Source organism: Triturus cristatus, chromosome 8, assembly GCF_964204655.1.
Source record: "Triturus cristatus chromosome 8, aTriCri1.1, whole genome shotgun sequence".
Lineage (NCBI taxonomy): Eukaryota > Metazoa > Chordata > Amphibia > Caudata > Salamandridae > Triturus > Triturus cristatus.
In genome coordinates this window covers 453,104,076-453,248,254 of record NC_140591.1, presented here as the reverse complement: position 1 = coordinate 453,248,254, position 144,179 = coordinate 453,104,076, and the positions used below count along the sequence as shown (strand labels likewise).

At 46.0% G+C, this 144,179-nt stretch overlaps 1 protein-coding gene across 1 annotated transcript; it reads right to left on the bottom strand.

The window, feature by feature from the left end:
• Positions 1-34,150: 34,150 nt before the first annotated feature.
• Positions 34,151-129,739, bottom strand: LOC146802308 (E3 ubiquitin-protein ligase TRIM39-like). The gene is made up of 6 exons (XM_085621880.1): positions 129,226-129,739; positions 119,568-119,663; positions 57,498-57,728; positions 52,645-52,667; positions 39,722-39,771; positions 34,151-36,645 (listed from the first exon to the last, which is right to left on the bottom strand). Exons 1-6 carry the CDS (start codon positions 129,640-129,642, stop codon positions 36,134-36,136), a joined length of 1,329 nt encoding a protein of 442 aa, XP_085478006.1. The 5' UTR covers positions 129,643-129,739; the 3' UTR covers positions 34,151-36,133.
• Between the last annotated feature and the right edge of the window lie 14,440 nt (positions 129,740-144,179).

Sequence of the window (144,179 nt, the reverse complement as noted above, 5' to 3'; positions counted from 1 at the left end):
CATTGAATAGTGGTTGTTCCCCCCATGGTTGTAGGTCAGAGGCCTGGTGTGAAGCATGTCAGCTGAGTCAGAAGCAAGCTGTTGTCCAGCAGCTTATGTGTGCGCCTGGCTAGGGTTGCTTGGACTGGCGTCTTGTGCAGATGTTGCCGAGGGTCTGAGGTTCGTCACTGTCCTCTCAAAGAGACATGAACCGTCACTCGGGGCTTTGATGCCTAAAGAGACATGAGATGTCACTCAGGGCTTTCATGCCTAAAGAGGCGTGAGAGGTCACTCAGGGCTTTGATGCCTAAAGATACTTGAGAGGTCACTCAGGGCTTTGATGCCTAAAGATACATGAGAGTTCACTCAGGGTTTGATGCCTAAAGATACATGATATGTCACTCGGGGCAATGATGCCTAAAGAAACATGAGATGTCACTCGGGGCTATGATGCCTAAAGTGACATGAGATGTCACTCGGGGCTTTGATGCTTAAAGAAACATGAGATGTCACTCGGGGCTTTGATGCCTAAAGATACATGAGAGGTCACTCGGGGCTTTGATGCTTAAAGATACATGAGAGGTCACTCAGGGCTTTGATGCCTAAAGATACATGAGATGTCACTCAGGACTTGATGCCTAAAGATACATGAGAGGTCACTCGGGGCTTTGATGCCTAAAGATACATGAGATGTCACTCGGGGCTATGATGCCTAAAGATACATGAGAGGTCACTCAGGGCTTTGATGCCTAAAGATACATGAGATGTCACTCAGGGCTTTGATGCCTAAAGATACATGAGAGGTCACTCAGGGCTTTGATGCCTAAAGATACATGAGAGGTCACTCTGGGCTTTGAAGCCTAAAGATACATGAGAGGTCACTCAGGGCTTTGATACCTAAAGATACATGAGAGGTCACTCAGGGCTTTGATGCCTAAAGATACAAAGCTCTGATGCCTAAAGATACATAGCCCTGATGCCTAAAGATACATGAGAGGTCACTCTGGGCTTTGATGCCTAAAGATACATGAGAGGTCACTCAGGGCTTTGATGCCTAAAGATACATGAGAGGTCACTCAGGGCTTTGATGCCTAAAGATACATGAGAGGTCACTCAGGGCTTTGATGCCTAAAGATACATGAGAGGTCACTTAGGGCTTTGATGCCTAAAGATACATGAGATGTCACTCAGGGCTTTGATGCCTAAAGATACATGAGAGGTCACTCAGGGCTTTGATGCCTAAAGATACAAAGCCCTGATGCCTAAAGATACATGAGAGGTCACTCAGGGCTTGCTTTGATGCCTAAAGATACATGAGAGGTCACTCGGGGCTTTGATGCCTAAAGATACATGAGAGGTCACTCGGGGCTTTGATGCCTAAAGATTCATGAGAGGTCACTCAGGGCTTTGATGTCTATAGACACATGAGATGTCACTCGGGGCTTTGATGCCTAAAGATACATGAGAGGTCACTCAGGGCTTTGATGCCTAAAGATACATGAGAGGTCACTCAGGGCTTTGATGCCTAAAGATACATGAGAGGTCACTTACATAAGAGGTCACTCAGGGCTTTGATGCCTAAAGAGACATGAGAGGTCACTCAGGGCTTTGATGTCTATAGACACATGAGATGTCACTCGGGGCTTTGATGCCTAAAGATACATGAGAGGTCACTCAGGGCTTTGATGCCTAAAGATACATGAGAGGTCACTCAGGGCTTTGATGCCTAAAGATACATGAGAGGTCACTCAGGGCTTTGATGTCTATAGACACATGAGATGTCACTCAGGACTTTGATGTCTAAAGATACATGAGAGGTCACTCAGGGCTTTGATGCCTAAAGATTCATGAGAGGTCACTCAGGGCTTTGATGCCTAAAGATACATGAGAGGTCACTCAGGGCTTTGATGCCTAAAGATACATGAGAGGTCACTTACATGAGAGGTCACTCAGGGCTTTGATGCCTAAAGAGACATGAGAGGTCACTCGGGGCTTTGATGTCTATAGACACATGAGATGTCACTCGGGGCTTTGATGCCTAAAGATACATGAGAGGTCACTCAGGGCTTTGATGCCTAAAGATACATGAGAGGTCACTCAGGGCTTTGATGCCTAAAGATACATGAGAGGTCACTCAGGGCTTTGATTTCTATAGACACATGAGATGTCACTCAGGACTTTGATGTCTAAAGATACATGAGAGGTCACTCAGGGCTTTGATGCCTAAAGATACATGAGATATCCCTCGGGGCTTTGATGTCTATAGACACATGAGATGTCACTCGGGGCTTTGATGCCTCAAGGGCCATGAGATATCACACAGGCTTTGATGCCTAAAGAGAAATATTTAAAGGCCCTCCAGAAAACAAGCGGCTTCTTTCATTGCCTCTAATGGGGGGGACGGAGATTCCACAGTTGTCTGACTTAAACCAAGAAAGAAGCCCTCCAGGTTGGATTGGTTGAAGCTTGTAGTTTCATTCTGAAGTCTGTGTTGATGATTGGTGACGTGCCTTACATTTGTGAGGGGAGTCTCACTGCGGTTCCTTGGAGTGGTCACTGTGGCCTGCACCTGCCTTAGAAGCGGTCAAACCCAAGAGCCAGTGCAGAGCCCAGGTGGCTGATGGAGGTGAGGGGTGGCCTTGAGGTGAGGGGTGTCCTGGAGGTGAGGGGTGGCATGGAGGTGAGGAGAGTCCTGCACCTGCCTTAGAACCGCTCCTGCACGAACCCAAGAGCCAGCGTAGAGCTCGGGCTGGTGGAGGTGTGGGGTGGCCTGGAGGTGAGGGGTGTCCTGCACCTGCCTTAGAACCGCTCCTGCACGAACCCAAGAGCCAGTGCAGAGCCGGGGGGGGGGGGCTGGTGGAGGTGAGGGGTGTCCTGGAGGTGAGGAGTGGCCTTGAGGTGAGGGGTGGCCTTGAGGTGAGGAGTTTCCTGCACCCGCCTTAGAACCGTTCCTGCACGAACCCAAGAGTCAACGCAGAGCCTGTGGGGCTGGTGGGGGTGAGGCCGGGTGGGCTGGAGGCGAGGGGAGTCCTGCCCCTGCCTTAGGAGCTCCTGCACAAACCCAAGAGCCAGCGCAGAGCCTGTGGGGCTGGTGGAGGTGAAGGGTGGCCTGGATCCCATGCAGCCTGTAACACCCCTCCATTTCACCCCCTGTCTTCTGCATGCACCAAGATAAAGAGGCCGTGACAGCAGCATCACGTGTCACTACAATGGTCACTTCTAGTACTGAATAGTTAATAAACCATAGAATTACAATGAAGTCTATGTGTATGATCTCCAATGGGAGAGAATTATTTATTCAGTCAGACACAAATGCAAAACCAACAATAATGAGCAAATATTGAGTGGGCAAAAAACCGGAGATTCCCAGGTCTCAGGCATTGCACAGTTAAGTGACTAAAGTGTACATTCTTCAAGTCACAGTACATAGAAGTATCTTTACTTTTTAGACAGTGTAAACATAACAATCAAAGTCAAGACACTGAGGTCGACGTTTCGATCCCAACTAGAGTCGAGGGATCGTCATCAGGACACAGGATTGATGCCTGAGAGCTATGTTCGTTTTGCATTATTGTCTGACTGAATAATTGGAGATCATACACACAGACTTCATTGTCATTCTATTCAGTACTAGAAGGGGCTGTTGTCCCTGTTATACATATGTACACCCTAGGACCCTTTGACTTCCAGGGTTCCTAGTTCCTTTAAAAACGTGGGGTCATATTTACAAGGCAGCGATAGAAAATTATCTCCGCTTTTGCGGCCGTTTTCGGCCGAAAAGCGGCGATAATTTTATCGCCTAATTAGCATGGTCACGCTAACGCGTGAAACCTTGCATTAGCGAATTAATTCTTAACGCCCAGCTTTGCATCTCTAATGAGATGCAAAGTGGGCGTTCCTGACCTGACATGACAGGAGAAATTTTATCATCAAGCCCCACGCTATGAAGCATAGCGGCAGGAAAAGTAGCGATAACCCCTGTTATCGCTACTTTCCTTACGCATGCTTCAGGGCTGACTTAGCCATGATATCCTATGGAAGGTGGATATCATGGCTGTTTGAGGGGCCCTATCAACAAGCTAACGCCACATTTCGTGAGATTATCGCTGGGTTTCCAGCGATAATCTCACGTTTGGCAGTTAGCGCTAAGATTTTTATCGCTTTTGAGATGAGCGTTGCTAATAGCACGCTATCTCAGCGATAAAAATCCATGCTAGCCGTCGATAATTATCCTAGCGCTAAGTGCGCTTAACGATAATTATCGCCAGTTGTTGCTGATATGCGGGCTGACCGACTGTCCCCGCAGGGGACCGTCATAAGAGGGCAGCCCCTTTAGTGCCACAAGATGGCACACTGGGCAGCCTAGTGTTTGTCCTTAGACCCCGGTTGGGGTCCTCTGCGCGTCATTTCTGGCCGGTGGGGGGTCAGGGAGAGGTATATAGTCCTCCCTCGCCCCCCTGGCGGCCTCTTTGTTCCCTCGCCCTGACGCCAACTGCTGCTGCTGCTGCATCGAGGTCGCTTGACCACGAGGTTAGTCAATGCGGGCCCCGTTTATTCCCCCCTCCTCCCCGACCTAATTTGGGGGTCTCTTCACACGGGCATTGCCCGTGGGGGGGGGGCACCGTCCCAGCTCCTGCCACGACATCTGCAACTTTATGGAGCTTGGTTGGCCGTAGATTTTCGGAGGTAGGAGAGCGGGACGGGGGTCGGGGCTGGAAGGGTGTGGTCTCGCAGGCAGCAGCTACCTCTCGTCTAGTGAATGCTCGTGGCCTGGCTTTCAGGGGAGGGCACATTTTCAAAGGGCCACAGGTGTATAGAAGGCCCCGGGATTCAAAAGTATATCGGTCCACGATTGGCAATTGTTATCTCTGTCCCATACTCTTCTAAGGAGTGTTCGGACAATTAGGGTAGCACCCATTTTCTAAGGGTAGCACATTTCAAGGCCAACTTTACGGACTCTCCACCACCGCATGCGCCTACGCGCCGGGTGCTCGCTGGGGGGTTAGGCTGTTTGTACAGCGTTGTGAAGTCCTTTTCATAGCGCTTTCCTTTCGCTTTGGGCGGCCCTTTGTATACATGCTTACTTACTGTCTCGCTACCCAGGAGGCTATGTAGCGGTCGGCGCTGGGGGTTTTGATCTAGTGCCACGGCGTTTTGAGGCCCGTAAGGTAGCTTTTTAGTTGAGGTAACGATTTTAATTTAGCCTTTGCTGGCGGCTACGTTGCGGGCCTCTCTGGGGGGTTACAGCGTTTTAGGCCCGTGGGCAGCGATTTACAACAGCGATAAGGGAGCACATGCCGAGAATGTTTATGGTCGGCCTCCGCACTGCGGCACACCCTTGGGGGCGAGGCATCCTCCCCGCCACAAGGTGGTCTCGGCTTCCTGCAGGCCCCTGTCCCCATGGGGGGGGTGACGGACCGGGGGGGCCAGGTTAATGAGTTGCAGCCCGGGACTAGGCCCTAACTGCAGCCCGGTCTTTAAGTTGATATGTTCAAAGGGTTGTGACATGTTTAATCGGGTGGTGTTTTAGTCGTACGGTAGGAAGTCTGCTCCTTTGACTCAGCGGCGCCCGGTTGCCGCGAGAGTGCGTGCGTTTGTATGTCAGCATTACCGACGCTCATCTTGCATGATGTTGAACGGTGCATGTGCGTGCTGCTGTTGAAGTAATGTACGAATTTAGTTATGGGCACGGCTGTTATTCCATTCACCGCTCATTATATATCTATCGGAGTGGCACGGTTTTACGTTCCAGCTCGGGGAATCTGCGAGGCTCGCCAGACTTTTCGAGACAGACTCGCACACGCGGACGGCACCTTAGGTTTAACGTTCATGGCCCATCTTGGAAGTTAAGCAGGGTCGGGCCTGGTTAGTACTTGGATTGGAGGCCTGAATGGGAACACCAGGATTCTGCAGCCTCTGCAACGAGTTAGGGCCAAATAGGAGCTCAAGGCAGGCTGCGCTGTGGTACGGGGTGGTTGCCACTATATTTGCATTTTATGGAATTCTGATAACCCATATATTGTGTATGTATTATAAGGATGCAATTTCATGTGCATGGTAAAGGCCAATTTGGAAGGGGGCTAACGCCGGTGGGCAGGGCTATTTACGCTCGCCTGGCTTCCACCCTCCCCCACAGCATGGACATTGTGGTGGGACGCAATAGCATATATGTACTATTTTATGGGCGTGTTTAACGTGTCTCCTTTGCAGGTGCTGTGTCAGTCGTTCGGGGACAGCTGCACGGTGGTAAGATGGGTCCACGGCCGCAGCGGGGTCCTGGGACACAGGGGCCTCCAGCGAAGATGCGACAGGGTGCGAGGGGTCATGGACGCTGGCCTCGTCCAGGGCGCAATAATGATTCTGTTCTTTATTCCAGGTCAGACAGTCATTAAGGAGGCGACGTCGCTAGGGGTCAGACGCAAAAGGTTGGACAGCTTGAGAAACAGGTATTGGTCAGGGATCACACCTTCAGGTGGAAACAGGAGAGACGGCTCCGGGTCACACGGGGGTCCACCGGGACCTATGGGGGCGGGCGTTTAGGGTCTCGTTCGGGCACCAGGGTCCCCGCTAACGTTTCCTTTTCTCCCCCCAGCACTCCTACTTCATCAGCACACGCAAGGCATACTTTGAGCAGCTTTCGGGCACGTCACGCCCCGGGTCCACTCCCGCTATCGCACAATAAGTAAGTATAGAGGATTTGGGGGGCAAGGAGCGTCTGGGGAAGCAGGGGGCTTGAGTTGTCCGCAATAAACAACCAAGCATTATCATGTTTCGATCCCATAAATTTATCTCCTCAGATCAGGAGCCCGTGTGGAGTTGAAGGTCGCCATGGATAGCCAGGGCTCACCCCCCCTTTTTCCGGAGAGATCTCAGGTGGACGACTCGATGCAGGGCACTTCTCAGGATGCACAGTGGGCCAACTTCTTTGAGATGGCCAAGAGCAAAGGCCTGGCATGGGCCAATGGCATATTGAACGCCCCCGATCAGGAGGACTCTGGAATCGTCGGCGATTCTCCTCCTACGGAACAACAGCCCGGTGCAGAGGCAGGCCCATCTAGGCCCAAGCGGGTCCGCAAATCCACATCCAGGGATTTCCCGGCAGATCCGCTGCCACCACCCAGGAGCAGAGCAGTTCAGGCCCCCAAGGAGGTTGTTATAGCGATGGGTGCACCCACGCCCCTGGGGCCGCTTACCCCGTTGGACAGTACCACGGCCCAAGGTAACTACGCCACTAGGGATGAGCTTGCAAAACTCTTGGACACTACGAACAGTTTCATGTCTCAGCTTCAAGCAGGTTCTGTGTCCACCAGCCCCGCACTTTTGTGCCCCAGTGGGGGCACTAATGAAGGAGCCACATTAACAGCAGCAAGTGTATGGGCAGGAGGTGTGGGGGAGCCAGTGGGGCAGGTTAGACCTACTCCAGCAGTGGGCATTCCTCCTACACCTACGTCTGGGGTGCTTACCACAGCGCCAACTCCCGTCTTGCTCCCCCCCATAGCGTCCAGCCCGAGTACTATGACAGTCAATACAAGTTCGGGGGCCACAGCTGTTTTGTCTTCCATCACGCCCGCTCCCTTGCCCACCTTGGTACTACAACCTACAGCTGCTCTCACAGCCGCTCCCTTGCCCAACTTGGTCCAGAAAGTCACGACGGCACCCCTGCTGTCTGGGCGTTGTTCTCTAGCCTAGCAAGTGCCCCAGGCAGCCAAAGAAGGAATTTGGAGGAGGGATTTTGTGGACATTTTTACCCTGCTGATGCTGGGACAAGAGGGGCTTGACGCCAGGAAAATGGGGGCGAAGGAGGATGATAAAAAAGTAAAGTACCAGCCTTGGCCAGAGAAGAACATAGCTAACTGGCTAGAGGCTTTCTCCATCCTAGCATCTGTCACTATGGAGAAGTTTCCGGAACAGGGACCAGGGTTGGTGCAATACTCCAGGACCATTCATAACGAGGCTATGAGGTGGGGTGGAAATGGATGGTTGAACTATGACAGGGAGTTCAGGAGGAAGATGTCTCAGTGCCCGGAGATCGGTTGGGACCAAAAAGAGGTCCAGCTTTGGATGGACCATATGGGTTCCCATTCACAGCAAAGTGTAGGCCCCCAGGGAAATACACAGGGGGGACATTCGTCTTCCAAGGGGTCATTTCCAACAAGCGCAAGCGGCAAACAGTCCTTTCGCGGGCCTCGTAGGGGAGGTGGACAGAGGGGAGGTTTCAGGAGGTCCCCCCCCGGGTACATGCCGCCTTTTTAACAATGGATCTTGCTCCTGGGGTAAGACGTGCAAGTTCCTGCATGTGTGTAACACATGTGGCGGGCCCCACACAGCGGTTTCCTGCCATACCAAGCGGGATAGGCAGCCAGCCGACAAAGGCGGGCAACAAAGTTGAGGCAAGAACACTACCGATACCAATATCTCTCCCCCCTCCCCACCTGTCTTCTCCCCACAGCCAGTTCAACTTCCCACGGGCTCTTCTCTCCAAAGGCCCTTCACCTGTCAGCCTGGCTAACATCACGCCTCTTCTTAGACGGTACCCCAAAGCAACAGATAGCCGCACACTGCTTTTGGGGTTCAATGAAGGCTTTAAGATCCCCTACGTGGGCCCCCTGGGCAGGAGAGAGGCCAACAACCTCAGGTCTGCGAGAGAGCATCCAGAGGTAGTGAGGGCAAAGGTGGAGCAGGAGAGGGTTTTGGGCAGGGTGGCGGGTCCATTTCTGCAACCCCCGCTCGACAACTTCGTAGTCTCTCCCCTCGGGGTGGTGCCCAAGAAGGACCCAGGGGCTTTTAGACTGATTCACCACCTCTCTTACCCAGAAGGGGCATCAGTTACCATGGGCTACAGGAGGGCACCTGCTCTGTGTCGTATTGTACTCTGGACGTAGCATCGGACCTGGTCAGGAGGGCAGGCAGAGGGGCCTGGTTAGCAAAGGCGGGTTAATGGGGACACTCAGGTAGATATCTCACCGCCCCTCAGCCTCGTGTCCCCTCCAACACCTCGTGAGTAGCTGAGCCACGAGCCCGGTGCCCCTCGCTCACAAACACCCCCTCCCCTCCTGCCCCCCCACCAGCCAGACCCTGAGGACCTACACCTCCCATGCCTCTGAAAGCGCTGGCAGGACGATAACACGAGGGCGACTCACTGAAGCACGAGAAGGGCGACTGGCCTCAGAACGAGCAGCGGCCCTCAAGCTGCCGTGTCAGCGATGAGCAACCCGCCCACTCCTGGCTTTTCATTACAAGAAGGCACTGGTGTTTTTACAGCTCCCAGTCTAAATAATGACTTCCAATTACCAGATGCAACCTGAAAAGGGCTGGGTGACTTCTCACACATCTGGCGTGGCACTACTGGAGGCGAGAAGAGAGGTCAGTCACATCCTCTGAAAGAGGAGCAGGGGGATTCCAGAGCCAGTGAGGACTTCCCTTCCTGGGGAAGAGAAGAGATGCAGCAGACAGGACCTTCTACAAAGGCAACATACCTGCCCCCCTGGAGCTCGATTGCAGAGACTGCACCTGTGCAATATTACACCAACATGTCAGTATTACGTACTCTGCTGCTTCTGTATTACATGTACTGTACTGCTGCTGTATTACATGTACTGTGCTGCTCACCGGAACTTCTACAAAGCCAAGATACCTGCCCCCTTGGAGCTCGATTACAAACTGTACCTGTGCAATATTACACAAACATGTCTGTATTACATGTACTGTGCTGCTTCTGTATTGCATGTACTGTGCTGCTGACAGGACCATTTAGAAGGAGGGCAAGATACCTGCAACCCTGGAGCTCGGTTACAGAAACTGCACCTGTGCAATATTACACCAACATCTATTTATTACATGTACTCTGCTGCTTCTGTATTACACATGCTGTACTGCTTCTGTATTACATGTATTGTGGTGTGTCTGTATTACACATACTGTACTGCTTCTGTATTACATGTATTGTGGTGTGTCTGTATTACATGTACTGTGCTGCTTCTGTATTACCTGTACTGTGGTGCGTCCTTATTACATGTACTGTGCTGCTGACAGGACCATTTATAAAGGCAAGATACCTGCAACCCTGGAGCTCGATTACAGACTGCAGCTATGCAATATTACGCCAACTTCTCTGTAATATATGTACTGTGCTGCTTCTGTTGTACATGTACTGTGCTCTGTCTGCATTAAATGTACTGTTCTGCTGACAGGACCATTTTCAGCGGCAAGATACCTGCAACCCTGGAGTTCGATTACAGAGACTGCACGTGTGCAATATTACACCATCTCTGTATTACATTTACTGTGCTGCTTCTGTATTACATGTACTATGCGTATTACATGTACTGTGCTGCTTCTGTATTACATGTACTGTGCTGCTTCTGTATTACACGTACTGTGCTGCTTCTGTATTACACGTACTGAGCTGGTTCTGCATTATATGTACTGTGCTGCTTCTGTATTACATGTACTGTGCTGCTTCTGTATTACACGTACTGTTCTGCTTCTGTATTACACGTACTGTGCTGGTTCTGTATTACATGTACTGTGCTGCTTCTGTATTACATGTACTGTGCTGCTTTTGTATTACATGTACTATGCATATTACATGTACTGTGCTGCTTCTGTATTACATGTACTATGCGTATTACATGTACTGTGCTGCTTCTGTATTACATGTACTGTGCTGCTTCTGTATTACATGTACTATGCGTATTACATGTACTGTGCTGCTTCTGTATTACATGTACTGTGCTGCTTCTGTTTTACATGTACTGTGCTGCTTCTGTATTACATGTACTGTGCTGCTTCTGTTTTACATGTACTGTGCTCTTCTGCATTACATGTACTGTGCTGCTTCTGCATTACATGTACTGTGCTGCTTCTGCATTACATGTACTGTGCTGCTTCTGCATTACATGTACTGTGCTGCTTCTGCATTACATGTACTGTGCTGCTTCTGTTTTACATGTACTGTGCTCTTCTGCATTACATGTACTGTGCTGCTTCTGTTTTACATGTACTGTGCTCTTCTGCATTACATGTACTGTGCTCTTCTGCATTACATGTACTGTGCTGCTTCTGCATTACATGTACTATGCGTATTACATGTACTGTGCTGCTTCTGTATTACATGTACTGTGCTGCTTCTGTATTACATGTACTATGCGTATTACATGTACTGTGCTCTTCTGCATTACATGTACTGTGCTGCTTCTGCATTACATGTACTATGCGTATTACATGTACTGTGCTGCTTCTGTATTACATGTACTGTGCTGCTTCTGTATTACATGTACTATGCGTATTACATGTACTGTGCTCTTCTGCATTACATGTACTGTGCTGCTTCTGCATTACATGTACTGTGCTGCTTCTGTATTACATGTACTGTGCTGCTTCTGTATTAAATGTACTATGCGTATTACATGTACTGTGCTCTTCTGCATTACATGTACTGTGCTGCTTCTGTATTACATGTACTATGCGTATTACATGTACTGTGCTGCTTCTGTATTACATGTACTGTGCTGCTTCTGTATTACATGTACTATGCGTATTACATGTACTGTGCTGCTTCTGTATTACATGTACTGTGCTGCTTCTGTATTACATGTACTGTGCTGCTTCTGTTTTACATGTACTGTGCTCTTCTGCATTACATGTACTGTGCTCTTCTGCATTACATGCACTGTGCTGCTTCTGTTTTACATGTACTGTGCTGCTTCTGTTTTACATGTACTGTGCTCTTCTGCATTACATGTACTGTGCTCTTCTGCATTACATGTACTGTGCTGCTTCTGCATTACATGTACTGTGCTGCTTCTGCTTTACATGTACTGTGCTGCTTCTGTATTACACGTACTGTGCTGCTTCTGTATTACACGTACTGTGCTGCTTCTGTATTACACGTACTGTGCTGCTTCTGCATTACATGTACTGTGCTGCTTCTGCATTTCATGTACTGTGCTGCTTCTGTATTACACGTACTGTGCTGCTTCTGTATTACACGTACTGTGCTGCTTCTGTATTACATGTACTGTGCTGCTTCTGTTTTACATGTACTGTGCTCTTCTGCATTACATGTACTGTGCTCTTCTGCATTACATGTACTGTGCTGGTTCTGCATTACATGTACTCTGCTGCTTCTGCATTACATGTACTGTGCTGCTTCTGTTTTACATGTACTGTGCTGCTTCTGTTTTACATGTACTGTGCTGCTTCTGTTTTACATGTACTGTGCTCTTCTGCATTACATGTACTGTGCTCTTCTGCATTACATGTACTGTGCTGCTTCTGTTTTACATGTACTGTGCTGCTTCTGTATTACACGTACTGTGCTGCTTCTGTTTTACATGTACTGTGCTGCTTCTGCATTACATGTACTGTGCTGCTTCTGCATTACATGTACTGTGCTGCTTCTGTATTACACGTACTGTGCTGCTTCTGTATTACATGTACTGTGCTGCTTCTGTTTTACACGTACTGTGCTGCTTCTGTATTACACGTACTGTGCTGCTTCTGTATTACATGTACTGTGCTTCTTCTGTATTACATGCACTATGCTGCTAACAGGATCTTTTACAAAGGCAAGACACCTGCAACACCGCAAGGCAGATTGATTACAGCGACTTCACATGTGCAATATTACACCAACATCTCTGTATTACATATACTGTGCTGCTGACAGGACCATTTATAAAGGCAAGATATCTCCAACCCTGGAGCTCGTTTACAAACTGTACCTGTGCAATATTACATCAACATGTCTGTATTAAATGTACTGTGCTGCTTCCGTATTACCTGTACTGTGCTGTGTCTGCATTACATGTACTGTGCTGCAGACAGGGCCATTTACATAGGCAAGATACCTGCAAACCTGGAGCTCGATTACAGAGACTGCACTTGTGCAACATTAGACCATCTCCATATTACATGTACTGTGCTGCTTATGTATTACATGTACTGTGCTGCTAACAGGACCATTTACAAAGCAAGAAACCTGCAACTCAGGAGCTCGATTACAGGGACTTCACCTGTGCAATATTACGCCAACATCTCTGTATTGCATGTACTGTGCTGCTTCTGTATTACATATACTGGATTTGTTTGTATTACATGTACTGTGCTGCTTCTGTATTACATGTACTGTGCTGCTGACAGGACCATTTACAAAGGCAAGATACCTGCAACCCTGGAGCTCGGTTACAGAGACTGCACCTGTCCAATATTACACCAGCATCTCTGTATTACATGTACTGTGCTGTGTCTGCATTACAGGTACTGTGCTGCTTCTGTATTAGGTTACTTTATGAGAAATAAAAAGATCAAATATTTCATCCAAAAATTTAATGTAAGGGTAAACCTTGCATTCTAAAAATCACGCAAGATATTAATATGAGGACCAATGCGAGGAACAAAATGTCTCCCTCGAGACATGTTCTGCGCTTTTGAGGCGTTTCCTGTCCAAACTCCAGCTCAAGAAAAGTTGGCAAAACTTGGCAGCCACAAAAGTTGTAGTATTCTGGAATTTCACGTACCAGCACTTCCACATTTCATAATTTTGCACAAGCGTTGTTGTTGTGACAGACAATTAGTCTGCTTTGTTCATCAGAGCACAGGGGTCTACTCTGTCTTTCTTCCTCACACACACAATCTACTCTACCTTTTTCAATGGAGCTGTGCCCTGGTCATTGTGACATACACTGGGCTACGCCCTGGTCATTAGAACACACGTGGGACCCTGCCCAGCTCATAGTGGCATACACTGGGCTACGCCCTGGTCATTAGGACACACGTGGGACCCTGCCCAGCTCATAGTGGCATACACAGGGCTACACCCTGGCCATCAGGGCACATGTGTGGCGGTGCCCTGCTCATTGTGGCATGCACAAAGCTACGCCCTGGCAGTGGCGGCTGGCGACATTTGAAAGTGGTAAGCCGTAAAAGTTTAGTATGACTTTTAAGTAGTGAGTAACGAGGGCAAGCTTAATGAACAAACGTAGGGTCCAGGCTGGATCCTCCTCCAGAGAAAATGTTTAAAAAAAAGATTGGAAAATTGTGCATTTTAAAACAAATTAATTTAGTGATGAAGCAAGGCTTATAGTGCAGTGGGAACAGATAGTATTGGAATATTAAACACATAAAAACCTGCCCTATATCTTACTGCATTAATATGTTCAACAGTTACTGCAATGTGCAAATTGTACTACGCGACAACTTCAGCCTTTTTAAGTGTGTGCTTGCCCAGTGTCTTGCACTGCATTCGGCATCAACTTTGTAAGGAAAGGCTCTAACCAGGCTTCGGGAGGGACTCACAGCTGCTGACTGCAATCAGTCATATAGAAATATGTGAAGACACATCTCAAAGTGGGTTAAGAAAAAATGTTGATTCTCTAAAAGGGAACACGTAAAAAACATTTCGGTGATTCCCATAGTGTGCTACCCAACCGGTATTTTGGTTTCTCTCTGAGATGTAATTGCATCCAGATATATAATGCAACAACCGGCCTACACCTAAAACCTGTCAGCACGATTGGCTTTGTGAATGGTTGTTAGTTGTTTAACATAAATGAGTAACAACAGGGATTTGTTATAAGTAATTAACCTTCAAAATGTTTCACTTCTGAAATTTCAATAGTATTGAGGCCTGTGAAAGGAGTTTTGGCTTTCAGCTATGTATGCTTTATGTTAGTTAGATATATATATATATATATCTATATATATATATATATATATATATATATATATATATATATATATATATATATATATATATATATATATATATATATATATATATATATATATATATATATATATATATATATATATATATATATTTTGCACAGAGGTCCTTTCCAAACATTCACCAGGAAAGAAAACGAGCCACACCAGTCTTGCAGAGAATAGTGTAAAGTTTATTTACACCAACGAAAAAGACGCATTTCGGCTGACAAGCAGCCTTGGTCACATGACCTCCTCTTATATATATATAGTCTTTTTCTCTGCACATCTCGTCCATCTGCACATCTTCAACCACCTCTCTTTCTTCTTCAGCACCCTCTTTTCACTCTTCCCTGAATGCACTTCCTTCCGTCTCCCTCACTTCACCACTTCCAAACATCCACTGCACTCACATTTAAGCAATTTATTTGCTTTTGCCCTAAATATTTTGCCGTCTGTGTACCCCCTTCATAAACATGTTCATAAAATTGCAATTGGAATACACGACCATTGTTGTGTCTGCTCTGCAGAGAGGTCAACCCATTGACAGGCTCTTTGCTTTGGCTTCAGCATCAGAAATCAAAGCACCTCAAAAGAATTGCTGTATAAAAGAAGGAGCCCTGCTCCTAAGAAATCAGATCCTGTTTGCGCCAAGAAGAACCTCTGCCCGAAGAGAAGGACCTGGGAAAGCTGCATGGAGGAGTACTGTCTCTAAGCCTGAGAGACTGGCCTGTGGTGGGTGCCTTGCTGCTGAAGGAGAGGAGGAAAAGACTGAGAAAGACTTTGAAATTCAACTTGTGCTTTTAAACAATCTCTAAGGGCTTGCGTGTGAACTTGCCCCCTGAACTGCACCCCAGGAACATTGGGCGCTACCTTTCCCCTGGAAGAAGAGGAAGCTGCTGTGGGTGACCCTGCAACGCTGACCCCAGAGAACCTGTGTGCCTCCATCTCACTGAGCACCGCGACTTCTGGCTGCCCGGGCTGCTGTGAGCACCGTGAAAACCAGCCTGCCTGGTCTGATCAAAGCAAGCAACTGCCCCGTCGAGCCGTAGCTCGCAACGTGAGGAGAGACGACCGGTGCCAAGCGCGAGCCTCTGCGACCCTGCGCCGCCGAGACCACTGTAAGGACCCAAAAGCACCCTGTTCGCCATCTGGCCGAAGCCGACAGCGCTGCGCCGCTGAGGATTGCCCCCGAGCTGCCCCTCCTGCTTCCGACCTCAGTTGTGTGCCTGGAAGCCGTGAAGCGCCCCACGAAGCATCGCAGTCCACTGACCAAGAGGGACTGCAACGTGACGTGGGACACCCCTCAACGGACTCCCGAGGCCGCCACGGACATTGCCCCCAAAGAACCAGGTACTGTGTGGTGAAGCGCCCCTGTACGAAGCTTCCTTCGCTTTGTACGGGCTTGTACAGTGCCAGCGTCGCGCTACGCTACTAACGCGTGAAGCGTGAGCGTTGGTACGGTTCGCACCAGCTGTACGAAGCGTCCCTACGAAGGTACGGTCCGTACTGGTGAAAAGAGATAGGCGCTGCTCACGCGGGAAGCGTGAGGTTCGGCAAGAGGCATACCGGACTTGTACGACGCGTACCTACGAGGGTACGGTCCGTACGGCTTCAGTCCAGCGTACGTGTGCTCACGCGTGAAGCGTGAGAAACGGCACGACGCGCCTAAAACATCGTACAAAACGTACCGAAGGCGCTACGAAGCGCACAGACCCCAAAAGAAGCCTATTTGAACATGAAAAGTGCCTTTTAAGAACTGTGGACTCTTTGAAAAGTATTGCAAGTAACTGGAACCCCATTTGGAGTAAAGAACTGTATTTTTGAAAGCCTGCTTAAAGAAACCTTTTATATAAAGAGTATATTTTTACAAAAAAACAGCCTTGTGTCTCTGTGTGGTGGGTTGGTGGTCATTGTGTGGGACATCTTGAATGCTTAACCTAATGCCCTTTGGAATCTAGCCTGACTGCTCGCGCCACGTTACCTAGAGGGTGTGCAGGGGTTATTTTCGCAGAGTAATCCTTCGCCCTGACTTAGAGGAAAGGGTCCCTGCTTGTCGCAAGTGCATATCTGCGCCAACCAGAGACCCCAGATTCTAACATTGGTGGCAGCGGTGAGGATTTACGGATTTGCATTCTTGGTGTCTGCGCAGTGATTACTAGCCATTGCACAGTGAGGACAGTCCAGTAGCTTGAGCCACAGAACTTTTTAGTATTTTTTTTCGCTTGCCAAGAAAGAAGATCCCTTGTGTTTGGAGTCATCCCGGGCCCAAACAGCATAGAGAAACCTGCGTCTGAAGCCTCTGAGGCTGGAGAGGTTGAATGGGATGAGTCAAAATTGGATAGCTACAAGAGAACTGAACTCAAGTACTTCTGCAGAAAGCTCAAGGTTCCACATGCAGGATGCAAGAACAAATCAGATCTCTACAAGGCGCTAAAAGCCTGGATTGAAACAAGGGGTGCAACTAAGGAAGTTACACCATTGAAACCAGCGGAGAGCGTTCACAGTTTTGGCAGAGGCCTGTCACCAGAGGAGCTGGCAGACAGACAGGCCACCAGGGATCATGAGACATTGGCAACGCCGGAATCAAAAAGCCAATTGGAGCTAGAAAGCAAGAAGCTGGCTCTGGAAGAAAAGAAAATGGCGCTTGAAGAAAGAAAGATTCAGATGGAGCATGACTTCATAATGAAGAAATATGATATGGAGCTCGAGAGGCTTGAGGCCAGGAGTGTCTCAGCCCAGCAACCAGAAAGGTGCGTAGCTCAGAGATTGAGCTTTTCTGAGTGGGAGGAATCCAGCTCAGATGGTGGCAGCAATATTGAATGTTCTAGTGCTGAGAGAGTAGTACGCACACCCAGAGATGTGGCGCCTGACATGAAGGAGGGGGTTAACATACACTAGGAGGTTCAAGGGCATGAGGTAGCTCCAGTAGTGCGCAGTATCCCTGAAGGGAATAGGGTAACTGGCGCAGGGGTTCATGGTCCTAGTGGCGGGAGGGACACTCTACTGACTCTAGATGAGAGGTGCAGGGAGAGGGGTTCCCCCAAAATTGAAGTCCTGGTATGTGAGTGTGAAGACCGCCCAGAAGAGTGTGGGTTGTGTGACAGAGATAGAGAGATACTGTCTTGCCAGTCTCAGGAGAGTGGTGTGGAGTATGTGTGTGAGGCACTGGATGGTAAGGTGAAGGATAGTTTGGTTAACCCTGCTAGGGGGCTGTGTGATCCAATTGTGGGAGAGCATATTGTAAGTCCCTGTTTTCCAGAGCTATGCCAACACCTGTGTGAGGGTGAGTTCTCTGATCGCAGAGAGCTCACATTGGAGGCAGACCTTTTAGTGGAGTCCAGAGGGTCTGGAAAGGCATTGGGGAGTGATCCCGAGAGGAATGGTTCAGGAATCTTCAAACCCAGTGTGGTGGAAGTGGCTCAGAGTAGCCCAGCTAGGTCCTGTAGTAGTGAGAGGGGTGTAGGGCCTCACGTCCTGTTTTTAAGGGGAAGGAGTGAGAATGGGTTATGTCCCGGTAGTGCCCAACCTCAGTCTCAGAACTTGGATGGTTCTTTAAGGGAACACCAGGTGGGGAGCATAGTCTGTCCTGAGGGGCTGACCGTTGTGCGGGATCCCCTAGTGTCTGGTGAACGGGGAGTGTCTGTAAGCGGGCCTCCCTCAGTTCTGGTGTCTGGCAGTACCGCTCCAGTTGGGAGGGTGCAGAAGTCCAGATTGGGGGGTGAGAGGGGGAAAGAGTCCCCGGTGGAAAAACCAGTGGGTCAGGGGTCGGCCAGAAGGGCTGCGTCACCAGTGAATGACCATGGTGACACCACGGTCATCAAAAAGAATGGATCACTTGTACCTGTTATCCAGGGTTTAGTGGTTTTTCAAATGTTCCTTAAAAAACCCTCATTCACGTTTTTAGATGGTTCGTGTGGCGGTATATCTTGGTTCTCCGCCTAAATAACGTGACAGCATCATCATTGGGTTTAGTATTGTGCTTCCTCCACCCAGAGGGAACCACTGGATATTCGCAGTAGTGATCAGAGATAAAAAATTGGATAAAGTGCTCGTGTGCAGTGAATCTGTGTGATTAAAAAGGATATTCCCTCATGCTACCTGGACTATAGTTTTTATTGTTGTCTGGTGCATGGGAAAAGAATAAAAAGAGGTAAGTTGTACAGAACGGGCATTAAGTGTGTCCACTGTATAATCAGTCCAAGAGGTGGGTCGACATGTTTCAGCTCCTCATATGCCCCGTAGGGTCAGGTGAGCTTTCTTCAGGACCTAAGGGTATTCGTGTTTGAGAGGGGTATTACCCACTGTCTAGGTGAGGAGTTCAGACATGGATTCGCTGAGCTCCTAAAAGAGGTTATTACCTGCGGTGGAGAAAAAAGGGGGGCAAACAACACAAAAACCTTATTCTGTGATTTTAGAATTAAAACCCATGATGAAAAAATTCGAAGCAACATGGCAATTCTTTAGATACAGTAAAATGCAAGTGGTGTTCGAACACACAGCTATCCACACATAAAAACAAAAGCAAGTATAAATGGCAGATCTTTTCAAAGATATCTGTATGTATATTTGTATTCTAATGTGACTGGTTTTGTTAAGGACATCTTTAAAGAAGTGTAGGTATTCCCGTACGGTATCATTACACAGTTGTTATGCACAAAAGAGATTGTGGTAAGGTAAAACGATTGAAAATGAATTAGTATGATGGAGGTAACCGATTATTACCAAAGGAAAAAGGTACAAGGGAAGCCACTATGTTGGGCTGACCATGTTATTGCTCGTTCTGTTAACATTCCAAAAAGCAACAAGCAACGCCATACGTAATATTCAATCTAGTTGTAGGCAAAGTTTTTAAACAAAGTTTTAAACGATTGTAAACCATATGGCATGGAAAAACGCTACACGAAAAGTTAAGTTACAAATGTAATGGTGCGTCGTTATATTGCAAAATAGACTGGCGGTATTATCGGTAGCATTCGTTTTTTTACACAAATATACTAGCCGATCGTCATCACTGTTCAATTGGTGTCGAGCGTTTAGACAAAGCGATGTAGTTCAGAGGGAGTGATATTGAAATCATGGTGTCGTTTTCTGCCATTGGGGAGCTAGTTGTTAGTACCATTTATATATATTTTCATGGCTTACAATAGTTAGTTAGTGATAAAGACCAATAACCAAAACGGCATGATGCGTAATATTGTACGAGTACCTTTAAGCGCTCCACTTTGGGGCTTCAAAGGAAAAGTTTCAGCGCAGTTGAGCTGTGTACGGGAAAAAAGGGGGGGGGGAGGGGGGATTGTGGAGTTAGGCGGAGAGGGGGGGAGAGAAGGGAGGGAGGGGGGAAAAAGGGGAACATTAAGGACAACGTTCAGACATTAAGGCATTCAATACTGGAGTAACGTTACGTGTCTTCTTGTCACGGCGTCTTCCTACCGAGATTTCCGCTATGCACGACTTGTGCTGACGCTGTCTTCCTGTTTGCTGAAGACAGCCCGGTTCAGATAGTCTTTTAAGGTTATCGTATGGAGTGAAGAAAGACTACTGGCTATATTGATGTTGGTAGAGCCTCCACAATCGTTTTACACGCAAACTATAGTCTAGAAAATTATGTTCTTAATTCATAAAACTTCACTGGGTGCGAATTTCAAACATTGTTCAGACATTTTTACGCTAAAGATTGGTATATATCGTGTTTTTATTATAAGATCATATTCAAACGTTAAGCTGGATTGGGTCCGGATTTTGATTTCAATGGTGCCTAAAGTATTGCATACGTGTGTAGGTTGGTAATGTCTCCAAATAAACTATATTAGTTACGGGTCTATTATGACAATGATGATGCTGTCACGTTATTTAGGCGGAGAACCAAGATATACCGCCACACGAACCATCTAAAACGTGAATGAGGGTTTTTAACATTTGAAAAACCACTAAACCCTAAATAACAGGTACAAGTGATCCATTCTTTTTGATGACTAACTAGTAACTGGAAGGTGAATGGATCATGTTTCCTTCTATCTCCCTTACAATTGATTGGTTATACATGGTGACACCACTTCTGTCCTGGGGGATCTTCATGCACTGTCAGATGGACAGGGGTCGGAAGATCTGCGCCAGGCAGACTGTCACACGACACATGAGTTATGTGTCACCCTCAGGGGGGGCATGCGTGCTCCCCGGGAAGTCCTGGTGCGCCAGGCGAGCGTTCAACCGCATGGGTTGGTCCCAGGGTTGGGAAGCCAGGTACAGGTGTTGTCTGACCTGGAGGGTGGGACAACTGTAATCAGTGTCCTGACCCATGTTGCTTCTAGGGGTACCACGCCAGTTGGGAGTGAGCAGTAATTTGGAAGGGGGTGCAGAGGGAGGGAGTCCTCGCCTCTGACCCCGGCTCAACTGAAGGGTTTAGACCCTAGGTTGGAGGGCCAGGTTCCGGGTGTCCCCCCTGACCTGGACGCCCAGTTGCAGGATAGAACCCCTGAACTGGTGGGCGAATTGCGCAGGACACCTGCCCCAGGTGCCCTGGCAATTATGGAAGGGGGTACGACTCCAGGTGGGAGGGTACAGAGCCCCAAGGAGGAGGACCGGGTGTGGGAGAGGCCACCCCAGTCTTTATTCCAGCCGCCGGGTACAGTCCTGGGGCTGGTGGGTCAGTGCCAGGATGTCATACCTGACCTGACAAGGGGGAGAATGGACAAAGGGTGCCAAGCACCTGGGGCTACTGCCCCCCGCTTCCTGGCGCCACAGAGGATTGAGAGCCCTGAGAGGCATGTGGCCTGGTCTCATCCCTGACTACTGTCAGTGGCCACTGTAGCATTTTGCTGTCTGTCTGTTGGGACACCCCTGTGGGACAGTTAAGGTTAGGTGCTGCACAGGTGGTGTCCACAGGTGAGGAGAAGGGTTCCCCATGGATTGGCTTGGTGGGCCCTGAGAGTATGGACAGAGGGAGTCCAATAGGTTCAGATTGACGTAGAACTGGAGTCTGCCCCTGCAGTTGCGGGCCAGGTCCTTGTTCTATCGCCCCAAGCAGGGAAGACCATCACGGTGGTGATTGGTCTACCCTGCGTTTTGGCTGGAAGGGGGTTGTGTTGGACCTGGCCCTTTTTGCAGGGTCATCTCTAAACTTTTTGCCTTTCTCCTATATTTTTTCTGACCTGTTGTTGGCTGTTTTATGACTCTGGGCACCTTACCACTGCTGATCAGTGCTAAGGTGCATATGCTCTCCCTATGGTAAAATGTATACATTGATTGGTGTCCATGTTTGGTTTATTTGGTTTACTATCAGCCCCTAGTAAAGTGCACCAGGAGTGCCAGGGCTTGTAAATACAAATGCTGCTGGTGGGCTTGCAGCACTGGTTGTGCCACCCACAGAAGCGGCCTAGCAAAATGTGTCTAAGGTCTGCCACTGCAGAACCTGCGTGCAGTTGGGTACTGTCGCGCTGACTGCGCAAGTGCACCCACTTGCCAGTCCCTAAACCTTCCCTTAACTACATATTAGTCACCCCTCTGGTAGGCCCAAGGGCAGGGTGCATTGTAGGCATAAGGTAGGACATGCCCTGATGTGTGTGGCATGTCTTAATAGTGAATTACAGCCATTTTCGTTTTTCACTATTGAAGGCTACCTCCTCTCCATAGGCCAGAATGGGCTGCTGGAATTACTACACGCTGTAATCCCAGTGGACTCATAGAGCATGGTAGAAAGTCAAGTTTAGTATGCCTGAACTCAGAATAATAAAATACTTCTTTTAGTAAGTTTATTTTAATATCCTATGTTTGTAAATACTACTTTTAGAAAGTTAGTATTTACAGACCTGGCCATTTCAGTCCGCCTCTGCTGTGTGTGTGTGCTGCCTAGTTTCAGTGGGGAGCAGGGCTGGGGAATTCCAGGAGACAGGCTGGCTGCCAGGTGGTGGGTAGAGAGATTACACCAGGATGGGTGGGAGGAGTACACCTTGACTCTGAATAGATCTGTGCTCTGCCACCACAATGCTGGCTCCGCCCCCTGTGGAGCGGCTGATGTCTCTGCCCTGCTGCTGAAAGGAAAGAGCAGAGTCACCACAACAAAGTGCTCCAAAACCAGACTGAGCCAGGCCCAGGCCCCCTGGCGACAAAGAACAAAAGAATTGCTGTATAAAAGAAGGAGCCCTGCTCCTAAGAAATCAGATCCTGTTTGCGCCAAGAAGAACCTCTGCCTGAAGAGAAGGACCTGGGAAAGCTGCATGGAGGAGTACTGTCTCTAAGCCTGAGAGACTGGCCTGTGGTGGGTGCCTTGCTGCTGAAGGAGAGGAGGAAAAGACTGAGAAAGACTTTGAAATTCAACTTGTGCTTTTAAACAATCTCCAAGGGCTTGCTTGTGAACTTGCCCCCTGAACTGAGCCCCAGGAACATTGGGCGCTACCTTTCCCCTGGAAGAAGAGGAAGCTGCTTTGGGTGACCCTGCAACGCTGACCCCAGAGAACCTGTGTGCCTCCATCTCACTGAGCACCGCGACTTCTGGCTGCCCGGGCTGCTGTGAGCACCGTGAAAACCAGCCTGCCTGGTCTGATCAAAGCAAGCAACTGCCCACTCGAGCCATAGCTCGCAACGTGAGGAGAGACGACCGGTGTCCAAGCGCCGAGCCTCTGCGACCCTGCGCCGCCGAGACCACTGTAAGGACCCAAAAGTACCCTGTTCGCCATCTGGCCGAAGCCGACAGCGCTGCGCCGCTGAGGATTGCCCCCGAGCTGCCCCTCCTGCTTCCGACCTCCGTTGTGTGCCTGGAAGCCCTGAAGCGCCCCACGAAGCATCGCAGTCCACTGACCAAGAGGGACTGCAACGCGACGTGGGACACCCCTCAACGGACTCCCGAGGCCACCAAGGACATTGCCCCCAAATAACCAGGTACTGTGTGATGAAGCGCCCCTGTACGAAGCTTTCTTCGCTTTGTACGGGCTTGTACGGTGCCAGCGTCGCGCTACGCTACTAACGCGTGAAGCGTGAGCATTGGTACGGTTCGTACCAGCTGTACGAAGCGTCCCTACGAAGGTACGGTCCGTACCGGTGAAAAGAGATAGGCGTTGCTCACGCGGGAAGTGTGAGGTTCGACAAGAGGCGTACCGGACTTGTACGACGCGTACCTACGAGGGTACGGTCCGTACGGCTTCAGTCCAGCATACGCGTGCTCACGCGTGAAGCATGAGAAACGGCACGACGCACCTAAAACTTCGTACAAAACGTACCGAAGGCGCTACGAAGCGCACAGACCCCAAAGAAGACTATTTGAACATGAAAAGTGCCTTTTAAGAACCGTGGACTCTTTGAAAAGTATTGCAAGTAACTGGAACCCCATTTGGAGTAAAGAACTGTATTTTTGAAAGCCTGCTTAAAGAAACCTTTTATATAAAGAGTATATTTTTACAAAAATACAGCCTTGTGTCTCTGTGTGGTGGGTTGGTGGTTATTGTGTGGGACATCTTGAATGCTTAACCTAATGCCCTTTGGAATCTAGCCTGACTGCTCGCGCCACGTTACCTAGAGGGTGAGCAGGGGTTATTTTCGCAGAGTAATCCTTCGCCCTGACTTAGAGGAAAGGGTCCCTGCTTGTCGCAAGTGCATACCTGCGCCAACCAGAGACCCCGGATTCTAACAGTTATGAATACACTGTAAATACTCTGGCTTACACTATCTAGTAATTAGCCTACTGTATACAGGCATGTATAAATACTAAGTCCTGATGATGGTCCCGTTACATTTCTGAAACGCCATCGACTTTTTTACATCATATTCATACTAATATGCTGTGAAACTTAAAATGTGCAATGCTGTTTACGTTACCTGACTCTGCTACAATTTATATTAAGCAGATACGTTCCTTTTTGCCTGAACTCTCCTTCTATTTTTGTTCTTTTGGTTTTGTTTTTGTATGTTAGTTGGACGCCGGATGTGTCCCACTTGTATTTTTTATATTCTATGTTATAGAAATATCTTGAGATTAAAAATCCTGTCCGGCTGGACAAAGAATATAGCTGCTATTTAGCCTGTATTTATTATTTCCTCATACAATTCTAGACTGTCTAGGGACCCTTGTCTCCTTTAAAAGGGTCAGATTGGGAACAAAATTAGGCCCAGACACCTAAAGAAAAAGTGGCCTAAATTTGTGGATAATTACCTTTCATGAAATGTTGGTTAGTATGGGGAGTAACTTTGGGAGAAATCCCTGATAAATTAGGCTTTCTACAATCATGGGGTCAGTAGCATTGACCAATACTAAACAAACCACTAGACACACCATTAACCCACTGCAACTCACCCACAGGTCTCCTCACCTATTCTTCAGACCTAGACATTTCTCTACTTTGGGTGCATGAATGTGTTCGTCACCTATTGGTCCCTTGGTCTGTACTCGCCCCCACCCAAAAGATCCCTGAATATCCTGTATTAAATCAGGCCATGAGACAGAGATCCATGGCATCCTTTGTGTCTGGCGGCTTCTGTTCATTCTCAAGGAACAAGGGGTCTTTCTCTTTTGGTTGTCACTCAGGAACCTCTCTGCAAGCGATGTCTTTGGGGATTGCATACAACTACGTACTTGATGCCTTTTGTATTGTGGTTAGAGACTTGATTTGAATCTGGAAAATCTGCAGGAATTCACTCCAAATGCCTTTGTTTCTCTCTGTCTCTATACCCCTTTCTTACTTGCTGTGTACACCTCGCTCGTTCCTGCTGTCACTATTTTGCCCCTCTCTCAAGGGCTTTCCTTTTCTCTAATACTGTACGGGCCATATTCTCAAGGAGCTATCGCTGAGTTAACGGCAATTTATTGCAGCCAAATTCACGATAAATCTATCACCCCATTCACAAGCTGGTGCTAACAGCCCATAGCACCAATTTGCCTGCGATAGCAGCCGCAAGAAACATCGCCACAGATGACCCCGGCAACTATCGCTAATGAGATGCAGATAAGGCGTTCCCGAGCAAAAAGCAGCAACAACACGACTTCGCAACATTCTCAACGAGCAGCCACATCGGCGATACAACCACATAACATGCGATAAGATGCATTAGCAGCAGGAAATTAACACCTGCTCTGACCTGGTGTAATGTCGGACGGCAGCCAGCACCAGAAAAGAGAGCCCAGCCCACAGCCACACCTGAAGAACAACAGATGCCATGGAGCTACTCATCATGCAGCTCGGAGCCCCAACACCCACCGCCACCACCCCCAGACCCGTCACCATCCCACAGACCACCCCCGAACCACCCCCCAGACCACCGCAGAGGCAGCGCAGACACAGACCGCAGACCTTCAGAAAACACACCAGCCTCACAGACATGACACCAGAGTATGTCATTGCCCACTACAAGCTCAAAAGGACAACAATCCACCACATCCTGAACATCATTGCCCACAGGCTGATGGTGCAAACACAGCGGATAACCAACATCACACCTCAGACAAAGCTGCTGGCTGTGCTGCACCTTTTGGCCTCTGGTACCTTTCAATCAACAACTGCCATAGTCGGAGGGGTCTCACAGCCAGCCCTATCAAAGTTCCTCAAATCTGTCTTGGATGCCATCATCAGCTTGGTACCCCAGTACCTATACTTCCCCCACACAGCGCAGAAACAGCTGGAGACCAAGCAAGGCTTCTACGACATAGCTGCATTCCCGCACGTATTGGGGGCAATTGACTGCACACATGTCCTACTTGTGCCCCCTGCTGACACTGCACACAACTACCGCAACAGAAAGCACACGCTTTCCATCAATGTGCAGGCAACAGTGGACCACCGAGGACTCTTCACCAATGTCGTCGCCAACTACCCAGGCAGTGTGCATGATTCATACATCTTCTGACAGTCCATCATCAACCGGCGCTTCCAGGATGGCACCTAGGGAAATGCTCTGCTCATTGGTAAGTACCAAATGAACACACCACACACCTCAACTCCACAATCGTGCAACTCAAAACTCTGGGAATGCACATGTTACAAACTCACATACAACATGCCAAACAACATGCCCACCTACCAGACACAACAGCACAACTTACTGTGGTAACCTGGGCTAGCCATGTACACAAGCCATCAATGGCATGGCACCTCAGCCACACAATAGCAGATTGTGGGGAGAGGTGGGAACCAGGCATGTGCAAAGGAGGCATGTGACCCATTAATAAGCATGTACACAATAACAAGTGTGGCGTGGATGTGCTGGCCAGACTGCAGTATGCAGACCACACACATATCCATGTCAACACACACCGCTGGTGTATGGAGTGTAGTGGACGCAACCATGTCACCCCAGCCAGTGTGGAAGATTGTGGAAATGTAGCTTGTTACATCCCCCCCTGTAAGCGTGAGAGGAGTGGGCTGGCCCGGCGTACGCCAGGCCAGCGTAGGGGTGTGAATAAAAAGCACATAGCTCTGGGCGTGGTCCTCTTCCGGAATGCCCAACGTCTCTGCCAGGGTGGCGCCTCTCGCTCAGCCACGAGGCCGACGCTGTCGTCATGAGCGGTGTTGCATGCAATCCTGTGGGCCTGATGCACCCCAGGCAACTGGTTCCCGAACCAGTCTTGCCTGCCCCTGCGCACCCAGCCCTTAATGCCCAGCTGTCGACACCGGCGTGTGTCAACGAGGGCCCACCACGTGCCGGTGCAAGCTCCAAACCCGAGGCCCTCGACCTTGGCAGTCTCCTCAGACCATCACGGCCTCCGTGACACAGGCCTGCAGTACTCCTTTCTCGTTGACGTACCGGCATACACAGCGGACTAGAAGGTCACACATTTGGAACTGAGTCATGCCCTCTACATGGCAAAGACCATGTCATTGAACAGGCCTCATTGCATACTGCATCCCCTTCCAGCTCTGTTGCCCCTGAGTGTGTGTCCTGAAATTCATGGTCGATATCTGTCTATCCGTCTGTGGCGTCTGGGCCCCGCAACCCTCTGTAAATTATTACATCAAGCTGCAGTCCAACTAGTCGTTGCTATGTGTCCCTCAAGTCAACTGCGCTTTTGCATTTGACTCATGAGGGACACCTAGTAATGACTAGTGGAGCTGCAGCTTCATGAAAGGGTTTCAATACTTTTGCATTTGACTCGTGAGGGACACCTAATAACGACTAGTTGAACTGCAGCTCTTTGTAGAATTATTTTGATATTGGGTACTATAACATTCACTGCCCACTGCTAATCTCGTCCCATAATGCTTTGCAGGGCCTTCGGTTGGGATTGTATTTTTGCCCATAAATGTGCTTGGGCGGTCCTAAGAGGATGGGACCACCACCGAATCGTTCAGCAAGATGTGCTCTTTGTTTTCAAGGCATCTGCTTGACTCTCCCCCTAGGTTAGGGAGGGTGCCAAAATCATCACCTCTCTCACTGCTTGCTAAATTTTCAATTTTACTTTTGTGAAATGACTACACGCATTGAAACAATGTGTAGTCAGAGATCTTTGATATTTTACCAAAAGTATATGAGGTTTTTGTTTTATTAATTGAGAGTCTGAGGGAACGGGAATATGTTGCAGCCAACACGTGTTTCGCGCTTCACTGTGCTTCTTTAGGGCTATTACAATCATAAAATTAATATCAATTATACACACCTAAAGCTATAAACAATCATAATTCTATTTAACAACACTCTACAAAGCAAAATGTATGAGACACGATCTTGTAATTAACAGTCCTGGTACTCAGCAACAAGAAACATGGCTGAGTGGAAGTAAAGGGTTTAGGCGATGCCATAAATGCAAACTTGCAATTATGGAGTAAATATCACAGAAGTGCCTATACCCTTTTCAGAAAGGAAGCGGAGGATTATGAAACCTTTGAATTGCAGAAGTGACTTTGCTGTTTATGCTCTCAGATGCAGTTGTATGAAGCTTTATATAGGCAGCACCATTCTACTTGTGCATCAACACATCCTACAACACATCAGAGCCATTAAAAACAAAGCTCAAACCTACCCAGTAGCAAGGCATTTTGAAATTGTTCATGGAAGCATTATAAATGATTTGGAGTATTTTGAATTAGATCAGGTGCCTAGTAGAATAAGGGGTGGAAATAGAGAAAAATATTTGAAACAGCTTTATGTCCACTTATTAGTCAATAAATATGACAAATATATGGGAGTTTGTCAAACAACATGTTTTTAACTTCAAGGACATTTTTTAAGTCCAATCCATATTATAGAGTTTTATTAATGTTTTTCAAGAACTTTCACACTAATTAAATGCACAGCACTTTAAAATGTAATTACCTTAGTGTGAAAATTACCAATTAGGTTTGGTTAAACAACAACATGATTTTTGGTATATTCTAAGCAAAGACTATTTAAAATGTGTTCTTGGTATGAATTAGGTAATTCACACTGGGCACTTGCCGTGTATGATGTTCTGAATATATGGGAAGGAATGCTGAGGCACGTTTGTGCTACATAGCAGCAACTAGATTGGAATTGAACCGTGATGCCTTTCTCCAATTGTGAGTATGTCCATAATAATTATTTTTTACAATTCTATACTATTGTGGGTTACACTGTTATATTTGCTAAAATATAGGCAATAACACTGCACTAGTCAATTCCTTTGAAAAAATTTAGAAAAAATGCTCCTGACACGTTAACAAAAAATATTGCACTGTAATTTTAATTGTTTTTAAACGTGTGTGGTAGTATAAATGGAAATAAAATAGCAGCACAAATGAGTTTGACAAAAACCGCGGAAGTTGTTGAAACGCGTTACCTGTATCTGTAGCCACAATAAAGTCATTTTGAGTGAGCCTGAGTGTGCTGGAGCCTGTTTTACATTTGACAGCAGGCAAGGTGAGGATATATATTTCAAAGGATAAAAAAGGTTATAGGGACTTTATAGTTAGGCTAAGATTTCCCTCATACAAAACAAGTGAAATTTAGCAGTTGTAGTTACCTGAGCTGACTATAACTTGCGCCCCTGGGGGGGGGGGGGGGGGGGGGTCTGCGTGGCTCCCCACATTCTTTAAACAAAAAGCCCTGGGGTGATGGCAGTCCCTGGGGGGTGGGGTGGTCTGCGCGGCCCTCTATTAATAAAAGTTAAAGCCCCAGGGAGGTGGCGGCCCCAATGACTGCGGGGAGGTTGTGGTACTGTAAATTGTGGAACCATGTTGGTAGCATGGCCCTACCCTGCCGATTTTGGAATCAGCGAACCGCAAATGACTAATGCGCTATGTATGAGTGTTTTCGTCATGTTTCACCGATGAATTTACCGTGTATACGATACTACATATCGTGCCCTCGGGTTCCATTTTTAGAACGGTAACTGTGATCAGTGGTTGCCCTCACATAGGCAGTTGTTGAAGGCCATACTTAGGCCTAAAGGACACACACACCTTCTGTGCCTTCTTGTTGACCCGTGCAAACCGACTCCACGGCCCGAGGTCAGTCTTGTTCGGCCGGTTCCTTTTACTGCGGCCTAATGAGATTAGCACCAGGGCTTGACACCCCATAAAGTCGTTCTTCCCACACGAACCCTGACTAATCTCTTTCACACCTGACTCTGTTTTCTACTTTATGGCTTGTTTTAGGAGTAGGAGGTGTCCGCTTTATTGGGGTCTGCTGATATCTGATGAGGGTTCTGAGCCTCGCTGGGTAAATAATTATGTGCTGATCGAGCTGAAATGTGGGATTATCATCATAACTGTGCACTTTCTTTGAAGCGGAAATATGTGAACGACCACTTGTAAAATAGGGGCGGTGTTGCCCAGAGCGTAATATTCTGTATATAAGAAAAGACTGGTGTTTCGTTTGGAGCAGTCTCCTGAGAACATACACTGTGCTGTACTTCTCGGATACCTGTGATTGGTCTGCAGCCAATAAATACGATCTTTGACTTCATCTAGAAGACTCTGTGTTTCTGTGGTCTAAAACAGGAAGAACTCGAAGTCTTCGGGTGTGTCCCCTGGCACCGCTGGGTTGGTTCTGAAAAACCCAGTATTTCAGTTGGCGCCCAACTCGGGACGATTTCAGCGGTACCGGTCCAAGCCAGAGGTTCGTGTGGGGCTTCGTGTGAAAATTCTGGAGGAAGGCCGCCACTTCATCGACCCCTGCATGTCGACGTGGTCCGAAAGTCTTTACTGCGAGGTTCTCCGCGTCCCGACGGCTACGAAGGACTGTTGCCCTGACAATCGCCCTGTTTTGGACCCTTGATGATTTGGTAGAGCGAAACGATTTAACGAGTCTTCTGGTGACATCATCGATACCTCAGTTAAGTATAAGTGGAGAGTCTCCCAGTCCTTAGTTTGGTTCTTAGTTTGGTATCCCTTTGGGATCGCTTTGATTTGGAACTTGCAAGTGCCAAAGCCAAAGGACTCGTGTATTCACGAGACTATCGTATTCGATAATCCTTTGAAGTTTGAAACTAGACTAGTGAGCGATGATGCCTGGTTCTAGTATATTTGGAAATTTGTTTTGTTTGGGTTGTAATAGGGACTCCCGATTAGAGGATTCGTGTCCGGTTCCTCCAATTGGAACTCCAACATATGAGCTTTATGTGAAACATGGCGTGGGCCCCATTGCGTATAATGAAGTATGGATCCGATACACCAGGAAGGATGGTGTTTTAAAATGGCCCCAAAATGGTAGTTTCGACACAGAAATCCTAGATAACTTAGAAGTTAAATTATTTAAAAAGAAAGCCCGGCCGGCGATGTTTGATTCTTTCCGCCTATGGCGAAAGGAAGCCAAACAGAAAGAAATTAAATTAGCGAAGAAAAATAAAAGAGAGAAAGGTATGTCGATAATGCAAGCAGCCTTACAGTTTAAAGATCATGAAGAAGAACAGATGAATGAGCAGCTGCACAGGCAACGTAAACTAGTGATTGATAAATGCTACCCAGCTTTGCCGCCCCTTCAGCAAGATGCGTCAAAAGAAAAGGAGAAAGATCCCCTAATGTCACATTTGCTGAGTTCGCCACCCCCGTATGCGCGGAGTGCTACAGCGCCTCCGCAGCCTTTAAATGTACGGCCGCCAGTTAATTTGCCGCAAGCTTTCCCGCAGCCGCCAGCTCCTCCTCACCCGGCTCCTATGCCCACGGCGCAGCCCTCTCAAGGGCCGCCGGTTTCGCTGCCTGTCTCTTCTGCGCTTCCTGTGACTTTTCCTAGTGCACCAGCTGCCTCCCTCAGCGCTCTCCTGATACGACCCCTGTACCTGTATCCGTTTTTCTTCCCTCTGTCTTTCCCCCTGTTCTTGCCTCAACTTCTCCTTCTACACGACAACGAATAGCTAGTGCGGTCACTAATTTAATATCGCCTCTCTTTGGGTCATCTAGTACGACCCCTGGTTCACAGCGTAAGCAGTTGCGTAGTCAGCTGCCTGGTTCTGGAGAGAAAGAAGTATTAGACCGCATGGCACGTCAATGGATTGTTTATCCTTCAAGATATGATGTAGAGTCTGTTGTAAATGTTTTTCATCAATGGGAAGCACCAAAACAGAGATACGTTTTTGAGAAAATGTGTGAATTCCTCTGTGAGGAATTGGAAGATCATGGTTCAGACTTAAGCCCGCAGGAATTGTGTCATGTACGGATTGAATTTGGGAAAGGTACGATTGTGGGTCCCGAGGTTGAGAAAGCAGTTGTGACATTGTCTTTTAGGACTGAGGGTCCTTCTCAGTCGCTGTTTGAACATGACTCCTCTGATAGGAAGGTTAAACAATACCCTATGAAAGAAGTCCCTCCAGTATGGAAGGACGCTGTTGCAGCTGATGCCGCTCTAGGTATCGCTGCTATGCCAGCTCATTTTCAGCGTGTTTGGGTACATGTTCCTTGGAAACGATCAGAAGTTTTAGCCCTTAAGCAGACATTGCCTGACCCCCGTAAAAACCCCGCAGGATATTATAAGGAGTTATCACAAACTGCAGAATCGTGTGTCATGAATCTAGCTGACGTAGATATGTTGTTCGGGAATGTTGTTCCGCAGCCTTTATGGGGGTTGATTCGTAATACAGATCATGCTGCAGAACTAGGTGGCACATGAGCTAATATCACTGCTACAGACACTAGACAAGTTGGTGGTGCGAAACCTGAGCCCTTAGTAGCAGAACTCCCTGGTAGAATTATTACCTACATGAAGACTTTAATGCCAGCGATGCGTGTGAATTGGGATAAATTATCCGCATGCAAACAAAAGAAAGACGAAACAGTGTCTGATTTCTTCACCAGGTTTGAAGAAACATTTATCGACCACAGTGGTCAAGACATGAGTACGGAAGGTGGTCAACGGTTATTTGTTGATAAATTTTTGCACAATTTGCTTCCCGAGTTGTGTAAGAAATTGAAAGATTCAGAGAGTTCTTGGGCTGTTTCCTCATCAGCGCAAATACTGGCTACTGCACAGTATTACGAAAATAGGGATAAAGATGAGAAGGATAGAGCAGACAAGAAAACAAAAGAATTAAAGACGAAGGTTCTTTTACAGCAGGCTTACCCGCCACGTGGAGATCAGAATAACTATAAGCAAGGTCAGAGTAACTATCAACAGCCCCAACAGTTTCAGAGTAACTCGCAAAGGTTCGGGTATTCCCAACAGCGTGTTCCTGTGGGTCCCAATCAGTGTTCGTATTGCAAACAAGAAGGTCATTTTAAGTATAATTGCCCTATATTGTTGCAGCGCACGAATAATACTTATGGCATGAGAGGTAGAGGTGGTCAGCAAGCTCCTAGAGGTAGAGGGCGTGGGGACGTTCCCCAGAACGCCCCTCCTCTTCCGCCTCAAAATACGATGAATAGTTTTGATCAGCAAGCCAATGTAACTGGTGGGACAGCTCAGTACTATAATAGCGACTATTATGCAGAAGATGAAAGTGCGGAAGGTAATGATTACTAGGACAGCCATAGACAGAGAGAGGGAGTTGTTTCAGTGCCAGTGGACCAGAGTGGACCGTATGTCAAGGTGACTACAGCGGGTGTATCAGAACCTTTTCTATTGGATACTGGTGCTGCAAAGAGTTCTATTATGCACTCAAAACTCCCTGGCGCGCCTTTGTCTGGCGAAATGAATGTTTCAGTAGGTTTTTCTGGCGCCCCGGTTAGGAACCCGATCTCTAGTCCTATGCCCCTTTCTGTTGGACCTCGTGAGCTGAAAGCACCCCTTATCCTAACGACAGGATGTGGTGAAAACCTGTTAGGATTGGATTTGTTAAAGAGATTACATGCGACATTATATTGTTCCCCCTCGGGAGTACAACTTACACTGGGTAGGGAAGTGATTTCTCCAATGTATTTGTCGAAGAATAAACTGCCAGCCGAATTGTCATCTCTTCCGGATGTTCTTTGGGCTACTGGTCCTAACGATGTGGGTCTCTTGGAAATACCGCCATATGCGGTCACTTTGAAAGCCAATGTTAAATTGCCACGCATTCCCCAGTACAAGATCTCTAATGAAGGTGAGAAAGCGTTGTTAGCGATCATTTATGACTTGATTGAAAAGGATGTAATTGAAGAGACAAGAGGCAATGTTTGCAATAGTCCGGTTCTGCCTGTTTTAAAACGTACTGACCTTTCTCAGCCACCTGTTTACAGATTTGTGATCGATCTTAGAGAGGTCAATAAGATAGTTGTGCCACAGTTTCCAGTTGTCCCTGATATAACTGCCTTTTAACTATGATCCCAGTTTCCGCTGCTTGGTTCTCAGTGATTGATTTAAAGAATGCCTTCTTTAGCATTCCGATTGCAGAAGAAAGCAGGGATATTTTTGTTTTTAGTTTAGGAGGTCGCAGCTTCCGCTTTAAACGCGCTCCGCAGGGCTACTGTGAAAGTCCATCAATATACAGTCAGGCTCTAAAAACGCAGCTTGATACAATTGTTCTACCTAGTGGTGCTACCCTTATTCAGTATGTTGACGATTTACTAATCGCCGCGGATACTGTGCCTGGTGCTTTTCTGTGAGTAAACATCACAGGTGTCTGGCCGTGTCTAGTGAGTAAACATCATGAGTGCCTGGTGCTGTTCAGTGAGTAAATATCACAGCTACATGGTGCTGTTTATTGAGTGAACTTCATGGGCGCCTGGTGCTGTACAGTGAGTGAACTTCAGGGTTGCTTGGTGCTGTTCTGTGAGCAAAGTTCACAGGGGGGCTGGTGCTGTTGCAAGTGTAAACGTCATAGGCACCTGGTGCAGTTTTATGTGTACACTTCACTGGTGCACCTGATGCTGTTAAGTGAGTAAACTGCATTGGCACACATGCCACTCTTCTGTGTGTAAACTGGTGCCTGGTACTGTGTAGGTACACTGATGCTTGGTGCTGTGCAGTAAGTCAGCATCGCAAGTGCCTGGTGCTCTTCAACGTGTAAACTTCACAGGTGCTTGGTGCTGTGCAGTGAGTCAACATCCCAGGTGCCTGGTGCTCTTCTACGTGTAAACGTCACTGGTGGCAGGTGCTGAGCAGTGTGTAAACTTCACAGGTGCCTACTGCTCTTCTACATATAAACGTCACAGGTGGCAGGTGCTGTGCAGTGTGTAAACTTCACCGGTGCCCGGTGCTCTTCTGCATGTAAACTTCACTGGTGGTAGGTGCTGAGCAGTGTGTAAACTTCACCGGTGCCCGGTGCTCTTCTGCATGTAAACTTCACTGGTGGCAGGTGCTGAGCAGTGTGTAAACTTCACAGGTGCCTGCTGCTCTTCTACATGTAAACGTCACTGGTGGCAGGTGCTGAGCAGTGTGTAAACTTCACAGGTGCCTGCTGCTCTTCTACGTGTAAATGTCACTGGTGGCAGGTGCTGAGCAGTGTGTAAACTTCACAGGTGCCCGGTGCTCTTCTACGTGGCAGGTGCTGTGCAGTGTGTACACTTCACAGGTGTCTGGTGCTCTTCTGCATGTAAACTTCACTGATGGCAGGTGCTGAGCCGTGTGTAAACTTCAAAAGTGCCGGTGCTGTTGTGTGTGTAAACTTCACTGGTGCATGGTGCTGTGCAGGGTGTAAACTGCACAGGTGCCTGGTGCTGTTCCGTGTTGTACATTTTACTGGTGCCTGGTGCTGAAGAGTAAGAGTCTGTTCAAATGTTCATTATGTCATGGTGGCCCTGGAGCCTAGAACATATCTAGCGTTTTGGGGGTGTCAAAGAGAGGTCAAAGTAGTTTTGGACCATATTGCGACTTATAAAACAGGAGGTGCAGACAAGGTTCCCTCACTGTGCCCAATGCCATGGTGACACCACCTGTTCTCTTTCAGCGTCTTCTCACCATTTCATCCCTCCCCTGGACTCCTCACTATCTCTGTCTCCATGAGAACAATCCTGATGGGGGAGCTGCACAGACTGCAGGGGCAGAGGAGTCCTTTAAAGCAGAAATAAACATCCTGATAACGGGGTGCCTCCCAAGAGACTTTTCCCAAAACTGATAATTGTATTATTTAAGAGCATCTCTGCTTGTACTGATTGTCACATTGTTATCACTGCAGAATGATGTGAGGAGGGGATGAAGGGCTGAAGCTCTGTAGCTCTCACACCAGCCTCAGCTCCGCCCCTTTCCGGAGACGGAAGAACGGGTAAAGCCTCTCTGTGAAGGGCGCCTGCGGGAAGGTGTAGAGAAGCTCCATGGAGTCAGCATTGTACAGGGACAGCTGCCCCCCCTCATAGTCCAGATACACTCCCAGCTTCAGGGGTTTCTCACGCGGGGACAGAGGGGTCTGAGGGGAAGTGAGAGCCTTGTAGTCACCCTCCCACCTCCGCACAGCCCAGACTCCCCCTTCAGGTGACCATGTGAAGTCTCCCTTCCTGTTCACAGACTCTGCTGCGACCCCCACAAGCCACACTCTCCCCTCCTGCAGCAGCTGCACCTCCCAGTAATGTCTGCCGGCGGTGAACCCCTCGCTCCCCAGCACACAGCGGTAGTTGGTGAATCTCTTGCGGGTGTCTGGCAGGCGTTGTACTGTCTCTGTGCGTTTCACATGTTTCCGCCCCTCAGACAGGAGGAGCCGAGGATGAGCTGTTTCAGGATCCAGAGTCACCATCACTGCAGAGAAGAGATTCACAATTAGAGATTTAATGACACAAAGAAAGGCTGTAATTACTGATTTCTTTTTTAGATATGATTAATTTAAACCACGTATGGAAGGAGCAAGCTGTGCTAGAGCACACAACACTAGACTGCTCATTACACTAAAGTGTGCCTTCATCTAGAGCACACACTACACCAAACCACACACTGCACTACATAGAGAGGAAATTCTACTACACAATACCATGTACCTTCTGGCATACTACACTACACCACACTAGGCATGTAACACTACACCACACTACCACACATGAAGCATATTACACTACACCACACATGAACTAAACTACATTACACCACACTAATATGAACAATGAATACTACACTACACCACACTTGCACACATAATGAATGCTACTCTACACCAAACTTCCACAAATGACACACACTACCACACATAAGGCATGCTACACTTCACCACTCTACTACACATAAAGCATACTACACTACACCACACTAGCACTTGATACATACTATACAATATTACCACACATGAAGCCTAGTACACTACACAACTCATGAAGCATACACAACAACAAACTACAATACATGAAGCATGCTATATTACACCCCTCTACCACATAGGAGGCATGCCACAGTACACTACCACACATGAAGCATACTACACTACATGACACTACCACACATGAAGCATACTACACAACACCACACGAGACATACTACATTACACTACCACACATGAAAAATACAACACTACACCATGCAAGACTCATACTAAAGTACACCACACTGCCGTACATGACACATACTATACTAAAGCAGGAGGAACATAGATCTCTTGGAGAACTGAAAACCCAGGTGATAAAGACCCAATGATGATGCTATTCACCGAACCGGCAGAGCGGAGAATCAACATATAAAGCACCCTGAGTTAACGTGAATGAGGGTCTCCAGAACAAAAATCTTAAGACCCTGGAAAAATAAAACGTGATTCATTCTCCTCTGATTATGATTGTAACCCTACGGAAGCCCAATTATTCTCTGCTTCTCTCTCCCTCTTTGTTTTTTACGCGTATTACGCAACAGCACACAAGACATACTACATTACATTACACTACCACACATGAAACATACAACACTACACCACACATGACGCATACTACAGTACATCACACTGCCATGCATGACACATACTATACTAAAGCTAAAGGAACAAATGATGGACAGAATGCTGAACTATGAAAACATTCACCCCTAGTCACAAGGATCTGGGTTTAATCCATCGTTCTTTGGCTCACCACGCCACCCAGTTTGGACCCAGCCATATGCAAATCAAACCACGAAACCGGTCCCAGGATGCTTGTTTCTGGTCCAGGTAGAACCTGGCTCGGCAGTTCGGGCTGGACTGTTCCCATGAGGAACGGGGTCAAGACTGATTTGTATATGGCTGGGTCTGAACTGGGGTGGCAAAGTGAGCTATTGAACAATGATGGATTCAACCCAGATCTGTGACTGGGGGTGAGTGTCTAAAACGTTTCAGTGCTCCGTCCATTATCTCCTTGCGTTTATATACTATACTAAATCACACTACCACACATGAAGCATACTACGTCACATGATATACTGTATTACCCAACACACTGTACTAACTTGAACACTGCACTAAAGAGTACACTTTACTACAACACACACTACACTAGACCGCATACTACACTAGACACAACTCAGTCACAGACTGCACAATGTATTATGTGGTACACTGCACACAACCATACACTGTGTGTATTAGCCAAACACAGAGCTAGAACACACATTGTAATAGATAGTGAAGAATACACTGCACTAGAGAGAACACTCTTAAATACCAAACATTGCTAGATAGCACACTATACTAGTGACACATTCTCGGAACTTTGCTGGGAGACAGCGAGGACTCACAGTCCCCCACTACAATGCACCGGGAGGCAATGAAGCGGCCACAGCTGCGTGTGTGAAAGGAGCCTCGTCATTGCCCGTCAGAGCCTGTCCTCGGCCGAATGAGGTCGGGCTACCACCCTAGGCTTCTCACTTTCAAAGGTACTGTACCCTGATGTTGGGGCTCAACTCTTAGATTATATTGAATTGTTGTAAGTGGGTTTCTATTGGACTCTTCAGGCTTGTACATAGTATGGTCCAACTTTACCTTTTTGTGTGTGCCGTGGCTATTTGGACACGCTTGAGATGTTGGAGAGACAGTTTGGAAATAGCACAGAGGGGGCGATGCAAAAAAAACCCCAAAACGGCACTCTGGATGGGTACACTGAGAAGGCGGTGAGGGCTTCAGACAAAGAAATGTTGTTCTCTGAAAGACAGTTCTCTATGTCTTCTGCCGCAATTACACCAACTTTGACTAGTGAGGGTGAATCTACAACAGCTAACACTCCCAAAGGATGTATGGATGGGGATCAAGAGAATAAACACAGGCACTTAAGTACCACGCAACAAGAAGAAAGTGGGCTAATGCCCGAAATGCATTGGGTTTAATCCACCATTGTTACTTATGATGAACTATGGATTGCTACATGCGGAAGAAACAAGCCTGGATTGGCATTACTCATGCATTTGAATATTGGAATTATCATGTTTTCAAATAAGGACTGAAAAAAATATTGAAGAATGAGGAAAATTGGATTACAAATTAAGATTAAACGGATTAAACTGGATTGACATCGTTGATTAGTTTGGCCCTGGTCTGATGGTTGTGCATCTTAGGACTGGTGCACTCATTGTCACCAGCTGTACTGAGTAGATCAGCTTGTTTTGGACAGAGCACAGACCAGGGTCGCACACCAAAACCCTGCCTTTGAGCATAGGTTACATTTATGGATTATTAGCGGTGTGCATTCTACCACTCATATATAGAAAGTGCATTTTCTGTCCCACCCTAATAGTTTGCACCCACATTAAGTATGTTAAAATTGAAATGATACAAAACATTGTTAGAAAAATCAATGTACCATACGATTCTGTACCATCCATCCCATTTTTATGAACACTAACATACAGAGATAATCATCACAGTAATATTAACCTTTATAACTCTTCACCACCTCTGGGCACTGAATCTTCACATTATTACACCTGTAAAAAACAACACACACATCATCTTTGTATTATAGAGTAAGACAACTTACAGCAACAGAGGATGAACATCACATAAGACCTGTATTTGAAATAAATCAGTATTAAGAGCAGCGCCTGCGGACTAGAGCTCAGTGTGAGTGACTGTTTATACACAACAGTCAAAGCTCTAATGATATCCAAAAGTGCCTTTAATATCTTATGGCAGGATGTGGGTGTTCTAAGGCAGATAGCTCGGTGAGAGGAGCGTGCATCGTATGATGCTGTGGAGTGCCACAGTGTGGGTCTTCTAGGAGCTGTGGTTAGCTCAGTGAGTGGAGGGCTGACTAACAGGTTACATCTGCTCCTGGTGGAGTCTCGAATATATACTTAATAAATACATCCTTGACTGGGGTCCATGTGTATTCCTGCCAGAACCCACAACACTATACTGTGACATCCAACCCCTGCCAGTGTAAATCTTGTCACTATTTCTCTACAACCTTGAAGGGATTAGCACACAACCTCTGTTACTGCAAAACTCCGTCATCACTGCTCCAGAACCTTAGAGTACAAACCCCTCCAAAAATATATCCTCAAGTTTAGAGGGTTCAGTGAGGGAAGTGTTCGCTGCTGGCATCTGTCTGACCTCAAGACACAACTGTGAATTACAGTTTCTGACTGCAGGTAGTACCATTTACTAGGGACTTACAAGTAAATTAAATGTACCAATCAGGTGTGAAGCAATGTTACCATGTTTTCAGGGGAGAGTCAGTGGGAGCTGGGAGGCTCCGACTGCTGAATCCATGCGGATAAAAGCCCAATGGATTGCCTCCCGTTTTTTACCCATTAAAGTTAATCCAATGGATTCATATTAGGTGTAAATAACCGCAGCCTGGGATTCAATTAAGGGCTTTGGATGCACATCCCTGTGTAAGTGGGGACTTCCAGTGCACAGTGGTGGGTCTTATTTAACACATCTCGTTCTACACAACTGTATACGCAAAGCAAGAGTCCAGAAAGTATTCTTATCCATGATTAATAAAATGAATGCCCATGCTGATCCTATAGATTTCCCATAGGAGAAATGTACAGATAGATCCAATGGATGCCACAGACCAGTTCAGCCAGAGATGAAGGAAGAATCCTAAGAAGTAACAGTGCCTAGAGATTAAAGCGTACAGTGACATGAATTTTATAGCAAGGCACGGAGGCCAATATTATGCATTACTCCTTTATAGCCGTCCTACACAGCAGAAACAAAGAATGTAGAATTAGAACAAAACATCCTTACTGTTCTAGAACCCTTTCGAACATGCATGACTTAGTAAGCGCAGCTATCTTCCTTAATTTGATTCTGTTCATACACAGATAAGTGCTATTTCAAGTTACTTCTGAAATGTATGAGAAGATGTGTTATTAATGGGTAAATGAGGGAGGTTGATAACTAGGTCTGTTGTTGGGGAAGTCAGATTGCTTGTGGTATTTTGTCCTCAAAAAAATAACTGGTTTACAGAGAGGAGAGCTTAAACTGAGTATAACATGGATGGTGAGGGAGTTGCGAAGAGACACTGGGAAGCTGCTTTTAAAGGTGGTTGGTTTGTAGGAGCTTTGAGGTGGTGTTGAGTGTGTCAAGGGTTTGAGGGGGGGTTTTGGGCACGTCAGGACGTCTCTTCTGAGAGGAACTTAATAAGGAGTATGCAAGGCTTAAGGAAGGAATTTCTTATCTTTTTGATAGTGTAAGCGCACAATACGATAGAGGGATCGTCGTATTTTGAAAGTTTTTTGGTTATTAATGAATACTTTAGTTCATTGTAAGTTACATTCCTTTTGTATGATTTCTAGGGTAGCTTGGCCATCTGGTCACACCATGCCTTTCTATGGTATGGGCGTCCAGATGACTGGAATCAGAGACTGGCCATCTGGTCATCCCATGTCTTGCAAGGCGAGATGCTGCCATTCATTCTTTAGGAACATCGGGCAGAGTGGGAAACCGCATGGCAGCAGTCGGAGCCTAACCAAGTGGTTGTGCCTGGGTCAAGCACAAGGAGCGCCAAAGCTCTAACTGGGCATCCTGATTGGAGCTTGTTACCCTGACGAAGAAGGAGAGCCCACTGGTGACCTCTGGAACCCCATCCTAGGCGCTTTGTGACACAGGGGCCAGCAAATGGAGCCCAGGTGCAGAGCCCCGCACCATCAGACCTGCTGGAGCTCTGTCTGTCCCCAAAGCAGGGGAGCCCAGGTGTGGCTTACCGCAGCCTAGCCTAGATGCTCTGTGTGATGGCAGGCTCGTGAATAGGGACCGCCGGCGCGGTTGACGGGGCCTCAGAGCCTGTTGAAGCCCTGGCTGGCAGCCCATCCTGAACTTTGCACTCTGCTGAAGCAGGGAAGCCCTCTGGAGTCCTGTGCAACCCCAAATTGAAAATGAGCTTAGCAGAAATTCAAAGACAACTCAGAATTCTGACCCCTGATTCATACCCAGAAATCATGTGATATAGGGCGGGCTGGCTGAAGCCACTTAGCAATTGCAAAGCCTGCTATTCGCTTACTCACAGGGTCTGCAACTGCTAAATGGCTTTTACAGATGTATTCCGCCCCTTATTCTGAATCTGCAGCAGGAACTGAATTGCAAACTGGGTCAGAAACGTTTTCCATACCGCAATTTGGAAGGAGCGAATTGCAAACTATTCATAGGTTACAGAGTCCTCAAAGGAAAATAACGTTTGTTTGGGAGTAGGCAATCCAGTGGACCCTGACAATGCTTAAATAAACTTATGTTTAAAAAAGCAATTTTGTTTCATAAATGCAGACTTGTTTCCTTTAAGGCAAGTTAGGTGCATTTAGGAAAAGTAATACTTTATTTAAATACGATCACAGACATTGTGTGCAGAGCGAAGGAAATTTTAATCTACTTCATGAATATTGATGAGGTAGGTAGGATTGCAACCCACTCCAATTTGGAATTTTCTGAACTGACCTAATCATGCATAGGTCGGACCACAACATTCTACACTGGTTGCTATTTGCGGCCAGTGTTTTGTACACCTGGCCCTTATTTTTTATGTTATATGTATATTATGTTTTATATACAAATCATCATGAGTCACACTGGTGTTGGGGGGGCGTGGAATGGCGCCGATGGAGTGAGCAGCGCTGCTTGGGAGCTCCCGTCGGCCAGCCGCCATCCACAATCATCCTGACGCCCCACGAAGGGCCTGAACCCCCACGAGGCATCCCCACAATGGCCAGCGCAGAGGGAACTCACCGGAGGTGAAGCGAGCCTCCCTAACGGCCAGAATAGGGCGATAATAGCAACTGTGAGCGTGCCCGGGTGCACAGCCAAGATGGCGGCGCCCAGCGAGTGCTGACGAGCCCAGACACCGCGCAGGACACTAGCGCAAGTGATTCGGGAGACGGATTGCCAGGGCCCCCCTTCAGCCCCAGCGCCGGCACCAAGCAACCGACCGGTGGGACCCCCCTCGGAGCTGGCTGAGGGGAAAGGACATGCACTAATCGCGGCGCTCGGGAGCGGGCAAAATGGCGGCGCACCCGGACGGCAGCGCCTGAAGGGACGCCGGAGCACGGTCACAGACCCGTGGCGCTTCCCTTCAGCCCTTCAAGTAGGATCCGACATAGGGCCTTGGAGTCTGGGCAATATAGCCGACGGAAGAGTGCTGCTGGAGGGCAAACGCGGTGCATGGGCCACTGAGCGCGGCCTGGACAGTGGCGCCAAGTGGGCGCCTAGGTTCACAGAGGGAGTGCACGGGGCCAGCGAGAAGGCCTTGAAACCACTGGGCGGCAGCGCAGGAAGAGCGAGTGCACTGCTGACAGATTTGGACACGCCGGCGGTGCGCAACGGCGGAGGCGACTGGGGAGCTGCTGCGGCGTAGACTGAGGCCTGCAGGGCTCCCCTCCGGGCCCACTGGGTGCGAATCAACGCGAGGAGCGGCGGCCAACACAGAGGTACTGGCAGGGGAGCGCAGGAAGACCAGCAGGGAGGGGAGACGGTAAAGGTATCAGAGGGCCTCCCCGGGACGCCACGAAGAGCGACCACTGCTGCGCGGCCTGGGTTGCCGGCGCTTGGGCGAGCAAAGGAAACAGCGCCCTGACGGTGAGGAGGCGGGACCATCCCTAACAGCCTGACTCCATCACTCACACAGTCCAGAGGGAGCACGCACACAGATCAGAGGGACTTGGGGACCTCAGGGGGCGCTAGCCTGAACCCCGAAGTGAGTGGAGATTGTGACTTTGAGAGAAGACCTGGGAAGCCCTGAGAGCAGCTCCCACGAGCGGAAGGGGCGGAGGAGCAACGGAGCTGGACCGCACAAGGCGCTGATGCACCCAAGATGGCACGTTCCGAGCGGCGGTGACGCCGGAAGGCCCTGAGGATCTGGACGGTCGGCGCATCCTGGGAGTTGCCTGGAGGGGGCCTGCCGACGGAGCCCAGTTTGCGCCCGCAATGGAGGGTGATGATATCCCATGAGCGCACGTAGCGCCTGAAGCATAGTGGAGCGGGAAGACACCATGGAGAAGCCTCTGAAGTGGAAGGAGAAGGAGGAACTTGCAGCGGGCAGACCCCCAGTCGAGGCCGAGAAGTCTGCTACGAGGACGGACCACCCAGCAGAACCTACGCTACAGGACATACTGCAAGCTATCACCACTTGCCGGAGAAAATTGAAGGTCGCAACATGGCGGACTATCTCGAGAAATGGCTCAGGGACGAAGTAGCGCCGACCGGCCTGTCGAATTTCTTCACCCTGGAGAGGGCGCACTGCGTCCCGGCTAAGCCGCCCTCGCACGCCGCCCCGCCACGAGTGGTGATAGCGAAACTCCTCCACTACAAGGACCGAGATCACATCCTCCTCAGGCGGGGCTCAAAGGCGACATCCAAGTGCACAACTCTATGGTGCGCATCTTCCCGGACTTCTCCAGTGAGGTGCAGCGTCGAAGGGGATCGTACCGATATGTGAAACAACGATGACCCCAGCTGAACTACAAATACGTGACACAGTATCCGGCCACACAGCGGGTGACCACAACGGAGGGCACCGAATTCTTCAGGACTCCGCAGGAGGCATCTGACTGGATAGACCGACATGGCGGAACAGCACAAGCGCAAGATCTGACAGGGGGACGGAGGCGAGGACTGCACTCAAGACACCGGAAGCACGGAACCGAGATCCTGGCACCTCCGCAGGAGGAGGCACAACTAGAACGACGGAGTGCAATACAGGTGGTGGCGCTGATTAGCGGGGGAACTGAGAGAGAGGCGAGGAACAGGCAGACACGGGCTCGGAGAATGGATTCAGCGAGTCTGACGCACAGAGTCTGATACTGCCAGATGTCACACCACAGGCGGCGGATGACATCATCTAACGGTGGGGAGCGAGAGCCAGTGAGAAACGTGATCAGACTGCTGCAGGTCACTGCAACGTCTGTATTAAGGTACAGGGGCATACGCGGGGGTGTAGCTGAGGGACGGTTCACTGCAGACTCTGTGGAGGATGGCGGCTGCAGAGACTGGGAGAACACCGGCAAGGGGCCACCCCTGGAGATTGACTGATTGAACTGCAAGTAGTCACTTTTAGACTTTTTCTACTGGTTTGGATGGGAGGGGTTTTCCTACTTATCCTGGGGAGTGGGAGTTCGGGAACAAGTTCACTGTTGTCATGGGGGGGGGGGGGGTAACCTTGCGTTGCGCTATATACAAAACATTATGGCGGGGAGAGCGAAGGGCGAGGGGAGGACATTGTTTCGCCTGGGTAGTGGGCGAAGTACCAACTCCACTGTCAATGGCTGATAAACGACACTATAAATGAATGACGTGGAACATTACGGGAATGCACACCATGTCAAAGCGCACAAGGTACTCTCTTACATCAGACGATGGGGGGCCCAGATAGCCCTCCTGCAGGAAACTCACCTAACACAGAAGGAAGGGCAAGCACTATACAAAAGATGGAGGGGGCAGCTCTACTACACCACCTACTCGGCCTATGCGAGAGGGACGTTAATATGGATCCAAGCGGGAGTGCCGTTCCAGTTGATATCCTCAGTGGTAGACCCGGAGGGACGCTATGTAGCAGAGGGCCGAGAGATCAGCATAGTTAGCGTCTATGCCCCCAATGTAGATCAACCCACCTTCTTTGCGACATTAAACCACAGATTAGCGCCATACCTTGCGGCTGCGGTCATAGCTGGGGGCGACTTCAATAGCGTGGACAATGTGCTGCTGGACAGATCCCACCCCCCATTGCAAAACTCCCAGGCGGTGCGCGCCTCCCAAGCATTCACAGCGTGAAGACGGAACTGGGGACTGATCGACTCTTGGCACACCCTGAACCCACACGGGAGGGATTACTCCTACTTCTCAGTGGTCCATGACGTACACGCACGCCTAGACGCCCTCCTCTGCTCGGCAGATGTCCAACGCTATGTCACAAGCGCAGAGTACCTTGCGCGCACCATCTCGGATCACAACCCACTGCTCATGTTGTTGCAATGGGCACACTCGCTAGCAGCAATCCCTACTTGGAGGCTCCGGCCAGACACCCTGAAAGACCAGGTCTTCAGAGACGGGATCAGAGGCGAAATAAAGCACTACTTTCAAAATAACGTGGGCACGGCTGGGTCACAGAGTGTAGAGTGAGACGCGTTCAAGGTGGTCTTGAGGGGCCAATGTATAGCACGGGTCACGGGGGTTCAGCGCATCCTCACGCGTGAAGTCGGCTCTGAGAGACATAGAACGCCAGAGGCCGGGTCGTCCAGAACTACACGTGGCGTTCTTAGACGCCAAAGAGGAAGTGGCGAAGCACACAGAGAGGCTTCAAAGCTTCGATTATAAGAAGTATTTGGTCATGGTCACTCCTGGCGTGGCTGACGAACCCGACAACTAGGGGCACTCCGCTAGTGGAGGATGAAGACAAAGGAGGGGGCCAGACGAGATTAATGAGATCTTTGCGCGATACTATGCCAACCTCTACACGAAGACGCACATATGCGAACCGGTAGACATTAGGGAATATCTGGCTGACCTGCCGTTAACAGTTCTGAACCCTGAAGTGGCGGGCTTACTTGGAGCTGAGATTACCCAGCGGGAAATTCGGGTCGCTATCAAGGGCATGACCCGCAACAAGACCCCAGGCACCGATGGCTTCCCGGACTAATTTTATTGCTGGCCCCGCAGCTGGCTGCGATGAACCAGGGGGCCTGAGAGTTGGGAGAGCTGCCAGAGAGTGCCAGAGAAGCCCTTATTATCCCCATACCCAAACCTGGAAAGGAACCCCATGACTATACGGCCTACAGGCCACTGTCCATGCTCAACATGGATTATAAAATTCTCAGCAAAATCCTAGCGACGCGTCTTCTGCCACACATGCCTCTACTGGTGCACGCAAACCAGGCAGGATTCATCCCGGGGCGGAACACGGCCATAAACATCCAGCGGCTCCTGGCAGTAATAGATTCAAAGGGGTATGATAAACAAGCGGCGGCAGTGTTCGCAGGAGATATTGAAAAGGCATTCGATAGCTTGGAGTGGCAAAATTTATACGAGGTCTTAACCAGGATGGGGCTGGGGGAGGGTTTCCTAACATGGGTGCGGCTCCTTTACACCTCCCCCATGGCACGAGTGTGCACTGGGAGAATTATTTCACCCAGGCAGAGTGGAGAGAGGCACAAGGCAGGGATGCGCCCTCTCCCCGCTCCTGTTCGCCCTGGCCATGGAACCAATGGCGAGCAGGGCCAGGAGCAGCCGGGACTACCAGGGCTTGGACATAGCGATAGGGCAATACTACATAGCACTATATGCGGACGACCTGCTACTATTCCTGCGCAACACAGATGGGGAGTTGCAGGGCGCACGTAGCATGCTGGCTAGTTTCGGCACCATGTCGGGCCTCAGGGTTAACTGGCAAAAATCAAGCCTATATCCACTGGCACCTGATACCCCCCCACCGCTTACGCTAGAACATCTGCGCTGGGAGCCTAATTGCCTGTAGTACCTGGGAGTCAAAATATACCATGGGGCGGCAGACTTACTGGATGGTAACGTGGAACGGGCTTTGAGGGCAGCAAAAACAGCAATGGACTTCTGGAGAACGCTTTCGCTATCCGTAGCTGGAAGGGTGGCGGTCCTGAAAATGGTGATGCTGCCGCGCTTACTATACTACTTTGGAACGCTGCCGGTATGGATTCCGCAAGCCATGTTTAAGGAGCTAGACTCGAGAATTATATCATTTGTCTGGGGTAACTGCAGGCGGAGAGTAGCACTGTTCATGCTGCGACGCCCCACGGCCGAGGGCGGACTGGCGTTGCCGGACCTCGAGTCCTTCTACCTAGCAGCACAACTATACTGGCTAATTCAGTGGCTCGCGGCAGATCGGAACCCGGGTCGGGAGCGGTGCCCAGCGGCACAAGACACGGCCACACTTGTGTCGCACCTCGGCTGCGGACACGACAGAGACTAGGGTGATAGTGCGCTGCTGGACCAGATACCTGAGGAAAGTGGGCGCTGCAACTCCCTACTTCCCTGACATACCACTTGCGATGCTGCGCTATCTTCCACAGGGGGTACACTGGGCAGGGTTAGAGGACTGGGTGGAAGCGGGACTGCGAGAGGTGGGTGACTTATACTGTGACACTGTGCTCCTTCCCTTTGCAGACTTGCAGGCCGCATATGACCTGCCAGAGGGACATTTCCTGAAACAGAGGGCCCTAACACTTAGAATTAGAGCACACTGGAAGACCGGGAACACTGAGTACTGGCGGGGTGCAGGTATGTGGCGTTATCAGCAGGAAGGATCAAGACGGTGTCCTGTCTATGTAAGGCAATATGGCGGGACATGCAACAGCCGCTAGAGCGCTTGCGAACACAATGGGAGGGGGACATTGGCAAACCAATACCTGAAAAAGAATGGGACAAAATCCTAGAATGCCCCCCGAAAATATCTCGGAACGCGCGCTTCAAGCTAATTAACTACTATGTGCTGCATAGGGCATATTTGACACCAGTTCGCATTCAACGGTACTTTGGTGCGGACTCTGCGGCTTGCCCCAGGTGCGGGGAGAGGGAGGCGCACATACTCCATATGTTCTGGAGCTGTCCCACGCTGCTACCATTCTGGGGGGCAATCAGACAGACAATCAGTGACCTGATTGACAAAGAACTCCCACAGACCCCGGAACACTTCCTCTTAGGATGGTTCCCTCATACGGCCAGGAACAGAGTGACAGGGAAGTTTCAGGACCTTGCCTATATTTTAGCTAAACAAAAGATAGCCAGGAACTGGAAGGCGCCGAGCGGGCCCAGACTCGCCACTTGGAGAAGAGAGCTCGAAAGATGGGCAAGGGCGGAGGGGAGACTGTTACTCCGAGAGGCCAGGGGGAATAGGCAAAATGACAATGGCCAGAGCCTGGGAGGATCTTGTGGGGGAACTAGTGGCAGCTGACGCAGACGCTAACAGCGAAGGGACCGCTGCAAGAGTGGCAACACCGGATCCAAAAGACGGGCACTTAGAGCATCCTGTTCACACACCTGAGAGAAACAGCACGGCACCAACTACTTTCCAGGGCCCTTAAATCTGCTCATCTCCTTGGACATATTTCCGGGTTTTACCTATTAGCAAGCAACTCAAGAGGGGGAGGGGAGTTAGTTTGTCATGAAATGGTTTTGGGGGAAAATACACCACAATTGTACCAGTACAAATGTACCTGCACATGTATGCAATGCTATAGCATAAATGCCAATAAAATATGGTTAAAAAAAAAAATCAGTCACACTGGTGTTATACATTTGGCACATCCCTGAGTATGATAAATGCCTTGCAGGCGTAATTTTGCTCACACTTAAAAACTATTTAAGACACAAATGTTTTGTGTGTTTGAAGAATTACTGACTACATAAAAATGCATAGTTGTGTACACTAAGATATTACTAAGGTACATCCATTCACTATTACAACTAAGAATAGCACCCTTAACAAGTTACTTAAGATATACATTTGTCTCGCTACATTCTGCAGACATCCGTGATCCAACAAGATATTAGTAAAGTACATCCATTCACTATCACAACTAAGCATAGCATCCTTGACGACAAGTTACTTAAGATATACATTTGTCTTGTAGAGATCCACTACGTCCTGCAGACATCTATGATCCAACAGAAGTGAGGAGTGAATGTGGGAGAGTCCTATGTCTCTGTTTTCTCTCTTATCGCCGTTTCTACAACTGGTCCTCATATTCCTGTGTAGCGGTGGAAGTTAGAAAGCTGGGGCATTCCACCTAATCTGTTAAAGGCCATCAGATCACTATGAAGATACCTGGGTGCGGGTCAAAACCAGCGGCCGCACAGTGTCCCCTAAAATATACACGGAGAATGGGTTGAAGCAAGGATGCGTGCTGGCCCCCATCCTGTTCAATCTATACACAGCAGACCTGGGGGAGGCCCTAAAAGGAGATAGTCTAGTGGTTCCCAGACTTGGAAGCGTGAGGTTGCCAGTGCCGGTGAGCCTACAAAGAGCCCTAAATGCACTAAACCGTTTCAACAATACCAACAACTTGACAATTAATCAAGGCAAGACCAAGGTGGTCATTTTTGGGACATACTATCGGAAGAAGAACACACAATGGCTAATGGGCAATCTACAGATCAACACGGTGGATGCAAACAATTATCTAGGAGCAGGCCAAGGAAAGGCCCACCTGAAACAACTGAGCTCCAAGGCCACCAAGGTTACACACCAACAGCCATTAACTATGGCCACCTGGCCTTGCCAGGGCTATTGGATGCCGCCCTTAACTCAGCCAAAGTAAAGGCATATAAAGCTTTGCTCAATATTCCAAGGTTAGCTAGGAACGCAAGGCTAAGACTGGAGCTAGGCTTAGCAAGGCCAGACCTGATATGCCAGGGGGAGATTATAAAATCATATTTAAGGACACTGAGGGCCCCGGTCCACTCCCTGAAACACCACCTGAGAATAATTTTCGAGGGGTCAGGCTCAGCCTGGCACATTAGCCTAGGAAAAGCGCTTAAAACACTGAAGATCAAGGAAGACAGCATACCACGCTGGACATCCCCCTGAACGCTCGGAAAAGATCTATAAACCAGCAAGTGCACGAAACCTCCTTTGATCTGGACATTAAAACTCTCCGCTCAAGCGCCCTCCTAGATCCTCTGAATAACTCCTACAAAGCAGGCAAAGCACAACCCTACCTAAGCGAGGATCTCACTCCATCCACCCGAAACAAAATAAGTCTACATGAGGCTAACCACACTAGGTATTGCCGACTTCAACCCCGCATGGGGTCGCAAGGGGAAATCTACAAACTGCAGACTATGCCCCTATATGAGGGAATCCTGGCTGCATCTCCATTGCTGCTGCCAGCACCTTAACAACGACCGCTGGCGACTCCTGCGTCCAATCTGCATAATAAACGGAATAGAGACCTGCAGTGAAGCGTCAGCTTTGTGCCCATCCACCACCGACACAACGACACTAGCAAGACTGGCAAAATGTATCCATCAAATCAGGATTGCCCTAAAAGCTGCCAACGAAAGCAACAAAACTCTGGCGTAGGGCACCACAAAATCTAGTGGAAGCAAGCTTAGCGGCCCTAAACATCTCTAGCCCGCCAGTTTAATGACAACGCCAACATCAGCGAGGGCTAAAAGGAATGAAGGAGGTGACGTCCATCATCCCGTATTGCTGTTTACCCAGCGTGGCTCAAAGGGAACTTCATGAAAGCGCGTAAGGCCATACGGCACAGACCACAACTATAGGGGAGGGCCGATCACGTTGGTACATGGGCGGGGCGCACAATTTTACGTAAGATAAACAAATGTTTTTAGATCATGGTTTTAGCTTTATATGCTGATTGATATTACTGTAATGATTTTAATCAATTGAACAGTTAATAACAAATACAATAGGAATAAAATCACCCAGCAACATACAACATCTTAATGCCACACTAACCAAGATCCAAACCACCTTAAGCTGAACCCCAACAAGACTGAACTTCTACTCCTCTCCTCAAAGAGCAATCGCCCACCCATCCAAGAAAAACCTGGATGCACTAAATATTCCTATTACACTGTCCAACCCTGCTAAATCTCTGGGTATCACCCTAGATGCAAACTTATCAATGAAAGAGCACATAAATAATTGTTTTTGGTCGGAATAATGCACTTATGTCATATCATGCAAAGAAAAACATTATAACATTTTTAAAAAAGAAAGAAAAAGAAAACGAATGGAGAGAGATTTCTTAGTACTAGGAGCCGACCTGAGGATTACAATGAGGTTTATGTGAACTGGACGAGACCTCTTCTGATTGGAGGGATCTTACTAAAGAATGAAGTCTGGATATGGCTTTAAGGAAATTCCCAAAAATGTTGGGAAGCACTGAAGGGATGTATTGATGAGTGGGAAGTTAGTCAGTAAATTCTTAAACGAGTATTTGCACAACCCTGAATTTAGAGAAACCGGAGGGGGATCTCCAAGAATGTGCTTGTGTCTCCTGTGCGGTAAGGGCACTTTTCTTAAAGCTTCAGGTAGGTTTAAAAGACAGCAGTACGTTTTGTGAGGACAAAAGCTAATTTCTGCAGCAACTATTTCAAGACTCAAAGGAGTTTTCTAAGGACTCAAATGGATTTCTAAAAATTTAAGGGAGTTTCCTGATGACTTTCGGGAGTTTTTGGAAGACTTAAGGACGTTTTAAGGGGAATCAAAGGTATTGTCTAAGGGATTGAGTTTTATGAGGATGTAAAGTGATTTTATGAGGATCTGAAAGTTTCGTAACACTTTGTGTGCGCTCAGTAGTGGCATTTACACACGGTAGTAGCCAGGTCTGCTCCTTCCACACTGAGAGGAGAATTAAAACCAGCCTTACCTCTTTAGGGTGGTTCTCACATCCTGCAAAACAGAGAAACAAATCAGTTTCCACAGGAGATGTTAAAACGTCAGTATTTGTAGGAGTGAAACACTTCTGTTTAGCCATAGTCAGAAGACATTGGGAGCTATTCCTCTTGCAGTCTGTAAGCTTGTGAATCGAGTCTCGTGACACAGCATAGTCTGTAATGTGATGGAATGAGTCACGTGACAGCAGAATAGGTAATATTGTGACTGGGGTCACATGACGCAGCACAGACTTTGGGATCATTTGACACAGCAGAACCGGATGTTCTGAATGGTAATCACGTAACATAGCTCAGTGACATATTCTGAATGCAGTTACACAATAAAACACATTCCGATATTGTGAACGTGCTCAGTTAACACCTTGTATGATGTTTCTAACAGAGACACTTGACACAGCAGTGGGTGGGTGATATTAGTGAATTCACATGACCCAGTCTGAAAAAAGTTACATGACACATTCTGTAATATTCTGAATGTTATCACATGACCCAGCACAGACAACGATTTTCTGAATGAGGCCACATGACACAGTCTGTGATATTTTGAATGGGGTCACATGATACTGCATTGTCTGTTATATTGTAATCCGTGTCACGTGACTCAGCACATGGTGAATTCCACATATAATTACAAACTATGAATTATTTCTTATAAGTATTTAGTTATGCAGCACAATATCCTTGGTGCAACATCAACTGTTGCATGGCTAAACACTTATAAGGTCCCAAAGGCGAGACCTATTGGCTATGCCAATGCTTGTTTAAACAGCAGGCATCCTTCCCAACGTGCTTGCGTGTTACACAGCTGTGCTGCAAACAGATGTTTTCAGAAATCTAAAGGGGAAACCCTTCACACGGAGCATCATCTGCAGGAAGTGACATCGTTCCCTCTACTCCACCGACCTCCCACTGTCATTCTTGGCCAGCAAACATGCACTCCTTTCCTGAATGGCGTAGGAATGTCCCAGGACAGGGTGATTCACAGAGCTTTATAACTCACCTAGGAGTCCAGCAGCTTAAGTCACAACATGGATAGAAAGGGGATCTCGAAGGAAGAAGGCACGTGCATAGCCAGTAAAGAAAACAGAACAGCAAGCACAGCCAACAACTAGACACACAGCAGCAATTGCCAAAGGCAAGAAGCATAACCTGTGCAGGACCACACTGAGCACCAAGAATACAACCAACAAGAATCACAACTAGCAGCTGCAACACGACATTTAGCACACACAACCAGCTACAACTAAAATCACTAGCAAGTACACCCAGAGTTGAAAACAAGAACATCACCAAGACAAACGTAAACAAGTGGACCCAGCAACAGCACGCATAATCAGTAGCAAGAAAACAAGCAGAAGGATAGAACTACCTGCAGAAATAACACTATGGGGACATCAGGCAGCAAGCAAAGGTAACAAGAACACACATAGATTCAGCCCACAGCAAGAGCAAGGACCGCAGAAAGAAACAGCCAACTTACAACAATGTCGATCACAACATGCGGGACGTGCACCTCAAAACACAAATACATTTACTATAAAATCATAACAGCAGTAATATCATGGGAAGAAACGCAAATTTAAATAAGCAAAAATTGGATAGCCCCAGCAAAAAGCGCAGGTAAAGCCAAAGTAGCAAAACGTACAGCAAGCAACAACCATAGCCATTAATCAGCATAAACATTAGCATGCACAACCAGCAAAAAGAATAATGATAAGCAAGACCAATCATCAGGACAGCATCCAGTAGTATAAAAACAAACTGGTATGAGAACAAACCCAGAAGCGCAATATATGCGTAGCAAAAAAGGCAGCTAGAAGTAAATATGACCAACAAAAAGTAGAAAAGGAGTAGCAAGGACAACCTTTAGCAAGAACTACTAGATGCAAGAAAAAACAACTGCAAGAGAATCAGCAACAAAAACGGTGTTAATTACAACCTGTGGAAAGAAACCCAGTAGCAGTTACAATATAAAGAACAGTGAGGACCACTAGAACCAGTACAATAAACAGCTAGCAGCGTGAACATACGCTGCAATAAGAATAGACTGCAGCGTGGTTGTCTATTGAGCTTCCTTAGTCATTGCATCTCAGCTCCTGGATGGACCACGCGGATCCGTGTAGGAGTGAAGGCTATCAATTTCCTAGGTACCTGCATACCTGTTCCTGGATGGACCCCTCCATGTGAGGGTGCTGTATGTCGACTGCATTGTTGCACACCATTCCATACAGTAGGCTACAGACTCCCACCCACGGACCAAACACAATAGCAGTGATAATTATTCCCACAAAGCCAACGTACGAATGGTAGCAAATATGATAAAGTGAAGTAGGCATATGTAAAAATAGCTCTACCTCTCCCACATCCTTCTGTTTCATTTCATGCATAAGCAGCAGCTACAAGTTCACCACAACATGTTTGGAGTACACCTCTGAGCATCTTGTACAAAGCCAAATTAGCTCCAAAAACAAACCCTACTAAACACTATCTCCTCCATCTTCAAACACAACAAACTGAGTAACTGCACAACCCATCACCCAGAAAAAAAATTCAAGACTCTGTATGGGCAGGAAAGTGCAACACAAATGCTATAAATATATATGATAATATGTATTTGCTATATATATTTGATATTGCATTGACTGAGCTCAAAGGAACAAATAAATAATTAGTAGACAAGGTATAAATTCTTGTATGAGCATCTCAACTTTAGGTGATGCATACTGAACAGCATAGTACCTGGTTTCTAACAGACACGAGATCAATGAAAAACAAGCAACGGCCTCCGCTCTAACCTTGAGCCCAGCAGCCGCTGCCCTGGGCGACAGCACAGGAGACAGTCGGGCAGGGCGAGCGCCATAGACAGAGAAAAGGGACACATATTTAGGCTAATGCAAGCATAGAAAACGGACAAGAACGCAGAGCTCAGGTGAACCTACCAATTTTTGTAGTGATGTTTTTCTATTCCCTACAAAATAAATATTTCTCTTGTTAAGAGAAATACGTTTCCAAGTGTGACAGTTAAATTAAATATATCCTTCACTGAATAATTTGCAGTAGAGACTGTGATTGTGGAGTACCTTATTTATACATACAAATACATCTATACTGGAGTAATGTTTTAAATATAAATACGGGGCAACATTGTTGCAAAATAACGTTTTTGAAATATTGCCTGAGCGAAATGACAGAAGAAACACACTGATACGCAAATATGGCGATCGAAGTTATAATAAAGTGTGGCTGCGGCTTTGCATAATCGTCCCTTTTTAGTTTCAATTTCAGGCAGGTTGAGAGGAGGGATTTGGGATGGAAAAAACTAACCGGAGGGAGGGAGGTGGGATGGAAGACACGAACCGGAACTCGCCTTTACGAGCGAATGCTGAAAGGATGTTGAGAAAAGGAGGAGAGGTGGCAAGAGAGGTTCTACACACCATTGCAGCCTGTTGCAGCAATCGGCATCCTCTGCTGTCCAAGATAAAGGCTTGAGGGGAGATATAAGACTAGAGGGAGCCAATATGTTTAAACCATTTTCTGAAATAATAAAACATGAAACACTTATGGCGTAGACATAGATTAGAAAATAATACTTATTCACATCATACACGCTAATGCATTGTGGTTCTGTGTAACACCTTAATTTAGTATTAACTGTTTAGTCAACAAAACGGCGTTCAAAGATTCACTTGTCTTGTGAGAGTGCTTTTTACCATTAAAAGGGCTGATAGGATGGATCGGTACTAAGGACGAACGCTCTTAATATAAAAGGAAATCCAGAGAACCCACATAGGGAAATTCACAAAGGAAAACCACACAGGTTGAGTCGAGAACAGACCGTGAATGTTTATTTTAAAATTAGAAAAATGCAACTGAAGGTGAATCAGCGTAGGCAGTGGAAGCTATGCCTTAATCTAGTCAATAGCCGTAACCAAATATAGTCTAGCGCAAGACCAATAATAAAGAAATGAGCAAATAATTATTGGAACTACTCCCGAAAGTGAAAGTTATCCCGGTTCTAATGAACCATGAAAGACTGCTGGCAGCCGGCTGCGCGCGTGCACGCTCGCGTGAACGTAAGCGCTAGGCCAGCCGGCAGCACTTTGAAAACTCATCTACAAAATGTCTCTCCGAGCAGCGCATGCGCGCTGACTCAGTGAGACCTAAAAAGGGTGAAGTTTATGCAGCTTTTCAATGCCTCACACATTTTTGTGACCACTTGGTTCTTTATGCAGCAATCTCTACCTTTATCTGGGACCACAGAAAACTCCAGTGAGCTTTTCATTACCTACTCTAAATGTCTAATTATATAGCCCACTTTCCACCCTAACCCTATAGATCGGTACAAATGAAAGTAAGTGGCTACCTGCATCAGGAAAAAAATAACCGCTTTAGAACAGAAATGTTTGAAAACTTCTTAGAAAATGGCTGATTTGCTTTCTTTCCACTTCTCTCAGATTTTGCTCCCATTATGCATTCCATTTCTATTCTGCTTTTTTCACAGTTTGCTCCTCCGTTTCCATATGTTAATTACTGTCACTGGAATTGCTTGGTTTGTTGCAATCTCTCTAACAGAAAAAAGGCATAAATGATCTATATATAGATGGATTATTGACTTGTACATGACACTGTACATTCCACTGTGTGTATATTGAATTAGGCACTCAGTATCAATTGAGAAAATGTAAATTAACCCGATCTGTATACTGTGTGCAGATATCAGAGTGCATGGGGTCACTGTGCATTGATCCGAGCCAGATCATGTGTGTTCCGCTCATACATTTAATGCTGCACACAAAACAGGCTTATTTACCAAACATGATCTCACCTTCAGGAGTTCCCACGCTGGCACCTCACACTTCTTTTCTATCTCTGTTATCAGGGCATTGAGAGAGGTGATTTGATTGGACAGTTTGGGGATATTTGCATTTTCTACCATCGTAATCTTCTTCTCCATTTTCTCCAGTTTTTCATGCAGTGTTTGTTCATTTTCTTTCAGGAGTTGCCGTAGTTTTTCAAACTCAGATTCAATTTTCTTCTTCTCAGTTCTTAACTTACTCTGCGAGAAGCAAAGAAAAGCTGGTTAGATATTAAAAGCCTCTCGGAAGACGTCCTGGAAGGGGAGAGGGGGGGGGGAGGGTTTTCCAGAGTGAGGGTGGAGGGGTTGATGACTTCTTTCAAAAATAGGACCACTAGTATGCTTTTTCTAATTACTGAACTACCTTCACTTTTACCGTCATCCGTCCTTCACCTCACGAACTGTAGAGAGATCAGAATTTGTGAAGCTGTAGATAGCTCTATCCATGGAGAGAGTGCAAGGAAGCAAACTCACCACAGGCAGAGACAGTCAAAGACTCAGACAGGCTGAGTGGCGAGACTGGCTGAAGTCAAGTGTGAGTAGATGTCACTGACAGGAGGGAGTGTAAAAGAGGTGAAAAGAGGAAGTTTCCGTACTTGGTGTGGGAGACACGAGATCTGGGCAGTGCGGGCTGCACATGTGCTGCCAGGATGGGGAATCACTGATGTGGTAATTTCACGTTCAAAATCATAATGACATTATGGCCCTCATTACGATGTCGGTGGGCCCGCCACCAACAGTAGGTCGGTGGCAGAACCACCGACATCTGCAGAAGCGGTCCGACCATCGGATTATGATCCGGCGGTCAGAGGTATAGCGCGGAGGGACCGACCTCTGCTTTTCAGGGTAGTGGTGGGACCGTAATCCCGACAATAGGGGTGGTGCCTGCTCAGGCACTGCTTTAGGGATGACAATGTCTGTTTCGCATAGCCTTTTCATGGTGGTCCAACCGCCATGAAAAGACAGACAGAAAGGGACTTTGGGGGCCCCAAACAGGTTCCCCATCCCTCCTGAGCCTCCGCTGTGGGGCCTGGGGAACGCACGTGGTGCCCCCCCAAACACCCACGCACCCTGTCCCGGGCACCACATGGTGCCTGGCACACGGTGCAGGGATGTTTGTAAACATGCCTTTTCCCATTGGCACTTGTGTCGCTGCCCTTTCCAGGCTGCAGCACAAGCCTCAATTGAAAATGTATGTTTACGAGTGCCTTCATGGCGGTCAGATTGTAATAAGGCGGGTGGAGCTGTCTACACGTTGGGCAGACTTCATTCCAATACGATGTTGGTCGGATGCTCGTCCGACCGGCATCGTAATGAGGGCCTAGCTTTTTACTGTTATTGAATCGAGAATTACCAGATCAATTTATATTACTGCACTGTCTCTACAAGTAATTAACAATTTCCTATAGAGGCTGGGTGAAGAGATTGGTTAGATACCTTGTTCTATTCTAAGATAGCAGGCTGTGAGTTATCATGTGAGGTATGTCCCACTATGGCTTCCAGAAGGAGTCTGTGTGTTATCAGGTGAAATATGTCACACTGTAGCTTAGAAACCTGTGTGTTATCAGGTGAGGTATGTCACACTGTATCTTAGGAGCCTCTGTGTTATCAGGTGAGGAAATTCACACTGTGGCTTAGAGCAGAAGCCTGTGTGCTATCAGGTGAGGTATTGCTAATATCGGTAAATGCGATGTCAATAATATATGAACACACAACAATATCAATACCAGTCAATACGACGTTGATGTACGCCATAATATATGTACGCAAAACAATGTCAATACCATTAAATCTGATGTCGATGCATGCCATGACAAATGCATGCATAATAATGAGAATGCCGGTAAATGTGATATCAATGACCGCCAAGTTATATGTACACGTAATAATAAACTTGTATCATTGAGGTCGACTTTATCCGGGATGTCCTCCCCATCAACCCGAATTAGATATACGTGCTCAGACAGGCCCTGTGACCCAAACCCAAGCCTACTGATTGATAAGTCACAGGTGGGGTTACACTTAGACTGAACACAAACACGCGAACATGGAAAATCTAGTTGGCCCCACAGATAGACAGTTACACCACAACAGGTCCAAAGAGATTGGCCCCAATAAACATGTTTGGCCAAAGACTCTTGCATCCCCAAAATACCACAAAGTCAGATGCCACCTATTGTTAGGGACACACAGCCAATCAGAACACAGCATGCACACTACACGCAGTGATCATGTGCTCCCCATGCCAGACATCTGGACACAAACACTGGCCCACGCTAGATCTCCACAAAGACTAGAATCACCTGTGTTCTTGTAGGGAAGTGGATTTCTGTTGCAGCAACCCCCTACTGTTTGCCAGGTTTCTGATGCACTTTGACTTAGTGTGCACTGGGTCCTTGTCAATCAGGCTCCCAGGGCCTGTGTTCTTTTCTCTAAACTGCACCATTGTTACCACAATTGACACAACTCTGGCCTACCTGTAAGTCCCATGTAAGGGGTACCTACGTTACGGAAGGCATGGTAGCCAGAGAAAGGCCTCTGAGGGATTCAGGATGTATTATGCCACTGTGAAACGGTGCAGATGGGGACCCGTATCTTACCTGCTATTGCGGACCACTGTATCCGAGAATGTCCCCAGTCTGATAAAACACCAGGGAAATACAATACCCCTAGAACGCTGTCTGGAAGGATAACCCCGCCCCCCCTGTCATGTGTCCGTACAGGAACCAACTACGCGGGAGGAGTCGGCGGAAGGGGGAGGGATTGACTCCGGAAGCAGTACCCCATATACAGTGAAAACGGCCCGAACACAAGAATGTGGCGGCACACTTGCAGGAGACAGAGAGGAGTAGCGAGATAGCCAGAGCGTGGAGGAGACGGAGGACGACGTGAGGAAAAGGGACAAGGTGGACGAAGGAGAGGTCGAAGAACAGTTGAGCGAGGAGTGGTGGTGCCCACCGGAGGAGGCCGGAGAGCGGCTGCAACTCAGGAGAGTTGCAGTGGAGCCGGTGAGTGATCGTGGGAGCGGGAGAGAGATAGCGGGGTCACGGGAGGTGGGAGGTTTGTGGATACCGTGGGTGGGATAGGGGAGGGTCTGTGTGTAAAGTACGTCGTGTACACACCCCAGAAACGCCCCATCCCTCAGGTCCCAATCTATAAACACCGTGTTTCCTCAGCCGAGATTCACTTTACATCCTGTACGTCCGTCACATTTCCTTCGCCTTCCCCTCCCTCACAGTTTCCTCCAAAGCACCGATTGGGTGTGGTGAAGCGTAATCTAACACTCAGACTATACAGTCTACCTAAAGACTGACGGCTCCCTTTTGTTTCTCCCCTCTCTATGAGCCTCCGAGGAAGGTCACTAGATTCGGAAGCCCGAACGGACGAGACAGCAACCGACACCGAGGCCAACGGACCAGGAGAAGACCCGAGGAAGAAAGAAGATCCCTTCCCATCCCTGGACCCCAGACAGCCTATTGTTTGCAATAAACAATCTACAATTTCTCACTACATACAGCCTCCGCGTCTGTTTATCCGGCACACACTCCCACAACCCTCACAGCCACCCTCAGAGACCTCTCACCACAAACATGCACCACTGCCTGCATGGTTTGATGCAGCTGAAAGTGAAGAGTCTGCATGGCACACATCCCTGTGTGCCATGCCTACATAGCACTGCATGAGGCACAGGTAAGTCACTTTTAAGGAAGAGTGCACTATACCTCATGTGAGGACCTATCTGCATGTGCAGACAGGCCCCTATAATATCTAAGGCCATTCTAAGTGTCCAGTAAAGCCTTACCAAGTATATGGTCTAGAAACAGGTCATTATGAGTTTCCTAGCACCAGAATGGCTTACGGAACCCTGGGATGCTTGGTATCAAACATCTCAGAATAATAAACCTGCACTGACTCCAGTGTCGGATTCATTATTCCATGCACCTAGGGGTCCCTTCTAGAGGAAACTCCTGAACCAAGCCAAACACTGGTGGGTTCCTGACTGGTGAACACCAGCCTACCACCATGAGACAAGCTTCTGGACCCCTGGGGTGGGAGCCTTCACTCCCTCGGCCCAGAAACAAAGCTTTTCTTGGGTGGAGGTGTTCTCACCGCCCCAGGTCAGAATGAGCCATCTGTGGCAGGGGCGATTCAAAGGGCTTGCCGCCTTTGCAACGCGAGCCCCAGACTCTCCTGCTATCAGGAGCAAGCCCCCTTACTGTCTCCCCCCCCCTTTTTTCAGCAGGAAGAGTGCAGGAAGAATTCAAACAAGCAGAAGGGGTACCCACCTCTGCCAACCCCACCCCTCAGGTGGGGAAGGCGAGGTTGAAGCACACTCCTCAGTGCCCGTCATCTTGCAGATGGCGGGCATGTCCCATCAGGTTTTGGGATTTCGCCAACTCCCCCACGTGGAGTGAGTACACCAAGGGTGTGCTCACCCTAAGGTCAGGTGCTCATTCTCTACTGACCTCGAGACCCCTAAAATGCCCCCTAAATACAGTATTTAGGTGGCAGCCCTGAACCCAGAAGGCAGATTCCTGCGACCTACAAAGAAGAAGGACGGACAAAGTCGCACAGAAGAGGAGACTGTAGAGAAGGCCTGACTTGACCCAAGCCCTACCGGCCCGTCTGCAGTTCCCAGAGATACTGTGCCAAAAGTCGACTTGACAACACACAGGCTCCTGCTCTAAGCTACAGTGTGACATACCTCACCAGACAACACACAGGCTCCTGCTCTAAGCTACAGTGTGACATACCTCACCAGACAACACACAGGCTCCTGCTCTAAGCTACAGTATGACATACCTCACCAGACAACACACAGGCTCCATCTATAAGCTACAGTGTGACAAACCTCACCAGACAACACACAGGCTCCTAGAGACAGTGTGACATACCTCACCTGATAACACACAGGCTCCTTAGCCAGGATAGCTTGACTCCAGTGGTGTAGTGAGCACGGGTCCCACGTCTGGGAATACCCATCCCACTTAGGGCGAAAAGCGTTACAACAACTATCCTGGCTGATGACGGCTGATAGCCAGAAACCGGTCCTAGGATGCTTGATTCCGGTCCAGGGAAGACATGGATTGGCAGTTCGGGCTGGACTGTTCCCATGAGGCACAGGGTCAAGACTGATTTGCATATGGCCATGTCTGAACTGGGGTGGCATAGTGGGCAAAAGAACGATGGATTTATCCCAGATCTCTTGACTGGGGGAGAATGTCTGCATTGTCAGCATTCCGTCCATCATTTGTTTGTTGTAACGCTTTTCGCCCTAAGTGGGATGGGTATGCCCAGACGTGGGTCCCGTGCTCACTACGCCACTGGAGTCAAGCTATCCTGGCTGATGACGGCTGATAGCCAGAAACCGGTCCTAGGATGCTTGATTCCGGTCCAGGGAAGACATGGCTTGGCAGTTCGGGCTGGACTGTTCCCATGAGGCACAGGGTCAAGACTGATTTGCATATGGCCATGTCTGAACTGGGGTGGCGTAGTGGGCAAAAGAACGATGGATTTATCCCAGATCTCTTGACTGGGGGAGAATGTCTGCATTGTCAGCATTCCGTCCATCATTTGTTTGTTGTAACGCTTTTCGCCCTAAGTGGGATGGGTATGCCCAGACGTGGGTCCCGTGCTCACTACGCCACTGGAGTCAAGCTATCCTGGCTGATGACGGCTGATAGCCAGAAACCGGTCCTAGGATGCTTGATTCCGGTCCAGGGAAGACATGGCTTGGCAGTTCGGGCTGGACTGTTCCCATGAGGCACAGGGTCAAGACTGATTTGCATATGGCCATGTCTGAACTGGGGTGGCGTAGTGGGCAAAAGAACGATGGATTTATCCCAGATCTCTTGACTGGGGGAGAATGTCTGCATTGTCAGCATTCCGTCCATCATTTGTTTGTTGTAACGCTTTTCGCCCTAAGTGGGATGGGTATGCCCAGACGTGGGTCCCGTGCTCACTACGCCACTGGAGTCAAGCTATCCTGGCTGATGACGGCTGATAGCCAGAAACCGGTCCTAGGATGCTTGATTCCGGTCCAGGGAAGACATGGCTTGGCAGTTCGGGCTGGACTGTTCCCATGAGGCACAGGGTCAAGACTGATTTGCATATGGCCATGTCTGAACTGGGGTGGCGTAGTGGGCAAAAGAACGATGGATTTATCCCAGATCTCTTGACTGGGGGAGAATGTCTGCATTGTCAGCATTCCGTCCATCATTTGTTTGTTGTAACGCTTTTCGCCCTAAGTGGGATGGGTATGCCCAGACGTGGGTCCCGTGCTCACTACGCCACTGGAGTCAAGCTATCCTGGCTGATGACGGCTGATAGCCAGAAACCGGTCCTAAGATGCTTGATTCCGGTCCAGGGAAGACATGGCTTGGCAGTTCGGGCTGGACTGTTCCCATGAGGCACAGGGTCAAGACTGATTTGCATATGGCCATGTCTGAACTGGGGTGGCGTAGTGGGCAAAAGAACGATGGATTTATCCCAGATCTCTTGACTGGGGGAGAATGTCTGCATTGTCAGCATTCCGTCCATCATTTGTTTGTTGTAACGCTTTTCGCCCTAAGTGGGATGGGTATGCCCAGACGTGGGTCCCGTGCTCACTACGCCACTGGAGTCAAGCTATCCTGGCTGATGACGGCTGATAGCCAGAAACCGGTCCTAGGATGCTTGATTCCGGTCCAGGGAAGACATGGCTTGGCAGTTCGGGCTGGACTGTTCCCATGAGGCACAGGGTCAAGACTGATTTGCATATGGCCATGTCTGAACTGGGGTGGCGTAGTGGGCAAAAGAACGATGGATTTATCCCAGATCTCTTGACTGGGGGAGAATGTCTGCATTGTCAGCATTCCGTCCATCATTTGTTTGTTGTAACGCTTTTCGCCCTAAGTGGGATGGGTATGCCCAGAAGTGGGTCCCGTGCTCACTATGCCACTGGAGTCAAGCTATCCTGGCTGATGACGGCTGATAGCCAGAAACCGGTCCTAGGATGCTTGATTCCGGTCCAGGGAAGACATGGCGTGGCAGTTCGGGCTGGACTGTTCCCATGAGGCACAGGGTCAAGACTGATTTGCATATGGCCATGTCTGAACTGGGGTGGCGTAGTGGGCAAAAGAACGATGGATTTATCCCAGATCTCTTGACTGGGGGAGAATGTCTGCATTGTCAGCATTCCGTCCATCATTTGTTTGTTGTAACGCTTTTCGCCCTAAGTGGGATGGGTATGCCCAGACGTGGGTCCCGTGCTCACTACGCCACTGGAGTCAAGCTATCCTGGCTGATGACGGCTGATAGCCAGAAACCGGTCCTAGGATGCTTGATTCCGGTCCAGGGAAGACATGGCTTGGCAGTTCGGGCTGGACTGTTCCCATGAGGCACAGGGTCAAGACTGATTTGCATATGGCCATGTCTGAACTGGGGTGGCGTAGTGGGCAAAAGAACGATGGATTTATCCCAGATCTCTTGACTGGGGGAGAATGTCTGCATTGTCAGCATTCCGTCCATCATTTGTTTGTTGTAACGCTTTTCGCCCTAAGTGGGATGGGTATGCCCAGACGTGGGTCCCGTGCTCACTACGCCACTGGAGTCAAGCTATCCTGGCTGATGACGGCTGATAGCCAGAAACCGGTCCTAGGATGCTTGATTCCGGTCCAGGGAAGACATGGCTTGGCAGTTCGGGTTGGACTGTTCCCATGAGGCACAGGGTCAGGACTGATTTGCATATGGCCATGTCTGAACTGGGGTGGCGTAGTGGGCAAAAGAACGATGGATTTATCCCAGATCTCTTGACTGGGGGAGAATGTCTGCATTGTCAGCATTCCGTCCATCATTTGTTTGTTGTAACGCTTTTCGCCCTAAGTGGGATGGGTATGCCCAGACGTGGGTCCCGTGCTCACTACGCCACTGGAGTCAAGCTATCCTGGCTGATGACGGCTGATAGCCAGAAACCGGTCCTAGGATGCTTGATTCCGGTCCAGGGAAGACATGGCTTGGCAGTTCGGGCTGGACTGTTCCCATGAGGCACAGGGTCAAGACTGATTTGCATATGGCCATGTCTGAACTGGGGTGGCGTAGTGGGCAAAAGAACGATGGATTTATCCCAGATCTCTTGACTGGGGGAGAATGTCTGCATTGTTAGCATTCCGTCCATCATTTGTTTGTTGTAACGCTAAGCTACAGTATGACATACCCCACCTAATAACACACAGGCGCCTACTATAAGCTACAGTATGACATACCCCACCTAATAACACACAGGCTCCTGCTCTAAGCTACAGTATGACATACCCCACCTAATAACACACAGGCTCCTGCTCTAAGCTACAGTATGCACATACCCCACCTAATAACACACAGGCTCCTGCTCTAAGCTACAGTATGACATACCCCACCTAATAACACACAGGCTCCTACTCTAAGCTACATTATGACATACCTCATCTGATAACACACAGGCTCCTGCTCTAGGTCACAGTGTGACATACCTCACCTGTTAACACACAGGCTCCTACTCTAAGCCACAGTGTGACATACCTCACCTGATAACACACAGGCTCCTGATCTAAGCTACAGTATGACATACCTCACCTGATAACACACAGGCTCCTGATCTAAGCTACAGTATGACATACCCCACCTAATAACATACAGGCTCCTACTCTACGCTACAGTATGACATACCCCACCTAATAACACACAGGCTCCTGCTCTAGGTCACAGTGTGACATACCTCATCTGACAACACACCGGCTTCTGCTCCAAACTACAGTGTGACATACCTCACCAGACAACACACAGGCTCCATCTCAAAGCTAGTGTGACATACCTCACCAGACAACACACAGGCTCCTGCTCTAAGCAACAGTGTGACATACCTCACCTGATAACACACAGGCTCTTGCTCTAAGCTACAGTATGCACATACCCCACCTGATAACACACAGGCTCCTACTCTAAGCTACAGTATGACATACCTCACCTGATAAGACACAAGCTCCTGCTCTAGGTCACAGTGTGACATATCCCACCTGATAACACACATGCTTCTGCTCCAAACTACAGTATGACATACCCCACCTAATAACACACAGGCTCCTACTCTAAGCTACAGTATGACATACCTCACCTGATAACACACAGGCTCCTGCTCTAGGTCACAGTGTGACATGCCTCACCTGTTAACACACAGGCTCCTACTCTAAGCTACAGTATGACATATCCCACCTAATAACACACAGGCTCCTACTCTAAGCTAGTGTGACATACCTCACCAGACAACACACAGGCTCCTGCTCTAAGCTACAGTATGGCATACCTCACCAGACAACACACAGGCTCCTGCTCTAAGCTAGTGTGACATACCTCACCAGACAACACACAGGCTTCTGCTCTAAGCTACAGTATGACATACCTCACCAGACAACACACAGGCTCCATCTATAAGCTACAGTGTGACAAACCTCACCAGACAACACACAGGCTCCTAGAGACAGTGTGACATACCTCACCTGATAACACACAGGCTCCTGATCTAAGCTACAGTATGACATACCTCACCTGATAACACACAGGCTCCATCTCTAAGCTAGTGTGGCATACCTCACCAGACAACACACAGGCTCCCGCTCTAAGCAACAGTGTGACATACCCCACCTAATAACACACAGGGTCCTGCTCTAAGCTACAGTATGACATACCCCACCTGATAACACACAGGCTCCTACTCTAAGCTACAGTATGACATACCCCACCTGATAACACACAGGCTCCTACTCTAAGCTACAGTATGACATACCTCACCTGATAAAACACAGGCTCCTGCTCTAGGTCACAGTGTGACATATCCCACCTGATAACACACATGCTTCTGCTCCAAACTACAGTATGACATACCCCACCTAATAACACACAGGCTCCTACTCTAAGCTACAGTATGACATACCTCACCTGATAACACACAGGCTCCTGCTCTAGGTCACAGTGTGACATACCTCACCTGTTAACATACAGGCTCCTACTCTAAGCTACAGTATGACATACCCCACCTAATAACACACAGGCTCCTGCTCTAAGCTACAGTATGACATACCCCACCTAATAACACACAGGCGCCTACTATAAGCTACAGTATGACATACCCCACCTAATAACACACAGGCTCCTGCTCTAAGCTACAGTATGACATACCCCACCTAATAACACACAGGCGCCTACTATAAGCTACAGTATGACATACCCCACCTAATAACACACAGGCTCCTGCTCTAAGCTACAGTATGCACATACCCCACCTAATAACACACAGGCTCCTGCTCTAAGCTACAGTATGACATACCCCACCTTATAACACACAGGCTCCTACTCTAAGCTACATTATGACATACCTCATCTGATAACACACAGGCTCCTGCTCTAGGTCACAGTGTGACATACCTCACCTGTTAACACACAGGCTCCTACTCTAAGCCACAGTGTGACATACCTCACCTGATAACACACAGGCTCCTGATCTAAGCTACAGTATGACATACCCCACCTAATAACATACAGGCTCCTACTCTACGCTACAGTATGACATACCCCACCTAACAACACACAGGCTCCTGCTCTAGGTCACAGTGTGACATACCTCATCTGACAACACACCGGCTTCTGCTCCAAACTACAGTGTGACATTCCTCATCTGACAACACACAGGCTCCTGCTCTAAGCTACAGTGCAACATACCTCACCTGACAACACACATGTTCCTGCTCCAAGCTACAGTGTGACATACCTCACCTGATAACACTCAGGCTCCTGCTCTAAGCCACAGTGTGACATACCTCACCTGATTACACACAGGCTCCTGCTATAAGCTGCAGTGTGACATACCACACCTGATAACACACAGGCTCCTGCTCTAAGCTACAGTGTGACATACCTCACCTGATAACACACAGGCTCCTGCTCTAAGCTACAGTGGGACATACCTTACCTAATAACACACAGCCTCCAAAGCTGCAATGTGACATTCCTCACCTGATAACACACAGGCTCCTACTCTAAGCTATAGTGTGACATACCTCACCTGATAACACACAAGCGACTGATCTAAGCCACAGTGTGACATACGTCATCTGATAACACACTCGCTCCTAAGCTACAGTGTGACATACCTTACCAGATAACTCTCATTGTCCGGCTCTTAGCCACAGTGTGACATACCTCACCTGATAAAACACAGGCTCCTAAGCTACAGTGCACTATAACTCACCTGATAGCGCTGTCTCCTGCTCACCTGATAACACTAAGATTAGTGCTCTAAGCCACAGTGTGGCTTACCTCATCTGATAACACACAGGCTCCTGCTCTAAGCTACAGTGTGTTGTACCTCACCTGATAACACACATGCTCCTGCTCCAAGCTACAGTGTGACATACCTCACCTGGTTACACACAGGCTCCTGCGCTAAGCCACGGTGTGACATACCTCACGTGGTAATGATGAAGCAGCTAAGACAACATTTGTATACCTCCTCTATTTTGCATGCTATTAATTACGCAATCATTCTAAAAATTAATTTGCATAACCTGTTTGCTGTGAAAATGACAATTAACCAACATTTGCACCTTGATAAACATAATTACACATGGGACTAAATTGCTAATTGCATGGCAAAATTAGTTAATTAACAATGGTACGCAAACTAACCTTAGAAGAAGTCTTTATTGCTCAGTTACTTAAAACCATTGCAATTGTTAACATATAAAAACCATAAGTTAAATCCAATTGGTATTTAAAAGATAAAATGACAGATATGTATATACAACAAGATTGGCTTCGAATAAAAAGAATAGTTATAATGAATACAAAAAAAGAAAGGTTATGTGTTTGATTTGCGCCTGGATGTTGGCCGAACTATAATATTTATAGCTGGGTCTGTTGGGGCATGACAGTCCCCTGCAGTGTTATTGTGTCCTATTTTACCGTTCAGATATCAGGCCATTACCCGTGTCAAGAGAAATGATTCCTTATCAGTTTTGGGTTTCACTTCATTAATTGGCGTTGGCCTGTTTTCGCCCTCTGTCATTCTTGTTTCTTTTCTGCTTTGTCCAAGAATTTGACGACGTGGCATGCTAATTGAATGTTCGTTCCGTCCAAGCAGGCCTTTACTGCCTGCCGGCGTGTTCTTGTGCCCAGCCTGTTGAAGTGCTTTTTTAGAAGGGATCTGCACTCTTCGTCCAGACCTTTGCAGGTGCATAGTAGATGCAGGATGTCTTCCTTTGAGTTCCCACAAACTCGGCAGTTGATAGTTTCCTTGGGTCTTATCCATGGGGGGAGGTGATTTTGTACTGGAAGTTGGCCCAGCCGTAGACGTAGGAACTTCTCCTTTGTGCGCCTGGTAAACCCGACCCCTAGGTAGCTTTGGCAGAGGCTATTTGTGTAGCTTTGAATGACAGTCCAGCCATGGGCCCGGGTTGCTAGGCTTGCTTTGTCCTTGATTAACGATGTAGATCTAACTGATTTGTTAACTAGTAGTTTGAAGGTGTTATGAGATACACTGCTCGTCCAGGCTTCTTGAAGACTCAAGGAATTTAAGGAGTGGTTAAGATATAGCGCAGCCGCGCTCTTGCTTTTACTTTCCATCTCTTTCCATAGGTGGTGATTTAGGCTTGTGGGTTCCCCTCTCTGTATCTTGTGCCATCTTTTGGCATAGGCACCCATTCGCTCTAGAATTTGGTTTCTCAGGCCACATTCCAGCCTGATTTGTGCCTGGGAAGTGTAGTTGGGCAAACTGAAGGTTATTCTCATGGCCTTCGCTATTGTGTTGTTCAGTTGCTGGGCGTCCCTTCCTCGGAGGCATTCGCTTCCGTAGGTCAGGGCCGATGTTAGTTTTGACTGTAGCACTTGCAGCAGGGGTGTGAAGCTTCGGCCGACTGCTTTTGTTTTGAGGTTCCTTAATGCAATCCCTACGCTGGTGCCCCTCCGTTTTATTGCGTCCTTTTGCTGATTGAATGAGCCCTTTCCGTCGAAGATTACCCCCAGGTACCTATACTCCTCTACTGCCTCCAATGTGGACCCTCCCATGTGCCAGTGAAATCCTGCTAGTGGTCTTTTTGCGTTGATCCTCATTGTTTTGGTTTTTAAGAGATTGATGGTGAGGTTATTGTCTATCGAGTACTTGAACGTAGTGGTGATCAGATGTTGTAGCCCTATCGATGTTCTACTTATTAGGACAATATCGTCAGCATACATTAGATTGGAAATAGTAAGGCCGCCTAGGCTAGGGGCGTGGGAGTTAGTTTCGTCCAGCAGTTGAGCCAGGTCGGACATGAAAATGTTGAAGAGTGTTGGAGCTAGGACACAGCCTTGTTTTAAGCCTTTGGTAGTCATTATTTTTCTTGAGAGGAAGTCTCATGGCCCTAGCTTTACTTGGACCCATGTGTCCGTGTGAAGTAGAATCAGCTGTGAGAGAAGGCCCGCTGGGATGTTCCGTTTTTCCAGTTTTGACCATAGTAAGTTTCTGTTGACGGTGTCGAACGCTGAGGTGAAGTCAATGAAGCATACATACAGGGGAAGGTTAACAGTCTTTGTGGCGTCGATGAGGCGCGAGAGAGCTAGCATGTTTGATGTTGTTCCCATTTGTTTGCGGAATCCTGTCTGAGTAATAGGGATTACTGCATTTTCTTCTGACCAGTCCAAAAGCTCCTCTAGTAGAAGACCAGCGTAATATTTGGCTTCGTTGTCAATTAGGGCTATTAGTCTGTAGTTTTTTGGGTCCTTTACGTTGCCCTTCTTGTGTATTGGTGCTATTATGGAGCCTTTCCATGACGCTGGGATTGTTGCAGTGTCTCTTATCTGCTTGAAAAGTGGCGCAAGGGCTGCTGCCCAGTAATCCGGGTTTTGTTTATACAGTATTGGGGGAATCCCGTTGGGGCCTGGTGCACCCTCCGCTTTCCCCATCGCGATCCTGTTTATTATTTGTTTTTCCATAAGGTCAAATGCGTTACTGCCCAATTGTGACGTCCGTGTTGGACATTTTATTTTGGCCTTGTCCGATCGCCTAGTAGTTGTGGGCTGTGGCGCTGTGTTGAAGTGAGCCTGAAGATGGTTGGCCCAGGCTTCCTCGGAAACATAAGAAACGATGGTCGGGATCCTAGCGTTCTGGAGTGAGTTAACTGTTTTCCAGAATCTTCCGCTTGTGTTGGTTCCTTTAGCGTCGTGTAGAAGTCTTGCCCGCATTTTTTCCTCTTCTTCCCTTTTGCCCTGCCAGATTATTCTCTTTTTTTCCTGTTTTAAATTTTGCATCTCCAGTTGAATTATAGGGTCCGGTCCCTCACGGTGTAGTTTGCGCAGCAGTTTGTTGATGTTACTTTTCAGGTGCTTAATCTTGATGTTTTGATTTGAGGCCTTGTCGCAGTTGCCAGTTGAGTCAATTCTCTTTCCTTGGCTTTTATAGCTTTGGCCACTAGACTTGGGTTTCCTTGTGTGGGCCTGTCCCAGGCTCCTCGTGAAGTGTTCCCAAGCATTTAGGTACTCAGTGTTGTTTGTGATACACTTTTCCCACCGGCTTTTTGCATCAGTTGTAAGGCCTTCCAGGTTTGACGTGTTGCATTTGATTCTTTTTAGAGCCACCAGCAGTGAACAATCCAAGTTTATCGCTAGTCTGGCTTGCGCCACCCCCTGGAAGTTAAGGCCAAATTCTTGGGGCTGGTGGTCACTAGCTGTCATTGTGCCAATTCGGAAATCCGTGATTTTCGCGAAGAGATGCAGGGATACAAATGTGAAGTCTATGGAGGAGCTGGCTGTTGAATTGTGAAAGGTAGCTGACGGGGGGCTGTCGTTTGCGAAGCGGCCATTTAGTGCTGCCAGGTTAAGGTGTTCTAGATCCTTAGTGCTTGAGTTTGACAGCTGGTTTTGGTTACTCCATTTGCTTATTGCTTGTTGTGGAATTTCCCATGCAAGGAACAGTTCTTCTAGCGATGTGTCCCTTGTTTGAGGCCCTCCCAGAAAAATATTGAAGTCCCCTGTAACTATGAGGCTTGTGTTCGCTGACTCTGTCAGTGTTTTTGAGATCTCTTCTACCAAGAGGATCATTCCTGTTTTTTTTCCCCGAGGATGTAGATATACGTTCATCAGCCTTAGATTTTGTTTTGAATCTTTTCCCCTCACTTCTAGTTCTATTGTGAGGGTGCAGTTGTTTCCTGTCTGTTTCGAGTTTATGTATTTTGATTCGTTAAAGGTCTTTATTGCTGTGTATATTGTAAAACCGCCCTTTGGATGGCCGTATTTAGTAATTCTAGTCGCTGGGAGGTGATATGTGTTGTAGCCTTGGATGTGATGTGGTTGTTCTAGCCAGGTCTCCTGTAAGGCTATTATGTCAAATGTTTGAAGGTTGAAAGTAGCTGAAGGTCGTCTTTTTTATTTCCTAGGCCATTGATATTCCAAGAACATGATCTTCGTTGTTGCTTTATGGCTGGATTTTGTTGAGTTTTTTGTCAAAGCTTTTCGGCCCTTGTGTTAATTGTCCTCGCTATCCAATTCCAGTCAGTTTGGTCAGTTGGGCAATACTCTTGCATGTTTGTCCTGGGCACTGAGTGGCTTCTGGCCCCCTTTAGGACGCTTTCGGTTTTTCCTGGATGTAACTTACTTGTTGGCTCGTATGTTTGTCTCTCTTTGTATGCCTGGCATAGTGGTTCAGGGTAGCCTGTTTTTTCCATTCTTTTTAGGCGTATCCCCCAAGATAGAAAAGTTGACTCAAATTCCATAATTCTCTTCACAGTTTCGTTCCGTAACCATGTTGTTTTTGTGACCTCCAAACTTGACGGGTGGTAATTTTGGATAAATTCCACTGCCGCTAGGTCTTTTGTGCTGATATCGGTCAGACTGCTAATATTAGATAATAGGAGTAAGATGTTGCCTCGGTTGAGGATGTCCCCGCTCCCTCTTGATTTGTAGTCTGGAATGAACAGTATTGTGCCACTATCAGTTTCTGCCTGAGTGGACTCCTGTGGATTGTCGTCTTTTATGCCCTTATCCCTGTGTGGGATATCATGTATTGTGGCAGGTTTTAGGTCCTCCCCCTGCCCTTCCCGGTTTATCTTGTTGGCCATGGTTCTGGAGTCTTCTTTTAGGGGCGGGCCTTTGCTTCTATCTGCCATTTGTCCCTCCCTTGAGATTGTGAGGGTGGGGTTTTTAGTTTGTGGTGGCTCTTCCACCTTCCTGGCCGATAGGGTGGTTATGATTATGGACGAATTTGCTGTGTCATCTGCTGCTTCTACTTCTGGTGTTTCTGCTGCTGCAGCTTCTAGAATGGTGGTTGCCCTGTGAAAAAAAGTTTGTATGTTGGTCGTCTTGTTTCTTCCTTTCCTTTTTTGTTTTCGTAATCTTTTATTTACTGCCTTTGGTTCTTCCTTACTTGCCTTTCCTGTAGCGTCGTTAGGGGCAGTTAGTGCTGTATCAGGTTCTTGCCCATGCGTGTGTTCGGGTTGTGTGTTTGTTTGTGGCAGTGCTTCGCTCCTTCGGTTGGCAGGAAACTGCCTTAAGGATTTCCTTAGTGTCTCCGCATAGGTGTCATTGGTCGGTTTGTTAACTTCTAGGCCGGTTCGGCTGTTTGGCTCAATTTGTCTTTTTTGGCTATTTGGTGTGGTTGATGAGTTCAGTGTATTTATGGTGTCTAAGTGATCTCTTGATAGTGTAAGTTGTTGAGTTTGACCCTCTTTCCCAGTTCCTGGAATGCTGTAAGTTGTGTTATCCGTTTTTTGTTTTAGGTCTGCTAAGATATCTCTCAGGAGTTGGGGGAAGGTAGAGAGTTTGTCTACTATTGTGTAGCATGCGCAGCTCGGCTGCTCTATTTTTGTTTCTGCTTGCACCCTCTTTATCATGCAGTTCATGTCTGCCAGCTTATTATCAATTTTGGCTACATGGATGGCCAAAAAGTTCAGAAGGGATAGTTGGATATCCATTTTTTCCGAATGGTACTGCATGGCCTTAATGGATAGTTGGAGCGTGTTTAGCAAAGATGACCATAGTGCGTCTGAGCTTTTAGGGAGGTCGTCTGTTAGTGGCGTCTTCTCGGAGTCATCAGTTGATGGATTCTTCTCTGGATCTTGCTTACTCTCTGGAGTGCTGACGTCGAGCTGTGTGGCAGATGGTGAGTATGAAGCTACCAGCCTCTCCCATTCTTCTGTTGTTAGCTGGGAGTGCTCTTCCATGTTAGAGGATGCAGGTTGGGTAAGGACCTGGCTTATGTCAATACTTCTGTTTGTTTCCGAAGGATCGATTGCTTCTATTAGCTCTCTTATCTGTGTTTTCTCTAGCTTGGTTGCCCGCACCGCCCCAGGGGTTAGGGTTTTTGCCATGAACTCAGTTGCTTCAGTTTCTTCCCCTTCCAGTTTTGATTCTGTCTCTCTGTCCCACCCCAGGTCGGTATAATCTCTGTCTGACTGAGTCGCCAGGTTGTTGTGCTGATCCCGAAGTGTAGCCTGTTCGGACCTCGTGGTGCTGCTACTGTTCCCTGTGTTGGGTTCTGCTTTGTTTTTTGTCTCGGTCTTGTTAAGGGGCTCTAGATGTGGCTCAGTATGAATTTTCAGCTTGATGGATCCTAATGGGTCTATTTTTCTTACGAAGTTTTGCTCGTCACAGCTAATCGCTTTCCCAATTGCTGGATCTTGGAGCTGTGCGGTCGCCTGGATTGTGATGTTTGGTTCCAGGGGGAGACCCCTTTTGGTGGTGGCATCTGTGATTGTAGTATTGCCCCCACGCTTGTGATGGTTATTTGTGTTTTCAGGTTGTACGCTTCTGTCCTCAGATGTATGAGAAACCCACGTTTTTGTGCCGTGCTTCTCATCGGTACCTTCTGTACCTTCAGGGTGATTTGTTTGCATGCCCCCTTGTGGTACCATTGGCGAGGGCAGCCCCCTCAGGTTGCTGTTAGTGGAACTTAGGTAAGAGCCGGGCTCTTTCAGAAATGAGAAAAAGGAGTAAATTTTGGGTTGAGCGCTCTTTCTCTCCGTTTTGCTGTTGTTAAAGGCTGTTCTTTCTATAGTTTCTGGCGCTAAATCTAATAGCACAGCGTCTTCTTGGTCTGTCGGCGCAGTGACTGTGTCTGTATCGGTGTTAAGTTTCCGCTTGTTGGCCCTGCGTCGTTTGGCAGGTGCATTGTCATTATCATTATCGGTTGTTTTCCTAATTTTGCCTGACCTCATGGCGTGCTTAATTTGGCGCAAATTCCTGAGGGACTGTTGGGTTTTTGTTTTTTACTTGTTTTTTTGGGGGGGGGGATTCTATGTACCTCAGCCGGCTCAGGGATCTTGTTTCCCTTTGATGTAAAGGATTATTGGCGGATTGGCGAAAACTTTGTGTTTCTCAGGGATTCCTTTATCTGGCTTCTGTTGTTTATTAATTGAATTGCTGTTACTTTCGGTAACTTTCTGTCCAGGAGGGTTTTGTTTGGTCGGTAAGTACTTGAATTGTGAGGTGCTTAAGTTTTTTTTTTTTTGCTGAGAGTGAAGCCAAGAATAAGACTGAGGCTGAAACTGAGATTAAAATGGTGGAAGTAGTAGTAGTTTTGCACGAGTTATACTCCTTCCTTAATTGGCTGGTTGGACCTTTAGTCATTAGTTGTTAACTGCTGGGTTGTTAGATTTTGCCTTTGTTGGTGTTTGTCGATATTTTTCCCCTTTTTTTTTGCAGTTGGTTACAAGGAGGCTGTGGACAGTCTGTTTTTTTTTATTTTTTTTATGTAGCCACTGTACGGCTGCCGCCGCTCTCCACCCTCTGGCGCGCCGACCCTCTCCACTCCCGAAGCACCACAGGAGGAACAGTGGGAGTCAGATGCCCAGGACTCCAAGGACGAACTCCGAGTGTCGGGCTCAATCAGCAGTACAGCGGGAGGCGAGGGTCAAAGAGCGGGTTAAAAAACGGAGCGAGAGCGGGGCAACAGCTGCAGGTGAGGCAGGGATCTCAGTGGACTCACCTGCCTGGTCAAGTCCACCTGCCTGGTCGTTAAATGCCCACGGCTCCTGCTGCTCCTGCTGCTCCGAACCCCCTGACGCCGTAGATCACCGGAGATCGAAGCCGGGCACGGCGCTGGATGCGACGACCTGCGAGGTCCAGGACAAGACTTGGCTGCGAGCGAGGGATGGACGGGGTGTTTCCTCCTACACCTCTCCCTCTTGCCTTGTCCTAGGCTGCTCCTTGCTCCGAGCTCCTGGCCTCTCCCCGGCCAGCTCCGCTTGCCGCCCATCGGCCTGCGGAAGTGCAACAGCGCCCTCTGCAGTCTCTCACCGGAGCAGGAAACACGGCGTCCACCTCTCTCCGAATCAATTGGTAGAAAAAGTATTTTGTAACTCAGCCCTGTTGAGCGATGGCAAGGTGTGGCGTTTCTCTTACCTTAGAATTGTGTTAAAGTAGCAAGTTTGCATGATTTATATTGCTTTATGGTTGTATTGTGGCATATAGTTCGCGTAAGGTGAGTATTATTGCTTTAAATGTAGCTACAAGCTAGGTAACTACTAATAGATAATGGGGTTAGTGTGGGTTTAAACATTAGAACCTTGATTTCTATATTTTAACTGCTTTTATGTTTGTTTTTGCTTAAGTTGGCATTCGGGCCTGCTAGGCCACTGTACCTAAAATGGCGGCTCTATGAGGCTGAGGCAACCATGTGCGCGCCACGCTTTCTGCACATGCCCAGCGGGATCCTGAAGTCCAGGCGTCCTGAACCATTGACACCATGTTCCCTGCCAAGGACGATGTTAGCAAATTGACCGACAGCCAAGAAATGACCAAATCTGCAACAAGGCATGGGATGTCAAGACAAGACCCTGTCATTGTGAAAAAGTTCCACATATTGTTTCATATGAGGGAAAATTAGAAGAAGTCACAATTTCTGAACTTTATGCAAGTCCCGACGGAAGAACCAGTTTGCTCGGGAAACATTTAAATAAGATACTGATAACTTCGAACCATCCAATCAGAACATTTTGTCGGCCCTAAAAGTTGCAAAAGTAAGACGAAAAAGGGTATAAAGACCCCTCATCGACTATTGTATTTGTTCACACCCCTTTTTGCTTTTGACGGAGGCGGGAGCGAGAGCTGTTACGCGACTTGACGGCGTGGAGAGACTGTGGTTCTGGCATTTATGTCGGAATTGCGGTTGCTTTGCTTTTAAGCTGTTTTTCCCCTTTTGACTGCTTTTCAAAGAGAAATTCCTTTACGAATGCCGATTTTTCCTGTTTGATCTAACTAATTGGTAAATGATTTACTGCATTTCCTTAAAGCTTTATATATTAATAATTTCTAAATGTTTGAATATTCATTAATAAATCTAAATTTGAATTATGAACTGTAGTAATAAATGCAGGATCTAAAGATTTGATTTAATGCTTAGATAAACAAAACTGAATTAATAAGAATGAGTTTGTGGTTCTTATATTAATTACTGAAATTATCAAATGCTTCCTAGACTTTAAATGGGTTTTAGCAGGTTCTAAATCACCATCAACCAGTTCACCTAGTTGGTCCATCGACCAAATAGTGGAGTGCCTTGATGTTAAGTCAGGATTCTGAAACTGTATATAAAATATATATATTGTAGGTATGAATATAATATAAAAGAGTTATTCCTGATAGGTAATAAGGTACCCACATAATCCAGCAACCTTTCTCCTGTGTACGGGTTCGTGAGAGTGTATGAATGAGATGCATGTTGGTGTTATGGGCCCCACCAATGAATGATTGATTTGTGTAAGAAAATAATCTGTGACATAAGGAGAAGAGTTTGTCCCTTGCGCTGGATCAGTATTTCTTGGTAGCAGAGGTGATGGTTTCTATTGTATTGGCTTGGTGATTATTGATTGGTTTCCATTGTATTGGTTTGGTGATTATTGATGGTTTCTATTATATTGGTTTGATGATTATTTATGTTTTTATGACTAACACTATATGATGAGTTCCGTTCACGTTAAATGTAGTCTGGAATTTTGAAGCTTCCGGGAAATAGGAAGTGGCTGTGTGTGGCAAGAGAAGTCACATGGAATTGCACATTGTCTGATTTCAAATTGGTAATAACACGGAATTGTGTTATGTTAGGGAAATTTTGGTGTGTCTGTATTGCATGAAAATAGCAACCGGTTTTCTTGTGAAACTCTGGCCTTAATTCTCAGGAGCGTAGTCTCCAAATGTGCTTTACCCCCAGAGAAACGGGCTTACTCCTTGCTTGTTAGAAGGGTAAAGTAGAGGGAAGTGCTACTTTATCGGCGAAACTGTCAAATTCTGTGGTAGGGTAGAGGTAAGCGCTGCCTACTGGAAAGACAGAATTCTTGTGAAAATGGTACAAAACTATCCCTTTTGTTAAGCGAAATAGGCAATGGAAGTGTATTTATGTTGTTACTAACAGATTTGATTGAAGAAAACGTTTGAAAAGTTTGCCGATAAATTTTGTAAAGGAGGGGTCAGTCAGAGCGGAGAGAAGGCTGATGTCAGGAAAGGCCGCGCTGGGATTGGTCAGCTGTGGAGACGTAGATGCTCCAGATTGGTGCGTTAGTGTGAACTGTGCTGGGATTGGTCAGCTGCGGAAAAACAAAGTTCTCACTGATTGGTGTGAGAGTGTGAGATGCATTAGAATTGGAGAATTGCAGAAGTGACGTAGACGCTCCGGATTGGTGCATTAGTGAGTCGCACTGAGATTGGTCAGAAAAGCCGAGAAGCCATGAAAAAAGTGAATCGCAGAGTTTCATTAATTAAGAAGTTGAGAAATAGTACGGATGTATTACGATCCACCTGAAAGGGAGAAAAAGTCATAGTTTGGAAGAATAAAAAGGCTATTTAAGAAAAATAAGCCGATTGTAACTAGGGGACAGATACTTCCTCCAACAAAAACGCCTGCATCTTACATGGTGTCAAAATATGGTTATCATACCCGTATTTGGTTAGAAAATTGGGTAAAGTATACCAAAGATGATGGAGTACTAGCTTTCCCGGAAAATGGTTCCTTTAGTTTAGCGGTATTACGGAATCTTAGAGATTAAATGATGAGATTAGAACCAAAACCTAGACCTACTCAATTTGAGGCTTTGGCTGAATGGGAAGAAGAGATGTATGAAAGAGAAAGACATCGAAGTGGTAGAAGGCAAAATTATGCATTTGGCAGATATTATGGTCAAGAAGGTCATGATAACAGAATGAGGAGATGGCGAGAAGCAAATAGGACTGAAGGCCTGTTCCCCATGAGAAGTACAGGAGATACAGGAGGTAGAAAATGTACGGAGAAAAGGAACAATATAGAATCAGAAGGGTGTCGATATGGAGTGAGTGAATCAGAGGATGAAGTGCTGGAGGACATTTTGTACAAAAACTCACCACCATATCAACAGGATTCTGCGATGGTGACGCCAAGTGCACCATTAAAGGAAACTGTGACAAATAAGAGGTTTGAAACAATGCCGAATACATATGGAAAAAATAATCCCTTTAGTAATTTAGAAATGCCACAAACAATAAGATCAGAACGTGAAAAATCAGAAGAGTTAGTTAGAACGACACAGGAACTAACTGTAAAGATTAGAGAGTTAACTAAGAATATGGAAGCAGTAACTGTGCCTGTAACTATAGGACCAGTGATTCCAGTTTTTGATAAACCAAAAGATAATGATCATTGTTTAACAGTCCCATATAATGGTGGTATGCAGAAGGAGAAACAAAAGAGTAGTTCAGGTGAAAATGAGTGGAAAATTACTGCAGGAATTTCAGGGTTAAGTACACCTAAAAATCTGACTGTAAATCAGAGTACAGCAAGTGGAATGCCTATGGCAACAGAATCAGCAAAAGAAACCCCAGAGAATATGTTAGATAAATAAGATCAGAAACAACCCCTATAGGACCAACTCCTGACGAATTAAGTGATTGGCTAAGGAGTTTGCAGAAAAAAGACACAGAACCACAACCTATAGATGTGGCAAAATTAAAAGTTACCCTAGAAGAATTAATTGTAGGAACCATTCCCACTGAAAAATTGAAAGCATACCAAGATGAGGAATTAATGTTCCTTTGTAAAAGTATTACATGGAGAGCAAGGTCTTTGCACGAGAAATTAGAAGAACTTGCAGGTGAAATGGGAATAGATTTTGAAAAGATAAGGTCATTACAAAAGCCATACAGAGTAGATTTATCTGAAAAAGATATTGAAAATTTGAATACGGCAGGAAGATTAACCCAAATTAAGGAATGAATTGCTTTATTGAGGAAATGGGGTGATGTAGATCGTTGGAAAAGTAGATGGTTTAGAAGAAGAGAGGACACAACAGATAAAGCCTCTCTGGCTTTCTCAATGAGAGAGAAAGAGACAGTAGTAAATTAATGTCCCATGAGAGAGATTCCCGGAGGAGGATATGTACATGTTCCATGGACTAGACAGGATAATTTATCATTTACCAATGATTTTCCAAAGGTGAGGGAGAATCCCGTTGAATGGTATAGAGAAGAAGACAGATTTGTCAAACTTTCAAAAGTGTTATGGGTAGATTTGAATGGTCTATTTGACATTATTGTACCTGCAGATTTATGGACAGAATGTAAAATTACTATAGACTGGCCAACACAGGAGTTCCCTAGGGATCCTAAGACAGGAGCTCCAGACCCTGAAGTAATGATCAGGTAATTACATTTTTGAAAAATAAAGTGCCCCCAAAAGAAACTGATTGGGTAAAAATTGATCGAACTCATCAGGAGGCTAAAGAATCAGTGCATGCATATTATGAAAAATTACTGTTGGCGTTTAAGCAATACAGTGGAGATGAAAAGCTAAGCGATAAGGATTTGAGTCATTTTGTTTACAGATTTGTTTATGGTTTAAGGCCTGAAGTTAGTGAAATGATTAAACAACATACGGTAGATTGGCAAAATAAAAAGATTGATGAAGTGTTACGTAATGCAAAATATTTTAGTGATGAAATTGAGGCTAAACAGCGTAAATTGAAAGAAAAAGCAATGTGGGCACAAGTTAAAGTAGCAGAGCGACAAGAAGCACAGCTAATTGAACAGGCCAATGGAGAAGGGCAAATGAGATCAAGACCAAATATTGGGAAAGGAAAAGGGCATATTAGCTTAGATGAAGCTAAAAAGAAATGGCCATGTCCTAATTGCGGAAAGTTAGGACATTGGAAGACCGAGTGTAAATTTCCCCTAAAAGCTAATGGTGATAATTCATCATTGAATCCACAGGTGCAGAGTGAGGTGAATTGCCAACCGCCGCGACAGCAGCAGGTTGTTACCCAACAATGTCAGGTGCCTAAGCCACCTTTGCCGCAGAACCTAAGTACTCAGAGATACAGTAATGAGACAGGATTCTACAACGAAGAACAGGTAACAAAGCCACAACGCGCTGGTGCCATTTCGCATTACTGGCTGCAACGCGATGAAAGTGATCTAGAGGAGAGCTATTGACAGTGCCTAGGAGAGGAAGAGGAGTGCGTACTTGGAGCAACTCTGGAAGTAGACCAGACAGGGCCATTTGTGGAAGGAAAGGTGAATTAAGAAATATTACTTTTCTAGTGGACCCTGGTGCTACTCGTTCAACTGTTAGGTCAGCTGAAGTTAAAAATCTTCCTCTCTCTGGTGAGACAATGCAAGTGGTTGGAGTTTCTAATAGACAGATAAAAGCCCATCTTACTGAACCTATTAAGGTTACAATAGGGAAATTCACTGACATGCATCGCTTTGTGGTATGTGACACTAGTGCTGTAAATCTGTTAGGAAGGGACCTACTGTGCAAAATGAATTGCACCATCTTTTGTACACCTGATGGTAAAGATTTTGAAACCCCGGAAGACGATGTACTGTATAAAATGACAATGGCTAACATGGAACCAGAAGTTACAGATGCGTTTGTTGTATTTGACCCAGAGGAAATACCTCAAGAGTTAAAAAGGACAGTGAAAACGGAGTGTGGGATTTCACAGGAGAAGATATGGGACTAATGAAAAAAGTGGATCCTGTGAAAATAACTGTAAAAGAAGGAGTGAATTATCCAAACGTTCCTCAGTACAAATTAACACCAGAAATTGTTGCAGGAGTAACACGTGTAATAGACAGAATGATTGAACAAGGAATTCTAAAAGAAATAATGAGCTGTCCATGTAATTCACCAATTATGGGTTTGAGAAACCAAATGGAACATTTAGAATAGTGCAGGATTTAAGAAAGGTGAACAAAATTGTTGTTTCCTGCTGTCCAATTGTACTAAACCCTTCAGTAATTCTATATCAGATTCCATATGATGAAGCATGGTATACAGTCATTGACCTGTGTCTAGCTTGCTTTTCTATCCCATTGCCTCCTGACAGCCAACCTATTTTTGCGTTTTGCTTTGGGCAGCGTATCCTGGCATGGTGCCGTACCCTACAGGGGTATACAGAAAGCCCCTCAATATTCAATCAGATTTTGAAAAAATCATTGGAAGATTTGAAAATGCCCGAAAGTTCAGTATTAGTTCAGTACATTAACGATTTGTTAGTAACCTCAAAGACGCGAGAAGCTTGTCTTGTGGACACAATTGCACTGCTAAATCATTTGGCAGATGGAGGATTTAAAGTATCACCATCGAAACTACAGTTCTGTCAGAAAGAAGTACAATACTTAGGTCATAAGACTGAAAAGGGCCTGAGAAAAGTAACAATAGACAGAATTAAAATAATCAAAGGAATGAGAGCCCCCATGACAGAGAGAAGTGAGAATGTTCCTTGGAATGGTGGAATACTGTTATCAGTGGATTAGTAATTTTTTCTCGATTGCAAAACCATTAGTGCATTTGACTAAGAGTGATGTGAGAGACCCAATTGAACTAAATAAAGAAGAAATGAAATCGTTTAAACAGTTGAGAGACAGCCTGTGTGAAGCGCCAGCTCTTGGAATGCCTGATTATGAAAAAGAATTTGAGCTGTATTGCAGTGAAAGAGATGGGCGTGCACTTTCTATGTTAGTGCAGAAACATGGAAAACTAAGATGGCCAATTGCCTATTTCTCAGCTGTTTTAGACCCAGTAGCTGTAGCATTGCCTGGATGTCTGAAAGCAGTGGCTGCCACGTGTAAGAGTTTGGAACAAAGTGAAGGAATCATAATGGGATATCCTGTGAGAGTACTTGTTCCACATGATGTAGCAATTCTTTTGACAAGCAGCAAAACTCAGTTTATGACCCACAGTCGTCTGACTAAATATGAGAAAGTGATTTTGGGCGCTACCAACGTGAATCTTGTAAGATGCATACATTTTTTTTTTTTTTTGGTTGAAACCGTTTATTACAGAATCCAAAAGATATACAAAGATGGGCCTACAACGTTCAGGCCGGCCGCTAGCAAACAGGAAGAGCATATAATACAAACAGTAGAACACACGCTGCGGCAGAAGAGAGATCACAGGAGATGAAAGAAGCGTTGGCAGCCACACCATCCGGACCCCACACAACGGTTTCATTTTTATATAAATAACGAAAAAAACAAATCCACAAGGCAACCCACAATCGGAAACAGCAGCATGTGCTCCCCTGGGGGGGACCCTACCGACCCACAGGAATATCAAGGGGGGGGATAGGTCGGGACGGAGACAAAGTGGACTCAATGCCCAGAACCAGGAAGACAAGCAGGCTAAGGAGACGGGGCCGGTGACGGATCAGGCATCAGCGGCGGGGTACAGATTCCCCCACGGTAGGCGTTCCAGGAGCCCCACACTTTCACCCATTTACCAGGCTTACCTCTCGCAACATACACCACCTTTTCCCGAAACATACACCAATCCATGTTGTCCTTCCACGCCGAGACAGTCGGTGACCTCTGGGAACCCCACAATTGCGCAATATCACGCTTGGCCACCATATATCCCAGAGTCACCCACCACGTCTGCGGCACTGAGTAGTCGGTTGGCTCCCACACATTCAGGAGACATCTCCTCGCCTAAGATGCATAAATTTGAATCCATCAACACTATTACCTTATGCTGTGAATGTGGAAGTGAAGGATGATGTTGATCATGATTGTCTGGAAGTGCTTGACTTTTGCACGAAACCACGTCCTGATATTAAGGACTTGCCTTTGATAGAATCTGACTATGTGATGTTTGTAGATGGGTCATGCCTAAGAACTGAAGAAGGGATCTTGAGTGCTGCATATGCTGTGTGCACGGTTGCAAAGGTGTTAGAAGCATCTTGTTTGAGAGGAGTACGATTTGCACAAGTTGCTGAGTTGTTTGCACTTTTCAGAGCATGCAAGAGAGGAAAGAATCTGCGAGTAACTGTGATTACTGACAGTCAGTATGGATTTGGAGTGGTGCATGACTTTGGGCAAATTTGGTCCCAAAGAGGTTTCTTGACATAGAGTGGAACTCCAATCAGAAATGCAGAAATAGTCGAAAAATTACTTGAGGCAATACAGCTGCCCAAGGAATTAGCTGTGGTGAAGTGTACGGCGCACAAGAATGGAACTGACTCCGTGTCAGCTGGAAATGAGGTTGCAAATGATATAGCGAGCGCTCTCTTTTCAAGATGGGCTGTCTGACCTTTATGTCTTTAGCTGGCACCGCCCCTACATTCATTAGATCTAAGATCAATGCATATGTTCCTGCCAGAGATCTTTGCTCCTCCACCCAGTCCCTTCTCCTTGTCCCCCGTTTCCGTAAGAAGAAATTGGGTGGCTCTAGGTTCTCGACACTCGCCCCCCTCTTTTGGAACACACTCCCTATGGCAATCAGGTCTATTCCTTCTTATTTGGACTTCCGGGCAGCTCTGAAAACTTATCTCTTCTCCTCTGCCTTTTCCTCCTAAACCCTCACTCCCATTCTCTCCTCAGTTTTTCAGTTTTCCTTCTCTAGCGCCAAGAAACCGTTTGGTAATCGAGCGCTATATAAAACCCTTTCAACTTCAACTTCATAGCTCAATACTCTGCTTGAAATTTAACTTCCTTAAATAGTAACAGGGAAAATGAAATGGATTCATGTCCCTTGCTTTTTGCTAACACGACAAGTACATGGGATGAGGTGAGACAGCTACAGGAAGAAGCAGGGGAAGAGGAGAAGAAACAGTGGATAAAATCAGGGTGTACACGACGGGAGGAATACAGAGTTTGGGTTTACAGAGATGGAAGACCAGTAATGCCTGATAGCATGATCTCCAACATGGCATGGATGTACCATGGGCAAACACATATTGGGAGGGATGCTATGATCAGACTTTTCAAACAAACTTGGTATAAAGCAAAATTCAGGCTTATAGCTGAGAGCCTTTGTCAGAGATGTCTCATATGCCAGCAATTTAATCCAGGAAGAAAAACTGTGGTGAGTTTGGGAACAATAGGACGAGAGGGAGGTCCTTTCTCTTGAATGCAGCTTGATTTCATTGAAATGCCCTCATGCAACAGGTTAAGGTATGTTTTGGTAATGGTCTGTCTGTTTTCTAGATGGGTTGAGGCTTACCCGACCAGAAGAAATTATGGAGTCACGGTTGCAAAACTCTTACTGTGAGGGTTTATACCGAGGTTTCGGTTTCCCAGTAACAATTGAAACAGACCGAGGGTTACATTTCCAAAATGAAATTATAAGATTGATTTGTGAAGCATTGAATGTACAGCAAAAATTGCATTGTGCCTACCGACCAGATGCTTCTGGAGCGGTTGAACAAATGAATGGCACTATTAAGAACAGATTGGGAAAAATGTGTTTTGCCACAGGTCTAAAATGGCCAGATGTCTTGCCTCTTGTTCTAATGAGCGTTATGTTATGTTATGTTAAGCAGTTTTATAGAGCGCAACAGCTGCCTCAGCTAAGAGGCGTCCCGGCGCTAAGCAACAACAGAGCAGTATGCAAAAAACGATCAAGGCCTACAAGGACGGAAACAGGAATGCTTGATTGCTTTCCTGAAATGGAGATAGTTAGTAAGCTCCCGAATGTGAACCGGCAAAGAGGTGCACAGCAGGGCCGCTCTATGCCGGAAGGAGCATCTGCCAGCGCGGGCTTCCCTCACCCGGGGAACCACTACTAGACATAGTCCCATAGAACGAAGTGATCGTGTGGGAATATAAGGTAAAAGGAGATCGGACAGGATATAGGGGGATGCCAGCTTCAGAATTTTAAAGGCAAAACAGAGTGCCTTAAACTCAATGCGCCTGGCTAGCGGTAGCCAGTGAAGGCGACGAATAGCGCTGGTCACTGAGCAGGTTCTACGCAAGCCCAGGAGAGATCTGACTGCCGCATTCTGGACTCTCAGTAGCCTCTGTATTTCAGATTTATTTATTCCTAAATACAGCGAGCAGGCATAATCGAGCCTTGACAAAATCAGGGCCTGAATAATGGTCTGCCTGGTTGTAGCATCAAAAAAGGCCAGAATAGGTTTAAGCCCACGTAGCAGTCCAAAACAAGTGCCTGCCACCCTCTTCGTCTGGATCTGAAAGTTGAGTGAGCTGTCCATCCAAACCTCCAAGTTCTTTACTACCGGCTTGGGGGTAGGTGTCGTGCCCAGACTGGCAGGCCACCACAGGTCACTCCAGTGACCATGGTTCCCCCCACCAACAACACCTCAGACTTGTTAGTATTCAGTTGTAAACAGTTGGCGGTCATCCACTCGGCGACTGCAGAGAGGTCGCCCGTGAATTTCCTGGCGTCCTGCTCGGGGTCACTCGAGAGGGCCACCACCAACTGAGTGTCATCGGCATAGGAAACCATGGTCAACCCCCTGCTCCTGGCAACCTCCGCCAAAGGTTGAACATAAAGATTAAAGAGCAGGGGGCTCAAGGACGAGCCCTGTGGGACCCCCTGACCAATAGGGAAGGTACCAGAGGCAAAAGGGGGGGCGACTACCTGAAACGTCCTGCCAGCCAGGAAGGATGACAGCCATCTAAGAGCTAACCCAGAGACCCCAGCCTCAGATAGGCGTTTCAGCAGGATGACATGAGACACAGTGTCAAACGCGGCACTGAGATCCAGAAGGATCAGTGCCGACGTCTGCCCTGCGTCTACGGCCGCCCACAGGTGTTCAGTAACGGCCAAAAGTGCTGACTCGGTACTATGGCCGGGTCGAAAGCCATTTTGAGACGGGTCAAACCTCCGATGTACCGTAAAAAAATCCATAAGGAGGGAGGTAATATAGGCCTCAGTGATTTTCGCAACCCAAGGTAACAAGGAGATGGGGCGAAAGCTTTCTGGTTGACGGGGGTCTAAAGAGGGTTTCTTGAGCAGCGGAAGAACCCTGGCCTGTTTCCAGGCCCTGGGCACAATTGCCTCACTCAAAGACCCATTGATCACCACTTCCAAAGGATGAATAATAGTAGATAATATTCTTTTGAAATGATCAGGCTTCAAAGGGTCAGCAAGAGAGCCTGATTTAACCTTGGCGCAGAGCGTCAATAACAGTTCTCGTGTTATGGGAGGAAAAGTTTCAAGAACCCCATAGATAGATTTACCAGAGGTCTCAGAAAGGCCTGTAGGAACCATAGGAAAGTTTTTATAAATATCCTCGACTTTCATTGGAGCAATCCCTGATAGAAAAACTAGTCTGAGTCCCCATGAAACTATCATGGGCAGAACAATGAGACATGTTTTCATTCCTGTCAACAAACTACTGCCTATATCTGATGACTGCGCCTTGGATTATTGCAAAGGATTGGCTGATATGGTACATTCTGTGTTTCATCAGGTTGGACCAGATGTGGCCACACTTGAAAAGAAGCCAGCCCATGACCTAAGTCCAGGAGATTGGGTCCGCATCAAGATACACAGAAGAAGAAATTGTCTGGTTCCACGCTGGGGAAAACCACGTCAAGTGATTCTGACATCGACAACTGCTGTGAAGTGTGCAGGAGTAAAGAACTGGATTCATGCCAGTTACACTCTTCGAGTCCCAGATCCGAAACATCAACGTACTGACCAGCTTCAAGAAGTATTGGATACCAGTTCAGAATCCGAATCAGATGAAACAAATAGAAGACAGGAACAAGAAGTAGATGAACAAGGCCGAAGACGAATAATTGGGCAAGAAAACATACCATTAAGACGTCGCCTTGAAATTTCAGATACAAGTTCTGAATCTGAGACAGAACAAGCAGGAAAACCAAAGGGAACTATTTATGAAACTGAAGAAATTGAACGTGAAATTTTTGACACAGAAATTCCAAATACAAGTACAAGATAAATTCCTCCAGAAAATAAAGAAACAGAAGGAAAGAATTTAGATATAGAGAGCGAGGGTGAGGAAATTGCAGACAAACCCCGACGAGGTTTAGGGACACAACACACACAGGTAGAAAAAGGGTCAGATAGTGAGCAGGAAGATCGTGCGGAAGAAACACGAGGCGGGAAAGATTCAAATAGTGAACCTGAAATATTGAGGATAAAACTAAAAGAGAGTGATATTCAGACGGAAACAGAATCGGAAGAAAGTGAAGTAGAAAATAAAGGTGGAAGAAATTTGAGAAAAAGGGCTTGGAAGTTGAGCGAGAAGAGAAAGGATCCAAATTAAAAAAGCCTTTTGAAGGAAGATATTTGGCCCAACAAAATCAAGAAATTAAGATACCCATTGACCAGAATAAAACATGATAATGCTGAACAAGTGAATGAAGTGTCAAGTCAAGGAAAACAAAAGGACACAGATCGAAAAAACTTGCAAGATACTAAGCGGATCAAGAAACCAAATCCGAAGTACAAGTCACCGGAGTGGACATATGTGGCACTTCCTGATATACAAGAGGAAGCGGATAGCCAGGAAAGTCTGATAGTGACTGTACAGGAGGTGGACAAGGAAGAAGAAGGTTCGGAAGTCTTGAGAGTTAAGAAACGGATGATCAGGAAATTCTGAATGAAGACTGTGAACTTATAGAGAAGGATGATTCACACATGAATAAAGAAGAGAAGAACTCAGAAAAGGATTGAAAGCTCGGATAAGACACATGACCTGAAAGAACCAAGTAGGCCGCTAAAAGCCTTGGGTTTAGATAAAGGTATATTGTTGAAGAAAGAGGCTAAGTTATGTTATATGTTATGTTATATACACTTGTAGCGCGCACAGATACTCTGAAGAGTGTCCCGGCGCGAACCCAACAAGGAAAACACAGCCAAAGAAAAGAGAACTAAAACAGGAGGGTTTTCAAATGCTTTTTAAAAATAACAGGATCTTTAATACCCCTCAGCGTCAATGGCAGAGCATTCCAAGCCTGAGCCACCAGCCGCGAGAAAGAGCAGCCGCCCAGACGTACGCGCTTAAAGCGAGGAATCTCTGCCAAGAGTTGAGAGGACGAACGCAGCTGTCGTACCGGGACATAAAAGGCCGGCCTGTTCTGTAGATAGGTAGGGCCCAAACCATACAAGGCTTTATGGGCGATGGATAAAATTTTGAATTTTATACGTCCTTTACAGGAAGCCAGTGCAACAGTCGCAAGTGTGCACGCACACTACATCTGCTTGAAAGGCCCAGCAGAAGACGGGCGGCCGCATTTTGGATCACCTGCAGTTTTTCCAACAGGTAACCCGGAATGCCAGCATACAATGCATTAGCATAGTCAAGGCGTGAGAGGATTAGCGCATGAACCACAGTTTCCTTAGCAACTCTGGGCAAAAGAAGCAAAAACTTCCTAAAAGACCTGAGGATGCTTAAACAGGAGCCTGTTAACTTCTTTACCTGTGCGGAAAAAATCAGGTTCTCGCTAAACCAAATCCCAAGGTTTTTAACAGAGTCGCCCTTAGAACAAGGGAGTGGAAACCCAGGAGGCCATAATTTCCTTCTAAAGTCGTCCGGGAAGGAGCCATACAAGAGGATCTCCGATTTCTCCTCGTTACATTTGAGCTGAGCTTGGGCAAGCCAGCGAAAAACCGAGGAGAGGCACTGTTGCGCAGGGAGGACAGAGATCTCGTCTCGACCCCAGGAAAACAGCAGTTGAGTGTCATCTGCATAGGCCATCACCTTAGCCCCCCAAGGTTTCGGCCAGATAGATAAGCGGAGTAACATAGATGTTAAAAAGAAGGGCACTAAGGGATGACCCCTGAGGAACGCCAGTAGCCACTGTCTGTGGTGCCGAGGCACACGGGGGAAGCCATACCAGCTGAGACCGGCCCTCCAAAAAGGACCTGACCCAGCCCCATACCGACCCAGAGATTCCAATCTCACGGAGGCGATCGAGAAGTAAGGCATGGGGCACCGTATCAAAAGCTGCCGAGAGGTCCAGCATAACCAGAGCAGCCCTCCCCCCGGCGTCAAGACACTCTCTAATTGCCTCCGATACCTCCAGTAAGGCAGACTCATTACTAAAAGACGTCCGAAACCCTGATTGCGCCGGATGGAGCAGGCCAGAGGCCTCCACATAATCCGTGAGCTGATTGGTGACCACCTTTTCGCAAACCTTGGCCAGGCTAGGAAGCAAAGAAATAGGGCGGTAGTTACCTGGGGAGAGAGGGTCCAAAGATGGTTTCTTGAGAAGGGGAAGAATTTTAGCTTGCTTCCAAGAGGATGGGACGCAGGCCTCCCACAATGATATATTGATAATCTGATTGACCTCCGGATTAACACAGTCCGCAACGGCAGCCAAAAGCCTGGCCGCATAGGGATCTGTGGGCGAGCCAGATTTTAGGGCCGTCAAAATTTTAAGAGAGGTAGGGAGATCAACCACTGAAAAGAGGAGAAATTGTGGGAAGAATCGAGTGACCGAGAGACAGAGATACCATGGACAGATGTATGAGAGTTAGTGGGAAAGGTAGATTGAATATCCAAAATTTTGTCCTGAAAGAACTTGGCCAGTATATTACACCAGTCCTCTGTAACAAGAGCGGGACGCACCAGAGCTATCGGAGACATAAAGCTTTTTACTATTGAGAAAATTTCCTTAGAGTTATTATTCGCCTGGTCGATCCGCCTAGTAAAATATTGACTTTTAGCCACCGCAATCGCTGCGCAATAGCTATTTTGTTTAGATCTCTGCGTGAGCTTCGCCAAGGGGCAGTAGCCACCAGAGCGACAGGCCCTCTCCAACACTTTGCATTCGTGTTTCAGAGTTTTCAGCTCCGGCAAGTACCACGGTTTAGAGGACGATTCCCTGGAAAGCTTGAATGGGCGGGACGACGAAAGAGAGGACACTGCATCAGCAATCCACCTTGTGAACCCAACCACACTCCCTGTAAGATCTTGTTGATTGATTGATTGATTGAAGTCAAAAGAAACTGATCATTCACAAAATGGCAAACACCGAAAATAGAAGTCCAACATGTGGATTTCTCCGGAGATGGTGTAAAATGTGTTTTTGTTGTACAGGATTATTAATGCTTCTCTGGATTATATTCGCTATAACAATCTCATTTAGAATAAAATTTGAAGATGTAAATAGAGACATAATGAATGGAACTACTGACAGTCATGTTACAAAACTGGTGGATAGAACAGAACTTCATAAGGATAAGTCTATTAATGATTTTTCTAAAAAGAAAATTCTCAAAACTACTATACGAATATGTAAAAACAATGGAAGTTAGAGATTGTTATGTTTGCTTACAGTTGCCTGCAGCAGTATCTGAAGGTGTTACTTATCATCACCTTCCTGTGACATATGGGATAACTTGTGTTTTGGCTAGTTTATTTTATAGAACAGGCAAGTTAGAATATTATTACACTGATGTAGATAACATCTTTTCACAAATTCCTGTAGTTTCCGAACTAAACAAAGTGATTCCTGGGAGAATTTTTTGAGAATTTTTCTTAGAAACAAGAGAATTAACATTAGAAGAAGTGTTTAAAAATAACCTTACTTGTAGTCTAAAAAAGGAAGAGAAAACCTTCTTAAATATGGTAGAGGAAAGGAGAATTAAAATGCAGAAGAAACTAAATAGGGAAAAGACTGAAACAACAATTTGGGATGTTGGGAGGGACAATCATTTGAAAGGTAAAACAAATCCAGCAATGGCTTTAGATTGGCCCCAGAAAGGGAAATTATGCATAAGTAGAGATAATACTGAATATGACAATTATTTTGTAGGTGCGAGTGAATGTCATGATGTATACAAAATCAAGGGAGGATGGAGATTTAAAGGAGGAAAAGATCCAGTATTTCCAGGTTTATATTACATCTGTGGGAACAAAGCTTATTATAGGTTGCCGGACCATTGGTACGGAACATATTACGTAGGCCTGGTCTTTCCAAAAATATTTCATGTAGACAGGGGAGAAAATGGGTTACACGAAATAGGTAGAGAATTAACACGTAGAAGAAGAGAAAGTTGGTTTGAAATTATTGGTAGCATTTTTGAAGCACTGATACCTGCGGTTGGAATATCACTGAATGCTGATAAAATTAGAACATTGTCTACAGTCGTGGATCGCTTATCGACAAGCACAGCTGGAGGATTCTTATTAGTAAATACTGAAATGGTTGCCATGAGAGCTATGGTAATGCAAAATCAACTTGTCCTTGATATTACATTGGCAAAAGAGGGAGGAGTCTGTGAAATGTTGAAAGTGCAACATTTTGTACTTACATTCCTGACGAAAGTCAGAACCTAAAGAAATATATTAAGAATATAACTGAATTACATGAAGAGATTATTCCATTGGAGGTTGAAGGTGTATGGAAAAACTTGGTAGAGGATTTTCCATTATTAAGAATCTAGTAACAAAATTAGCTAGCTCCTTTGTGGGAAAAATACTAATACCTTTGACTTTTGTGATTTTATTAGTATTAATGTTGAGATTAGGATGTCTTTGTCTAAAAAGGAAAAGATTGCAAAACGAGATAAAAAGAGAAAATAAGAAAAAGAAAAAGAAAAGAAAGAGAAATAGAAAAATACAATTAGAAGAGTTCAAAGACAATATATACAAACAAACAAGAGAAATTGGTATGGAGAGTACTGATATTTGAACTAACAAATGCAAGTGGATTTGAATAAAACCATTTCCTTAGACTAAATTTAGTGAAATTATTGAGTAGTGGTGATGTTTGAAAATCACCGATGGGGGGATTGATGGAGCGGGCAAGACAAAATTTGTATACCTCCTCTATTTTGCATGTTATTAATTACATAATCATTCTAAAATCTTAACCTGTTTGCAGTGAAAATGACAATTAACCAACATTTGCACCTTGATAAACATAATTACACATGGGACTAAAATTGCTAATTGCATGGCAAAATTAGTTAATTAACAATGGTACGCAAACTAACCTTAGAATTGTGTTAAAGTAGCAAGTTTGCATGATTTATATTGCTTTATGGTTGTATTGTGGCATAAAGTTTGCGTAAGGTGAGTATTATTGCTTTAAATGTGGCTACAAGGTAGGTAACTACTAATAGATAATGGGGTCAGTGTGGGTTTAAACATTAGAACCTCCATTTCTATATTTTAACTGCTTTTATGTTTGTTTTTGCTTAAGTTGGCATTCGGGCCTGCTAGGCCACTGTACCTAAAATGGCGGCTCTATGAGGCTGAGGCAACCATGTGCGCGCCACGCTTTCTGCGCATGCCCAGCGGGATCCTGAAGTCCAGGCGTCCTGAACCTTTGACACCATGTTCCCTGCCAAGGACGATGTTAGCGAATTGACCGACAGCCAAGAAATGACCAAATCTGCAACAAGGCATGGGATGTCAAGACAAGACCCTGTCATTGTGAAAAAAAGTTACACATATTGTTTCACATGTGGGAAAATTAAAAGAAGTGACAATTTCTGAACTTAATGCAAGTCACAACGTAAGAACCAGTTTGCTCATGGAAAATTAAAATAAGATACTGATAACTTTGAACTGTCCAATCAGAACATTTTGTCAGCCCTAAAATTTGCAAAAGTTAGACGAAAAAGGGTATAAAGACCCCTCATCGACTATTGTATTTGTTCACACCCCTTTTTGCTTTTGACGGAGGCGGGAGCGAGAGCTGTTACGCGACTTGACGGCGTGGAGAGACTGTGGTTCTGGCATTTATGTCAGAATTGCGGTTGCTTTACTTTTAAGCTGTTTTTCCCCTTTTGACTGCTTTTCAAAGAGAAATTCCTTTACGAATGCCGATTTTTCCTGTTTGATCTAATTAATTGATAAATGATTTACTGCATTTCCTTAAAGCTTTATATATTAATAATTTCTAAATGTTTGAATATTCATTAATAAATCTAAATTTGAACTATGAACTGTAGTAATAAATGCAGGATCTAAAGATTTGATTTAATGCTTAGATAAACAAAGCTGAATTAATAAGAATGAGTTTGTGGTTCTTATATTGATGACTGAAATTATCAAATGCTTCCTAGACTTTAAATGGGTTTTAGCAGGTTCTAAATCACCATCAACCAGTTCACCTAGTTGGTCCATCGACCAAATAGTGGAGTGCCTTGATTTTAACTCAGGATTCTGAAACTGTATATAAAGGAAAATGCTACTTACCAGTATGCATCTGTTCTTGGCATGTAGAGCTGCAGATCTACACACTATGTATAGATTGCCATCTGGTGTTGGGCCCGGATGTTTGCACTTGTTTTTGTCCTGGAAATTCTTTGGAAGTCATGAGATAGGTGACTCCTCCTTAGGATTATAGTGCGCATGGGCATCGGCTCCATCTCGGCTCCATCCTCAGATTGTTTTTCGCCAGCAGGGAAATGATGGAGCTTTGTAAGAAACAGGAAGATGCCCTTGTATGCTGTATCTAAATAAGATAATACTGGAACAGATAAAGGAAGCCAGGGAGGCGGGTGGGCATGTGTAGATCTGCAGCTCTGCATACCGTTCAAGGCATATGAGCTGCAGATTACACACTATGCATAGATTGTATAGCAGTACCCCTCCTTAGCGGCGGCCACCAGTATCTGTTGCAGTAGTCTGAAATAGTGTTTTGAGTACAGCTTGACCCACACTAGCTTGTTGTTTTGATTGCACATCTACACAACAGTGTTTTGTGAACGTGTGCGGTGTAGACCATGTAGCTGCTCTGCAGATGTCATCTAAGGGAATGTTACCTAAAAATGCCATAGAAGCCCCTATTTTTCTTGTCGAGTGGGCTTTAGGAAGAACAGTTAAAGTATGTTTTGCGGTAGCAAATTTGTATGCACTTAACAATCCATCTAGCTATCCCAGACTTTGATATGGGGTTGCCTTTGTGTGGTGGTGAGAAAGAAACAAAAAGTTGTTTAGTCTTACGAAAAGGTTGTCTTCTCTCGATGTAATAAAGCAATGCTCTTTTAACATCTAAAGTATGTAGAGCTCTTTCTGCGACTGTGTGTGGTTGCGAGAAGAATACGGGCAACTCCACAGATTGGTTGAGGTGGAAAGGAGAAATGACTTTAGGAAGGAATTTAGGATTGGTGCGGAGAACAACCTTATTATGATGGATTTGTAAGAAAGGATCCTGAATAGTAAGTGCCTGTAGCTCACTAACTCTTCTTAGAGAAGTAATGGCCACTAGGAAAAAACCTTCCATGTTAAGAATTGTAGCTCACTTTTATGTAGAGGTTCAAAGGGAGGACCCATTAGTCTAGTGAGAACGATGTTTAAATGCCACACAGGTGAGGGTGGTACCCTGGGAGGAATTATCCTTTTGAGTCCTTCCATAAAGTCTTTGATGGCAGGTACCCTGAAATGTTGTCTATTTTGTAGATATGCTGCTATGGCAGCAAGGTGTAGCCTAATAGACTTATAGGCTTAGTTGCACCTTTGTAGGTGTAGTAGGTAACCTATGATGTGTTGGATAGACACGTCTAGGGGATTGATGATATTATTTTGACAATATATTACAATCCTTTTCCACTTGACTGCGAGGCAGGCTCTAGTGGTAGGGCGTCTAGCTCCCTAATGACGTTCATACAGTCAGGGGGAAGGTTAAGGTAACCGAATTCGAAGATTTCAGGAGCCAGATCGCAAGGTTGAGCTGAGCTGGGTCCAGGTATCTGATCTCTCCACGGTTCTGGGTTAAGAGGCGTGGGGAGAGGTGTAATCTTTGGTGCAGAACTACAGACAGTTCCAGTAATGTGGTGTACCACGGTTGTCTGGCCCAAGTTGGAGCAACTAGAACTAGAGTTGCCGTAGTTTGCGCACCACCAGGGGAATCAGTGGGAGAGGCGGAAAAGCGTACGCAAATCTGCCTGACGAGTTCATCCATATCGCATTGCCTTTGGCCAATGGGTGTGGGTATCTGGCGCCGAAGCTTGGGCATTTGGCGTTTTCGTGGGTGGCGAAGAGGTCTAGCTGTGGTTGCCCCCACATTTGAAAGAATGGCTGAAGAACTTGAAGGATGAAGTTCCCACTCGTGGTTTTGTTGCGTTTGACGACTTAACAGATCGGCTAAAGTGTTTTGGACTCCTGGGAAGTGTTGGGCTAGGAGAAAAATGTTCTGAGGTATAGCCCATCTCCATATGTTCTGTGCTAGCTGACAGAGCTGTACAGAGTCTCCCACCTTGTTTCCGTATGTAGTACATGGCTGTCATGTTGTCCATTCGGACTAGGACAGACTTGCCTGATATTTGTTTTTGGAATGCTTTGAAGGCTAGGAATATGGCCAGTAATTCCAGGTGATTGATGTGGAATAACGTTTGTTAAGGTGTGCACCTGCCCTGCATGGTGTGATGTAAAAGGTGAGCTCCCCAGCCGCAAAGCGATGCGTCCGCTGTCATGAAAATTTGGGGAACTGGCTCTAGGAATGGTCGCCCTTTGGAAAGGTCTTTGGTGTTCTACCACTGCAGAGAGCGATGAGTGCGACCGTCTACCAACACCAGATCTGTTAGCTGACCTTGAGCCTGGTTCCATTGGTGTGCTAAGCACTCTTGTATAGGACGCATCGGGAGTCTTGCGTGACGCACTATAAATATGCAAGAGGCCATCATCCCTATGAGCTGCATGAACACTCAAGCTGGAAGAGAGTGTTGCGGCTGAAATTTGGTGAGGAGAGCATGAATGCTTGCTATCCTGGCTGGACTGGGTTATGCTAGCACTTTTGAAGAGTCTATAGTGGCGCAGAGGTACTGTTGCGTGTGAGAGGGTTGCAGATGAGACTTGGTGTGGTTTACTGTGAACCCCATGCCGTGGAGTAATTGGATAGTCGCGTGAGTGTGATGTACACACTGGTTGTACGAGCTGGCTTTTATGAGCCAGTCGTCGAGGTATGGGAAGACGTGAATGTGGTGTCTTCTTAGATGGGCTGCGACTACCGCTAGGCACTTGGTGAATACCTGTGGTGCTGTTGTGACTCCGAAAGGGAGTACTTTGAATTGATAGTGCTGCCCGTCCACTACAAACCTGAGGTATTTTCTGTGAGCTGCGTGAATGGGAATATGGAAATAGGCGTCCTTGAGATCTAGGGTAGCCAGGAAGTCGCCCTGTGAAAGCAGAGGGAGAACCTGCTGAAGTGTGACCATGTGGAAATGGTCTGATTGTATGTATAGGTTTAGGGGCCTAAGGTCTAGAATAGGTCTCAGAGAGCCGTCTTTCTTTGGTATGAGAAAATACAGGGAGTAAACTCCCGTGTTTTGTTGATGCAGGAGAACCAGTTCTATTGCACTTTTGTGTAGTAAGGAAATTACCTCTTGTTTTAGCAGTGACAAATGTTCTGTTGACATTGGACGCTGTTTGGGAGGAATGTTTGAGGGGGTAGAGGTAAGTTCGAGGCAGTAACCTGATTGAACTATTTGTCGCACCCACCTGTCTGTGGTGATGTTGGTTCAGACAGGAAGGAACTGTTGTAGTCTTCCCCCGACCGGAGTGGAATGGTCCGGGGGAAGTGGAGGGAAGTCATTGGGCAGGGGTGGAGGCAGAGCAGGTGTTGTTAGTCTTGCCTCTGCCCTTGTAATTGTTGCCTCTGTATCCTCCTCTCTGGTAACCTCTGGTGAAGGTGGATTGGGTGGGAGCCTTGTAAGAGGTGGATGGGTTGTCTGATGAGTATTCTCTGGAGTTACCCTTGTAGGATGAGCGATGAAAAGTACGTCTGGGAGCTTGCGATTGCAAGGCTCCCATTGATTTAGCTGTGTCCGTGTCCTTTTTCATCTTCTCAAGGGATGAAGCAACATTAGGGCCAAAGAGGTGGTGTTGGTCGAATGGTTGGTTGAGGATAGAGCTTTGCACCTCAGGTTTAAAACCGGAAATGCGTAGCCACGCGTGCCTGCGGAGAAGGACACTTGTATTTACTGCTCTGGATGCGGTATCTGCCACATCGAGAGCGCACCGGATGGAGGTATTGGTGATGGGTTTACCCTCCTGTATAAGGTCGTTGGCCTTATTTTTGTATTTGTCCGGGAGGTGCTGTAGTAGGGACTCCAACTCATCATAGTGAGCCCTATTGTATCTGGCTAACAGAGCCTGAGTGTTGGCGATGCGCCATATGTTAGCTGCCTGTGACGCTGTTCTATTGCCAGAGGCGTCCAAGAGTTTAGACTCTTTGTCGGGTGGAGCTGCATCACCTGATGTTTGCGAGTTATCACTCTTTCTAGCATTGGAGACCACCATGGAGTCTAACGGAACGGGGCCCTTAATGTAAACTGGGTCTGTAGGGGCAGCTTTATATTTTTTCTCAATCCTAGGGTTGATGACTCTAGCCCTAACAGGGTCCTTAAATACTTCTGGAGCATGTTTAATAACCCCTTTGAGCATGGGGACCTTTGGGTGGTATCAAAAGTGTCCATTAAAAAATCCTTTTCAACCGAGTCTGTATGTGGGTCGACCCCGTGGTACTGGGTAGCTCGGTGTACTAACTGATTGAAACCCATGGTGCCTTCTGGTGGGGAAGGCCTGGAGGGGTAGATGTCATCTTGCGGGACATTAGGGACACCGGCGTATTATAGTCATCCCAGGGGTCAGGGGAAGTTGGTGGACTGGGGTCCCCTTGTGGCAGACAATCTGAGGATGGAGCCGATGCACACTATGATCCTAAGGAGTCACCTATCTCATGACTTCCAAAGACTTTCCAGGACAAAAACAAGTGCAAATATCCGGGCCCAACACCAGATGGCGATCTATGCATAGTGTATAATCTGCAGCTCATATGCTTCGAACATATATATATTGTAGGTATGTAAATAATATAAACGTTTTTCCGGATATTCCACACATGTTCCAGCAACCTTTCTCCTGTGTACGGGTTTGTGAGAGTGTATGAATGAGATGCGTGTTGGTGTTATGGACACCACCAATGAATGATTGATTTGTGTAAGAAAATAATCCGTGACATAAGGAGAAGAGTTTGTCCCTTGCGCTGGATCAGTAACACACAGTGTCCTGCTCTAGGCTACAGTGTAACATATCTCACCTGATAACAAACAGGTTACTGCTCTAAGCTACAGTGTGACATACCTCACCTGATAAGACACAGGCTTCTGCTCAAAGACCCAGTGTGATGTACCTCACTTGATTACACATAGGCTCCTGCTCTAAGCAGCGGTGTGACATACCTCACCTGATAACCCATGCCTGGTGAGAGAAGGAAGGAGAGTGCCATGAGAGGTTACAGCTTGTCCTCTCAGGACATTTCTGGCATGAGAAACACCTAGAGAAAGCGGAGTGCAATTCGGAGAGAGGACAGGAGCAATTTGTGGTGTGTGAGGTCTCCCAGTTTCCCTCAGCAGTTTCCTATGTGGACTGGGCCAAACCATTCCAGTGAGAATCAACAATGTGTCACACGAATCCCTGCCTATCCCTCACGTAAATGGCGATAATGTTAGTGCTGTACCAAAGAAGACTGTAAGTGATTGATGTAAAACATGGTCTTTTTCTTTTGTTTGAGCAATGTTCATAAAAAGAATTATTTAAATTTTTTTAAAAAACATTGTGTCTTACACAGCCATGATAAGTGCCTGCAGCTGCCGGACGTCAGAACTGCAGCAAGAAGAGCCGTCATCAATGATCACTGCTGCATTTGTGTTTACATTATATTGACATTGTGGATTCATTATAATACGATGGCTTGTACTACTGACATGAAGTGTTTGTGTCTTATAAGTTGCATTTACAGATTGTGGGCATGTTATACTATAACAGTGGGACTAGTTCATATCTTTACATGTGCGTGACAATACATTGGACAAGAGTATATTCTTGCACGTGCTTGACATATTAGCCTTGTTCACATCGGGCTTGTGCTTAATGCCGCTTTCACAGCGGTGCAGTTGATTACATGACCTATTTGCCTAGTTTGTCTGTGGGCACCACGCTATGCAAGGTTTTGTTCTTATCTGCTGTTCATAAGCATGGTATAATGCAACGCATATGCTTGAAGGTGTGGGAACACATTTTATCACACACAAAGTTATGCCACCTCAACAGAATGACGGCACCATTAACTTTACAAATGCCAATAAATCTTCTTTAGACTACAAGAATAAACGTTAATAATGTTGACATGTTACTTTCCTTTAGGTAGCAACTTACTGAGGTCTCTACCTAATTGTTCAATAATACTTTGACCGATACACCTCTATAAGGTCTCAGTGTAACATATTCTCCGATGACCTTCTTTCTAGATTTAGAAGTTTGTATCCCTATCTTACCTTTATGTTATTGTTTCAACATAGGTAGGAACTATATATAGCTTCCTCCTTTCATACAGACGCACCATTTCCTGGACCATTTAGCTGTACTTTAAGGTCCAGAGGGAAGCAATGTCTGTTTATCTGTGATGGGCTCAGTGCTCTTATTGCTTATGGGGCATTTCTCTTGCACACTTGCTTAAGTGAACTCAAACTAGATATCGACAGCAGCTCTATCTCTATGCAGTTCAAGTCTTAAAATGAACTTTCTCCATAATTGAGGACTTTCTGGAAAATATATATTCATAGAATGGACTCATTCCCCCCTTTCGGACTTGTTTCTAACTTCTGGTTTGTTACTAAACACAAATATATAGTGTTGTATCTCCTTTTGCAGTTATTTGGCGTTACCCGGCTGGGTTACCATATCAATTATCAAGGAAAGGTGGGTTCCTTATTATACCATTTCTATTTGACATGGATGGGTTTTATTACTCATATTTTGAATACATTATGCCTTTTTTCTATGATATATTATTTCTTTTTAAGATACGGCCCCTTCATAAGACATCTATTAGAAATGGGATTTCCGATAGGCTAGGGAGCCAGGCGGAAACCTCCACTCTAGTCAGGATAAGGGAGTTACACTCCGAAAATAACCCCTGCTCACCCCCTTGGTAGCTTGGCTCGAGCAGTCAGGCTTATCTTAGAGACAGTGTGTAAAGCGTTTTGCACCCAACCGACAGTAATACAGTGTACACACTACAAAAGGATACCATACCAGTTTTAGAAAAATAACCAATAATTTTATATACAAGACCAAAGACGATAAAAATCCCCAATACTATTTAAAAGAAAGTCTGTAATTATCAAACTAAGATTCCAACAAAGTTCCTTGAAGTCGATAGCTCCATCCATCGGCATCGTGTGCAAACAAATCCAAAATAGTTCTGGAGGGCCGCAGGTCGCGGGCCAGCTGCGGTGTCGAGAGGACCCGCAAACAGTACCTTTCAGAAATGCAGGGCGAGGGGGCCCTTGAAGTCACTCGCGTTGCAGGTTGAGCTCCTTTCTGATGGGATCAGGAGCGCTGGCGCCAACAGGCGTCGGGTGCTGCGGTGCGAAGTGCAGCGGTGCGGCGTGCGGTGCCCCCAGGTCGCGGTGCGAGCAGCGGCTCGGTGGCGGCGTCAGATGGCGTCGTCGGTGAGACCAGGGTCATGGTGCGAGATGGAGGCGGTGCTCGTCACGGTGCTAGCAGGTCACAGTGCAAGCAGAGGCGTTGTCGTTGCTGAAGCGCTGTCGTCGGCTGACGAGCGGGAGTCGATGGCACCGGCGAGCCAAGGCTGCGGTGTGGGAGGAGGGTGGTGCGTCGTGTAACTTATGAGCGGTGCCCCCGAACCACGGTGCAAGCAGCGGTGTTGATTTCAGAGTAGATTTTCAGCGGGAAGTTGCGGCGTTAGGAAGGCCACAGCGTCATCGTGTACCGGGGCGGTGCAGAGTGCAGTGCCCACAGGTCGCGGTGCAAGCAGTGGCTCAGTGATGGCGTCAGGTACGCATCGCCGTGTGACCAGGGTCGCGGTGCGGCGTTGTGGCGGTGCCCTCTGCAGTGCCAAAGCTTCGGCATGAAGCGAGGAGGTGCGGAGTGCGGTGTCCACAGGTCGCGGTGCGAGCAGCGGCTCGGTGGCGGCAGCGGCCGGCATCGGTGAGACCAGGGTCACATTATGGCGGTGCCCTCTGCGGTGCCTTTAGGACACGGAGTCAGCAGGGTCGTCGTAGACATCATCGAGTTGGTGTTCTTCGGGTTGCAGCACAAAGCACACAGTCCCCAGTGCTGAGGGTCGAATAACTTGAAGTCTTTGATGTTCCTGAGACAAGCAAGCTCTACCTCAAGCCCTTGGAGAGACTCGCAAGTTAGGTTGCAGAAAGTCCAGTCCAGGCCTTTCACTGCCCAAGAGAGAAGCAGCCACTGCAGGTCAGCCCAGCAAAGCACCCAGCAAAGCAGTCGTTCCTTTTCACAGCTTCTACGGCTCTTCTTCTTGGCAGTCTTCTTGATCCAGATGAGTTCTAAAGTTCAGGGGTCTGGGCCCCAGTATTTGTACACAAAAATCCTTTGATCTTTCGGGCAGAGGGTGTCTGTGCCCGGCCAGAACCAGTTCGGCCTTCTCTGGTGTGATTTCCTGGCAGGAGGTGGAGACGGCTCTGTCAGAGGCAGACCAGGCTCTTTGAGATGCAAGGAAATCTCCTCCCTCTTCCCCCTTTGCAGCCCATGTCTCGTCAGCCCTTTCCTGACCTACCTAGACTATCTGGAGCCACACCCGCTCCCCAGCCTTCTGTCCTCAAAACCCCTGACAGGCAATCCACATTCCAGCAGTGGCACACGGAATGACCGAGCAAAATAATACCAACTTTCTAAAAGTGGCCTTTATGAACTCAGAATGAAAAGGGCACCCTCGCTAAAAGCTGCGTCTTTAGATTCGGAGTTCAGGCATACTAAACTTAATTTCTTTACCTCCTTCCCCGGGCCCGCTGTGTTTATAAGATGTTATAAACCAACTGCCCGATCCATCCTACGGGGAAGGGGTGACCTTGCAATAGTGAAGAGCAATTATGGCTGTATTCACTTTCAGGACACGCCGCACACACCCGGCCATGTCCTGCCTTTCACATACAATGCACCCTGCCCGTAGGGGTACCTTGGGCCTACCTTAGGGGCGCCTGACATGTAAGAAAAGGGAAGGTTCCGTTACTGGCCAGTGTGGGCACTGGCCGCGTCAACATGGCAGTCGCAACTGCGCACAGACTCTGCGATGGCAGGTCTGAGATACCTTTTTCGGGCTACGTACGTGGGTGGCACAATCTGTGCTGCAGGTCCCCCGAGTAGCATGTGATTCACAAGCCCCGGCACCCGTAGTGCACTTTACTGGGGACTGACAAGTAAATCAAGCATCCTATCATGGAAACACCACTTCATAACACAATTTACCACAGGAGCACCTGCACTTTACCACTGATCAGCTGTGCGAAAAGTGCGCAGAAACGATTGTATGTTGGAACAACGAGTTCCCCAACCACGACTTCCCTAACAAAGAGGTCGCAACCACGACCTCGTCTACACCACGATTTTTTTTACCACGGATTCCTTTATCACGATTTTTCGTGGTAACGGAATGCGTGTTAAAAAAAATGCTTTCCAAATAGTACCCCGATCCCCCACCCCTTAAAAACGATATGCCCCCACCCTAAAAACAAACACGATCACTCACACCCCCTAAAATACGAACTCAACCCCCTTAAATCTAACTCCACTCTCCCTTTAAATAATCCCGAAACCCCCTCCTCCTAAATACAAACTCAACCCCCATAAATGTAATTCCCCTCTTCCTTTAAATAATTACGAAAACCCCCCTCCTCCTAAATACAAACTCAACCCCCATAAAACTAATTCTCCTCTCCCCTTATATAATCACGTAAACCCCCACCTCCTATATACGAGTTCTACTCCTTCATACTAATCCCTCCCACACCTTCTAAACAAACACGATCACCCATACCCCCTAAATACTAAACCCAAACCCCTATAAACTAACCCCTAACCTCCACTCCATAAAAATTAAACCCTCTTACCTGTTCCTCTGCGACTGCGATGCTCCTCCGAACTCCGCCCTGCCCGAACACTAGACCGACTCAGCCTTAACCACGCACATGCGTGGTTAAGGCTGAGTCGTTGTTCGGGCAAGTCGTTGTTCCGCTTTCGTGACTCCGGAACTCGTTGTTCCGGATTTGTTGTTCAGGATGTTTCCAGCGCAGAAAAATTACGCCAGAAAAAAGAGGTCAAAACCGGGAGGTCAGAAAGAAAAAACTCAGGGGAAACACGACAAAAGATGCCAAGTCTAACACTAAAGGGATCTCTTGCCGGTTAGTGGACACAGTTGTCTGGTATCTCTTGCTGGTTAACGTGCACAGAGCTATGGTATATCTTGCCGGTTAATGCGCACAGAGTTATGGTATCTCTTGCTGGTTAATGTACACAGTGCTATGGTATGTCTTGCTGGTTAATGTACACTGTGCTATGGTATCTCTTGCTGGTAATGTACACTGTGCTATGGTATCTCTTGCCGGTTAATGCACACAGAGCTATGGTATCTCTTTCTGTTTATTGTACACTGTGCTATGTTATCTCTTGCTGGTTAATGTACACTGTGCTATGGTATCTCTTGCTGGTTAATGTACACTTTGCTATGGTATCTCTTGCTGGTTAATGTACACTGTGCTATGGTATCTCTTGCTGGTTAATGTACACAGTGCTATGGTATCTCTTGTCGGTTAATGTACACAGGGCGGTATCTCTTGCCAGTTAATGTGCTCAGTGCTATGGTATCTCCTGCCGGTTAATGTACACAGTGCTATGGTATGTCTTGCCGGTTATTGTACACAGTGCTATGGTATCTCTTGCTGGTTAATGTACACAGTGCTATGGTATCTCTTGCCGGTTAATGTACACAGTGCTATGGTATCTCTTGCTGGTTAATATACACAGTGCTATGGTATTTCTTACTGATTATTGTACACAGTGCTATGGTATCTCTTGCTGGTTAATGTGCTCAGTGCTATGGTATCTCTTGCCGGTTATTGTACACAGTGCTATGGTATCTCTTGCCGGTTAATGTGCTCACTGCTATGGTATCTCTTGCCGGTTATTGTACTCAGTGCTATGGTATCTCTTGCCGGTTATTGTACTCAGTGCTATGGTATCTCTTGCCGGTTAATGTACTCAGTGCTATGGTATCTCTTGCCGGTTAATGTACACAGTGCTGTGGTATCTCTTGCCGGTTATTGTACTCAGTGCTATGGTATCTCTTGCCGGTTAATGTACACAGTGCCATGGTATCTCTTGCCGGTTAATGTGCTCACTGCTATGGTATCTCTTGCCGGTTAATGTACACAGGGCTATGGTATCTCTTGCCGGTTATTGTACACAGTGCTATGGATTCTCATGCCGGTTATTGTACACAGTGTTATGGTATCTCTTGCCGGTTATTGTACACAGTGCTATGGTATCTCTTGCCGGTTATTGTACACAGTGCTATGGATTCTCATGCCGGTTAATGTACACAGTGCTATGGTATCTCTTGCCGGTTAATGTGCTCAGTGCTATGGTATCTCTTTCTGTTTAATGTACACTGTGCTATGATATCTCTTGCCGGTTAATGTACACACGGCTATGGTATCTCTTGCTGGTTAATGTGCTCAGTGCTATGGTATGTCTTGCCGGTTATTGTAGACAGTGCTATGGTATCTCTTGCCGGTTAATGTACTCAGTGCTATGGTATCTCTTGCCGGTTAATGTACACAGTGCTATGGTATCTCTTGCTGGTTAATGTGCTCAGTGCTATGGTATCTCTTGCCGGTTAATATACACAGTGCTATGGTATCTCTTGACGGTTATTGTACACTGTGCTATGATATCTCTTGCCGGTTAATGTACACAGGGCTATGGTATCTCTTGCCGGTTATTGTACACAGTGCTATGGATTCTCATGCCGGTTAATATACACAGTGCTATGGAATCTCTTGCCGGTTAATGTACACAGTGCTATGGTATCTCTTGTCGGTTAATGTACACAGGGCTATGGTATCTCTTGTTGGTTAATGTACACAGTGCTATGGTATTTCTTGCCGGTTAATGTACACAGTGTTATGGTATCTCTTGCTGGTAATGTACACAGTGCTATGGTATTTCTTGCCGGTTAATGTACACAGTGTTATGGTATCTCTTGCTGGTAATGTACACTGTCCTATGGTATCTCTTGCCGGTTAATGTACACTGTGCTATGATATCTCTTGCAGGTTAATGTACACAGTGCTATGGTATCTCTTGCTGGTTAATGTGCTCAGTGTTATGGTATCTCTTGCCGGTTATTGTACACAGTGCTATGGTATCTCTTGCCGGTTAATGTACACAGTGTTATGGTATCTCTTGCTGGTAATGTACACTGTCCTATGGTATCTCTTGCCGGTTAATGTACACTGTGCTATGATATCTCTTGCAGGTTAATGTACACAGTGCTATGGTATCTCTTGCTGGTTAATGTGCTCAGTGTTATGGTATCTCTTGCCGGTTATTGTACACAGTGCTATGGTATCTCTTGCCGGTTAATGTACACAGTGCTATGGTATCTCTTGCCGGTTAATGTACACAGTGTTATGGTATCTCTTGCTGGTAATGTACACTGTCCTATGGTATCTCTTGCCGGTTAATGTACACTGTGCTATGATATCTCTTGCAGGTTAATGTACACAGTGCTATGGTATCTCTTGCTGGTTAATGTGCTCAGTGTTATGGTATCTCTTGCCGGTTATTGTACACAGTGCTATGGTATCTCTTGCCGGTTAATGTACACAGTGCTATGGTATCTCTTGCCGGTTAATGTACACAGTGCTATGGTATCTCTTGCCGGGTAATGTACACAGTGCTATGGTATCTCTTGCCGGTTAATGTACACAGTGCTATGGTATCTCTTGCCGGTTAATGTACACAGTGCTATGGTATCTCTTGCCGGTTATTGTAGACAGTGCTATGGTATCTCTTGCCGGTTAATGTACACAGTGCTATGGTATCTCTTGCCGGTTAATGTACACAGTGCTATGGTATCTCTTGCCGGTTATTGTACACTGTGCTATGGTATCTCTTGCCGGTTAATATACACAGTGCTATGGTATCTCTTGCCGGTTATTGTACACTGTGCTATGATATCTCTTGCCGGTTAATGTACACAGTGCTATGGTATCTCTTGCCGGTTAATGTACACAGTGCTATGGTATCTCTTGCCGGTTATTGTACACAGTGCTATGGTATCTCTTGCTGGTTAATGTACACAGTGCTATGGTATCTCTTGCCGGTTAAAGTACACAGTGCTATGGTATCTCTTGCTGGTTAATGTGCTCAGTGTTATGGTATCTCTTGCCGGTTAATGTACACAGTGCTATGGTATCTCTTGCCGGTTAATGTACACAGTGCTATGATATCTCTTGCTGGTTAATGTACACTGTGCTATGGTACCTCTTGTCGGTTAATGTACACAGTGCTATGGTATCTCTTGCCGGTTATTGTACACAGTGCTATGGTATCTCTTGCTGGTTAATGTGCTCAGTGCTATGGTATCTCTTGCCGGTTATTGTACACAGTGCTATGGTATCTCTTGCTGGTTAATGTACACAGTGCTATGGTATCTCTTGCCGGTTATTGTACACTGTGCTATGATATCTCTTGCCGGTTAATGTACACAGTGCTATGGTATCTCTTGCTGGTTAATGTGCTCAGTGCTATGGTATCTCTTGTCAGTTAATGTACACAGTGCTATGGTATCTCTTGCCGGTTATTGTACACAGTGCTATGGTATCTCTTGCCGGTTAATGTACTCAGTGCTATGGTATCTCTTGCCGGTTATTGTAGACAGTGCTATGGTATCTCTTGCCGGTTAATGTACACTGTGCTATGATATCTCTTGCCGGTTAATGTACACAGTGCTATGGTATCTCTTGCTGGTTAATGTACCCTGTGCTATGGTATCTCTTGCCGGTTAATGTGCTCAGTGTTATGGTATCTCTTGCCGGTTAATGTGCTCAGTGCTATGGTATCTCTTGCCGGTTAATATACACAGGGCTATGGTATCTCTTGCTGGTGAATGCACACAGTGCTATGGTATCTCTTGCTGGTTAATGTACACAGTGCTATGGTATTTCTTGCCGATTAATGTACACAGTGCTATGGTATCTCTTGTTGGTTAATGTACACAGTGCTATGGTATCTCTTGCTGGTTAATGTACACAGTGCTATGGTATCTCTTGCCGGTTATTGTACACTGTGCTATGATATCTCTTGCCGGTTAATGTACACAGTGCTATGGTATCTCTTGCTGGTTAATGTGCTCAGTGCTATGGTATCTCTTGTCAGTTAATGTACACAGTGCTATGGTATCTCTTGCCGGTTATTGTACACAGTGCTATGGTATCTCTTGCCGGTTAATGTACTCAGTGCTATGGTATCTCTTGCCGGTTATTGTAGACAGTGCTATGGTATCTCTTGCCGGTTAATGTACACTGTGCTATGATATCTCTTGCCGGTTAATGTACACAGTGCTATGGTATCTCTTGCTGGTTAATGTACCCTGTGCTATGGTATCTCTTGCCGGTTAATGTGCTCAGTGTTATGGTATCTCTTGCCGGTTAATGTGCTCAGTGCTATGGTATCTCTTGCCGGTTAATATACACAGGGCTATGGTATCTCTTGCTGGTGAATGCACACAGTGCTATGGTATCTCTTGCTGGTTAATGTACACAGTGCTATGGTATTTCTTGCCGATTAATGTACACAGTGCTATGATATCTCTTGTTGGTTAATGTACACTGTGCTATGGTATCTCTTGTCGGTTCATGTACACAGTGCTATGGTATCTCTTGCTGGTTAATGTGCTCAGTGCTATGGTATCTCTTGCCGGTTAATATACACAGTGCTATGGTATCTCTTGCCGGTTATTGTACACTGTGCTATGATATCTCTTGCAGGTTAATGTACACAGTGCTATGGTATCTCTTGCTGGTTAATGTGCTCAGTGTTATGGTATCTCTTGCCGGTTAATTGTACACTGTGCTATGGTATCTCTTGCCGGTTAAAGTACACAGTGCTATGGTATCTCTTGCTGGTTAATGTGCTCAGTGCTATGGTATCTCTTGCCGGTTAATGTGCTCAGTGCTATGATATCTCTTGCCGCTTAATGTACACAGGGCTATGGTATCTCTTGCCGGTTAATGTACTCAGTGCTATGGTATCTCTTGCCGGTTAATGTACACTGTGCTATGGTATCTCTTGCCGGTTAATGTACACAGTGCTATGGTATCTCTTGCCGGTTAATGTGCTCAGTGCTATGGTATCTCTTGCCGGTTAATGTACACTGTGCTATGGTATCTCTTGCCGGTTAATGTACACAGTGCTATGGTATCTCTTGCCGGTTAATGTACACAGGGCTATGGTATCTCTTGCCGGTTAATGTGCTCAGTGCTATGGTATCTCTTGCCGGTTAATGTACACAGTGCTATGGTATGTCTTGCCGGTTAATGTGCTCAGTGCTATGGTATCTCTTGCCGGTTAATGTACACAGTGCTATGGTATCTCTTGCCGGTTAATGTGCTCAGTGCTATGGTATCTCTTGCCGGTTAATATACACAGTGCTATGGTATCTCTTGCCGGTTATTGTACACTGTGCTATGATATCTCTTGCCGGTTAATGTGCTCAGTGCTATGGTATCTCTTGCCGGTTAATATACACAGTGCTATGGTATCTCTTGCCGGTTAATGTACACAGTGCTATGGTATCTCTTGCCGGTTAATGTGCTCAGTGTTATGGTATCTCTTGCCGGTTAATGTACTCAGTGCTATGGTATCTCTTGCCGGTTAATGTACACTGTGCTATGGTATCTCTTGCCGGTTAATGTACACAGTGCTATGGTATCTCTTGCCGGTTAATGTACACAGTGCTATGGTATCTCTTGCCGGTTAATGTGCTCAGTGCTATGGTATCTCTTGCCGGTTAATATACACAGTGCTATGGTATCTCTTGCCGGTTAATGTACACAGTGCTATGGTATCTCTTGCCGGTTAATGTGCTCAGTGTTATGGTATCTCTTGCCGGTTAATGTACTCAGTGCTATGGTATCTCTTGCCGGTTAATGTACACAGTGCTATGGATTCTCATGCCAGTTAATGTACACAGTGCTATGGTATCTCTTGCCGGTTAATGTACACAGTGCTATGGTATCTCTTGCCGGTTAATGTACACAGTGCTATGGTATCTCTTGCCGGTTAATGTACACTGTGCTATGGTATCTCTTGCCGGTTAATGTACACAGTGCTATGGTATCTCTTGCCGGTTATTGTACACAGGGCTATGGTATCTCTTGCTGGTTAATGTGCTCAGTGCTATGGTATGTCTTGCCGGTTATTGTAGACAGTGCTATGGTATCTCTTGCCGGTTAATGTACACAGGGCTATGGTATCTCTTGCCGGTTAATGTACACAGTGCTATGGTATCTCTTGCCGGTTATTGTACACAGGGCTATGGTATCTCTTGCTGGTTAATGTGCTCAGTGCTATGGTATCTCTTGCCGGTTAATGTACACAGTGCTATGGTATCTCTTGCCGGTTAATGTACACTGTGCTATGGTATCTCTTGCCGGTTAATGTACACTGTGCTATGGTATTTCTTGCCGGTTAATGTACACAGTGTTATGGTATCTCTTGCTGGTAATGTACACTGTCCTATGGTATCTCTTGCCGGTTAATGTACACTGTGCTATGATATCTCTTGCCGGTTAATGTACACAGTGCTATGGTATCTCTTGCCGGTTAATGTACACAGTGCTATGGTATCTCTTGCCGGTTAATGTACACTGTGCTATGGTATCTCTTGTTGGTTAATGTACACTGTGCTATGGTATTTCTTGCCGGTTAATGTACACAGTGTTATGGTATCTCTTGCTGGTAATGTACACTGTCCTATGGTATCTCTTGCCGGTTAATGTACACTGTGCTATGATATCTCTTGCCGGTTAATGTGCACAGTGCTATGGTATCTCTTGCCGGTTAATGTACACAGTGCTATGGTATCTCTTGCCGGTTAATGTACACAGTGCTATGGTATCTCTTGCCGGTTAATGTGCTCACTGCTATGGTATCTCTTGTTGGTTAATGTACACTGTGCTATGATATCTCTTGCCGGTTAATGTACACAGTGCTATGGTATCTCTTGCCGGTTAATGTACACAGTGCTATGGTATCTCTTGCCGGTTAATGTGCTCACTGCTATGGTATCTCTTGCTGGTTAATGCACACAGGGCTATGGTATCTCTTGCTGGTTAATGTACACAGGGCTATGGTATCTCTTGCTGGTTAATGCACACAGGGCTATGGTATCTCTTGCTGGTTAATGTACACTGTGCTATGGTATCTCTTGCCGGTTAATGTGCTCACTGCTATGGTATCTCTTGCTGGTTAATGTGCTCAGTGCTATGGTATCTCTTGCTGGTTAATGTACACTGTGCTATGGTATCTCTTGCCGGTTAATGTACACAGTGCTATGGTATCTCTTGCCGGTTAATGTACACTGTGCTATGGTATCAGTTGCTGGTTAATGTGCACAGTGGATCTTGGGGTCTGCTGTGATTTTTCACACTCTTGGTAGTAGGGTGTGTGATACCCATCGAGCACCAATTCAAAATATTTTGAGATTTTGTAATTATACGATACCCACATGGATATGTGTCATTGGAGGTGTGACTGCAAGCCACTACTACCAAGTTTGTATTAGGTAACGATCACTGATCCGGCCTGGAAAGCGGCAACTGCCAATGGCGACCATCTGCTGAAGACCTGACCCCGTGGTTGCAACTGCTATGACCGAGCATCCATGTGCAACTGGCCTGGGAGGCCACAGCTGTCAAAGATGACCGCTGCACAGGTCTTCATAACTGATTATCGCCAGGAGTCCTCAACTCGAACGAGGCTATCCCTACAACTCCGCACAACGAAGCGGCAGCTACAGCAACAGGTACACCGGCCATCAAACCAAGTAAGAATATCAAGGAACAGAAATCTGCAGTCCGAGCGATATCGTTTTTGCCTCAGTGAACTCTTTCAGCCAAAAGCCACTGAACTGATCTACACAGCAGCCAGTGGAGCAGTCCAGAGCGATCTGAGTTTGTGTTCAAATAAAGCCTCAGCCCCTAGACACACCAGGGACCACAGACATTAGAACTCCTGGAGAAGGTAGAGGGCACCAGAGGTCTGCTGCCCTGCCCTGGGGATCGTACACAGCAACCATACAATTCTACCTTTATAGAAATGTGTGGTATTCTTTCTTAGTAAACATGAGAACTGAGCTAGACATAACATTATTGTGTCTCATGATTGACTGTTGAGTTCTGAGTGCTTGCCCTCCCACTAGCGCCGTCAGAAGCCTTTGCTCGACCTCACTATCCTGGGAGTCTTGCTGGTTAATGTGCTCAGTGTTATGGTATCTCTTGCCAGTTAATGTACACTGTGCTATGGTATCTCTTGCCGGTTAAAGTACACAGTGCTATGGTATCTCTTGCTGGTTAATGTGCTCAGTGCTATGGTATCTCTTGCCGGTTAATGTGCTCAGTGCTATGATATCTCTTGCCGGTTAATGTACACAGGGCTATGGTATCTCTTGCCGGTTAATGTACTCAGTGCTATGGTATCTCTTGCCGGTTAATGTACACTGTGCTATGGTATCTCTTGCCGGTTAATGTACACAGTGCTATGGTATCTCTTGCCGGTTAATGTGCTCAGTGCTATGGTATCTCTTGCCGGTTAATGTACACTGTGCTATGGTATCTCTTGCCGGTTAATGTACACAGTGCTATGGTATCTCTTGCCGGTTAATGTACACAGGGCTATGGTATCTCTTGCCGGTTAATGTGCTCAGTGCTATGGTATCTCTTGCCGGTTAATGTACACAGTGCTATGGTATGTCTTGCCGGTTAATGTGCTCAGTGCTATGGTATCTCTTGCCGGTTAATGTACACAGTGCTATGGTATCTCTTGCCGGTTAATGTGCTCAGTGCTATGGTATCTCTTGCCGGTTAATATACACAGTGCTATGGTATCTCTTGCCGGTTATTGTACACTGTGCTATGATATCTCTTGCCGGTTAATGTGCTCAGTGCTATGGTATCTCTTGCCGGTTAATATACACAGTGCTATGGTATCTCTTGCCGGTTAATGTGCTCAGTGCTATGGTATCTCTTGCCGGTTAATATACACAGTGCTATGGTATCTCTTGCCGGTTATTGTACACTGTGCTATGATATCTCTTGCCGGTTAATGTACACAGTGCTATGGTATCTCTTGCCGGTTAATGTGCTCAGTGTTATGGTATCTCTTGCCGGTTAATGTACTCAGTGCTATGGTATCTCTTGCCAGTTAATGTACACTGTGCTATGGTATCTCTTGCCGGTTAATGTACACAGTGCTATGGTATCTCTTGCCGGTTAATGTACACAGTGCTATGGTATCTCTTGCCGGTTAATGTGCTCAGTGCTATGGTATCTCTTGCCGGTTAATATACACAGTGCTATGGTATCTCTTGCCGGTTAATGTACACAGTGCTATGGTATCTCTTGCCGGTTAATGTGCTCAGTGTTATGGTATCTCTTGCCGGTTAATGTACTCAGTGCTATGGTATCTCTTGCCGGTTAATGTACACTGTGCTATGGTATCTCTTGCCGGTTAATGTACACAGTGCTATGGTATCTCTTGCCGGTTAATGTGCTCAGTGTTATGGTATCTCTTGCCGGTTAATGTACTCAGTGCTATGGTATCTCTTGCCGGTTAATGTACACTGTACTATGGTATCTCTTGCCGGTTAATGTACACAGTGCTATGGTATCTCTTGCCGGTTAATGTGCTCAGTGCTATGGTATCTCTTGCCGGTTATTGTACACAGTGCTATGGATTCTCATGCCAGTTAATGTACACAGTGCTATGGTATCTCTTGCCGGTTAATGTACACAGTGCTATGGTATCTCTTGCCGGTTAATGTACACAGTGCTATGGTATCTCTTGCCGGTTAATGTACACTGTGCTATGGTATCTCTTGCCGGTTAATGTACACAGTGCTATGGTATCTCTTGCCGGTTAATGTACACAGTGCTATGGTATCTCTTGCCGGTTATTGTACACAGGGCTATGGTATCTCTTGCTGGTTAATGTGCTCAGTGCTATGGTATGTCTTGCCGGTTATTGTAGACAGTGCTATGGTATCTCTTGCCGGTTAATGTACACAGGGCTATGGTATCTCTTGCCGGTTAATGTACACAGTGCTATGGTATCTCTTGCCGGTTATTGTACACAGGGCTATGGTATCTCTTGCTGGTTAATGTGCTCAGTGCTATGGTATCTCTTGCCGGTTATTGTAGACAGTGCTATGGTATCTCTTGTTGGTTAATGTACACTGTGCTATGGTATTTCTTGCCGGTTAATGTACACAGTGTTATGGTATCTCTTGCTGGTAATGTACACTGTCCTATGGTATCTCTTGCCGGTTAATGTACACTGTGCTATGATATCTCTTGCCGGTTAATGTACACAGTGCTATGGTATCTCTTGCCGGTTAATGTACACAGTGCTATGGTATCTCTTGCCGGTTAATGTACACTGTGCTATGGTATCTCTTGTTGGTTAATGTACACTGTGCTATGGTATTTCTTGCCGGTTAATGTACACAGTGTTATGGTATCTCTTGCTGGTAATGTACACTGTCCTATGGTATCTCTTGCCGGTTAATGTACACTGTGCTATGATATCTCTTGCCGGTTAATGTACACAGTGCTATGGTATCTCTTGCCGGTTAATGTACACAGTGCTATGGTATCTCTTGCCGGTTAATGTACACAGTGCTATGGTATCTCTTGCCGGTTAATGTGCTCACTGCTATGGTATCTCTTGTTGGTTAATGTACACTGTGCTATGATATCTCTTGCCGGTTAATGTACACAGTGCTATGGTATCTCTTGCCGGTTAATGTACACAGTGCTATGGTATCTCTTGCCGGTTAATGTACACAGTGCTATGGTATCTCTTGCCGGTTAATGTACACAGTGCTATGGTATCTCTTGCCGGTTAATGCTCACTGCTATGGTATCTCTTGCTGGTTAATGCACACAGGGCTATGGTATCTCTTGCTGGTTAATGCACACAGGGCTATGGTATCTCTTGCTGGTTAATGTACACTGTGCTATGGTATCTCTTGCCGGTTAATGTGCTCACTGCTATGGTATCTCTTGCTGGTTAATGTGCTCAGTGCTATGGTATCTCTTGCTGGTTAATGTACACTGTGCTATGGTATCAGTTGCTGGTTAATGTGCACAGTGGATCTTGGGGTCTGCTGTGATTTTTCACACTCTTGGTAGTAGGGTGTGTGATACCCATCGAGCACCAATTCAAAATATTTTGAGATTTTGTAATTATACGATACCCACATGGATATGTGTCATTGGAGGTGTGACTGCAAGCCACTACTACCAAGTTTGTATTAGGTAACGATCACTGATCCGGCCTGGAAAGCGGCAACTGCCAATGGCGACCATCTGCTGAAGACCTGACCCCGTGGTTGCAACTGCTATGACCGAGCATCCATGTGCAACTGGCCTGGGAGGCCACAGCTGTCAAAGATGACCGCTGCACAGGTCTTCATAACTGATTATCGCCAGGAGTCCTCAACTCGAACGAGGCTATCCCTACAACTCCGCACAACGAAGCGGCAGCTACAGCAACAGGTACACCGGCCATCAAACCAAGTAAGAATATCAAGGAACAGAAATCTGCAGTCCGAGCGATATCGTTTTTGCCTCAGTGAACTCTTTCAGCCAAAAGCCACTGAACTGATCTACACAGCAGCCAGTGGAGCAGTCCAGAGCGATCTGAGTTTGTGTTCAAATAAAGCCTCAGCCCCTAGACACACCAGGGACCACAGACATTAGAACTCCTGGAGAAGGTAGAGGGCACCAGAGGTCTGCTGCCCTGCCCTGGGGATCGTACACAGCAACCATACAATTCTACCTTTATAGAAATGTGTGGTATTCTTTCTTAGTAAACATGAGAACTGAGCTAGACATAACATTATTGTGTCTCATGATTGACTGTTGAGTTCTGAGTGCTTGCCCTCCCACTAGCGCCGTCAGAAGCCTTTGCTCGACCTCACTATCCTGGGAGTCTTGCTGGTTAATGTGCTCAGTGTTATGGTATCTCTTGCCAGTTAATGTACACTGTGCTATGGTATCTCTTGCCGGTTAAAGTACACAGTGCTATGGTATCTCTTGCTGGTTAATGTGCTCAGTGCTATGGTATCTCTTGCCGGTTAATGTGCTCAGTGCTATGATATCTCTTGCCGGTTAATGTACACAGGGCTATGGTATCTCTTGCCGGTTAATGTGCTCAGTGCTATGGTATCTCTTGCCGGTTAATGTACACTGTGCTATGGTATCTCTTGCCGGTTAATGTACACAGTGCTATGGTATCTCTTGCCGGTTAATGTACACAGGGCTATGGTATCTCTTGCCGGTTAATGTGCTCAGTGCTGGAGAAGGTAGAAGGCACCAGAGGTCTGCTGCCCTGCCCTGGGGATCGTACACAGCAACCATACAATTCTACCTTTATAGAAATGTGTGGTATTCTTTCTTAGTAAACATGAGAACTGAGCTAGACATAACATTATTGTGTCTCATGATTGACTGTTGAGTTCTGAGTGCTTGCCCCTCCCACTAGCGCCGTCAGAAGCCTTTGCTCGACCTCACTATCCTGGGAGTCAAGTGCAGAAAGGGATGTCCGTGGCCCATTTCCGAGCCATAGTAGTACAGACCTCAGGGCACTACAGGCAAACGACCTCAACCAACATGATCATCAGCCCCTCTGTGACCTGCGTCCCTCCTGCCCCTGATCGTGGCCTGGCTCAACCCCTGAGCCTGGTGTGCAGAGCTGTGATCTGGTGCAGTGTTTTACAGCAATGAACGTGCACTCATATGAGAATACTATCAGGTGGTATAGCGACAATTGAGGTAACAACTACTAAAGAAAAACACTTCACAAAAATTGCGAGAGAGTTTATCAGATACCATAACATTTTTATGGCAGTGGCCGTCTTGTTACCTTTATCACTATAGATGCCCCAGTTGAACACTTAAATATCACGACCAATGGCTGTGTCTGAATGGTGATAAATGGCACCTCTGCTGAAGGGGCTTCCACGTTACAGGCCCGCCCCTTCTCCCATCCTGAGGCAGGGTTAAGTGCACTAGTTATCCTGGGACACTCCAATCAGCAATGGCCTATGCCTGTACGAGAGATCTAATGAAGACATAAAATGTGACACGTCAAACTATGGCCGATTAATGAGACTGTTGCAGGGAAACCTTACAATGAGGATGGAGCAGAACAGAGAATGCCCGAGGTCAGTGTTTAATTTATTACAAAGTAGGTGTCAGAGCCCTTGTCGGGAGGCCACTGCCGCCTGTACCTCCCATAGCACCTTCCAGCTCTACCAATGACAGTACCAACAAAAGTACTAACCATCACACTCCAACAAGTGTGACAGGTCAGACTATTCCAGGCCCCCAAAGCTATATGAAAATCTTGGGCTGCAGATATATTTCTTCTTTAATGTATATTAACTTATTAAACACTCTTGCTGTGCTCATTTCAAAATTAGATAGACAGAGCCACTATGTGGTGGACTGTCACTAGAGACCGTGCTGACAATTAAGTGCAGGTGCTGAGCATCGGAAACCACTGTCTCAAATTAAGCAATGGTCAGCGGCTGAAGCTGAACCATACCTATGTCATTTCCAGAATTAGAAAAGGTTATGTCCAGAAGAAGGGAATGTACATATCCCGAAACATGTTAAGATTTTAGGGCGTTTGGTTTACGATTAATGAACTATTCTTGGTTTAAAATTCATCAACACAATATTTATTACCTAGATGAACTCTGTTGAATGTTCTGTGGTTTGACAATGTATATGCAATATCACATTAGATTGCTAAAACCTTGGTTTAGGAAGGGCCTTACACCAGGCTTTCTGAGTCTGATGGATGGATAGATAACTCCAGAGCCACGCATACACACACCTACAGAGGTATGCACACATCAATGTACACTCTCACAAAACTCACAAATATATATCTTTAGTCCATGCATACACAGACTCACAAAGGCACACACTCACAGACACACCCATGCATTCACATACTCGCATGCAGATGCATATATAATCTCACTGATGTATAACTCCAGATCCATGCACACAGAAGCACACACTCGTACAGATGCACACACGCATTTGCACACTCCTCACAAATACCACCAGACCTTGTAATATGCAAACCCATAGACAGGCATCCACATAATCAAGTACAAACCAACAGCCAATAAATCCAGACCAAAGCATATACAGCCCTCAAACACACATGCACACAAATACGCATGTATATTTGCATACTCTGTGGCTATCAATCCATATATCTATACACAGGCAAACATTCTTCTATGCCCACACAAAAAACATAGAGATGCACAGACATGCATACACTCTTACAGATAACTCCAAAACTATTCATACAAAACACACAAACATAGAGATGCGCAGACATGCATACACTCTTACAGATAACTTGAAAAGTATCCATACGAGACCACATCCTTAAACACACAATAGTGAACATGCATGCACATGTGCGCACACACACGCAGGTAATACTCACAGCTAGATAATGCCATGCCTGTGCACATATTCTCTAACTGACACCATGTAAGTACAACCTTAAGATCAGAAGAATAATTCTGGTTTTTGTTTAGTTTAGGTCGAGCCCTTGGCTCATTTAAGCCTCGATATCCAAGTGTGGTGACTCTGTTCAGTATTGTTATCTGGTGGGGCCCATGAACCCATCTGTAGGATCACACATCAGCTTCTGTGTGTCCAGACTCGGTCACAGACATATGCAGACACATTCATACACAGGTCTCACTGCACCCTCTCACCCTCATGGTTTTATATTGTTCCTCTTCCTTGATTTTAGAGTCCAGAATATATTCCTCCTCTTTCTTCAGAAGACGCAGCCACTCTTGAAGTTTTACCTGCAGGGAAGAGAGTGCGAGAAATAAGTGTAGATCTGTAGAGTGCGGTCTTACTTATAAGAAAAGAGTCACTACAGTACCTGCAGCACGTACTCAGACTGTGCATACCAGTCATGCATTACTATTGTAAGTACCACCCAAACATACTCAGATTGTAAGTACCAGTTGTACATATCAGGATTGTGAGCACCAGCCGTAAGTATCACAGACAAGGACACAGACAACAGTGTCACATCTTTTGGGTCTGTTCATGCATGGAAGGACCTAGCACTAAAACCCCTGCTCAAAGTAAACACAATTTATCACTGGCTCTTACTGCTACTTGATAAACACATTGTGCAGTACTTCAGGCCTAAAGTCCTGGAAACATTTAGACTCGGCACTACATTAAATAACAAACTTTGTTCTAGTGACACGATCATATAATCCAGAACAACACAGAACCAACTGAAAATGTCTAACCTAACAAGATTTTATAAATGCAATCACTGTATAGGCAGCCCATATCCCAATAATAGCAAACACAGCAAGATGATGGACGGAGTGCTCAAACATTTCAACCACTCATCCCCAGTCACAGATCTGGGTTTAATCCATCGTCCTTTTGCTCGCCATGCCACCCAAGTTTGGATCCAGCCATATGCAAATCAGTGTTGACCTTGTGCCTAATGGGAACAGTCCAGCTGAACTACTAGGCCAGGTCCTCCCTGGACAGGAAACAAGCATCCTACAAGACTGATTTGCATATGGCTGGGTCCAAACTGAGGTGGCATGGTGAGCAAAAGAACAAGGGATTGAACCCAGATCCTTGTGACTGGGGGTGAACGTTTGCATTGTTCAGCATTCCCTCCATCACTTGTTCCTTTTGCATATATCAATAATAAACAGAAAACATTTTGAGACTCAAAGACTAAAAAGGTACTTTATTTGTTAATTTGCTTAACTGATGCTCATTGGTACATACATCAGTACATACTGTGCAGTGATACAACCTAGTTCCCCTTTCAACCTAGTTTACATCCTCCTTCACATACATCCTGAGCGTCCTATTCCTGAAATTAGATGCTTCTAACCCACAATCACACACTCAAAGCAGGATGAGGGAGGCTTGCAGTCGCACACAGGACATCCTGATCCTAACTCTTAGTAATTCTACCATTCCCAAGTCTTTCAAGCTCCTTTACTGCCACTTCCCTCTATCAATCTCCAAAACAGCATCCTTTCAACCGATCTACAGACCACCCAGCCCAAACAAGCACTTACTGGAAGAAATCTCAGACATCATGTCCTCTGTCTCCATCCAACGCTCTCACCTCACATTCCTCAGAGACTTCCACGCCCCCACAACTCCAACACAAAATGCATGAAAGAAGCCTTCTACACACTGGAAATAAAACACCTCATCAACAACCCAACATAAAGACCACACACCAGGTCTCATTCTATCAGCATCTCCTAATATCCTCTGCTAAGCGTTCGACTGGACCAACTACCTTTCTACCCTCAACTGGACCGGCCATCTTGTCACCCCCTTCACCATCGCATATACTACACCTCAGTATCAAGAACAACCGAAAAGAGAAAATATAACCTTCCACTCCATCAAAGACATTCTTCTGTAAAAAATTTAGGAACATGGCAGAACATTTCAGCCTATCAGGGATGTCAAAGCTTAATGAAAACAAATGTACCGTACAAAAACAGGAGAAGTTCAAACACCAAAACACTCACACTAACTGCAGATCCTTCTTAATAGCAGCTAAATCCTTTCACTATAAAACCACCATCAGTGAGGCAACCAACAAAAGCAAAGCCCTCTTCAAGGCTGTCAAACATTGAACCATTCCTCTTCCAGAACCCACAGTCCCTGCATCAATTGAGGAATACAACACCACCAAACTCATCTTTATCAAAACAATCATCCAATCAGATCAGCATTATTACCCCTTTCTTGACCCACCAAGTTCAACTCATCCCCCATTGCCTCACCACCAAACTGACCTCCTTCACTACAGTTCTGCAGATGGATCTCGCCAAAATCCTGAACTCTCACTATGCAACTTCCAATAACGACGAGGCCCTTCCTTAATCCATCATCAAATTGCTCCAAGGGGAGGCCCGTAAACCCTTCTACCACACTGCCAACATCTCCCTCTGAAAAAGGAACACTCTAAGACACTCTTAAGATCTTTCCACTGCTAATGAAATCATGCCTGAACCCAGCCGACCTCATCAGCTTCTAACCTATTAGCTATCTTTCACTTATAGGGAAAATCATCAAGAAGCAGTTGCCACATCCTACAGGAGCACATAAGCAAGAATAATATTCTACAGGAATATCAACCTGTCTTTAGACCATAGTGCTGGGTCCAAGCCAATGAGGCAGTGTGTACAAAATAACAATGAGGCACTGAGTGATCACCAAGCATTCCATCCATCACTTTTTTGGTATGCTTTAGTGTGTCGACGTAAGTGGGACGGGTATGTCCATCCATGGGTTCTGTGCACACTGTCACTGGAACCAAGCTATACCTGGCTGATAAGCCCTAATTTGGACGACACGGGTCCTGGGTTGCATGGGTTCCGGTTCAGGAAAGACCTGGCCTGGAAGTTTGCATTGGACTGTTGCCATTGGAGTAAGGTCAAGACTGATTTGCATATGGCTGGGTCCAAGCTGAGGTGGCACGTGCACAAAATAAAGATGGAATGGAAGTCGGTCCAAGTGATTACAAGTGGCTGAGATTAATTCAAGCATTCCATCTATCACGTTTCTGTATACTTTAGTGCAGCACCAATAAAGCCACACTCTAAGCAGTAGATGAGCCCTCCTCCTGGATGACAAGAACGTCCCCCGACCTCCTGCAGCCTTCGATACAGACAACACCCTGAAGAAACATATGGGATTTTCACACACTACCTTGAAATGGTTCACATCCTACCTCACCAACTGGCACCAGCTCATGCAAATAGGTTTTAAAAGGTCACAGAACTTCCCTGTCTCCCGCGGAGTACCTCAGGGCTCTATCCTTTTCCCCATAACCTTTTAACTCTACATGGGATCTCTCAGATCCATTCTTGAAGACAGTGGCATCAAAATCCATCTATATACAAAGGATACTCAACTCTACCAAAAATATATTGTTAATCAACAACATCCTGCAATCTTGTCCTGAACTCATTCAATCTTAGATGTCAACTAATTTACTAAAGTTAAACCCCACAAAGACTGAATACTTCCTGTATGCCAACAGCTCAAAATAACCCCAGATTCAATCCTCTTTACCCCGACACTTGACACAGACCTCTCATTCAAGCAACACATCACAAAGAGGACCAAGAACGCCTGGTTCCAGTTCTCTTGTAGAAAGTGAAGTTGCTTCTCCTGGAAGATGATTTCAGAACAAACGTACAAGTCCTCTCCCTGGGGGCAGAGACAAGGCCCTGGTCAACGGTCTCCATAACAACACTCTAGCACCCCTGAAAGGGAGCACACATGAAGCGGTGCAGCTCATCAAGGGCTTGAAGAAATCAGATCACCGCCACATTAAAAGATCCCCCTTCCACACCAGGTCATATTTGAGATAACTTGCAACACTTATAAACTCAGAGAGGAGAGCGCCTACTGACACTACCTTCTGACTCTGTGTAGTATGCCATATCTGGGCTCCATCAGACTGTATGTGCAGGACGCATGTTTTGACACAATGTGTGTAGCGCTGTATTACAATTAACAGGGCCTCACAGTGCCGTCAGGCTCAGGTACCTTCAGGGCTAGGTCTATAGGATGCAGTGCTTGGGATCATGTGAGGTGAGGTTGCCAAGTGCAGCCATGGGGGCCTCGGTGTGTGTGAAATGCTTTATATTGTACAGTGAATCAGTCTTAGTTGTAGTCAGTGCCTACAGTCCCCCTTCACTTCTCCTCAACCCCCCCCCACCCCCCCACCCTCCATTAGATTGTTTTAAGGCCAAGTGAAACAGTCTGGGATGAGTATCGATCCTGATGGAAGGAGCGATGGTTTGTGGTTCACCCTCAAGTTCATGGTGCCCTCCAAAAGTCTGGGGCTAACTGTGAATCTTATTGGACAGCTGGATTGGAGTGAACTATCCTAGAACAGGATATAAACGGTCCCCTTTCAACTTTAAGGAGCTCTGCACATCACTGAAGAGAACGCTGAAGACCAGAGACGGGAATGATGGCCTTCTCCCTTCTACAGGAAGCGCTGGACCCCCAGGACCGAGGAAGGACCTCTACTGAAGAGAACGCTGAAGACCAGAGACGGGAATGATGGCCTTCTCTCTTCTACAGGAAGCGCTGGACCCCCAGGACCGAGGAAGGACCTCTACTGAAAAGAACGCTGAAGACCAGAGACGGGAATGATGGCCTTCTCCCTTCTACAGGAAGCGCTGGACCACCAGGACCGAGGAAGGACCTCTACTGAAGAGAACGCTGAAGACCAAAGACGGGAATGATGGCCTTCTCCCTTCTACAGGAAGCGCTGGACCCCCAGGACCGAGGAAGGACCTCTACTGAAGAGAACGCTGAAGACCAGAGACGGGAATGATGGCCTTCTCTCTTCTACAGGAAGCGCTGGACCCCCAGGACCGAGGAAGGACCTCTACTGAAAAGAACGCTGAAGACCAGAGACGGGAATGATGGCCTTCTCCCTTCTACAGGAAGCGCTGGACCACCAGGACCGAGGAAGGACCTCTACTGAAGAGAACGCTGAAGACCAGAGACGGGAATGATGGTCATCTCCCTTCTACAGGAAGCGCTGGACCCCCAGGACCGAGGAAGGACCTCTACTGAAGAGAACGCTGAAGACCAGAGACAGGAATGATGGCCTTCTCCCTTCTACAGGAAGCGCTGGACCCCCCGGACCGAGGAAGGACCTCTACTGAAGAGAACACTGAAGACCAGAGAGGGGAATGATGGCCTTCTCCCTTCTACAGGAAGCGCTGGACCCCCAGGACCGAGGAAGGACCTCTAGTGAAGAGAACGCTGAAGACCAGAGACGGGAATGATGGCCGTCTCCCTTCTACAGGAAGCGCTGGACCCCCAGGACCGAGGATGGACCTCTACTGAAGAGAACACTGAAGACCAGAGACGGGAATGATGGCCGTCTCCCTTCTACAGGAAGCGCTGGACCCCCAGGACCGAGGAAGGACCTCTACTGAAGAGAACACTGAAGACCAGAGACGGGAATGATGGCCGCCTCCCTTCTACAGGAGGTGCTGGACCCCAGGACCGAGGAAGGACCTCTACTGAAGAGAACGCTGAAGACCAGAGAGGGGAATGATGGCCGTCTCCCTTCTACAGAAGGCTCTGGACCCCAGGACCGAGGAAGAACCTCTACTGAAGAGAACGCTGAAGACCAGAGACGGGAATGATGGCCGTCTCCCTTCTACAGGAGGCGATGGACCCCCAGGACCGAGGAAGGACCTCTACTGAAGAGAACGCTGAAGACCAGAGACGGGAATGATGGCCGTCTCCCTTCTACAGGAGGCGCGAGACCTCCAGGGCCGAGGAAGGAACTCTACTGAAGAGAACACTGAAGACCAGAGACGGGAATGATGGCCTTCTCCCTTCTACAGGAGACGATGGACCCCCAGGACCAAGGAAGGACCTCTACTGAAGAGAACACTGAAGACTAGAGATGGGAATGATGGCATTGTTCAGCATTCCCTCCATCACTTGTTCCTTTTGCATATATCAATAATAAACAGAAAACATTTTGAGACTCAAAGACTAAAAAGGTACTTTATTTGTTAATTTGCTTAACTGATGCTCATTGGTACATACATCAGTACATACTGTGCAGTGATACAACCTAGTTCCCCTTTCAACCTAGTTTACATCCTCCTTCACATACATCCTGAGCATCCTATTCCTGAAATTAGATGCTTCTAACCCACAATCACACACTCAAAGCAGGATGAGGGAGGCTTGCAGTCGCACACAGGACATCCTGATCCTAACTCTTAGTAATTCTACCATTCCCAAGTCTTTCAAGCTCCTTTACTGCCACTTCCCTCTATCAATCTCCAAAACAGCATCCTTTCAACCGATCTACAGACCACCCAGCCCAAACAAGCACGTACTGGAAGAAATCTCAGACATCATGTCCTCTGTCTCCATCCAACGCTCTCACCTCACATTCCTCAGAGACTTCCACGCCCCCACAACTCCAACACAAAATGCATGAAAGAAGCCTTCTACACACTGGAAATAAAACACCTCATCAACAACCCAACATAAAGACCACACACCAGGTCTCATTCTATCAGCATCTCCTAATATCCTCTGCTAAGCGTTCGACTGGACCAACTACCTTTCTACCCTCAACTGGACCGGCCATCTTGTCACCCCCTTCACCATCGCATATACTACACCTCAGTATCAAGAACAACCGAAAAGAGAAAATATAACCTTCCACTCCATTAAAGACATTCTTCTGTAAAAAATTTATGAACATGGCAGAACATTTCAGCCTATCAGGGATGTCAAAGCTTAATGAAAACAAATGTACCGTACAAAAACAGGAGAAGTTCAAACACCAAAACACTCACACTAACTGCAGATCCTTCTTAATAGCAGCTAAATCCTTTCACTATAAAACCACCATCAGTGAGGCAACCAACAAAAGCAAAGCCCTCTTCAAGGCTGTCAAACATTGAACCATTCCTCTTCCAGAACCCACAGTCCCTGCATCAATTGAGGAATACAACACTACCAAACTCATCTTTATCAAAACAATCATCCAATCAGATCAGCATTATTACCCCTTTCTTGACCCAGAGACGGGAATGATGGCCGTCTCCCTTCTACAGGAGGCGATGGACCCCCAGGACCGAGGAAGGACCTCTACTGAAGAGAACGCTGAAGACCAGAGACGGGAATGATGGCCTTCTCCCTTCTACAGGAGGCGCGAGACCTCCAGGGCCGAGGAAGGAACTCTACTGAAGAGAACACTGAAGACCAGAGACGGGAATGATGGCCTTCTCCCTTCTACAGGAGACGATGGACCCCCAGGACCAAGGAAGGACCTCTACTGAAGAGAACACTGAAGACCAGAGATGGGAATGATGGCGGTCTCCCTTCTCCAGGAGGCGATGGACCCCCAGGACCGAGGAAGGACCTCTACCGAAGAGAACGCTGAAGACCAGAGACGGCCATTTCCCTTCTACAGGAGGCGCGAGACCCCCAGGGCCGAGGAAGGAACTCTACTGAAGGTCCCACGAGGTGGACTGAATGCGAGTAGAGGGTTCAGTATTCAGCAACTTGAGGTAAGGAGGTCGAAGACTCTGAGCCTGTGATCATAGGCCAGACTGACGTTCATTCATCCTGTAAGGGATCCCCAAAGCCTGTGTACTTCATACAGCAAATGCTATAGGAGAAATTCACTTTGGGCCTAATGAAGATGCAAGCCTGCCATGGCTGGACCCTGCACTTCCCTTTGTAGCTGATAAACCCTGCATTGCTGGTGAGTCATCAGCATCAAACCCCTCGTGACCCTGTGTGCTGCACAATGCACCAATCCAGCTCTTCTGCAACACCTCCTACTGTCTTCAATGAGCATTTGAGCCCGTGTGCCAAACCCTGCATTACTGCATATCGTCTGCTGTGTTGAAGAGCATGTGAGCCTGTGTGCTACACCCTGCATTACTGCACCTCTTCTGCAGTGTTTGATGACCATGTGAGCCTGTGTGCTTCACCCTCCATTACTGAACCGCTTTTTCTGCATCAGAGGACCGTCTTATCCTGTGGGCTACATCCTGCTTTGCTACAAGTCTCCTTCTGTGTTGGATGACCATATGAGCCTGTGTGCTACACCCTTCATTAACGCACCTCGTCTGCTGGGTAACAGGACTATGTGACCAAATATGTCACATCCTGCATTGTTGCACCTCTTCTGTTGCGTCTGATGACCATTTCTGCCCACGTGCGTTGCTGCATGAAGTCTTCTGACACCGATGACTGCGTGAGTCCATGCACCACACACTGCACTGCCACACTGAATCCTTTCAGTCCAGCTTGAGATCCCAAAACACCCACACACATACCCTTTTAATCTTCTGCATATATGGCCTGTGATCTCAGCTCTCTGACAGACACACTTTGTGCTCTTTTGCAGATTCTTATATAGGTCTCACAGAGTGTATTCACTTATAATCCCTAAACACCCACAAACTTACTTTGTGATTTTGGGTTGGATCCACAGGTTGCATAGTTGTCCCTCAATACCCACACACATATCTTGTGGGTCCACGGGTTACATTGTGATCCCTGAATACTCACAGACACATCTTGTGCTCTTCTACAGCCTTTTCTATGAGGCCCATAGTGTACAACCTGTGATCCCCGAAAGCGGGCATAGGTACCTTGTATTCCTCTGTGAGACTCACAGAGTATCTTCTCTTGAGAACCCTGGACACCCACACGCTTCGACGCCTCGTCAGGGGTAGTAAGCGCTATATAAATGCAATTACAATACAATACAATACTATACATAAACACCATGTGCTCTTGGGTACGCTTCTCTATGGGATGCACAATGTGAAGTTTGATCCCTTAACGCCCCAAAGCATACTTTGTATCCTCTTAATGATTTCACGAGGGAATTCACTTGTGATCCCTAAACGCTCCTCTGCAGTTTCTTCCTCTGTGGAACTTGCAGAAATACTGAACACCCACATACACCCCTTGTACAGGCCCATGATCCAACAACATCCTCACACATACCTGGAACTCATTATCAGCCTCGTCTATGGACTCTCGGTGGTTTGCCTTTTGATTCCCTGAACATCTGCAGACATACCTTGTTCTCTTCTGCAGCCCCCTCACACAGATCGGGTGACCTGCTGACTCCATGCCACCCAGACACAACTATTCCAATTCTGCGCTTTTCATTTAACATATCAGTGCATTCTGGGAGTTGTGGTCACCTGTGATTTGTAAAGGCAAAGCCCAGGAATGGAAAAGCGATCTCCCAGTGACATGGAGCAATCTTGTTACCATATAAAAAGGGTGACTTGTGATCTCTAAACCCTCACGTACATAGCTTGTACTCTTCGACTGCCCTGTGATGTGGCTTATCAAGTGAATTTGAAATCTCTCCATTTTCAAAACATTGCTTGTGCTCTTCACTTGTGGTTCCAGAACACCCACCCACACACCATGTGCTCCTCTGCAGGTTCCTCAGTGGGGCTCACTGTGTGACTTTGTGAACCCTGAATGCCCACAGACGTACCTTGTCCTCTTTTCCAGCCCCTTCTATTAGGCTTGAACAACCTGTAATCTCTAAAATCCAACTTAAATACCTTGTATTCCCTTGTGGGACTCATTGTGTCTTCATTGGTGAACGCTGAACTCCCACCCACATACCTTCTGCAGGCTCCTCCTCCTCTATACAGAATGACTTGTCACGTCTGAACACTTGCACACATAGCTTGTGCTCTTAGGCTGCCTCCCTGATGGGGTTCAACGAGGGCCTTGTGATCCCTGAATTTCCACAGACACACCCTGTGATCTTCACTTGGAGTTCCAGAGAAACCACACACATACCTTGTACTCCTCTGCAGCCTCCGCTATAGGACTTGTTAAGTGAGTTTTATGGTCGTTTGACTCTCGGCAGACCAAACATATCATTCTCTGATCCTCTGCACAGAACAGCCTCAGTTTCTCTTCATGTTTCTCACACAGATTCTCCTCCGTGGGCCCCACGGGGGGCAGATGGAGTTGTTTTAACATTTCCACCATGTTCCCCAGTTGTCTGTTGGGTCGGAGGTTTTTCCCAGAAGATATTTCCCTGCACTGTGGACAGGGGAAGTTTTCATCTCTTCCCTCCCAGCTCTGGTTGATGCAGGAGCGGCAGAAGTTGTGACCACAATCAATAATCATCACCGGATCAGTAAAATATTCCAAACAGATGGAACAAGAGGCCTCTTCCTGGAGGTTAACGAGCTGAGCTGCTGCCGCCATGATTCAGAAATGCAGGAAGTGAACTTTGGTTTTAGTTTCTCTCTTTGTGAAGTGGGTGTGTCTGTGCGTCTGCCCCTCTCTGTGTGCGCTGGGACTTCCGGGTTCATGTTACAGTCAGAGAAGAGAACTAACTCCTCTGCTGCCTGTGCTTTACTTATAGGTTTGACACTTTCTCAGCTAAAATAAAGTCAACATACTTTTGTTTTCGGATTCTGTAAGTGCCAGAAGCTGTCACCTAAACACGATTTTCTGTAAAATCCTTTGTGTTTTTTTTTAAATATGTTGATTATAATAATTGTTTAAGAATTGCACAGACAGCTTTTTGGGCAATTTCTCACTGCATTTGCTATTTTACGTGTATGTTTCAAAGCCGTAAAACACATTCTTTTGCTGCATTTTTTTACATTTTTTCCTGCCCTACATACAAATACTAGCCAGGCCAGTAAATTACCTGGTCGTGTAAAGGTTCACTTGCTGATGCCTTTACAGGAGCTGTTTTGTGTTTGAGGGAAGATTGTAACCATTGCCGGTGATTACCTGTTCTCTTGACAACAATATGGAGGAGGCAGGGATCCGGAGGAGATCCAGAGGGGAACTGAAGGGGATCCAGAGGGGATGCGGAGGGGATCCAAGGAGAGCAGAGGGGATCCAGGGAGAGCAGGGGGGATCCGGAGGAGATCCAGAGGGGAACTTTAAGGGATCCAGAGGGGATGCGGAGGGGATCCATGGAGAGCAGGGGGGATCCAGAGGGGATCCAGGGAGAGCAGGGGGGATCCGGAGGGGATCCGAAAGGGATCCAGAGGGGATCCGGATTTATTCGAAAGAGGCAGCGTCGTCCGATAGAAGAAGAAAGGTGGTGATCAAAGGCCTGTAAGTTCAGTGCCCAATAATAAGGTCACAACTGAAACAACAAACATGGACACACCCAGGGCTCGAGTCGGGGTACCACGCGGGTGGACGGCGTCCCCCCACTTATTTTACCGGACACCAGACAGAGCGACAGAGACATGCACTGTATGCATTGCACAATCACAATGGGGGCAGAACAGTAATCAAGAGGGGAGAGAGGAAGTGAGACCAAAACAGGATGAGAAGTAGGGAGAGAAAGGGTGTAGGGGAAGAAGGTGTATCTATGCCAGTTATAAAAGGAGAAACATATTCAAAATGGGGAATAAACAAAAGAAAGACTAAAAGATGGAAACATTAAAGGGAAGAAGGAAGAATAGGAAAAATTTATAAAATGTCACATAGTTAAGAGAGAAAAATCTGTTTTTGCCTCCAGAGTACGAAGACAAAATTAGCAAAACAAGCATTGGTAAAGCCAAGACAGGACACAAAAGCTTGAGGGGACTCCATCTCCAGGTCAACTTGAAACAGGAATTACCACATGAACAGAAAGACCTGTCTCTACCGCATTACAGCTTTAAGATTAGCTGCAAAGAGGTAAACACAGAGGTAGAAAGCCAGTGCTTTGCCCTGTTTCTCGTTGTTATCAATGTCACAGCACATTCCCCACTAACGCAGCTGGGGAGATGCTGGGCGTAGGAATGGTCACTGCCAAACAGTACATTGTGTTCAGAATGCATTAATATAGCGCTTCCGACAGCTAGCGAGGCACTAAAGTAAACCGAAGTTAGACTGGAAGTGGACTGGGCCACGTGCTGCACAAAGAGGGGAAGTTGCTAAAAAGAAACGGACCAGGGCTGTGTGGGGTGAACAAGTTAGGTAAGAGTGGGGGGTCACTTTCCTCACCACTCACTAAATACTTACTACCACCTGCGGCTCTCGCGGGACAGCACGTGCTGCACCTGTTCAACACAGGGCACATTCATTACAAGGCTGTTTTCAGTGCACACCCACACCCCCCTTAATAACACAAACCCCGAAGATGGCCAATGAAGAGGCAGTGAGAGGCCATCACTGTTTCTCTCTGTGTCACAGACACTTTTAACTGTAGCATCTCGCTTTGTTCTGGTAAACAAGAACTCTTGTCTATTTCCCGAGGAGTGGTAATGTTTGCCCATTAGCAGGGGGTGATGGTGCTATTTGCATGTGAAAGATGGTCTTGGCCCTCTCAATCTCTGAGCTTTTTAACCCACTATTGCCTGCAGGAAGAAAGGCAGACAGGTAGGAGTTAAGGCTTATTTTGCATTTCACAAGTCTACCAAGTGGCACTAAGAAATATGATGCCATCCCTAGCTTTTTTTAGTCAGCAGAATGTTGCATTGTGGGTCGTGTAGTTTTGCTTTATGGGCTCAACCCCGCACGCAAGGTGGTGCTGGCTTAAACGACAGAATTGGCTATATGTCAACTATGTTTTAAAACTTTACAGTCACCTAGTCCATTTAAAAAATCACTTGCTTTATATCTAAAACCAAAAGTAAACGCTGCACATATATGTTCAATGTTTCACTCACATCATACACTAAAACAAGCATTGGTAATGTGCATTGTTTTCTCCTATATTTAGTGGAAGGTTTTATGCCGAGCTTCACATCACAACAAAGGTACAACATAGACAGTCACAGCACAGCCTTCGCAAACACAAATTATACTTTACAGGCAGGTGGCAGTAGCAGAAGTAACATCACATGGATCTATCACACATACAGGACAGGCACAACACAGACATCCAACACATTAAAGAGGGAACGAGAGATGCTAAAAGCTGGGAAGCTGGGATTGAAGCCAGGTTTCCTGATAAAACAATGTGCAATCCAGATTCTGGGTGGATATCACCTTCTTTCCCCTTCTGCCCTGCGTTTATTAGTTAGGACATTCAGGTAGTGGGTGCTGCAATATTAACTAAAGAACAGGGTCAGAGCTTTTAAAGACCAAGCACCAAACGTTACCAATGAGTTTGCCTGATATATTATCGTTGAACCTCGGTGCAGTACGATCTAGGGTGTGACCCACATACACGCTATTTGGTGGCAAAAAACCACCGTAACCAAACTCTACACTGATCCTGCACCCGAGAAATGTATATTTTATATTCCTCAATATAGTATGGATTATTTCAATCGAAACATTACAAAATCACAATTATTAGACTTCCCATGCATGCATTTGTCTATAAATGACGTAAATCTTGATTGTAGCTTTTATTCCATTCTTTATTGAAATTCAATTCTCTTCTTTTAACACCAAGGAAAAATTGATTGCTTTGCCAACGCGTTTCATCCCTCATGGGACTTCTTCAGGGCTAAAAAGCAATTTATAAAAACACTATTTACAAATCTAAATTTACAACTCTTATGTACAATATTTATATCTTAAAAACATTCACATGGAGCTCTACGTAACACATGGACATTGATTTACTTCATTTTGTATGTCTTAATCCTCTATAGATGACACAATTTATATTTAGGAATACAAATGTATTCGCATTGCATGCTAAATAGACTGGGAATTTTTAAAGCTATAAGGTACTGGGAAAGGAGCATCTCTACTCTACAATATTATATAGTATTACAATGACTGTGTTTCCTTTACAGTCAGTTTGTTCTCCACCTGGGATATCCAATTCAGTATAATTGCCTCTAAGTCGGTTATTCAAATTATAAATCATACATTGAATTACATCAGGTTGTGGTTCATAATAATGCATTGCTCTATAACTGTAATTCCTACCTCATCAACGTGCTGTCTTTTTTGTGTTGTTGATGGTGAGTATGATGCCAGATCAATATTATCTGCACCCAAAGTGAAATTCTGTAAGTCTATAGACAAAAATCAGTTTATATTAGCTATAACACATCCTGTAGCTGTGTAATGAGCATATATTCAATAACTCTTAAGCTTTGACTCAACATGTATTTACAATATGTTTATACATGCATTCGCAGAATGTTCATTGCATTAGACAAACGACAGTTCGTAATATGCAGCACACTAATATACACCAAGTTTGGATCAGTAAAGCATTTATGAATATATGAATGACAGCTCCCTATTCAGAACAATGTATATATCTTGATATTATAGTAAGGGCTATATATGATAACCTTATTTGTCATTTACATAAAAATAGATGGAATCACTTACTAATAGTATCATGCGTAGATGTTTACATGAATTCCTCTGTAATCAGTGAGTATTTTCACTCTGGGCTTCACTTTTTATATAAGAAATATAAATTCTTCTCAAATATCAATCTGTAAAATAATAATCTATGTATCAGGTACCACAAGCCTATTTATATCATGTTCAGTGAATAAATAACCGACATATAATGTATAAAATGCGCACTTTAATGAACATGAAGTTCATTATTGCCAATGTACTCTATATAGCTCTATGAAACACGCTCGCTTTTAGTCAACAAATAATATCAAAAGATTGCAACACCACACATGTGCCATTTCTATATATTGAATATTGAATCCTCCATGTATTGCTCCTTATTGGCCATAGTCATTTATCACTATAATTTATACACGGCGAGCATAACGCATTGTCTTAACCTTAACGGAGAGGTAATGAGATCTCAGGACTAAGAGCCCATACGTGAGCACCATCTTGGCACTGGTAAGCGAATAGAAAAATGACACGGGCATTGCATATGAATTATTCATCGGCGCCATCTTATTATTAGATAAAACATATTTTCAAGTAACACTAACAGATAATGACCTAAATTACATCACCAGTCATGTGCCATTTCTGTATAAATAAGTGACGAGTCCTCCATCTATTATTCCTTATTGGCCATAGTCATCTATCAACCTAATTTATACACAGCGAACATAACGTATTCCCTCATCCTTAACAGAGAGGTAACAAGATATCGAAACTATAGGCGCATGCATAAGCGCCATCTTAGCACTGGTAAACGAATGGAAGAATAACACGGGCATTAAATATAAAATATTCATCGGCGTCATCGTGTTAATAGAGAAAACATGTCTTCAATTATTATATATGCTTTCTTTTTATTCTTACTTTAATCGTCCGGGTTTTAATCTTGGCACTGAAATATCACAAGTGGATTTTATCTGGCAAGTATATCAAGTTATCTCATCTAGAACGGGGAATAGGAGAACTTACATTGCTATGTTGCCTTCCTCGTATCTTTGTCGTACTCTGAATAATTTCGTGGTCAGTGAACACGAGCTGGCCATTAACGCGTCTTTTATCCTCTTACAGAGGTACTCACACCTGTGATGCATCTAGGTGATTTCAAAATCACATAACTAGTCGCGTATCTTTGTGCGCCATCTTTGAATGGATAAAAGAGTATTTTAAGTCCTATGAATGGGAATGCATACGCAACCTTTTATATCTCTCTAGGAGATGTTCAATTTCAATACGGTAGACGGTACTCACGATCATAATATATCTCCATCGTAGCAGAGACACGATCTTATATTAGCGACTATATCGTCTTAGTATATTTAAGGAAAACATAAGGTTACTATCGTAATCCCATTGTTGGGTACGCATGCGTGGACGCCATCTTGGTATGGGCCAGGCATAACATTGACATTAACGAAAATGTATTCGTCAGCGTCATCTTAATGAATAAAGATACATATTTTGAGTGCTATGTGCAACTATCAGGATTATCATATGTCCTCATCATACCTTATTAAACAATATTAAGAATACATATTCAATTTCTTTTTTCATTACATTTTTTCTTTGTCTTTTGGGCGAGTACTATGATATTTACCCACCATTTATCTTATCGATATATTGATCACCAATCATAGGAAACTTGACATGACGACGGCCGCACAAAGTCTAAAAAAACTTTTAAATCAGCCAATACTTATAATGTTTCATTAATGGCGTGAAGTAAGCCTGCATGAACTAAAGAAATGAACTGTAACACCTATTAGTGTGTACACTACGCATAATAACACGATTACAAATTATGGTGTCATCTGTTATATAGGTAAATACTGCTGGTAATCTCATAATTTATTACATGCAGTTCCATAGGAAACTAGACTTCTAATTCCTCAATCTTACAGCAGAATGGACAGTAATCCATATCCCAGCTATTTCAAATCAACAATACCACAGAGCACACGGATGACTGTCTCATAAAAAGTGATGAAACTCGTTATTATGATTAAGCCCTAGTGTAACCGCCCTCAGACGGCAAATCCATAATGCTTCAGTTTGTCTCAGCATAGTGATCCTATCTCCACCCCTAGGACTATTTTTTATTTGATCAATTGCATGAAACGTGATCTGTGGTCTATCAGGGTGTACATCAAGTATGTGTAGGGCAACGGGGGACTGAACATTTTTATTTTCAATATCTCTGACGTGTTCTTGTATGCGGATCTTTAGGCATCTGATGCTACTGCCCACATAAATTCGTTCACATGCACATTTCAATACATACACTGTATGGGTGGTGTTACAATTTATGAAAGACAGTATGTTATATTCCTTACAGCCATTATATTGAAAGCTGGAACATCTGTTTAACCCAAATCTACAGATACAGCAACTACCACAGACATAAAAGCCATTAGGTTTATCTGGCAGCCAGGTCTGCGTAGAAGCTTTTGGGCCCACAACATGACTAGGACAGAGCATATTTCTCAAGGTCTTTCCCCTGCGGTATATGACACGGGGTTTAGGAGAGACAATCTTTTCAGGCAATGTGTTAGATTGCAGAAAGCGCCAGTTTTTGCGCAATATGTTATAGATATGTGTGCTATACATATTATAATCTGTCACAAATGCCACCTGTGCAGTATAATCCTTATTGGCCTTTGTCACTCTGTCTGCAAGAGTATCTTTTCTGCGTAATCCTCTGGCCTTAGCAGTTGCTCTTTTAAGGCAGGTGTTACTGTACCCTCTTGCCCTTAAGTCTGCTTCAATGCCCCTCAGTGTCCTTTCATAGTCTTTTTCTTGGCTGCAGTTGCGTCGTGCCCTCACCATTTCACCATACGGAATGGCCATGATGGTGGCACTCGGGTGACAGCTATCAGCATGTAACACACTGTTGCAAGCCGTGGTTTTTTTAAAGATGTCACTCTGAATACTGGAGCCCAAGGTGTATAGGCGCAAGTCCAAATATGTGATCTCTGTTTTGGGACTATTAGTTGTCAGTTTGACATTAAAATTATTGTCATTGAGATACTGGTGATATTCTTGCAAATCCTCATCACTACCCTTCCATATCAACAGTATATCATCTGTATACCGTGTATAGAATAAAACATTTTCAATCCAGTGATGTGCTCTCGGGCCCCAGACATGCTCCATCTCATACAGTCCCATAAATAGATTAGCATAAGATGGAGCAAATCTGGAGCCCATCGCTGTCCCCTGTTGCTGTAGGAACCACTGTTCTCCATGTAGGAACGCATTTTGAGTCAATATTAGCTTCGCAATCTCCAACAGCATCTGAGTATGCTCCAAATGACTAGCATTCCTTTTGTAGAGGAAGTAAGTCAATGATCTTAAACCTTGGGGCATCTCTATGCATGTATATAGACTCTCCACGTCCATCGTAACGAACGTGAAGGTGTCTGTTTCCCATTGTAGATCTTCTAGTTTGCAAAGTAGCTCGTTACTGTCCCTTATATAAGAAGGGAGATTTCTAACAAGGGGCTGGAGAAATGTGTCTATGTACTCCGCTAGATGTTCTGTAGGACCGCCATTTCCTGATATTATTGGACGGCCCGGAGGGAATTCACCCCCCTTGTGTATTTTGGGGAGTATGTAGATACAGGGATGTCGAGAGTTTTGAGCCAGAAGATATCTATATTCTTGATCAGTGATAAGACCTGATTCTCGCCAATCAAATAATTTAGCATTGATGTTACTCTCAATTTGTTTCGTAGGATTTCTTTTGAGTCTTTTATAGCACTGTGCATTGTTTAGTTGTCGATCTATTTCTGCAACATAGTCCATTAGGACTATGTTGCCTCCTTTATCCGCCTCGCGAATCACTATACTCTTATCATCCCTAAGTGTGTTCAAACACAGTTTCTCTGCCTTAGTGAGATTAAACACATGTTTGCATTTACTCTGTGTGTTGTGTGTTTCCTCTAGATGATATAGATCTTGTGTAACCCTTAATGTAAATTCATCTAATGCAGCACATGATTGATTTGGGGGTATAAACTTAGAGGTATTTCTTAATCCACTATCCACTGTGGTATCCTCTATAACATCTATACTACGTGCAAAGTCAACCAGATCATTGGTATCCCCTTCATCATAAAGTGTTGCAATAGCATATGATACATCAATGTCAGCTATAGTAAAGTCAGATTTACATACATTATTAACTGACAGGTCACGTACTTTTGGATGTTCTTCAAAAAATTGTTTTAATCGCAGCTTGCGGACAAATTTATATAGATCAACATGTACATTTTCTAAACATGGTTTTTCAGTTGGACAGTAATCTAAACCTTTACAAAGCACAGACAATTCACCTTCATTCAATACACGTGAAGATAGATTAACCACATTCAGTGTGTTAGTCACATTTTCTATATCCATACTGTCCACACTTGGGCTCACATTCTCCTCATCTATTTGTTCTGTCCATTTGCTAGTCTTGCCTTTGTTCCGGCTCTTGTATTTTTTGCCACCCCTCCTTGTTCTTCTGGGTAATTTTTCTTTTTGTTCCCTAATCAGAACCTTTGAACTTCTCTTAAAAAAACAGATGGTGGTTCTGTATTAATCATACTTGAGCTGGGTCCCTCACTTAGATCACTTCCTAATGAGGACAGGGAGGCAGAGCTAGATGAAAAACTTGGATTTTTTGTAATTGCCTCAGGGGCTTGTGGCAATTTGTTTGAGATATCATCATATTTTCTGGCAAAAGTGAAAATACGCCCCCTTTCATAATCTCCCTGATCACGTTGTATTTTTTGCTGTTTTTTATATTTCAGGTAGATTTGATAATTTGCTAACTCTTTTTTCAGAATTACATAGTTCTTTTGAATGATATCAGTAATATTAGTATCATTAATTTCTTTTTCTAGATGTACAATGTCATCTCTGATCTTTTTTACCTTACGTTCTGAGTTCCGAATCAGAATATCCATCATATTGTAGGAGGCCTTGTATAATCCATCCTCCCACTCTCCCAGGTGATCCGCATCCAAATCTTCATAATTCGGGAAGATAAGGATCCGGAGACCACGTGGAATACGTCTATTTTCTAGATATTTTTTAAGTCTTGCTCCGTCCCACCATTTGGCGAGCTCTTGTTTTTTTAACCTTTCCAAACGTATAAACTTATTCTTTAGGCCCTCAGTCTTTAGTGTTTTAGATGGAATTTGTGTTGTAATTCAGTGTATGATTTATAATTTGAATAACCGACTTAGAGGCAATTATACTGAATTGGATATCCCAGGTGGAGAACAAACTGACTATAAAGGAAACACAGTCATTGTAATACTATATAATATTGTAGAGTAGAGATGCTCCTTTCCCAGTACCTTATAGCTTTAAAAATTCCCAGTCTATTTAGCATGCAATGCGAATACATTTGTATTCTTAAATATAAATTGTGTCATCTATAGAGGATTAAGACATACAAAATGAAGTAAATCAATGTCCATGTGTTACGTAGAGCTCCATGTGAATGTTTTTAAGATATAAATATTGTACATAAGAGTTGTAAATTTAGATTTGTAAAAAGTGTTTATATAAATTGCTTTTTAGCCCTGAAGAAGTCCCATGAGGGATGAAACGCGTTGGCAAAGCAATCAATTTTTCCTTGGTGTTAAAAGAAGAGAATTGAATTTCAATAAAGAATGGAATAAAAGCTACAATCAAGATTTACGTCATTTATAGACAAATGCATGCATGGGAAGTCTAATAATTGTGATTTTGTAATGTTTCGATTGAAATAATCCATACTATATTGAGGAATATAAAATATACATTTTTCGGGTGCCGGATCAGTGTAGAGTTAGGTAGTGGGTGCTGCCAGGGTTCACACACAATGGGACAGGACCCAATCATTGGTATAGCACGTACCTATCAGCTGGTTTCACCCAGGGGTCACCTAGTGTAAGATAAGTATTCATAAAGTGTGATAGGTTTGTGCCAGAGTTAAGTACTTAAAATCCTAGGGTAAGGAAATCCCAAATTCTGAATTGGCGTTGTGGATACAAGACTTATCTCAAACACTCTCTGTTTCTCAATGGGACCGAATGTGGCAAAAGATTTTTAAGACTTCTAAAGCTGCAATAGTACATAATCCCTATATTTTATTTATGACAGAGTTGTTGTTACTCCCCTTTTTCTACACAAAATTGACCACTCTATCTCTCCATTATGTTGGTCTTGTCTTTCTTCTGAAGGTTCGTTAATACATTTACTTTTTTACTGTCCCAAGGTCTATAGCTTCTGGAAGGCTATATGGTTGAAATGTTTATTGATTTTTACTTGTGATGTACCATTTGCTATTCGTAAAAAAATTTTAGATACCTTATCTGCGGATTTCGATCAACTTCCTTCCAAACCTATTTTATTTGACCTTGTTATTGCTATTGCCTTTAAAGTTATATTGACATGTTGCAAAGATAATTCTAAGATCTCTTTTTTGTTATGGTGGAATTTGATTTGTGATGAACATAGAATTGCTTCTGTATCTCATTCTTCTGTTTATCTGAAGATAACATCTGATTTACTATGGTTACCTTTTACTGCGTTTTTATCTTCACACTCCTCTTTCTTATAACATCCATTTGTTAGTATACATTTTAATCCTCCCTTTCACCTCTTTTCTTTCCTCTCTTTCCCCTTCTCCTTCTTCTCCCTCAGTTCTTTTCTTTATCTCTTTTATATATCAAATCATTTCCGATATAACATCTTCCCTTCTGGAACACATTTCTTTATTACGTTAAGTATTCTCTTTATCCCTATTTTCTCTTTTTCTCTAATACATTTATTCCTTTCTTATTAGAATATTTGCTATTCTTATTATGTATTGTTCTTGTACTAAAGAACTTATGTAATGTTTTACATCTGTGTTCATTCTCTCAATAAAAAATTATAAAAAAAAAAAAACTGGGGGTCTCTAGTTGGCAGAGGGACCAAATAGGGACCCTTGCTTTTAAGTCAGGGAAAGGGGATTACACTACTGGATAACCCCTGCTCACGCCCTTGGTAGCTTGGCACAAGCAGATAGGCTTATCTCAGAGGCAGTGTGTAAAGCATTTGTGAACACATACAGTAATACAGTGAAAACACTACAGATGGACACCCCACAGGTTTTATAAAAATAAGTATTCTTTATATAGACTTAACACAAGACCACAAACGACAGAAAATCCACAATACTGTACTCAAAATAGACTTAAAGATGGTAGAAGTAACTTAGTTCAAGTTGGTGATAAATGTGACATGATTCTCACAAAAGTACCTGGATGCGTAACGCAAAACGAACAAAAGGTTTGCAGGGATGGAGATGCATTAGTTCCTTGCTTCGGGGGAGATGATGCATCGCGCCTCAATGCTTGCGCAGAGTAGGGGATGCGTCTTGGTCCTTACTGGAGAGGAGGTGATGCGTAGGTTCTCGCACTGCTTTCCGGTTGCGATGCGACAAGATGGCGCCTCGATGTGATGCGACGATCCAGTACGATGAGATAAGATGGCGCCCTTAATGCAACAACGTGAAGACGATGCGTGCACGCCCGGCGGCCATGCGGCGACTCTGTAACTTTGGAGCCACGACAGGCCCTGCGGCACGCTTCTCCGGTGATGCAACGGCAACCTCTGCTACGGCCACACGCTTTTCTGGTGTTGCATCGGTAAACAGCTTTGACAAAGGCATGCTTCTCTGGTGATGTGGCGGCGACCTCTGCGGCGGTGACATGCTTCTCCAGCGATGCGACGGCAACAGCTGCGACTGCGGCACGCTTCATCTCGTTGAGTCGCGCTTCCAGCTCCCAGTGACATGCAGGCTTCTGCAGACAGAATTCCCAGCAAGGAAATTCAGAGGGGAGCTGGTGGTGAAGTCTTTTGTTCCTGAGACTTCAGCAGGAAGCAAGCAAAAGTTCAAGTCCTTGGAGTAATATTCTGCAAGATGATGAAAGTTCTTTAAAAGTTTATTCTCCTCTCCTTGGCACTGAAGACACCACTGTAGGCCAACCCAGCAACACAGCACACTGGCAGAGGTTCGTCTTGTTGTTCCAGAAGTGATCTAAAGTCGGGGTCTGGGCCCCAGTATTTATACACCAAAATCCTTTGTCTCTGAAGGCAGAGAGTGTCTGTACCTAGTCCAAACCAGTTCTGGTCAGTCTTGGAGCACTTTGTTTACAGGACTCCTTCTTTCCTTTGACAGTGTAGGCCCGGGACATCAGACGCACCACAGGAGGTGGAACCAGCATTGTGGAAGGCAGGCACAGCCCTATTCAGATCCAGGGGCAACTCCTCCCACCACACTACATGCAGATAGGTCTATTCAGCCCTGTGCTGACACACCCTGTCTCCTGGAATCCCCCAGCCCCTGTCACTCACAAACCAGACATGGAATACACAACCTAGCAGAGGCAGGCTTGGACAGTTAGGCAAGAAAATACCTTCTTTCTAAAAGTGGTATTTTCAAACTCAGAATGTTAAAACCAACTTCACAAAAATATGTATTTTATCATTCTGAGTTCAGGCATACTAAACTCGAATTTCTACCATGTTCCCTGGGTCAATTAGGATTATTGGATGTTATAATCAAAATGCCTATTCTGGCCTATGGGGAACAGGTAGCCTTGCAATAGTGAAAAACGAAAATGGCTGTAATTCACTATTAGGACATGCCACACACACCAGGGCACGTCCTACCTTATACTTACAATGCATCCTGCCCTTGGGCCTACCTTAGGGTTGTCTGATATGAAGATAAGGGAAGGTTTAGGGACTGGCAGGTGGGTGCACCTGCCAAGTCAACATGGCAGTCAGAGACTGCACACAGGCTCTGCAATGGCAGGCCTGAGATACACTTTACAAGCTGCCTCTGTGGGTGGCACAACCAGTGCTGCAAGCCCACCACCAGCATTTGAGTTACAAGCCCTGGGCACAATGGTGCACTGTACTAGGGTCTGACAAGTAAATCAAATAACCCAATCATGGAGTCACTAATCAATACATCGATTTAACATAGGGAGCACTTGCACTGTAGCACTGAATAGCAGTGGCACAGTGCCCAAAACATCTAAAACCAGCAAACAGATAAAAAACAGAGGAGGCGATCAGAATAAAGTGGAAGGGAGATTCACGCCAATGGTACCAGGTCTAACACGTGTCCCCTCCAGCTGAAATGTGGGGAGAACTACCCTTCCCCTTGGGAGTTTTCTTCACTAAGGCGGAAAAATCTGGACAGACCATCAGCATTATCAGCATTGGTGTGTTCTGTACCAGGGCGGTGTTCTACCGTAAAGTCCATCCCCTGTAGGGAAATGGACCACCTCAACAATTTTGGGTTCTCACCCCTCATCTGCATCAACCATCTGAGGGGCCTGTGGTCTGTCTGAACCCAGAAGTGAGTCCCAAACAGGTATGGCCTCAACTTCTTCAGTGCCCAGACCACAGCAAATGCCTCACGCGCAATTGCACTCCACCTCCGTTCCTGTGGAAGTAACCTCCTGCTGATGAAGGCTACAGGTTGGTCTAGGCCCTCTCCATTAATCTGTGATAGAACAGCCCCCACACCATGCTCTGAAGCGTCCGTTTGAACAATGAATTCCTTTGAGAAGTTGGGCGCCTGAAGCACGGGTGCTGTGCACATGGCAGTCTTCAGGGCGTGAAAAGCCTTCTGACAGGTCTGACAGGTGTCAGTCCAGTTCACTTTCTTGGGCTGCTTCCTGGAAGTCAGCTCAGTCAAGGGTGCAACAATGTTGCATACCCCTTGACAAACCTCCTGTAGTACCCAGTGAGTCCTAAAAAGGCTCTCACCTGTGTCTGAGTCTTAGGGGGTTACCATGCCAGGATGGTATCAATCTTGGGTTGCAGGGGCGCCACCTGGCCACTCCCTAGCTGGTGCCCCAAGTACACCACGGAACCCTGCCCGATCTGGCACTTACTCACCTTGATCGTGAGGCCTGCCTTTCTCAGTTTCATCAACACTCCCCCGAGGTGGTGCAGATGTTCTTCCCAACTGGTGCTGAACACTGCAATTTCATCCAGGTAGGCGGCGTTGAAATCCTCCAGTCCAGCCAACACCTGGTTGACCAACCTCTGAAAGGTGGCAGGGGCATTCTTCATCCCAAAGGGCATAACCTGGAATTGGTAGTGCCCATCTGGTGTGGAAAATTCTGACCTCTCCTTGGCCCAATCAGTCAAGGCGATCTGCCAGTACCCAGACGTCAAATCAAACATGCTAAGGTACCGGGCAGCCCCTAACCGATCAATGAGCTCATCAGCTCTGGGGATGGGGTGCGCGTCAGTCCTGGTGATTGAATTGAGCCCTCTGTAGTCCACACAGAACCGGAGTTCGTGTGTGGCACCAGGCGCGGCAGCCTTTGGAACCAAGACCACTGGGTTGGCCCATGGACTGTTAGAGGACTCAATCACCCCTAAGGCAAACATCTTGGAGACTTACTCCT

Coding starts and splice junctions, on each gene's coding strand:
- LOC146802308 (XM_085621880.1), bottom strand. CDS start 129,642: ATGGCGGCAGCAGCTCAGCTCGTTAACCTCCAGGAAGAGGCCTCTTGT. Junction 119,664..129,225: donor AGGCTGCAGAGGAGTACAAG/GTATGTGTGTGG, acceptor TCTTCCCTGCAG/GTAAAACTTCAAGAGTGGCT. Junction 57,729..119,567: donor AACAATATAAAACCATGAGG/GTGAGAGGGTGC, acceptor TGCTTCTCGCAG/AGTAAGTTAAGAACTGAGAA.